General features: G+C 35.9%; 3 protein-coding genes and 1 long non-coding RNA gene across 25 annotated transcripts; all 4 read right to left on the bottom strand.

Moving 5' to 3' along the window:
• Window positions 1-8,411: 8,411 nt before the first annotated feature.
• On the bottom strand, window positions 8,412-13,655 carry nfr (notochord formation related). Of its 2 annotated transcripts, NR_040606.1 has the most exons (4): window positions 13,574-13,655; window positions 9,956-9,980; window positions 9,301-9,404; window positions 8,412-9,156 (listed from the first exon to the last, which is right to left on the bottom strand). It is a non-coding gene; the product is annotated as a notochord formation related (long non-coding RNA). The 2 variants fall into 2 exon arrangements; NR_040607.1 differs by lacking the exon at window positions 9,956-9,980.
• A 9,211-nt stretch (window positions 13,656-22,866) lies between these two features.
• On the bottom strand, window positions 22,867-118,341 carry nsmfb (NMDA receptor synaptonuclear signaling and neuronal migration factor b). 21 transcript variants are annotated; one of them, XM_073950972.1, is made up of 19 exons: window positions 118,299-118,341; window positions 117,571-117,643; window positions 113,081-113,134; window positions 112,739-112,805; window positions 77,966-78,087; window positions 67,531-67,592; window positions 66,598-67,281; window positions 66,434-66,506; window positions 61,755-61,826; window positions 52,304-52,356; window positions 51,741-51,830; window positions 49,073-49,200; window positions 48,843-48,926; window positions 48,498-48,531; window positions 45,274-45,344; window positions 45,065-45,144; window positions 43,665-43,767; window positions 31,234-31,309; window positions 22,867-25,049 (listed from the first exon to the last, which is right to left on the bottom strand). In XM_073950972.1, the coding sequence occupies exons 5-19, from the start codon at window positions 78,034-78,036 to the stop codon at window positions 24,952-24,954; spliced, it is 1,779 nt and encodes a 592-aa protein (XP_073807073.1). In that variant the 5' UTR covers window positions 78,037-78,087; window positions 112,739-112,805; window positions 113,081-113,134; window positions 117,571-117,643; window positions 118,299-118,341; the 3' UTR covers window positions 22,867-24,951.
• On the bottom strand, window positions 80,592-81,977 carry LOC108190082 (leukotriene B4 receptor 1). The gene has a single exon (XM_021476351.3). The coding sequence runs from the start codon at window positions 81,933-81,935 to the stop codon at window positions 81,048-81,050; it is 888 nt and encodes a 295-aa protein (XP_021332026.1). The 5' UTR covers window positions 81,936-81,977; the 3' UTR covers window positions 80,592-81,047.
• On the bottom strand, window positions 85,827-89,023 carry LOC100334739 (leukotriene B4 receptor 1-like). Its single transcript, XM_073952214.1, has one exon. The coding sequence runs from the start codon at window positions 88,952-88,954 to the stop codon at window positions 88,049-88,051; it is 906 nt and encodes a 301-aa protein (XP_073808315.1). The 5' UTR covers window positions 88,955-89,023; the 3' UTR covers window positions 85,827-88,048.
• Window positions 118,342-129,361: the final 11,020 nt, after the last annotated feature.

The following is a 129,361-nucleotide window of genomic DNA, read 5'->3' as shown; positions in this document are numbered from 1 at the left end:
TACATATTTTTCCAACATGTTTCTAAACATAAGTTAAAATAACTCATTTCTAATAACTGATTTATTTTATCTTTGCCATGATGACAGTAAATAATATTTTACTAGATATTTTTCAAGACACTTCTATACAGCTTAAAGTGACATTTAAAGGCTTAAAATGCTAATTAACTAGGCAGGTTAGGATAATTAGGCAATTTGTTGTATAATGATGGTTTGTTTTGTGGACTATCAAAAAATATAGCTTAAAAGGGCTAATAATTTTAATAAAACAAAATAAATGGTTTTATAATGGACCTTAAAATTGTTTTTAAAATATGAAAAACTGCTTTTATTCTAGCTGAAATAAAATAAATAAGACTTTCTCCAGAGGAAAAATATTATCAGACATACTGTGAAAACTTCCTTGCTCTGTTAAATATCATTCAGGAAATATTTTAAAAAGAAAATAAAACTCAAACGGGGGCTAATAATTCTGACTTCAACTGTATGTTTGCAAGATATCAGTACTCTTGCAATTAAAAAAACTTAACTGGGTCAATTAGGTTAATTCAGCAAATTGGGGTAATAAGGCAATTCATTGTATAAAAACAAAATTAAACAAATAAGACTTTCTCCAGAAGAAAAAAATATATTACAGGAAATAATGTGGAAAAAAAATCCTTGTTTTGGTAAACATCATTGGTGGGGCAGGGGTTGGGGGGATAACACCACCACCACCACCGGAGGCCTAATAATCCAGACTTCAACTTTATCTATTTTTTTCCTTCAATTCAACAGTATTTATTTGAAAAGCTGTTTTATCCTGTGTATTTTGCATTTATTTTGTACTTTCGTAAAATGGGCAATTCTGCAAATGTATTTTGATCAAATGCATTCGCTGTTTTTTTTATTTGTTTGTTTTTTTAAGTCCTTAAAACTTTGTACAACACTAAACTAAACTAATGAGTAGCACACACAAAAATCCACCAATTTTCGCTGATTTTTAGCCCAAGTCTATTTATTTACTTGTGTAAATGTGTCAATTTATATTTATTCAGTTTTTAAAGTAATTTCAGTAATATTATTGACTAATATGAAAAGGTTTATTTGCTTTATTTACACTACAGTAGAGTAATATTTTCTGTCTTTTAGAAAATATATTATAAAAGAGATTTGCTTTGTTTACCAAATAAGTGGATCTAGATGGATTTGCATCGTAAACATTAAAGTTAAAAGCTATTATGTTTTATATATATATATATATATATATATATATATATATATATATATATATATATATAAAGTTTAGTTACAATACTTCCAAAATAATTTCCACATAAATCCGCAGATTTTTTACAAAATTCTGCAAAAATAGCAAAAGATGTCCACAGATTCTGCTGACCCTACTAATGAATTATAAGTTATTGTTCTTTAAATTATAAGCCTAGTTATTTTTTAAATGTACAAATTCTCATTAAGTTCTATTCAATTAGGGCCCAATAAATGGCAAAAAAGAAAAGTAAACATTAACAAACAGTGTTGTAATGTAATGTATTTTTTATTTAGTGCCATGTCAGCAACCAAGGCTATCTTCATGGCAGGAATCTTTCAACAATAAATATACAATTTAAAAATTAACAAACAAAATAAAACAAATTAAATAAGATTTTTTGTGTTAATACATGATAAAAATTCTAAAATCTTTTCTGGTTTCACTTTGTCAAAAATGTCCTTAAATGTTTCATAAAAAGTCCTTCTGGAATCAGTAAAAGCAGGACAGTCCAGTAAAATATGTTTTACAGTAAGATGAGTTTTGCAGCACAAACACTGAGTAGGGTTTTCACCTTGGAGCAAAAAACCATGTGTAATTCTCGTATGCCCAATACGACATCTGGTAAAAACTACTTGATCAAATCGATTCTTAAAATGTCTTAAAATTCTGTGTGAAACTTTAGGATGGATTTCATCTAGAACAAACAGTGTTGTAAAACACTAAGCAATAGTTAAACGATGTTATTAAAAAGCGATATGACAGCAACATATCTAAAAACAGAAAAGTAAATAAAAACGACAAAATACAGTGCTCAGTCTAATTGTAGATGCATAGATGATAACGTGTAGAAAAAAAATGTAATTCTGAAACATTCTGCACTGTAAAAAAAAATCTGCAATTCTACGTTTAGTTTCTGAGAAGAAAACCATAAAACAATGGCCGTTAAATTACAGTAATATACCGTAAAATAACAGATATTACAGAAATCTCATCACTGTTTATAAATTTAAATTACTGTAATTTAATATCTGTTACTGATATTACTGTTGCAGGAAATAAACAGTAAAATCACAGATTTTTTTTAACAGTGTGTGTCTTTCACTGAGATTCATCTATATTGGGCAAGACCATATCAGTACTGGCTAAGTTCATCACTAAGTAGGTCAACTCTGATGGCTATAAAAGGAAGTGATGGTGTCATTTGCGATTAACACCATTAATGTTTAATGTTCTGTTTTATGTATAATTATGCATAACATTAATTATGTGTGAATCCTAATGCTTTTTGACATAATATTTTTTAATATTCACCATAGAGTGAATGAAACATTAAGGCTGCAGCAGTTTTACGCACCTTCCACATATAAATATTTATATTGTTTTATGTGACAAATCAATAATAAAACAATACATTTAAATACAATTAAATAACGTGAATCTACATGAAAGAGAATGATGGACTGTAATAGGGTAGTGTCTACCTGTATCTATGCTTTTCTTTGAGCTTTTTTTAATCTACAAACACGTTCCAGTAAGTACAGCCATTCTTTTATTTTGTTGCTACCAGGTGAGTGTAAAGCGAGCAAGGTGGGTGGATGGACAATAAAAATAGAAAGGAGTGATGGTGTAAATGATAAAAGCAATGAAACCGAGCCTCAAGGCAGAAGATTAGGATCAGACAAAAAGGGAGGGATGAAGTGAACGATGGCTGAAGAAGTGAATGTGAGAAGATGAGAAAAATGATAAATTGAAGACACGACTGAGATAACGTAGGCTATACGTTCATCTCACGTGCACACAGACTGAAGAGTAATGAGGTTTACAGAACGAGGGCGACAGATTTAATAGTGGTGGTGTTTGCTGGAGTAAGTGTGTTTGTAGATAAATGACTTTAGAGGAGAACAGATATCACAGCTGGAGCTAGAAGACAGAAACACCCACACATACACAAAAAAAGAGGAAGAGAAGGAAAAAAAATAAGTTGGGGAATATTATAGATGCAATAATATTTCATATACTACGGCCTAAAAGAAAAGGGTACAATCATGATACAAGGTCACATTTTACAACAGATTGTATTTCTCATAACAGCAATTTAGTATTGCAGCTAGTAGGAAAAGTATTAACTGATCACAGTACTCACTTACTGTCTTAATATCTGAATTTCAATTAGCAGCCATTGTATTGTGCCTTTAAGCATGTGTCTTTGTATTTTATTAATTATATTAATAATTGAAGGATTTAAATTCTGTATGCAAGGAATTGATATTCATGTTATTGTCTACAGCCTTTCCACAGCTGCTATGCGAGTGCTCACAACTGTATCATACAGATAACAACACTCACAACGGTGAATTTCTGCTTTGCGAGATCACAGGACATTACCTGCTTGCGAAATTTCTGCTCTTGCATGGTGTACACATGTAAATACTACAAACACATCACAGACACAAGTGTAATCTTTGTGAAACAGTTAATCAATGAATATAATAAATTCAATTCAATTTATCAGGAACCTTAAAGCAATGTAAAGCCACAGTTCTATGTAAAGTTTTGATAATACTAAAAGTTTTGTTGAAAGAGGTTGCTTATGTGAACAGAGATGTAGATTGATGTCAAGCAGAATTATGGAATCACAGCAGATGTAAACCTCAACAATCAAAGAAAGTCAACTTGCCAAGATTCAGGAGGCTTAAAATATGTTTTTAGATGACAATGTACAGGCTTTCTGTGGCAGTTAGTGTTAACGGAACTAAATGTGTTCACCCATTCACAGGTTACAATACAGGCCCGTAGCAAGCACAATAAAAAGGATGGTTCTTTTCTCTCACAAAGCGAATCTTTTTGCTGTTATTCACCTCATTTTCTATTTAATTATGAGGCGTAAACACTACTTTTAAATGAATTAGCGTGTGGGGTGGTCGTCATAACACTTTTTGATGAACCAAAAATATTTCCTAAATATGGAATAAATTAAAATTAATCTTACTTTTATTCATTACATCAAATATCAATAGAAAAAAAAGTATAGCCTAATGCCATTTATTGAGCAAACAAGGAACTGGCCAGCACATTTGAATATAAAAAAAAACAATAATAGCAATAATAATAATAATAATGTAGGGCATCAATTTTTCTAGTTTCTCGTAAAAAAAAAAGTACATTTGAAATTTCATGATTAACAACAGTATAATCCCTAATCAGTATTAAAATTAACTTTGATATGGCCCCTTTTGGTGCTATACACATTTTTATTGGTATTTCTTTCAAGAATAGGGTCCATTTAGAATACAAGTTACTTGTGGTGAAAGATGACTTCACTGATTTCAGATTGTATGTTTTTAAGAGTATGACTCGTGGAAAATAATTGTTTGCGTTGGAAGCCTTCTTTGTTGGGTTATTTACACAATTTATAATAGCATATCAGTCAAAATAAGATAAATAAGCTCATGTTTGGGACAAATTTTGGACCGGTCAGTGTTGGATGGGTCTTTCGAACTACCTGAACTTCCCTGGCAATGGGGTTGCTGTAGATTATCATGGCCTTAAAGACTGTATGTTTGTTTATTTTATTAGTGCTGTCAAAGGATTATTTATGATTAATGGCATCCATAATAAAGATTTGTATTTACAATTCTTATAAATGTGTTGTACTGTATATGTTTATGTATATATGCAGTACAACACATTTATAAGAATTGTAAATACAAATCTTTATCTTCATAGCAAATGAAGAAAGAATAATGTATGCAAAATATCAGCTGTCAGAATTGCCAGTGCCTGTACACAGTTACTTTCAAAAGAAAAATAGGCAAGCAAGCATTCAAAAGGGAATTTCAATACCCTGCATATTGATAGCAGCCCCCTGGTGCGTGTACATGATATATAAAAGGAAATGAGAAAATAACACCATTGACAGGGTCTTTAATTAACCAGTGCCTGAACTCATTCTGAACTCACATGTTGTGTTGAATGAATTGTATGTCCCTGGATCATGCTTCAAGGAAAATGGAAAAAACCCTGAGCTAGATTAAAAGAGAAAGAATGAGAAAGGTCAAGGACTACTTCATCAGACGCATGACTGACTGAATGAATGCATTCTAATATGCAGAGTGAACAGTCATCAGAAAGCAACTCAGATATCGATGAGGGATTACCCGGAGTAACATCACTCACTCACTCTCACTCACTCTCACACTCACACTCACACACACACACACACACACACACACACACACACACACACACACACACACACACACACACACACAAGTAAAATCTCTGAAAAAAAATACCAAATTCCACCAAAACCTCACAGTCCTCTCTGCAATGAAACAACATCTCACCAAGCAAATGGTGAAGGAAGCTCCGCCAGTAAAGAGCACAGCTCCACACATCCTTTTAGAAAGTCTTTACAATACAGTGCGGCGACCTTTCGGCAGAAAACCAAGACATTTTTTCCACTAGGTTTCTATTAAATAACTACTGTCACTGTCATAATTTAATAGTGCCCCTATATAGATTTTATGGCACTCTGCTAAAAATCTAGCTCTGTTCCTTTCTGCTAATTAAAGCACTGTTTTTGACAGTTCAGCTCGGGCGCTGTCATTATAGCCACTTGTGGCAAGAAATTAAATCTGCAGTTACAGATGTGAACATCTGTCTTCTATCTCCTTATGACATTGCCCATGAGGATTTAAATTGGGCTCCTTCAGCTAATTGAAAACCACAGTTCACAAATGTAGACAACAAAAACATAAACAAAATAAGCAATCAAACAAAGTGATAGTTTACCTGAATATTAAAACTGTCATCACCTACTCACCCTCTTGATTCAAACCTGGTGGAGATTCTTTCTTCAACAACAACAAAAAAATATTTCTGAGGAATTAAAAAACCGGGGGCCATCAACTGCCTTAGTATTCCCCCCAACCTATATGGATGTAAATGATGGTTTTCAACAAATAAAACTGAGAATGATTCAATGGCGATTACATTTGTATATTTGGACGAACTATTCTTTTGATATAATTATGACACAATTTTTTCCATAAAAATGATGGCATTTAAACCTAAAATTGTCAAATGTAATACAAGAGCAAATTTTGATTTAAAGAAATGAGATCAAAATCACTGTCAATTGAAATATTGTGTGAAATTAACATAGTTCATTCTTTTTTGAATAAATAAATCATAATTTGAACAACGATAATGCTTTAACTATTTCTGTTCAAATGTAGCAACTACTTTGATAATGTTTTTTATGGGCAAGTAAAAAAGAGACCCAATCAGATTTTAGAACTGGCATAAGTTGAAGCAAACAAACATTATTGTTGGCAATAAAGCCTACATCATAAGAATAAGTTCCACTCTTCAGAACAGTGGAAACCAAGTCAAAACATTAACTTAATCTCCTCTAAATCCTCAAAACAAATGTAGAATAAAGTAAAAAAAAATCCTGTCTAATAGAAAAATATAAATCATTCTGCAAACTACCAATCCACTAACCAGTTTTAGTTATACAAAGAAAAAAATATTAATACAATCTCAAGACAAAATGACTATAACTTCAATTTAAGTACTGAACACAATACCTATAAATTGTCGAACATTAATCAAGATTTGTGTTTTCTAAGCTTATTTTGAACAAGTAGCACTTTTTTATTTTGATTATTTTTTGAGTGCACAAATTAGACATCAACCACTGTAAATACCTCTCTCTATAGCACTTTAAAGCCGGTCACTTCACCCACTATCTATATAAAAAAATAGCACTATGATACAGTACAGAACAGATGTGACAGACTAAATAAGACTACAGAGGTCCAGCAGACAAATAATGAAATATCTTTTAATAAAAAAATGAGAAACTAAATTTGCAGTCAGATTGAAAGAGAGTAAGTGTACCCTTTGAGAAGGGGCACGTTGTCTGGACATATAATGGATTTCCATTCGTATAGACAGGCACAAACTTATACCACTTTTGACAGGTCACGTCTGGGTCAAGAACAGCAGGACACCCTCTCAACCTGACATTCAGAAGAGCGCCTGTCACTAGAAAATCACAAATATGACTAATGCTTTCAGCCACAAATTTATTTTTTAAAGGTTACACTACGAGACTCTTTCAGGTGTAATTTTACATTATGAAGCAGTAAACATTATACACACAGATGTGTTTAATTGTTATATTAAAAGCCCATTTATGATTTTATTGGAATAACACAAAGCATGTACTGTTCACTACTGTTTATATGTTTGGGGTTGGTTAGTAAAAGTATTTTATGGTTTACTGTACAAACTGTAACACTGTGAAAGTAATATATTTTTGTAGCAACTGTTTTAGGTTAATATATTTTAAAGATCAATGAACTCAAAACAATCTTTAGTATGGAAACCATTATTGCAGTATATAGGTGAAAGTTGAGACCTATTATTCGGTACATTTTCATCCATCAAGTTAATAATAATAAAAAAAATTATTTGAAAGAAAGAGTAAATAAATGTATGAAGTATTAACAGTAGAGTTAGAAATAAATTTGGTCAAAGAGTGGGTGAAATAATGTTTTATCTTTATTCAGCATAAGAGATTATATGTAAAAATTAACCAATATGCATGTTATTATCAGGACTAAAATATGAAAGAATAAGTGTTAACACCAAATATTACTTGTCACACTTTATTTTAGGACAATTCCCACTATTAAAAAACCGTTAACTATGTCTTTTTGTTCAATAAAACACTATCTTGCAGATTAATAATATTTAGTGGGGTAGTAGTTGGGTTTGGATATTAAACAGGATTAGGAATGTAGAATAAGATCATAGCTTAGAAGTACTAATAAATAGCCAATGTCGTAAAAATAAGCTGATCATATGCAATTAGATAACAGTGGGAATTGCTAATTAAACTAAAATATTACAATTAAATTCTGACATTCAGAATGATTAAAAAACATTTGGCTCACAAACAAAAAAAGCCTATAGTGGTTTGAAGGATAGATGCAAAGTTTAAAGATTTTAAGTTACAGTTAGTAAATATAAATAGTGATTCAAATGTATACAAGTTTCCTACTTAAAGCCAAATGTTAAATTCCCTGACATTTTCTGAAAAACTGAATTTCCTTAACCTATAATCAACAGAAGATAGGGCAGCTTTTGTGTTCAGAACTGAGCAGACAAAAATCAGCCACAGCCAGTATTTTAATAGGTGACTGCATGTTGACAGAAGACTGCATTTGACTTAAGTGGCATCTAGTTGACAAAAAGGGAAAGAATAAATGTTGCGAGATTTATGCAGAGAACAGCTAACCATAGGCAAAGCACATCAAACAATGAAAAAAAAAAACAGTATAGAAAACAAGACATGTTGTTAATAAATGCACAACGACAAACAAAAATCCCTGATATTTCATAACTTGGACAAAAAAAAAAACATTTCCTGATTTTCAATGACTGGAATAGTCTTTTTCTTTTAAATGCCATGACCCACCATGATCCTTTTTAACTGTTTATTGTGCAAGTGGCTAAAAGTGCATCAAGTTTGTAATTTACACAAGTTAATTTGTTTTCATCCACAATTACCAAAACTTGTAATAATGAACTTCTTTGAAATGTTCTGTTTATAAATATTAGATAAAACTCAGACTTCTGCCAAAAAGTTATCTGCCACTTAAATGGAAAGTTTTAGCAAACTTTCATCTTGGACAGTCAGCATTAGTGACACCCATAACAGCCAGTCTCAGCAATAAAGCGCCCTCAGCAGTTGCTAGCACTCTGTCAGAAACGCTCACACTCGCTCCTGATCTGATGCGGAGAGACACGCTGCTCCTGCTGAGTCGAGCACACACAATAAACCTGAACGCTGCGCTGCACGATGCTGGCCAGGGCATGACGTCCCATCTCTGTTAAGCACATACACGTGTATTAGCACGGGGCCACGTCAACAAACGTCTTACTCAACATGCTGAATGTGGTGGAAAACAAGTGCATGTGCTGCAGGAACACAATAGTAAACAGTGTTATTCAAATGTTCAAATGTCACTTACGTAACGTGTCGTTGTGATGCCACAGGTGTGCTTTAATACAGCAGCTCTCAGCCATTAATATAGTCATGTCAACATGTGTTTTCACCTCAAGTGAGCAGCAGGCCCTGGAAAGATATTTTTGGAGTGAACGTGTCAATTAATATTGTAGATCTAGCATTCGTGTAATGCATAACAGTTTGACCAAAGCATGCATACAAAAGGGGTTTTTGGAGACATTCGAAGTAACACTCAGGGGAATTTGACGTGCTGCTGAGTACATTTTGGTGTAGAGATGGCATGCAGACAGATAAGACAGCCTCTCCAAACTGAAAGACATTACTGCAGTCTGATTAGCTAAATTAGGCCAATCAGTAGCCTGATAGCATCAGCTGGTGTTGAAAATACAGTCAATAACTACATTTATGTGGACACCAATAATCCGATTTAATATGATTAATACAATACTCTGATTAAGAGTCTATCATGTAAACAGTGATTTTTGATGACCTTAATCCGACTAAAATCATAATCAAACTAAACAGAAATCACATTTTAGTCACATTATTGAAGTGCAGTACACCTTAATCAAACTATTACCTTCGTGTAGGATTTTTACCACATTTTGCAACAGGATAGTCTATACACAAGGCTGTTTGACACTCTTATCTGCACCTACCAAGTCAGTAAAGGACCACAGACACCTGCATCGCAAAATTCAGAGGTTTTTGTCTAATACGGTGTGTGGTATCAAATTCCATTAAAACAACAATCTTCCAACAGTTTCTTACATTCAATATCTCGTTTTTCACAGGGAGCATGAATGAAATACAGAAAACGTGGACAGCATGGTATGGTGACACAATGACATTGATCGAATTATGTGCTATAACATGTAAAACGGGAACATGAAAAGAACATCCAAAAAACAACTCATATTCAGATCAAGGCAAACAATTTGATTACTGATGTCCAATTAATCATAATCATTGTTTCCATTTATAAACCTGTTTTAATCTGCATTTTGAAGTGTTGCATAAAGGTATGGAAATATAACTCACATTTAGGAGTTTTTTTTTCCTTATTACGATAACTTTAAACTAAGGCTGAACAATATATTGTTTAAGCATCGATATCGCAATGTGTATTTCGGTTTTAATCACATCGCAGGATTAGATTATTTATTAAAGATTAAAACAACGAACATTGTTAAAAATTAGATATTTTAAAAAAAATTGTACAATGAAAAAATACAATGATAACGATGTTATTTTACATTTGATTGTTCAATTTCTGTATAATTGAATATGGTTAGACTTTCCAGAAAACCATAAAGCACTGTTTATTTATGTATTTTTGCTTGTAATTTATTTTTGCTTGTTTATTAATTTAAAACTTGATCATCAGAATCGATCTAAATTAATGAAGCTTTCCAAATAGTTATTCAAATCATCTTAGAAAATTCATACCACAATATATGTCACAGGAAAAGAAAATATCGCAATGTCATATTTTTCCAATATCATGCAGCTCTACTTTGAACAGATTCACTTCACATTAGGACGTTACTAGGGGTGTAACGATTTATCGTTGTACGATTTATTGCGATGCAAAAATGTCACAATATGCATCGTGGCGTTATGACGATTTGATTACGATATGACGTTCGTTTTCTCTTATTAGTTGAGCTGTTTGCACGTGAGCTACGTTCCACCTGCTGTCGCACGTGAGTTGCAGCAGCAGTAATGTTAGCAGACCAAGATGAGTGGAGTTGAAATAGAGGATGACCCATCCTCTCAAAATCAGACGTCTGGCAACATTTCGGTTGTACAGTGATTGCTTTAGACCCGCTTTTTGACACGCATACTAGGTCAAACATCCTAAGTTTTAAAGTCTTCACAGTGATTTACATACTTTGCACAGTGACAGGGATGCCTCCTAATGGTGTTGAAAGAGTCACATACTGTATTTATAAGGTACAATTCACCCTAAAATATCATTCTGTCTTCATATAATGTTCCCGCCTCAAAAATCACACATGACGTGAGCTATTACTACAGAGGGCGGACTTTGAGAGAGGCGCGCGTATGGCAAGCCGTTTTAGCATTTAAACCTTTGTTCTGACTATCCATAAATATATTTAGAGATATCTCTAATTATATTTTGACTAGTCATAATTATAATTAGACTTGTCAGAATGACAATTAGAGATATCTGCAATTACAATTGTACTTGTACGAAATCAGATTGGAGATATCTGCAAATATATTATGACTAGTCATATTCCTCCATTGACTTCCATTGAAAAATATTTGCAGATATCTCTAAATGAGTTGACTAGTCACAATTGTAATTAGAGATATCTCTAAATGAATTGAATTAAATATGAATTAAATACCTGGAAATGTGGATTTTTTTTGCACACAGAAAAAACACAAGTGACCAAGCAAAGCCTTAAGCTCTTACTGTTAAATTCAATTGAATAGAAAGCTTATTTTTTTGCACTTTTACTTAAATTGTTCCTTAATTTTGTCTCTGTCATTTCAATAATATTTTTAAGAAGTTTTTTAATTGTTTTATTTTCCAGAGACAGGCCTGTTTAATTTATTTTCTTAAAGAAGGTTAAGTTTAACAAGTTGAAATAAAAGAAATACATAAAAAATAGTTTACTTGGTAAAATTTGCATTTCAGTTTAATTTTCAATTTTTATTCCTAATATCGTGATACATATCGAATCGTGAACATTATATCGTGATACACATCGTATCGTGAGCTGAGTGTATCGTTACACCCCTAGACGTTACTGATCAATAAGGAAACCTAAGGGGGCATGGTTCTGAAGCTTGATATTTGATATTTCTAAGGTCTAACTAGGTTAACTACACCACTTGCTGTGTAATCCCCTTTAGTAAAGCAACAACAAAGGCAAAACAATTTGCTTCTGTGCAAACATCTCAAATGGCATTTAAAATAAAATACTAAAGTTAAAGCTGGGATTATTTTGGAATGTCGTGCATTAAATGTCACTGCACCCCAACAAACATCGACACAGATGTCCTAAGAAATAACACTGTGTCTCTGTGACAGATCTGGAGTCTGTAAACCGAAAAGGAGAGTGTGACAGCAGCCTGCACATCATTGTCAGTTTATAAAAAGAAGTCTGTGGGGAACAATATAGAAATGTCACTATTTTTGAAATGATAGTTTTAGCTGTTAGCAAGCAAATTGTTTGCATCAGTATACATTGAATACTTTAGGTTATACACCTACACAGGAAGACTACAATGATGGCAGCATGTAATGTCATAAGAACATACAAGTCAGTATGTTAGTACAAGCTTGAACTGAAGTACAAATTTCTTTTTTCTTGTAATTAGTATACAATTGACAGCCCAGCATAATTTTTGTGCAAATGAATGCAAAGTGCACGCTCCTTTGGTGTTTCCATGGTTTCTAAACCCTCTCTAGGATTAGGAAATTTTAGGGGAGATTTTGAAATTTAAGAAATTGATTTTAAACCTAATTTGAAACAAGCATAAAGATTCATTAATACTATTATTTTGATTTAAAATTCTAAAACAAATAACAGTTGTAGTATAAAAACGCTATTCCTAACATCAATAACATTACTCAGTAAAAATTTTACAATCCTGGTTCGCAAAATTTAAGGTAAAACACAAACCAAGTTAACCTCTATCTTTTTTATATTGCATTTCTATATCATGTAGCACATATTTATTGCTTGCTTTGGCTTTTATGTTTTAATGTTAGTGAAAAGATGTAGGCCCAAACTCTAGATTGATTGTCAGCCTTATAATTTTGATCTGTGAGCAAGATCCTCTTTTGTCATCACTAAGGCAATACATTATTCTACATTATGCAACAAAAAAAAAGCACATTGAAAAGTAATGTTTTTTAACTAGCAACAGCTTTTGCCGATTGTCAGTTAAAGTTAAAGATGAATTGTTTGGGCCCTTCGTGGTTAATTTAGTTTTTTTTTTAACAATCATTTGGTATGTTGTACAAACAAATATGATTAACAAAAACTGTTCGAGGAGACTAGAAGAAATGATCAATATTTATGAATATTTAAAATTTTAACCGCGAGGCCTCTCACGCAATGCAAGTAATCCAAATATCCACAGAAAAACATTCTACAAAGTAACGTATGGCAACAAATTAAGACTTAATTAAGATAATAACGTGAACCACAGTTTAAGTATAAAGTAGATAAACGCGTAAACTAATTTAAACAATAATTATTCGACATGAGATAGAAAAAACTTTAGCAACTCACCATCAAACAGCCGCGCCAACGTGGTGTCCGCCATTCCTAATTAGTCCCACCCCCACTTCCGGTTCTGTGGCCGTAGCTACAGCTGGTTTATAAAACTGCGGGTCTGCCGCTTTGAATGCTTCGACAGACTCGCATCTTGCATGCTGGAGTAAACATATAAAATGCCCACACAAACACCTATCAAAAAGAAACCGATACCTCTATAGTAAAATAATATTAAAATAGGCTACAAGATGTGCAATTTAACTAGAAAGACAGGTGTGTGTGGATGCTTTATTACAACAGCAGGCTTTCAGCACTATTTAAAAGCAAATGAAGCAGAATTTATTTAAAACAAAAATAAGATGAAACCCTTCACCTCAGGCATATGTTATCTTTTTACAGCATATATTTAGAGTCAGACTGACTGGAGCTCACAACCTTGTTGTTGATTGAGTTTCACTATGTAATGCTAAAACATGTTGTTGATAATGTACAAACGCCAATTTGTGTTTTAATATGTGTGTATTACATGAAATATGTTCAATCAAATTTATTTAAACAAACTAAACAAAGCACTAATTTAAACGAATGAAAGGTAATAATCAGCAATGCACATTTAGTATTGTCTGTTATTTAAGTATTGCAGATTGACAACATAATGGCACAGGCTTTTATATGAAAGGCCAGCCATTTGTAATGTTGGTTCCTGGCTTAATCAATCAGCCATTCATTTTCGAATCCACTTATGGGTTCCGTGTGGGCACAGCATAATATCATACAAATATAGCCTACGTTTGAAGAGTTTAAATGCAAACGCCTATAGGTGTCGTCTGAATTTTTTCTTGAAAAAAAAATTGCTGCTACTGTATATTTGTTCTGTTATTTCACTTTAAAGGCAATGAAAAGAACCCAATAATCACAATAAATTCATTAAATATTACTGTACATACACGCCAAAGCTTAAGAAAAAAAAAGTTTTTACAGAAACATTTTCAGAACCAAATCCCTTTTTTAACTGATTGCTTACACATGCTAGTTTCCATAGCAGTTCAAGAGAAACATATTCATTACCACATTAGCTTGCACAGCTCGTTTAGTTTGGTTGACAAGTAACCTGCACAGCAAATATTTATTTAGTTTAATAGTTTTATTCATTTTGTACAAACATTCTCACATGGTGATGTCATGTGAAACAAAATGTTGCATAACAGCAATACACAGATGATCTCAGAGGCGTTTTTTCTATAGCTACATCAGCTTCTACAATCACATTTGGCATCATGGTGTATAATATAAACTTCACTGGGTGCTTCATTGCACCTTTAATCAGTCAGACATTCATTTTTAAATCCATTTATGGGTCCGGTATGGCCACAGCTTAATATCATACAGATATAATTTGAAGAGTTTAAATGCAAAAGCTTTAAGTGTAGTCTGATTTTTTTCTTCTGGATAAAATAGCATTTTTGCTGTTATACTGTATATCTGTGTTTAGTTATTTCACTTTAAAGGCAATGAAAAGAACCCAATAATCATAATAAAGTAATATTGCTGAACCTACACACAAGAGCATGAGAAAAATAAACATTTTACAAGGCAATTTTCAGAATCAAATCTTTTTTTTTAATGGATTTATTGATTTTCACATGCTAGTTTCCATAGCAGTTCAAGATAAACATTTTCATAGTACAGCTATACTTTGGTTGGAAAATAACATGCACAGGAAATATTTGTCAGTTTTATTCATACGTACATTAAGGTTCACGTGGTTATGTAATGTGAAAATATTGCATAACAGCAATACACATAACCTCAGTAGAGTTTTTCTACATCAGCTCCTACAATCACATTTGGCATCATGGGGTTGTTATTATGACTCAGTGAAGCAACGCGGGTGGAACAGTCCCTTCTTCCACATAATCATGATTGATGCACTGGGCCAATGCACCTACTGCCATCAGCACACACTCCTCTAATCACTTCAGACACCAAGATGCTCCAGCCAGTCACGCCTAATAACCCAACTGGAAATAGATGATGCAATGTTGCCTCTCTCAGCTGTGTGTGAAAGTGGAGCAATGAGTGTTATATGCAGCAGGAAAAGTTATGAAGCCTTTTCATTTCTTATTGGAGCTTTTGGTGCAATAGGTTACAGTTCACTGCACTGCAGCTTGTCAATGCCACAACCCTGCAAAACTTAAAGCTGCCCTTGGTGTACACTCCTCATGCATCTGCAGCTTTGGATGATCTTCACGCTTTGAATTTGTAGTTAAATCCAATTAACCTTTAAATGCAGCAAACAGATGATGTAGGCAGGCTAAAGACCAGACTTTCGGTTTAACCCTTACTGTGTAGGCATTCTCTAGTGCTGTGGAAAAATTCAGGCAAGAAAAGGTTCATCTTAAAGCTTCTTGATCTGAGCACAGGACCGTACCTGTCAAAGCCAGTACTTGAAATGGTTGATAGGAGTTGATAACAAGAAAAATATAGCAGCAATAAGAGCAGAGCGATTCATTAATCTAATGCTCGCTGTTCCTGCTGAGCCATTTTCATGAAGTATTATCTTTGCCCTAGACCTCACAGTGCACACCGTGCAGTGTTTAAACGTTGAAATCACCTTTCAGAGACATCATCCTTCACATTCTGTTCAAATAAAGCCAATTAGATTGTGAAATAGCATCACATTGGCTCGAAGATGAGACTTTATTATTGTTGTTATTGCCTGTTTCATTATTAATACCATTTCAACATGAATTCATTCATTATTGTTTTTATTATACAACATTCATTCATTTATTTTCTTTTCAGCTTAGTCACTTTATTATTCTGGGGATGACACAGCGGAATGAACCGCCAACTTCTCCAGCATATGTTTTACACAGCGGATGCCATTCCAGCTGCAACCCAGTACTGGGAAACATCCATACACACTCATTCACACACAATGAGATGGTAAAATGAGACAGTAATATATAACCAACAACAGAATTGTAAATTAAAACTGTAAACTAAAACGTAAATGAAAAAGCTTGTTTATTGACTGTTTTAGTCCTATCACTTTAAAACAACAAATACTGTACATCTCTCTATATTTAGGCTAAAACACGGCTTTGTTTATTTATTTGTTTGTTCGTTTATTTATGCCTATTTGTATTTATGTTTGTGATAATAAAGCTTGTTTACAAGTTTTTAATGATTAAGGAATTATAATGCTTTGTTTCATTGTTTATCTTTATTTACAAGTAGCAGAGTATTTACAGCTACTGTATGGGCTATTTCTGTCCGTTGGCTTCCCTTTGTGTGCCCTAGTGGCAGTCACAAACTGCGGTCATACCTAAAAACACGTTCATACTCCTTAAGATCGGCGGCAGTACAAGGCACAGCGGTAATGCTCATTTTAAAGTGTCTCCCACTGTACACTACTAACAACATGTCTTTGGACTTCTGGAAGAAACTGGAGCACCCAGAGGAAACCCATGCGAACACAGGGAGAACATGCAAACTCCAGACAGAAATGCCAACTGACCCAGCCGTGGCTCGAATCAGCGACCTTCTTGCTGTGATGTGACAGCTCTATCTACTGCACCACCCCTTTATGCAACATGCTTCACTGAAGTTTTTTTGGCTGTTTGTTCAAACTTCCTACTTATAATGAACTAAATCAACACGATTCTTGAGGGTTTTGTTGAATAGCTTCATTGTTTTACGTTCAATCAACTTAAATTTGTAAAAACAACTAAGTAACTGTTTTGTGTTGAGACAACATGAAGAAACTGTGTGGCACTCTGCATTTTTTTACAGTGTTCAACCATCCAAATGGTACAATATTCAATTATCTGTTCATCAATACCTCTTTTATGAAGGTTGTTTCTGGCATTTAGTACATAATACCAAAACTTGGTAACACTATTTTGATGGTTCATTTGAGTATTAGTAGACTGTCTGCTTAATATCTGTTGATACTGCTCCTTCAACAGACATTTATGGACTATAAGAAACTTTGAAAGCACATGTTAACTTATACTAACCCCAACCTAACAGTCTACTTCTAATCTAATGAGAATTAGTTGCAATACAACTTAAATTCAACAAAGAGACCATCAAAATAAAGTGTGACCCAAAACTTTATAGCAGGGTAGTCCAAACTCGGTCCTGGAGGGCCGGTGTCCTGCATAGTTTAGCTCCAACTTGCTTCAATACACCTGCAGTTTCTAGTAAAAAGCTTAAGTAGCTGGTTCAGGTGTGTTTATTTGGGGTTGGAACTAAAATATGTAGGACACCAGCCCTCCAGGACAGAGTTTAGACACCCCCGCTTTTTAGGCTCAATTTTTTCTGCAATGTTTTTTTTCTACTTTGTGGTAATATACATGAATGCAGCTTTATTAATATTTTTCCAATTGCATTTTAGTTTGGCCATCCTAATTTAAAGAGTAACAACAAATTTCATTACAAATTTAGGCTCAGGAAGTAAATCAGAAAATGAGAGTTGATTATTACTGACCTAGATTTTCAGAAAATTCTATAGAGTATCAGTGCTTGATGTATTGCCACACAATATCAGACATTTTAATATTCAGACTCATTTTCTATCATGATCAATAGCTGCATGAAAGCAGTGGGGGATGAAATACGTTTCAGCAGATGTAATGCATTGCAGATTCCTGGTAGGTATTTGGGTTTTACACAGTTTTTTGTGTAATGAAAAGACAGACTAAGTGGAAAAACACATTCCACGATTGTATTGTGTTCCTGGTAAATGTGAGTCAAATGAGAATAAGTCCCAGTGAATGCATTTCGTTTCTGTCTGGCAGGCAGTACGGTGTTTGTGTTGGTTGGAAAACGATCACACCGCTCTCCCGTCCTCCTCCACCGCCTCACACAATCAAACTGCTGGACTGCAAAAACAAATAGATGAATTAATTTAATGTAAAAGTTGTTCAAATCACTTCTCTCCCCCTAATTTCTGTACGGCTTTTTGGTTGTGCTGTTGATAATGTTAGTAATTATATATCTATGCTTATATTTTTCGATTAGATCCCAGAATGCTTTTGGGGTGCTGATGAGCTTGTCTGACTCATTATTTTTAATGAACAAAAAGTCCCTTGAGACCATCAGTTTCTCGACTCCAGCGCTGCAGCACCAATTAAACAGTGCAATCTGTGATTATGTCAAGAGATTTGGGAGAGTGGCCTCTGCTACTCTTCGGGTCACTATTGGTAACAGAAAACCCAAAAAGAAAAGCTCAAAGAGAGAAGGCTGAAAGGAAAGAGACAGGGGGAGGTTGTTCTAGATTAGTTCACGCTGTACAGCGGTTTGTCCTTCGAATAATGAAAGCCCACTGCAACCTTTCCTGGCGGCTTTGTGTCAGGCTTTCTGTTCTGTGCCACAGGGAATCTCAGCGCAGTCAGTTTTCTATTAGCCACGCTCACACCAGACCCTTTTGCTCTTGAGAAAAGGACTACGATCCCCATGGACTGTTCACTCCTGCTCTACTTTCAATCTGAGTGTGTTCGTGTGTGATTGTGTGCACGTGAGTTTAGTTCTACAGTGTGTTCTCAAAGCTATACGTCTTGTTTAGGGTTGCATTGTATAAACAGTGTTTGGAGATGATCGGACAGACTAAGAAAACTACAACAAATCCAAGTAAATGTCAGCCATTTTTTTTTCTCACTGGTTTTCCCACTGAGGACAGGAAACTGAGGCTTCACACAAGCTCACCTGATGCAGGCAGGTGGTGGTGTAATGGCTTGGTGGGGCTTTTCATGGCACACTTTGGGGAACTTATACCAACTAAGCACCGTTTAAATGCCACAGCCAGCCTGAGTTTCATTGCTGACCATGTCCTTCTCTTTATAACTACATTGTTTTGATTAATTCCAGCAATATAATGAAACACATTACAAAACTCAAACCATGCTGGTTTACTAAACTTAAATGTCCTCCACATCTCAGTCCAATAAAACACCTATGGGATGTGCTGGAACGGTAACTGTAAAATTTCAAGTTTAATTTCAAATTTCAAATTTAAAGGAACATTCCACTTTTTTTTCAGAAAACAGGCTCGTTTTAAAACTAACTACAGTTAAACAGTTTATACCATTTTCACTAGGTTGAACATTGTTTTTAATCCATTTAGCCGATCTCCGGTTCTGGCAGGAGCACTTTTAGCTTAGCTTAGCATAAATCATTAAATCTGATTAAATCATTAGCAAGTCGCAATCATTTTCCATATTACAACTCGACTCTTCTGTTGTCACATTGTGTACAAAGATGACGAAAAATTAAAAGTTGCTATTTTCTAGGTCAATATGGCTAGTTAGGACCTATCAGTTGATTTGAATGTTATAAGTGGTTATCAGATTATATGGGCCAGTAGGGATCTTCTGTGCCTACTGTTAGGCTTTTATGCATTCACATGCTTAATCAACTATTAATCACATACGGCTGTGGCACAATTATTTATTCATTCATTTTCTTTTCGGTTTAGTCTCTAATAATCAAGAGTCCCCATTGGGAATAAACCGCCAACTTATCCAGCATATGTTTTACACAGTGAATTTGATGTACATTCTGATGTACTGTAATAATCGAGGAACTTTGCTGCTGTACCATGGCTGCAGCAGGTGCAATGATATTACTCAGCACTATTACATGGGGACAATTTTCTGCTGTGTAATAAAATACTAGCGATTCGCAAGATGTACTTAATAAAGTAGCCACTGAGAGCAATTTACGAAAACTACAACAATTTCTGTTATAAAACTGAAAACTTGAACTGAATTGAGCTGGATGATGTTTTGTTTCTAGTTCTTGGCTGAATTTAATTTGTTTTTCTGGGGCATCACGGTGGCGCAGTTTGCATGTTCTCACCATTTTGACGTGAGTTTCTTTCAGGTGAAAGTCCAAAGACATGCGGCATGGGTAGAATTGGGTAAGCTAAAATTGTCTATACTGTATGTGTGTGAATAAAAGTGTGGGTGTTTTCCAGTAATGGGTTGCAGCTGGAAGGGCATCCGTGTGTAAAACACATGCTAGATAAATTGGTGGTTCATTCCGCTGTGGCAACCCGATTAAAGGGACTAAGCTGAAAAGAAAATGAATGAATGAATTGACAAATTTGTAGTGTTGACATTGTGAATGAACTGAATTGAGCAGAATGATGACTGTTGCCTTCTGCAGAACTGCAGAGTCAAATGTAATTAATTTAACAGATGAACTTCAAAATTGATGAATTAAATCAACACTAAACTGATTTGATCTGTATAGTGACCCTATTGACTTTTTTTTAGCAGTGTTTGAAAGCCTCATGTTTGCCTCATTGATTCTCCTTTCAAAAGCTCCATTAAACAATCTGTATTATATACAGAACCATACAAATCAAGACTAAAATGATTAATGAAAGAAGACTCGAGACAAAATTCCACTTAAAACCGGGCACATTTTACTGTAAAACAGGATAGGAAACATTTCCAGTGCTCATTGCTGTGATCATACAAGGAAAAACAAACAGTTTTACAGCAAACTACCTTCCTGTATACAACATCTCATAGGAAATACTGAGAATACTGAGCTAAAGAGATAGAAACTATGAGCTTAAGCTCGGTCATTTAGTGTAGCAAAAATGACAAGAGCTAAATTTGCTTAAGAAATATCGACCATTTATCTGAACTAAACACTATTATGTCATAGACTGTATTTGGCGATGTAGCCAAACTAAGAAAACCCATACAGGATTACTGCCATCACTCTTTAAGACTTTATAGAGATTGTAATATAGGCTATTTAAAGTATTATCATTGCTACTGACAAAGTGATTTATTTCACCCACTTGGCCTTGCAGAAAATAAGAGTGATAAGTCTTCGAAAACAAACAAACAAACAAACATTTCTTTTAAAACCACCATGAGCCACAGAGTCTAACAGCGCAATCATGACGCTGTCAATCATGCAGCGTTTATTCTAATCATCTATTCCACGTAAACAGCAGGATGCCACCTTAGAGACACAGGATAAGATTAATATCATCTAAAAACTCGGCTTTTAAAAGCTGAAACAGTTCATACATTTTTTTTTAAAACAATAGGTTTCATATTTGCCATTTTCTCTTCATTAAACAGAAACCAGCTGAACATATTGCAGAAATTTCTCAAATTCTCAACATAACAGGCTTCATATAAAGCATAATGCATCTCAGAGATATTCAAGTTGACCAATTATAATTTTAATTAGCAACTGACCATTTAGTTCCACTGCTTCATATCAGTATGAAGATTAATTAGTACAGACTATAGACAGAAACTGAGTGAAGCCTTTAAATATTATCACCCAAAGCTCAGCGATATCCCACATGTCTCTCTTCATCGAGCTGCAAAGCCAGTGGTTGTGGTAAAAAAAATAAATAAAACAAATGCTGTTGGAAACACAAACAGCATTCAAAGATATTCAGACAACAGTGTCTAGAAGCAGTACAGGCTGTCCTAGAAAACAAAACCGCTCGTTATGATGTCTATTGCTACAGAAAACAGTTTGGAGAGATGCACAAGGATGTATTTGCGAGGAATGAGACATGCTTTTCATTGCATTCTTTCAATCGAACTCTCCTTTCATTTCCTAAAACCTACGAGATGATGAATATATGAAACTCCTTAATGCATCACAGTCAACATCTTATTGCAGAAAGTAGGGGGTCTTCACACATCACGTTTCACACCTGACCTTCCCACCAATCCAGATGGCTCCATGATCCTCCTTATGGTGCCATCGGCCCAATCAGTAATAAAACACAAGATATCCAACGTTATTTCACCCACAGATCATATTTATATGTATATTTATATCTATCTATTTTACAATCTATTGTGGCAATTTGCAACGTTATTTCACCCACAGATCATATACAGTTGAAGTCAGAATTATTAGCCCCCCTTTAAATATTACCCAAAAGATATTTAACAGAGCAAGGAAATTTTTGCAGTATGTCTGATAATATTTTTTCTTCTGGAGGAAGTCTTATTTGTTTAATTTAGGCAAGAATAAAAGCAGTTTTTAATTTTTTAAAAAGCCGTTTTATGGTCAAAATTATTAGCCCCCTTAAACTATATATATATATTCCGATAATCTACAGAACAAACCATCATTATACAATAACTTGCCTAATTACCCTAACCTGCCTAGTTAACATAATTAACCTAGTTAAGCCTTTAAATGTCACTTTAAGCTGAAAACGAGTGCCTTAAAATATCTAGTCAAATATTATTTACTGTCATCATGGCAAAGATAAAATAAATCAGTTATTAGAGATGAGTTATTAAAACTATTATGTTTATAAATGTGTTGGAAAAATCTGCTCTCTGTTAAACAGAAATTGGGGAGAAAAATAAACAGGGGGGCTAATAATTCTGACTTCAACTGTATATATTAATATCTACCTATTTTACAGTCTATTATGGCATTTTCCAACGTTTTTTCACCCACAGATCATATATATATATATATATATATATATATATATATATATATATTAATATCTATCTATTTTACAGTCTATTATGACATTATAGCATACAATGACTTTGGTAGAGAGTGCAGAGATAATTATATGGGTTAAACGGAAAGCAAATTACAAAGTCACACCAAGACATGCAATCATAGCATCAGTAAAGAAGCAGTGTTGATTTTAATCCAATCCGACTGCTTTATTTGTTTTTCGGGCGAGTGGTCAGAGATGAAAAGCGATGTGATGGATCAGCACAAGACAAACACAGATGCATCCTTCACATCTCAGTGCTCCTGTCTGCATCTCCAAACCTAAAACGCACTCCCAAATACAGACGTGGATATATATGTGTAATTCTGCAAACTTACACAACAGCTTTATGCTTTAAATATAGCTATATCACAGATTTTTGCAATGCATTCTCATCTTCCCCTTATTACACCAGCAAGACTAAGCACATTGCATTTTTTATTCGTCTGGCAGCTCTCTATGAAATGCTTTGGACTATCTATTGCACCAGCTGCTGCTGTTTTGCACTCGAACATCCACTCGTGATGATTAAAGATTACAACTACCTAGTGTTTTATCTGTTTGCCGCATCCAAAACACCCACGCATAAACTAGAGAACGTTTTCCTCCGCAGAGAACCACTTTAAAGGCTAAACGAACTATATACTGTATACTATGAAAAAGCTAATCTTGATGCTCAAAACATGATCAGAGTTACATTCAGGACCACTTACTACCGAAAAGAGAAGTATTGCAGATACAATTGCACTTTGACTTATCAGAAATGGATAAATGGTTATCCTCCACATACAAATAAATAACCACGAAACTATGTGACGTCAAGTCAACTGTGAGAGAAACACATAATATGAGCGTTAAATACACAAATATGACAGTATTGGAGCGCAAAATCACCAACGATTTCTATTTTTATTCATAATCTGTTTTAAAATCTTATTTTATTATTAAGACGCTAGAAAAGTTTTGAAAATTTTGAAGCTGAAAGACAAAATCTGCCTAAAATGAGCAGTTTCTACACATGCCTAAATGTTACACATACAGTACGTCATTTTATGGACATTTCGACAATGAATCTAAAGATGTCTAAGACGCACATAAAGTCCCTGATACAGATATCAAGTTATTCCAAATCCACTTAGGTAACTCATTTATTGGGACTGAACAACTTCACACAAAGAAATTCTCTTTCGCTCTCTTTCTCTCTAAAGATGGTAAAGCACAGAGGGATGTCAGTTAAACGAAACCTGAGTTATAGTCCCTCTTATGACTCCTAAACAAAACCACACCACACTCTAACTAAAACAGCGCGATAATATGCTGAAAGATCAATTACAGTAGCTATTCGATAGTGATAAAGTGAATACGTACACACACAACATAGATATGTAGTCCCAAAGTTGATCCTGCACTTGTAGAATAATATAAGAACGTCAAGGCCTGTTTAAGTATGGCCTTGTTTTCACTGTCCCTGCTAGTTAACCACAAAAACAGCTACTAGAAAATACTAAACAAAAACTAAAACAAAACAAAAATCCTCCTTCTTCCTGTTGCAGCTTCTCAAAGAAATCAAGCATGATCTTCTAGACATCACGCAAGCTAAAAGATACGACCTGTCGGTATCTAGCGAATGTTTCTCTTTCAGGCTGAAAGCTCAAATGGATGGGGGGTGAACGCACAGCACCTAACAGTAATGGCTGCTTCCCATCAGAGGGTGGAGAAATTCCAGCGTTTTCTCAGTTTTCCTCAACCTTATCTTCCTCCTTCACCTCAGGGCTTTTCGGCCCAGGCTCTTCTCTGGAGGGTACGTCGCCGAATGGCCCGCTAAAGTAAGCTACCTGCCTCTTGGGCTGTTTAAACCAACACCGCAATGTCACAGAAGGTCGTCGTAGTCGTGAAGTTTAGAGTGTTGGCGGGTCTTCCATAAACGATACAGGCGAAAGTCGAAGTACATCTCGATCATCTCCTTACCTATAAGTAGAGAGAGAGGTAGGTAGAGAGAGAGAGAGAGAGAGAGAGAGAGAGAGAGAGAGAGAGAGAGAGAGAGAAAGTCATCTTTATTTTTTACAATTAAATAACATTTTAAGAGTTCACACTTAGCTAATGATTGATAATAAAGCTTGATTGGCATGCTGTCCCAGGAGAGAGCCGTGAGCTTATAAGATCCTCGAGCCCTGGGCTCCCTCCCGTTACAGGGCAAGAGGGGAGTTTGAGCTCAGATAGATCTCGATGAACTTCTCCGGCAGATTATAGAGATAGCTATATTGCTTACTGAGAGCTCATATAGTGGCAATAAGGTATAGTCAAATGACTTATGTCAGGGACAATAGATTACACAACACCTGTCACTCGTATAGTTTTGAATGGGGAAAAGTCAATATCACGAATGAAGCCCCGCCTACTAGTACAGGAGCCAATTATAGATCGATATAGACTGACGATTGTTGGGGGAGAAACTCGGACCAGACGTGTGCTTTTACGACAGTTTGGTGGTCAACAAACACACTGGTGTCTCTGCGAATACTTGCTTCACAAACATAAGACATATATCCACATAAAGCTTGAAATCTGCACTTTTAAATGAACAAAGTGTAGTTGAAAACAAAGGTTTTTTGGTTTTGTAGCACATACGAAACAAACGCAACATACACTCCATCCTGTCAAACGCACATAGCCTGACAGCAATTACCCAGACAGCCACAAACGTATAAACAAAGAGTCACTTTCATTTCTGGAGGAGATTCGCCATTACGACCAAGTTTTGAATTCCTTCAGAAAACCAGCGAGATCAGATGAAGCATTATTCAGAGGATGATAATGTGCAAGACAGCCATAAATGAGGTTGGTGTTGTGATCTCTTGTCTTTCGAGTGAGTATGCCCATTAGTTCAGGCAACCTGAAAATTTGCCGATTTTGTTTGATTCAGAAGCTTAGAAATAAAACTTATGAGACAGTTGTTGTTTAGGTTTATTTGTGATTCTAAATCTGTATCATAATCGTAAGCTTGGCGAACAGTTTTGGAGAATGTGACGTTTGAATCATGTGTTAGCTAATGCGGGGCCAGCCGTGGACAATCATAAGCATGTGCTCCTCTCGAAATAGGTTAATATTTAAACTTCACTTAAATTCATTTAACTTTTAATGCATCCTTTCAAAAGAAACTTATTATCATTCAGTATCAGCATAACTTATTAATTCCCCATATTTCTATCAATTTTGGCAATGAATCTACCGGCTTGTGGTACACAAACTTCAAATCTTCAAACTACAAGCCCCTAAAACCTAGGTACAGCACTTATTGTCCTTTGCCCTGACAACAATTTTTTTTCTTGTCTTTCAGATTGCTAATTTAGCAGTCCCACATCAAAATTTTATTAAAACAATCTTATAACATTAGGTTCTTTAGAACTGTATACTTATGTCCAACAGTTATTGATTGAATGAATAATTAGAAAGTGAGAGAGTGAGCACTAGAGCTGAATGCTTCATTATAATATAAAGCATGATTTTTAAACCACAAAGGCTGTGATTACACAGTGGTCACATGACATGTAATGTGTATTTATATATTACCGTGAGGGAAACCGGAGCACCTCGAGGAAACCCAACATGTGGAGAACATGCAAACTCCATGCAGAAATGCCAACTGGCCCAGCCAGCACTCAAACTAGTGACCTTCTAGCTGTGAGGCGACAATTCTAACTATCGAGCCACTATGCCCCCCTAGCCTGTGTATATAATAAAGCAATATTGTGTATTCTATAATGTGTGCATCCAGGAGTCAATGTGATTCTGCAAGGTAATGAAATTCCCTTTGAATTAGTATTGCACGGATGTCATGCAAATCTGCTGCTTCAAACAAATCATCCACCCGCACCTATAATTTTCTCTATTCCAATTCTTTTTATAGGGTTAATTTGTCCAAAAATAAAAGTTCTTTATTAATTCCTTACCCTCATATTGTTCTAAGACATTCATTCATTTTCAGAACACAAATTAAAGGGGTGGTCCAGAATGTTATTTTTAAGGCTTGGTTGTGTTAATAAGATGCAAAGCAATGTGTGCTCATGTTTAACTTGAAGGAAATCGTGTTATTTTTTCATAAATCTCACTTTGATTATACACAGCTACTCAGCTAACATGAAAACGACTGTCATATTTCCTAGTTCCTCTAAAAGGCCCACCCTCAAGTGACTCTGATTGGTCATCATCATAATATGCTGTGATACGCCGATCGGCTTCACGTCACGCCCTGACAAGCACGCGCGTTTTGTGTAAACAGTCAGTCAGTCAGTCAGTCAACACGTGTCTGTAACGAGTGAAAATGGGATGCGGCTCCTTTAACTGTTTCTGTGCCTTTTAGTGTGTTTATGCGTGTATACGATGAAGTATTTGTAACACGAGAAGCGCATGTGCGCGGGAGAGATTTTTATTGTTCTTTTTCTCTCATGCTCGGATTAAGTTATTTTCTGTGGTGACAGAATAAAACACAAGATGTGAGATGAGACCTTTGTGAGCCTGGATTGATTTGTTTTTGATGTTACACTCCAGTTGGGAAATCATTGCTGTATTTTTTTTAAATCAATGCGTTACAGGACGTCTTTCATGCATATGCAGAATATGCCTGTGTAAGTAACATGAATCGTTCACATATCTTTTGCGACTTTATTGTCCGAGTTGTAAAACGCATAGCATAGCTGCCTATAGAGAGAAATTCTGCCGTCTCACACAGAGAGACGCAGGTGCTGGCCAAGAGTGCGTGTATGTGTATGTGTGTGTGTGCGTTTACAGCCGTTTGATAAATATGGATTTGTAACGTTAGCTAAGTCGTTAGCGGTTACCATAATTTCCCGTTGTTTACATCTTTGCTACAACACACCGTTAAAGTTAGACACTGTACATGTCATGATCAATTTTTAACAAATAAAAACACTTACAGGTCATGACTCAGAGTTCACAGCGTCTCCTTGCTCCATCTTTGAGGAGATTTTAACTGAATCCAGCACTGAACTGGGAGAGATTCTGGAAGCTGTGTTTTGTCAAATCATGCTTGCTATGTATTTTATAGTTCTCTGGAACATAATTAATATTGAACTGTAAGCACTTCTGTGTTTGGGTCGTGTCATTTGGAAGCCCAACAACAGAAACGGAACAGCTCTGTGGAAACAGCAGGATGGCATTTCTCTCTCTGCAGTAACGTTACAGCGCCTCTGGCCACGGCCTTTACCTGCGCAGTGTGGGATGCGCAATAACGAACTTTTGTGATCTCACAGGGGGCGGAAGTATTTTTTGTAGTCCCCAAAATTCGTTAATTGTAGGCGTTGCTAAGCTAACTCTGTACAAATCAAGGTCTCCCTTTGCATTAAACTTTGAATATTTTACATTCAGAGATGCTGTTTATGTTCACACAGCTACATTACACATCAACTGAAGTTTAAAATATAATATCGTAGTGGACCACCCCTTTAAGATATTTTAGGTGAATCTGAGAGCTCCCTCATCCTCCATAGACAGCAAGGCTCTCTACTGTCAAAACAGACAACATACGCCTTCAGTGGTTCAATTGGAATATTCTCAAGCTACTTATGTACACGTAAAACAAAAATATACCAATTTTATAAAATTATATTATTAAATGTATTCCTCTTCCTCTTAGTATATTGCGCAAGTTCACAGAAAATTGTTCAATCCTATAAAGCACAATATTTTTAGGTCTGCTTAAAAATATCTGACCTTTAAATCACCAGTAGCATGTCACACATCTAGTGTACCATCTACTGGGTGAAATGGATCTACATTAAGAGGCCGTTATAAGCGTTTGTGGGTGTTTTAAATACAGTTCTCTATTTAAACCAGCGGTAATTATCCTCAACAGTGTGAATCAAGCTGTGTGGAGTCCATAGGGGACAAAAGGAGATGGAAGAGGAGGGAGGCGTGCAAGTGGCCCTCCTGGGTCCAACGCGGAGACAGAAACAGTGGGAGAAGACAATGAGCTTTTAATTGGAGAATAATTATCATTGAATCAATAGCAGTGACATGGATGAGAGTTAGGGTCAGAGTTTAGGTGGCACTTTAAACTTTTATTTATCCTACCTGATTTGCTGTGCAGAACACTTCAGCTTGACAAAATATAGATGAAAGTATTTGATTTTGCTTTATTGCACGGTGCCTTTGATACAGTGCAAATATGTATTCTTAATATGTTCGTGGTGTTTTATTTGTACGTGGAGGATAACCATTTATCCATTTCTGATAAGTCAAAGTGCAATTGTATCTGCAATACTTCTCTTTTCGGTAGTAAGTGGTCCTGAATGTAACTCTGATCATTCTTAAAATAATCTTAATTACCTACATGCACTTACTATATTGTTAGTGTTAAAATGAAGGTCAGTTACATGCAATTATTCATAATATATAGTCATTATTAATGGAACAAATGAAACAAGCACATTCTAAAATAAAGTATTTCAATGTTATTTTCTTCTTTGGTGGTGGTGAGGGTAGTTTACACTGCGCTAAACCCTGATTTTACCATTACATTGTAAGAAAAACAAAATCATAAATTAGCAGTTTTCCATTTTTTTGTAATTATGGGACATTGATCTTTTTTTGAACAACTTTTAACCTTAAAAGTTTTTTTAAAAAGTGACTTTTATTAACACTTTAGATTAAAGCAGTGATCCCCAAACTAGGGCCCATGGGCCAAAGTTGGCCTTTTGTATCCTTTGATTTGGCCCACCAGAAGAAAAATGATTGGGAAGGGTTGGGGAATGCCTTTAACAAAGATTCTCATTTGTATTTTATTGTAACTTTGTGATTGTTGAGCTACAAAAAAGCAAACTGAAATTAAATGTTTCAATTAAATGTTGTAAATGAAACAGATTTTTAGAAAATGTACATACTGTTACTTAACGATTAGGGGACAAAGCAGAAGACATCAGCATGCAAGTCAAGGCAAAGGCAGATTCAGCATGACTAGCATATTCGGTTTTAAACTCCATTGTTTTATAAATGGAATTTTTTATGATTTTACTTTAATAAGTTCATTAAAATATTGCATTAATAAATACTGTTGCAATTTTTTCTATATATTTTTTAAATATCATGAAATTACCCATAACAATTTTAATGTAATACAGTTATTGCTATTGCTATATTTACTTTCGGCCCACAGCTCTCAATCAAGTTTAGATTTAGGCCCTTCATAGAAAACAGTTTGAGAACCCCTGGTTTAAAGTAATATACTGTATTGTCCCGGTTGGTGTTGTATATTACAGCACAGAAACCTTGTAATTAAGTGCCAGGACTAATTTCTATATACTTTATTTATTATAAATTATATCATTTCAAAATACTAAAATGTCAATTAAAGTAATTTTGTTAAACTGTGGAGTTGAACTTTCAGCATCAAAAGTCAACAGAGCAGAAAATCAAGATCTTATAATGCAATTCATATCCGTATATAAACGTAAAACACTTATGAATCATTGTGTATTTTCACTTATAAAAATACAGTGTGGATTGATAAGTGTTTCACACTGTTAGCAAGGTTTTAAGGGTTATAAAACTGCTTTGTAGCAGTTTAGGTATCATTTTTGCACAGTTTAACCTTGCACTGCAGTGCCAAGCATGTACAATGTGAAATGATGCATGCTTCAATATTTTAACTAGATGCTTAGCAACTAACAGCCCAATCAATAATCAAAAAAAAGAAATGGAAATGCATACAGTATATGCATTGCATGTAAACCATTATCTAAAGGTAAAACAGTCTAATGGTGACAGTCCGTTGGAATGAAGAAGAGACTCTTTCATGCATACCTTCAAAGATTGAAAGTGTTCATTTTTAATAAGGTTAGCAATATATAATATAATGATGTGCAATGAGCCTTTATGTAAACATGTTGCTCGCTGTGTTCATCCAATCAATCAGAGTGACAGCACAAATATGCAAGCAAAGATGGGCTTATAAATGTAGAATGTGAAACGTCAGCGTATAAATAATTGAGACTCTGGGTAAGTTATTGGCAATACAACCCAGGATTCTGTTTATGGTGTCTAGACTGAACCCTGGTTAAAAGACCCTTGTGTATGTCAGAATACATGTATGGTCATGTCTGTTGTGTGTGTCTGTGTGTGCATGCAGAACACTCACCCTGTGCTGACAGCTCCAGAGGAGACTTGAACTCAATGCCATGAGGTTTCATCAGTCTCTTGAGGTTTTGAAAAAGCTGAGGATGAGAGAAAATTTTGCTTTTACTACTTTCACTTTTTTCAGCTTGCCACAAGACATTTTCTTTTTTCAGTATTCCAAATGCGAACTTAACCATTTATCGGCCAAAGAACCATACAAGGCTGTGTTTCTCAACCACGTTCCTGGAGGACCACCAACACTGCATGTTTTGGATGTGTCCTTTGTTTGTCACAATTAATTCAGCTCTTTCAGTCTCTCCAAACGAACTGATGATCTGAATTAGGTGTGTTTGGTTGAGGAGACATGGAAAATGTGCAGAGCTTGTGGGCCTCCATGAACATGGTTGAGAAACACTGATATAGGCTAACTTCATTAATATGAATTAATTCATTTTCTTTTCAACTTATAGTCCCATGTATTAATCAAGTGTCGCCACAGCAGAATGAACCGCCATCTTATCCAGCATATGTTTTACGCAGCGGATGCCCTTCCAGCTACAACCCAATACTGTAAAACCCCTATACACTCTTGCATTCACACACACACACACACACACTAAGCCCAATTTAGCTTATTTAATTCACCTATAGCGCATGGCTTTGGACTGTGGGTGAAATTGATATTAATTACAATATAACATTTTTCATAAACGTCAAAAAAGTTCAAAAGTCCCTCGATTCCATTTAAATTAATTTTAATTAAATAAAACTGATAAAAAAATGATTAAATAAATAAATATTTTGAACAAAAGCAATATTTAGGTGCCTTCAGTGTTCAGTGTTTCTATGGAGTCAATCTAGGACCATATATACTTACAATATTAAATAAAGTTATGTAAACAAAAAAAGTATTGAGCAAAAACTTGTAAAATAATGCAAGTCTCAAAAAATCGTAAAGGGAAAATTGAAATTTGAGAAATAAAAAGGAATTTTGCAAACAAAAAAGAGAACAGCAAATAAAAATCATATATTTATATATATATATATATTTATATATTTATATAAATATATTTATATAATATATATTGCATTTTGATTTGCGAGTTTTACTGTTTGATGATTTCAACAAATTGCAATTGACTTGAGGGGTTTTGTAAAAAGTTTACTTTTAAAAAATTGCAAAAAAATAATAATAATTGCGCTACTTTTATTTGCAATTCTTCATTTTTTGGAGTTCTTTTCATTTTTTTGTATTTCTCAAAACTCTAATTTTCCTTTGCAATTTTTTGAGATTTGTATTATTTTACTTTTCTTGCTCAATACTTAATTTTTTTGTTCGTAATTTTTTTTTTATATGTCGCAAGTATATATGACCCTAGATTGACTCCATATGTTTCAATTAATGTAATGATGCATGACAATAATAGAGTACATACTATTGTAATCCATTAAATTGTTAATATTAGGATAGACCATTGTAAATTATATGAAATAAAGACCATAATAATTTTAAGATGTAGTAACATAGTGTGTTTTTGTCAGATAACCCTATTTTAATGATGATCATTACTAGTAATCAGTTAAAATGTGAAAAACTGTATATACTTACAGTAATTTTACTAACAATGCTGATAATAGTAACAACAGTTTAACACCTCAACTAAGTTAATTTTATTATTATTAATATAGCCTAAGCACATTTTAAAATGGCCTGATATAGAACTGCTAAAGTCTCTATCTAACTTCTCACTCTGGTTAATAATGTAATTGCACAGGGTGTTAATAGGAGCCATAGAGTACTGTGTGTGCATCGTGAACCAGAGGGATCTGAACATGGCAGCTGGTGGAGTGTTAAACTGTGTGTTGTGCCATGCTGTGATCGACCTCTGCCTGAGGGGGTCTAGTAATGTCAATGAGAATCCTTCATATCAGGACAAAGCCTGTCAGAGTGCATTAATTGCCTCCTGCTATTCCCCTCCCGATCCCTGGACTTCAGCTTCTCTGGCCGCTGTCAGTATAATCTCTCATCTGGGCATCTTTTCTAGGAGCTATATTCTGAAGCCCTCTAATCGATCATGAAAGCCTCATGAATCCAAGCTCTGATAATCCCCCCTTTTCATTTGTTGAAAAAGAAATGCCATTTTTATGACATTGCTAAACCAAAGCGCTCGTATTAAGATTCCAGATTTATCAGAGGATACGAATATGATGCAACTGTGAAAATCTGAATCATTAAATACAAAATTAGCCACTGAAATTTAATTAAAAACAAGACTCGTGGTACTGGCTAAAGGCTCACCATTATAATGATGCCGAGCAAATTACTCACTTGCTTTTATTCAGTATAACATTACACGAGCTCAGGCAGTCGTTACAACCTACTTAGCTTTCTGGTGGAGCACGCACACACACACAAGACATATGGCCTGCTGCTGCTGCTTTGGCACGGCTAATAGAAAACAAATCACACAGACAAAGTACTACAAAGTATTATCTGATGCTCACACTACAGAAAGCGTGAGGGTAGGCGTTTAAAGTCAGTGGTCCCAAAAATGAAACATCTCTCCTCCTCATTGTTTTAAAACCTGTATAACCTGCACTGGTTCATGCTTTTCATGATCACAAAACCAGATATGTTTTTTAATTACACATGTAGAGCTTCCAAGGTTGAAAAAGCACATAAAACCTATATACTGTTAAAAATGTATCATTAAATCATTTGGACAATTAGGAAATGAATTTTCTCTCCCAAAACATGATTTTTTCAGATACTTACAACTCCAACATTTCCTTTACAACACATAAGGATTTAGAAAGATTTAAAAACCGTTCTACAATAGAACAGCTGGACATGACACCAATAAATGCATTTCTAATGGTTACTTTATATTCTTATCTACAAGTAACACCTTACAGATTAAGGAGAAATGGGAGACTGAAATTAATAGAACAGTTTCTCTGGAAACCTGGGAGGAAGTTTGCAGTGAAGTAAATTTTTTGACCAATTCTAATATCTGAAGGGAATTCAATTTGAAATTTATAACAAATTTTTTTTAGAACTCCACATATAATTTAAAAATGCAACCCTTCCTGCTCAACAAGCGCTAGAGAAACTGTGGACAGATTATTGGTAACCACACGCATATTCTGTGGACATGTCCTAAATTAAGTAACTATTGGAAAGAGGTATTAAATGCCCTTAAAGAAATATATAAAAAAATAATAATTTTCTGAAGAAAAACTTGCTTGCTAGGTGTATGCCCTGTGAGCTCCGCTGGCAGATCAAAAATTTACTTATTACAAATCCTACTTGCTGCAGCTTTGAAGTGCATCACATGCAAATGGCAAAATTCTGAGCCTCCATCCTATAATGCTTGATAAAAACTGTATCAAGAGGAACAAATAACATATGCATTATGACTTCAAAAAACAATTATCCTAAAGAGATGGTCGCCTGTCATGCTTTTAATTCTTCAATAATGAGCCATACAGAACTTCGTGAAGTATCGGTGAACAAGGCCACTTTTTTCTTCCTTTCTCCACTTTCTCCTTTTTTTTAATAAAAATTATTATTATTGTTTTATTAATTGTCTGATCTATTATCATTCTTTTCTCTCTTTTATACGTCGTAAATATGTTTTTTGTTCTGTACATGTATTTACAAACATTTTGTTAGCTAGTAATTGATGGTCCAAGATGCAAAAAAAAAAAAAAAACTTTTACACTGTATTGTACTCCATGCAATCATGTATTCTCTAATAAAAATAAGTAACAAAAAAAAGTATAATGAAATGCCAATACAAAGTATTTCTAAAAGTATATTAAAACTGTTGACAGGCTTTGTGCATGACATTCAAAAAGAACAATTAATGTGATTAAAAACTTAAATTCACTGAAGTCGTATGTCTACCCAAGCATTCTTTTAAACAACAGAAGTAGCTTTACAATGAATAAATAAGGCATTTATATAAATTCCGGCTGGAAACTGGTAGTATTGAACAGAGGCCTGTTGTAAACACCTTGCAAAATGTTCTCATTGCATAAATTACACAGTGCTGTTGGACTGCTTGTGTATTTCCACACAGCAGACTGTCATAAATTGCACTCTCTGCTTATGACAGCTGGTGCAAATTAAATGGCTTCATACAGCCAATAACAATCAGTAAAAAAAGCCTTGATCAGCCTTGATATCAATGCTAGCGATCACATTGACGTATTCCTACTTTACATTCTCTTGACAGGTTTAGAGAAAAACAAATCTCTTTACAGTAGGTCCTCTCAGATACCCAAAGTTAGGCATTTTCAGAATTTTTTTGATGTATACATGACTTAACAATCAGGACATACTCTCCCCTCTCCCTGTCAATCTGATAAGCAAAAATATCAAATAATGAAGATATCACGCTTAGGCAACTTTGTTAAAATTAAACTGAACAACTAATTGTATTTAAACATGCATATTTCTCTTCTCAACAGTATGTGTGGTACAAGAAACCAGAGAAAGAGGTACAATCACTCGCACATTCATGTTGGAAGATCAAACTGCTTTATTAAGCCAAACTGAAAAAAGCAAACCCAAATAAATATAATAAATGGACCTGCACGCACTGAAGAGTCCATTATGAGGAGCATCAAACTAAAAAACTAACACATCTATTGAAATTAATACAATTGATCTAAACTTGTCTTTGGCTGCTACAATATTACTTTAAAACATTACATATTAAGCCTGCGAAACACCAAACATAGCTATGGTCAAAGTTTTAGCTTTGTTTTTCTGTTTAATGTCTTGAAAACAAGACATTTTAAAGAATGTTATAAACCAGTAGCAGTATTGGTGTCCATCCTACATGATTCCAACATTCTTCAAAATATCTTTCATGTTCAACAGGAGAAAGAAATTCAAACCGGTTCGAAACAAATGGAGGAAGATAAATGATTATAAAAGAGTAAATGATCATTTTAATTTCTGGGTAAACTATCATCTACAATGTAGTGGTAATTACGAAAAATGTACAGTGTGTATATGACAGATTGTCTTAAATCACTAACAATCATGACATTCAATCTCGGACAATAACCAATCAGATGGACGATAGATGGACAGATAGACCACTTATAAAAAGGTTGAACAATTTGTGCACGAATTAGATTGATCTAACTCTAAACTAATCTTCTTAACCCTTGTGTAATGTTCAAATTTACTACCATTTTGTAATTTTGTTATGTTTTTGCCCCATTGACTTCCATTATAATGGCATTCTTGATTGTTGGTTTCCTCTGTTGGCATGAGATAAAAATTGTAATTGTAAACTGTTGCTCATCAGTTGGCACCATCAACCCTTAAGATAAGACAAAAAAAGTTTCTGGCATTTTTTTGGAGTTCTATGGAGTAAAATAAAAAAATTATAGTGTGTTAGCATCAATGTACTAACTATTATTACTGTGTTCTAAACGCTGAGGGCTTATTTTGATTTTCTCTGACATATCAAAGTAAGTGCATAAAGGTATCTCTCACAAACACACACACTATATTCCATATAACTCCATATAAAAGCCAGAAACTAAGCTTTTTTGCACTGCAACTGATGATCGACAGTAAAAATTACATTGTATCTCTTCCCAACAGGAAAAAACACCAACAATAAAAAATGCTTAATTATATAATGTTATAGCTTTGCAAACAAAAAATGTCATTATAATGGAAGTCAATGGGGCAAAAACAGCCACGGACATAATGGAACAGTAATAAAACTGCCCAGAGAGTAATGTTGAGTTTTTAATAAAATTTCAAAACCATTTTTCCGAAAAAAAAAATGCGCCAAAATAAGATTTGTCACCAAAAATCCTTTCATTTGCTGAAACACAGAGAAAGCGGAGGCCAAATTAAGGCTCAAAATCACCCCAAAGTAAATGAAAACATCTCCAAGAGCACACTAGAGTTAATGTTTACTCACTGACTCAAATCCACATGGTCTACTTATAATGACACTTCTATGGTGCTTTCACAAGTTCGCCCATACATCCATATATCGCCTAATTAATAATATATGAACTTGACTTGCTGTCCTTAAAAAAAGGCTTGGTCCCGAGGCTTATCTCAAGATCTGAGAAAAATCCCACCTATCAAAACTACACTGAAAGTGAAACAATGCAATTCAGAAGAAAATGGGGTGATAAGGGATGCCAGTAGAATTGTTAATGTTTATATATGCTCGAAATTATGACTGACAGTACTGAACGAATTGGTTCCATCACAAACCTACAGTGCCCAGCATTAATAAGTACATCCTCTAAAATGTACTATTTAAAAAAATTCTTATTGAATATGGACAATATGTACGTATGCAATTTTGCAAAACTTATTTATTAAAGTAACTAATTATTTTTTTATTACATGCATTTAAATGTAAATACAAGTAAAACAAAGTAAAACAAAACCCCATTACAACCTATAAAAACATTCCTGTCAATTAACATTATATATGTTTTTATATGACAAGGCAGAAGAATATAGACAGGAAGTAAAGTTGGAAAGAGAGAGACAGCGGAAGATGGGCTTTGGAAAGGTCTGTGACCCAGAACTCGACTTCAGGAAGCCCGGAACACAGTGGCATATTATTGGCCACTGGTCACCAGACTATCAGCACTGGCATATATTTATATTTTCGCATATTAATTGGGGTGTTTAAATTTTAGACAAACTTATTATTATTATTATAGTTTATTATTATTTTTATTTTGTTATAATAGTTCATAAAACCAATAAACCAGATTTGCACAAATATCTCATTGTATAGTGTAGAAGTACACATTTAAAAGGGTGAACTCACTTTTACTGGGCACTGTACATTTAGATCTTCATCTTCTGTCCTTTTTAATTAATTGTAATTAAGTTCAAAAGAGCAGTATGGTTTTGAAAAGACATGAAGTAAATGATGATAACCTTGTAATTCATGCACTGACTATTCCTGTAAAAACAAAGACAAGGCATAGAGATGTTGGGTTGCTTGCACCTGGTAAGGACCTATTTATAGCAAGTTCACTGAAGCTTTTTCTTCCCTTTTCAGATGTAGCAGGGCAGTGCAGTGGTCCATAGGGGAAAATTGCTAAATGCAGCGAAAAAAAAGCCCATGTTTCTTTTTTTTTTTTTTTTCTTTACCTCAGTTATTTTCTCTCTGTAGACTTGATTTCACTGGACTGGATGAAATGCTCATGTGGCATAAATGTTGTACTTTAGGAATATGTAAGCTCTTTGGTACATGGCCATGTGCACTTCAATCAAGGACTGTGCATACTTCAATCAGGGGACTGCATCCAAATTTGTTTACAAAGTGTCTATGCCACAGGTGCACCCTGGCATTTTCATCTCGCAGCATAATGTCAGAATGATCTAGAACATCATCTATGCTTTAAACGATCTGTGTGATTTGCCTCTAGGAATGATTTGCATATGTATGTGCTAAACTGGAATTTTTGCCTCACAACATCTTTTCACGAAGCATGAGTGTATCAGAAAACATGCGTTTGAAGACATCACTGGGCTATGTACATTTATTTCTATGCATATGCACAAGCATTCAAAACACAGCATTATGAAATACAGTCAGGATTTAAGTAAGGAAAATTATTTTTTTCTTATTAAAAACCTAAATGTGTTATATATATTGTAGACATTAAAATTATTCTTTTTGTTGCTTGTTCAAACTACTTATTTAAAATGAGCTGAAACAACACAATTCTTGAGGTTTCATTGGGACAACTGATTTTTTTTTTATGTCCCACAATCCACATAAATTTGTTGTTAAAAGTGTTAAATTAATCGATTTGTGTTGGGACAAATTGTGTAGAGCCCTGCATTTTTTTACAGTGTACAGTATATATATATATATATATATATATACATACATACATACATACATACAAACACACACAAACACACACAGTCAGAAATAAAGATACAAAATCAGTCACTTTTCAAATGTACACCTTTGTACAATACTGGAGGACATGAATAACTTTAGGATACACTTTTATACATATTTTAGGAACAAAAAAGTACAATTTGAAAGGGTACCCCCTGTGACAGATTTTGTCACCTGTCACCCCCAGTGACAGATCTTTATTTCTGAGAGTGTACACATAAATATATATTACATGCAGTACATATGGGAAAAGGAATAAAACATAATAGTTGCTACAACAATAGTTTCCTCCACCATGTTATAGTACCTTCCTCCAATTTTTTATGTGAAATTACTGACTAGGAAACTCATATTTGGAATAATTCTACAATATGAAGGCACTGTTATTAGATGCAACATTTTCCAATTAATCAAATGACATGATGTACTGACATTTGCAGCCTTCATTCATTCATTCATTCATTTAGTCATTCATTCATTCATTTCCTTCGGCTTTAGTCCTTTGTTTATCAGGGGCCACCACAATGGAATTTAACACCTTCTGCAACGTGACATAAGAGTGCGGTTTTCCTGCCCACCAAATTGATTGAAAGATGCCATGTTTCCACATAACTTTTATTTTTGCAAAGAAACTGGGATTAAACATATGTTACAACTCTCTGTGATCATCTCCACATCAATAATTAATTTTATGAGTTCAAAACATTTTTTTAAACAGAGCATGATTGTAATAAAGAGAGTAAAATCGCTATGTAATTCTTAACCAATATAATCACCACAGCCGCATGGTGTCAGTAACTGCACGTATGTATGTTCTGCAAACTGCATTTGTGTGTGACTCATCGATTCAGAAAGGCTTGAATAAACTCCACGGCAAATACATCAAATAAACTTATTAGGTATTTTTGACTATTTTAGCTTTATTTGTGTCTGACTCTATCCCTGACTTCTGTTTATCTGATGTAACACATGAGAAGCAGACATGCATGTGGGAGCGGTGGGCGGGGAGAATCAGCTCATTTGGATTTAAAGCCACAGGCAACAGACACCAAAATAGGCTGCTTCTACATTATATAATAAATTATCTGATGGGTATTTTGAGATTAATTTACAAACACATTCTGGAGACAACAAAGGCTTATCTTACATCCTGTAAAAGGGGTAAAATAGGTGCCCTTTAATGCATAATAACCTACTTTGTGCCTATTTTGTTAGTAGATTACATGGACCTGAATATCATGAGCTCTGTTTCTATTAAACCCGACATGGACGCAGGCTGGATTAGGGATATATTTCTGTAGGACAAGTACCATGATAATATACCATGATACAGTATATATACTGGTAATCAGTCAGTACCATCTGATACCATGACAACGCCACAGTACTTTTCCGTAAGTGTGTATCATTATAAATCCATATCCAGCCTGGCACAACCGAATGCATGTCCAGAGCTGTGGTGGCCAGAGGCAACTGTCAGCGTGTGCCGCTGAGGGAACGAGTGTGTGTACATGTTGAAGTGTGTGTCTGCGTGTGTATGTGAGAGAGTGTGTGTGAGGCAGAGAAGTGCGGGGGCTGAGGGGTGGCAGACTGTCTATCTGTCAGTCACAGAGCAGTTGCTTGTCAATCTGGCACCCTCATCTCCTGCCATCATCATCTCTGCCTGACCCTGTACACACTTCCATCCATTTTCTCAGTTTCTCACGCACACACCTGCCAAAGCATGAAAGCACGAGCTGTATAGTAGTGCTAGAATCCATCATAGTGAATGTATAAAAGCTTATTGCTGTATATACAGATTATGGCCCAGAATTACTAACAGCCTGCAGCAACATAAACCCTCTTGTGGTAGAAAATTGTCAGTATTTTTCTAAATTTATTATGTATGTGTTGGAGTTACCCTTTCAGATGAAAAAGGAAGGCATTTAAATTATTCATGCTATGGACTGTGATTTAATAAGGTTTACAACAGATTATTTACTGGTATTGGTGCCATCATATAATGGCCAAAACATGTCTTAAAGTGTAAGGTCACCCAGAAATTAAACTTCTGTAATTAATTACTTGGGGTGTCAAAATTAACTGTTTCTTCGATGCAACATGATGCAGACAAGGACAATTCTGTATTGGTTCAGTGATAGATTATAATCAGTTATTACATACTGACGTCTTTTGTCTCATATACACTATGTTGCGGTAGCTTACTATGGCGAAGTAGGCAACGAGTAATTAAAACGCAGACAACTTTATACAATTCACTGCTTGTGAGTTTGCTGGACAGTCTTTAACTGACACTGAAGTTTTAGCAGAACCTAGGAGCTTCTATTTCACTGCTATGGAGAAAACGAAAGCTGTAAACTGCATTTCTGCTTCTCTCTCTCTCACTGTGAACCTTTTAGTTGCTGGCCTATTCGTTAGGTAACTTTTCCTTTCCACTTTTGGCTGTTATAGCAATAGTTGTGGATCCAGACACAAGCGTTTCAGTGCAAGTCTTCTCCACCACGTCTATCACGGATCAGCTGTTTATCAGTTTACCAGTTTCCGTGTCACTCATCGGTGAGGGCCGATCATTGCATTTTAGGTTAAGTACGTGAACACAATGACCAATCACAGGCGTTTAAAAACTCGCTCAACAATGCTCAAAAAGCAAGCGGGAGTTTTGTTTTGATACATTCAATTGCACCGAGATATGCAATTGAACAGAATCTATGGGATCTATGGAACAGAATCTATGATAATCGTAACCGAACCAAACCATGAGACTAGTGTAGGTTCACACCCCTACTAATTACTGAAACGGGTCACCTGCTGATGAATTAACTCAGATGCGCCTATGCTTTGCTTTAAACAGAGGAATTCACAAGCTGGCATCTGGGGATATATGTCATTGCACAGTTCTCTTGAACGTGCAATATACTGACACTAAGGAGAATAAACTGCTGAATAAAGTCCTAGCTTGATAATACTCTGATTGAACACATGGTCTGTTTTTTTGGCAACTTTCTGAACATTAAACGAGTCAGGAACTGTGCTAGTGCTGAATGATATATCGACATAAAATCGCATTTGCAATTTGGCTTAAGTTCTGTTTGTCTTGCACATCATGTGAGGACAGGTACAGTGATATGATCAGTAGTAAATGTCCTCCGAAAGCCAGAGGGCGCTCTTGCGAGTAACACAGAACAATTAAATATGACCCAAAGTAACCCTGGAAACACCAGTCTATGGTAAATCCTTATAATTTAGGATAAACAAGATACAACTGCTTTCATTTGATTCAACAAGATTAATAAACACATGACCACGACAACATATGCTTTATCTGAGTTCTTATTGTAATTTTCCTGATAATAAAGTACATAATGGGCAGTGGTGGGTCAGTTAGTTCAGTTAGTACTGTTGCCTCACAGCAAAAAGGTCGCTGGTTTGAGTCCTGGCTGGGTCAGTTGGCATTTCTTTGTGGAGTTTGCATGTTCTCCCCGTGCTCAAGTCGGTTTCCTCCGGTTAACCCGGTTTTCCCCACAGTCCAAAGACATGCGGTACAGGTGAATTAAATTAACTAAATTGGCCATAGTGTATGAGTGTGTATGGATGTTTTCCAGTCCTAGGCTTCAGCTGGAAGGGTATCCGCTGTGTAAAACATATGCTGGTGGTTCATTCCACTGTGTATAATCCTGACCCCTTAGGAATAAAGGGACTAAGCTGAAGAAAACTAAATGAATAAAAGTACGTAATTGACTATCGCATGATGATATTGCATCATATTTGAAATATTTTGGAAACTTTGTCAGAAAATTATGGCTTTTTTGAGTTAACACTGCTCCAGCTAAACACATGTTCTGGAGATTCAGAGCTGATCACAGAGTTACCTTTATAGAATAATCACATTCCATTTATCATTCAGCCCTAAACCGTGCTGTCAATGGAGGATAACAGAGCTCTCAAATTTCACCTATATGATCCTAATTTGTGTTCTGAAGATGAATGAAGGTCTCAGGGGTTTGGAACAACATTACGAAGTGTAATTAATACCATCATTTTAACTTTTGGGTGAACTAACCTTTTAAGCCATTTTGTGATAGTTCATTCTGTGATAGTTGTTATAGGTGGAGGAATGAAGCTTGCATGGTTAAAAAATAAATGAAAATAAATTCAACACTCATTTTCATTTATTTATATTGCCAGAAGAGGATGTTCTTCCGACATATCGATTGCTAAAAGCATTATTTTAAAGAATTGCACTGCTCTTGGTTGATTGCATTTGTCATTATGGAAATTAATTCCTGAGTTCTTTAATCAGCATATTGTCAGTAGATCATCTGCAAAACTTTTCCCATGAGCACCTTTTATCAGATAGCAGTCTCAAACAAATTTGCATGGTTTAGTAATTTTGGTCATATGAATGCATTTATATACTGAAAACTCCTCCCGTCATCTCTCTAATAATTTCCTGTCTTGTCTTTATGACAGAAGTCCTATAGCACAAAAGTGGTTGAAACACAAAGAAAGGTGAGTAGATATTATCTACCTTTTCTCCATTAGCATTGCCGAGCACATAGCAGCCCATTATGTGGATGAGATTGGGCTCAGGGTTTAATAAACTCATGAATCTGCCAAGTTTCTTCCAGAACCTGCACACAAAAGCTCAGAATGATTACAAAGTCAGGGTGTGTGGTTCCTAAATATGATCGGAGTATACTTTTATACAGAATTTCATTTAATTGAACTGACATTAAATATTAGTTTTAGGCAGAGGAACTAAAACTTTAAGTAGTTGTGATCTTAAATCATTGATCAGTGACTACTTTTACATGGACATCAGTAATTAAATTATTTTTCTTAATCTGAATAAGACAATAATAAGATTAAGGTGTTTACATGAGTTACTCTATGAATGTTCCTATCATGATGCAGTTGTACATGTTCTAGCACATCCTTTGATTAACATCATTGCATCACCGGCATATCCACATTTCCTTAGGAATATCATGTAATTTCGGGTGCTTAATTTTTAATTTGTAGATTCTAACTGTGGTAATAGTTTAATTGCGGTGTTTACATGTCTGTACTGCGCTTTTATAATGCGACTTACATCAGCATACTGCACATGTCTTAATTTCATTTCTGTTTAGTTTGATTATTACCTTAATCAGATTAAATGAATCAAAAATCGCTTAATCAGAGTATTGTCTTAATTGTATTTCAATTGGATTATTGGTGTCCATGTAAATGTACTGACTTATATTAATCAGTAAATAAAAAGGACAAACTTTTTTGGATTAAAAAATACAATGACTAAAGTAAATACAGAGCATAATACAATACCAAAGAGCATGTTCACATATAATTAACAGCAATGTATGAAGGGTTAAAAAGGTGACAAACATGACTTGTCTAGGAAGTCCAGCGGTATCTCCTCTGGGGAGATATTTTGTAAAAATTAGCTTTAAAAGTGGGTATATACAGTCAATTTTTAATATGAATAAAACAGTTTTTCAGTTAATTAGTAATATTAATAACTAATTAAACATTCTAGCATGGATTTTATGTTTAATCACAAAGGTTTAATTTGCCAACAAGCCAAAAAAAAGCTCATTGTTCTGGTGTTGACAATAGATTTATAAACAAAACAAAAAAAAAAACTATTTTAAATCTAGGAAGAAGCAGCTTGGGCTCAACTGCATATTTTTGGCCAAACCTTGCTTGGAAAAAATCAAGATTTTTGCTTGTGCTTATTGAAATCATGAGATGACCTACTTCTGACTGAAGATGTTTGGCTCAATCTATCATGTTTGCATCCCTGAAATAGATTCTGAAAGTCGTCACTATAATCTTATTTCTTTTTATTAATTATGCAGCACTTTTAAAAGTAGAACAAAATGATAGATTCCACGAGCTAGAATTTGTTTTGTGAAAGAGAACACTCACTGCATCATGCCCTCCTCCTTCTCTACTTTCGCAAACGTAGCCACTTTGTTCTTCAGAAGGTAGAGATGACCCGGGCCTCCCTGGAGAAAACATACAAACCAATTTACACAGCACAAAATAACACCAACGTAAACACTCCACATGCACTTTTACGAAAAAGCAAGATATGCAAATTAATCACACACATATTCTTATTTTTTTTCTCAAACCTGACAGAAGATGAGCATGTTCCAGATTTTGCAGCCTTTTCTGTAGGCGGTGAGTTTCTTTTCAATCTCCTCTGAAGAGGGGAAAGATGAGAGAAGACAGATAGCAGAGAGGTAGAGAGGGGAGGGGGGGGGGGTCGTATGAATTTACAGCCCAGTTTTTCATAGAAAACAAATAGCACAGGATTACCACTCTAAGTCAAATGCCAAATTTTTGCCTAATTTTCACTGACCAAGAAGCTGAATTTCCATGACCTATATAATGAACAGTAAACCAGGCTCATGTTTTGAGCAGTCCCTCCAGAATTTTAAGATTCTGTGATCACAGTCCACACAGGACATTTTTCACTGTTTAATAATTAATAACATTATATTTGCATATAGAAAGTGCTCATCTGCTGTGCAATACCTTGAGTTGTCCTAGACACAGCATAGCACTGTGCTTCGGCATTCAGCCACAGCAAAACAATGCATGAAATGCCACACATTTTTCCACAAATTTTGAGGAAGGCACCAAAATTGAGGTCATTTTAGGTAGCAATGATCAGATTTTTTTTCACAAAATCCAGGAGGAACTGGTTGAGCACCGAGCAGAAAAAAATTCACAGACAGAATTTCAACAGGTACAGCCTGGGGACTGCATTTGATTTCTGCTTGACAAGTAGGAAAGGAATAAAATGGCAGTGAAAATAGCCTAACCATAACAATAGGCAAAGCAAACAATAAACACAGTACAAAATACATTTTGATAAATGGGAAGCAAATTTTAAAATGACAAACAAAAATCCTTGATATTCCATAACTTAGACAAAACATACATACATTTCCCTGACTTTTGGTGTCTGCAATAGACTTTTTATACTGTGACTGAGCGAGCTTAACATGCTGCAATTTAAGAAAACACTTGCATTTCCAAAAAAGCCAGCAAATTAAGAAAAGTCTGTTTGACAGCACACATACTACAAATCCTCACAACGCATATCCATAAAAAAACGCACTGCATTTTCACACAATGCAAAGTAATTGATAAAACATGCTGCATTTTCGCACAGTGCAATCAATTAATGGAAATGCACTGCATTTTCCCACAACGTGCAAAATCAACAGAACACAACATAAATGACCCAAAATTGTGATGGCCGCCACTGTGCCGTGACTATTGCTCAGTGAAGTTGTGGGTGATCTTTGAAAGATGAGATTTTTGTTTGTTTTCTCATTTGTGTTTTTTATATTTTTTTCGTCATGGAATTTTTATTTTTGCAAATAGCGTTTTACAACAACCCACAAAACAATCCCCAAATAAAAACAATCAACATCTGAGAAAAAAATAAAAAATAAATATAATAATAATAATAACAATGATTATGATGATTATTATTATTATTATTATTATTGTTATTATAAATAAAATTTTATAAATAAAATAAAAATTCAAATACAGAAAAAAATAATACCCAACCATATACATGCACACACATATACCTTCACTCAATTCACATCTCAGGTTTTTAAGTGATTGAAGAATGCATTAAATTGTTGCCAGTTTTTTTAAAACTGTTCTCCCCTACCTCTGATTTTGTATTTAATTTTCTCAGGTTTTAAAAAGAAGACCAAATATTTGAGCCACAATGAAATAGAGGGGTTGTGGGGAGGTCCAAGACAACAGTATTATGCACCTAGCGAGAAGAGATGCAAAAGCCACAATGTCAGCGTGTCTCCAGCTTAAAGGTTGACACTGGGAGGGAATACCAAAGATCGTAATTAAAGGGCAAACAGCAAACTTGACCCCTAGAATACCAGAAACAATTTTAAAGAAAGTAATCCAATAATGTTGTAACTTGGGACAAAATACAAACATATGACTAAGGTTACATGGTGAAAGATTACATTTATCACACATATCTGAAACACTGAAATATATTTTAAAAGCCATTGAGAGATGAGCTCTGTGAATCATTTTAAACTGTAAAAAAACTCTAGCGCGAGTGGAAGTGGAGGTGTGCAAATTAGCTATGTTTCCATCCAAAAATGCGAATTAACTTCATGCGAAAAACTGGATTGTGACATTAAAGATGTGTGAATAAAGCAGCGTTTCCATCCAACGAGTCAAAGCGAACAAAATTGTCACTTCCTGATTAACTGGCACCAAATAAAAAATAAAAACTGAATTAGCTGTGATAAGAGAAGCTGCATGAATCTTTTCTTTATTTAATAAAAGACTTGCACCTCAGAAGGCAATCCTTACATGCAGTGAACGCACAATGGTGTTTGAAGGTGTGAGACGCTTGATTCTGGTGGTGAATAATATAATAACACTAATACTGAAATGATTAAGGGTTTTAGAATTACCAAAACTACATTTCAGATGTTTTACAATGTGCTCAGCTGGCTGGTTTGTCCATTCACACACATTTTTATCATCAAATGATCTGTTATAGCAAAATCACATGACCTTTTTATGTGCATACTGGAATTTGTTCTGTAAAAGTGTTTCCGTTGTAGTTTATGCGCATCTTTTCTTATCGAATAAACAGTTTATACTACTAAGTTATGCGTATATGTTTTTTACGCATATGCGCATATGTTTGGCATTTCCATTAACCATTTTTTTAATGCAAATATGCAAAATGCGCATAAAAATAGGTGGATGGAAACACAGCTAGTGTCTAACACTGCACTCCAGTAGTCGTCTTCAAACTCTAAGTCAAGTTCCTTCTCCCAGGCCCTGATAGTTTTAATGTGTGAGAGTTATCCTTTGACAAGATAATTGCGTATATCTTAGAAATGATCCCACTCATATGGCCTTTGTATCTTATTAGCCTAAATAACCATAACTTAAATAGCCGGGTCCGTCACATTTCAGAGTCCCTCAAAAACATTTCCATTGTGTTCCGATCTATTTGAAAGTGCTGTGAGAAAATGCAATGCGTTTTCATAAAAAAATAGTTTGTGTTGTGAGAAAATGCAGCAAGTTTTTTAAAACATTGTTTGCGTTGTGAGAATTTGCAGCGCATGTGCTGTCAAATGAATGATCCTTTCTTAATTTGCTGGTGTTTTTTGTAACTGCGCATGTTTTCTTAAATTGCATGTTAAGCTTTCTAAGCCAGCATACTTTTAACATTTTATGATATTTCAGAAATTCCATGACCGATGGGATCTCTGATAGCAAGACAAAACACCAGGAATACACAAAGAGAAAAGAAAAGTGTTTGGGCAATTACACGTACCTAGTATATCATCAAAGGTGGCATGTTCATGATCCTGTGGGCAAAATAAAATTCATCAACCCATAAAAAAGTGCTGCATAAATCAAAAACAAGAGTTTTCAGTTGGTAAATATTACTTGCCTTTTTTTATGGAACATAAATCTAGCATAATATTAGCGATGCATTACAAGCTGGTTTTTACAAAGCGGCAGGGCAATCTTGAAATTTGCACTACTAAAACTTGCATATGAGAGCTGACTGGCACACATCATTAGCAATGTTTAACACGATGTGCTCTATACTGTATAATCCAAACTTTGATTCCCTTTGATCCTGTTTATGACAGCAGTATTAAACTGTACTCACATAGAGAATGGGGATAATGGAGGGGTCGTCCCGGCGGATGATGTTGGGAACGTACTCGGCCTTTGGTACTTTCGATGAAATTAGCTGTTCAAAAACAAGGATGAATAAAACACGTGCTTAATAATGCGCTCGTTGATGATCAAAAAGCTGCACAACATTTAATGAGGACGTGATAATGAGTTCATAAGTAGGCAGCTGGCTCGTATGAAATGATTGAAAGATGTATGTACCATGAGTTTGGGTGGGATGAAATCGTCACCCTCACAGGCCGCCCTTTCTAACTCTCTCTCTTCCTCCCAGTCGACATCATCACAGTCTTCTTCATCCAGATTGCCAGACGATGCCTGAAGGTCTCCACCTGGGGAAGAAGGCATCCGCAAAACACACAGAAACAGAACAAGAGCAGATAAAAGATTAATGAGGAGACAGGTCCTTCATGTTTGAAACAACATAACATGACCTTTGCGAGGAGAAGATCTTATATATAAAGTGGAGAAAGCACACATACTGTATGGACAGCAGAGCATATCTATGGTAAAGGCACATTTTACACATACGTACACACACAGAGATGCAGATGTGCGTGTCTATGTGTGTGATGAATTGCATAATGTATGAATCTTATGAAGCCTCTTATGAATGTTCACTTTTTTGATTTCACAAATTGCATTCTTATAATACAACAAAATAATATATTCATCATAATAATTTAATCACCAGTAAATGCAACAAATACAGTACACTGCATGTAATAATTGAATAAATATTTTATTTAATATATGATATATATAATAATATAATTAATCATATTAATATTCATTCATTCAATTTCTTGTCGGCTTAGTCCCTTTATTAATCTAGAGTCGCACAGCAGAATGAACTACCAACTTATCCAGCATATGTTTTTAAGCAGCGGATGCCCTTCCAGCTGCAATCCAACACTGGGAAACACAGATACACTTATTCACACTCATACACTATGGACAATTTTAGCTTATTCAATTCACCTATAGCACACGTCTTTGGACTGTGGGGGAAACCGGAGCACCTGGAGAAAACCCACTAGAACATGGGGACAACATACAAACTCCACACAGAAATGCCATCTTGCTGTGAAGTGATCGTGCTACCCACTGCACCACCATGACGCTCCTTTTATTCATATAATAAATAGAATTATAATTTAGCAAGGATCCATTAAATTGATCAAAAATGATAGTAAATACATTTTTGTTACAACATATATATTATTAATTTATACATTATATTATGTGATATATTATTGCTTTTAACTTTTAATTTATCAAAGAATCGTGAAAAATAAAAAAAAATAAAATCACAAAAACATCAAGTAGAATCATGTACACTCACTAATTTTGAGGCCTTTTTAAATTTGAAATCAAATGATTTCTCAATTACCATGATAATAAATGTTACTGGCTGTTTAAAAAGCACAAAAATAAATAACATTTTAGAAAAAACATTGTTTAAAATTTCAGTATTTCACACTTTTAATGTTTTAACATATCTCAAACAGTCAAACACTCTACAATATATTTGTTTACTTGTTCAAACTACTTATTTGAAATGAGCTGAAACAACACAATTCTTGAGATTTCATTGGGACAACCTTATTTTTTTGTTCAATCCACATAAATTTGTTAAATGTGTAAAGTTAACTTAATCAATTTGTGTTGGGACAACATGAAATAATTGTGTGGAACCCTGCATATTTTACAGTGAAGGTAAAAATACATTTTAAAATCATCACTAAATGCAAACTTTTAAATATATGTATATCCTCAAAAATACACTACCTGACAAAAGTCTTGTTGCCTACTTTCAGGAATAACAAATAATAACTTGACTTCTAGTTGATCGTTTGTTATCAAAAGTGATTTATAGAAAAGGCAAAGGCCTCAAGATTACGCTTATTTTACCAAAATAAAAAATGATTATACCTTGATTTTTAATTATTTATTTATTATTAGAGGGCAGTAAAATCTGAGTTTGCTTAGACAAAAGTCTTGTCACTTAACAGAAATAATGTACAGTATAAAATATAAAGTCATGGTGCAGTGGAAAAGGAATTAATATTGAGTATGACTCCCATAAGCTTGGAGGACTGCACCCATTCATCTCTGCAATGACTCAAATATCTGATTGATAAAGTCATCTGGAATGGCCAAGAAAATGTTCTTGCAGCACTCCCAGAGTTCATCAAGATTCTTTGGATTCATCTTCAATTCCTTCTTCTTCATCTTACCCCATACATGCTTAATAATGTTTACATCTGGTGACTGGGCTGGCCAACCCTGGAGCACCTTGACCTTCTTTGCTTTCAAGAATTTTGATATGGAGGCTAAGGTATGAGAATGAGTGCTATCTTCCTGAAGAATTTGCCCTCTCCTGTGGTTTGTAATGGGAAGCACATAAGTCTTGATACCTCAGGCCGTTGAAGTTGCCATCCACTCTGCAGATCGCTCACACGCCCTCAAACTGGATGTAACCCCAAAGCATGATATTTTCTTCACCAAGCTTGACTGATTTCAGTGAGAATCTTGGATCTATGCGGACTCCAATAGGTCTTCTGCAGTATTTGGGATGATTGGGATGCAGTTCAACAGACGATTCATCGGAAAAATCCACCTTCTGTCACTTTTCCAAATGATTAACTAGAAGTCAGGTTATTATTTGTTGCTCTTAAAACTGGGATCTACAACAAGACCTTTGTCAGGTAGTGTAAAGCTGTGATCTAATCTGCATCATAATAATCCCAGGGCATGGTTTTAACAGGCATCGTAAGATTCACCCATTTATGAGTGTTCTGTGTGGGTGACAAATCATGTGCATATGCAGAAATGAGAAAAGAGACAACATGTCTGTGTGTAAACTCACTGTCTCTGGAGTCATGGAGAGAGTCAGGCTTGACGGGTGTGGGGTCACTCCAGGACCGGCTGAAACTCTTCGCTTTGCGATCAACAAATGCTAATAACGAAGCGGAGGAGGAAAGCATCACACACACTGCTCTTCAACACACATACATACTCTGGGCTCTTGCCTGAAGCTGGGAAGTGGCACGTTTGAAGATTTTTCCATTTTAGCTTTAAACATGAGAATCAATTTTAACCCGTATACTGTAACCCATATTGATGAGAAAGAGGTGAGTTATTATGAATCCAAATCACACCGCTAGTTGTCAGACAAGAGCACCAAATGGTTGTTTTCATCCTTTTTACCAGATGCCTGAAGCATTTGTAAACCCTGAAAATAATTCATCTGACTCCATGAATTATTGTCAAGCGATGGCATGTTCAAATATTCATAGTGCATTTATAAAATAGCACAAATAAATAAAGAGATGAAATCAGACAAACGTACTGATGACATACAACCATATATAAGCACACTCATTCACTCTGTAACACAAACACACATAAAGATGTCTACAAACAACTCACTCTGGGCCTTCACCCTCCTGCTGCCCACCATCCTCAGATGTTTCCGGAAGTTTCTAGGATAGAAAGAATTTGCAGAAGCACAGTGGGTTGGATGAGAGGTATAAAACAGGAAAGGTGGAACAAACATCAGAAGAATGGGAGATGGAGGAAGAGGAGACAAAAATGAAAATTTTAAATACATTTTCGAACAATCCTTTTATACATGGTATAGCATTTAGCATGGCTGATAATGGACAGAGACGAGTGTTTGAAGTTATACAACAAGCTCAGTGCACTCCAAACAAATCCTCAGTCCCCACAGTTCTTCTGTAATAAACTGAATAAAATAAACAGTTTGACATGCAGGCTTTGGGCTTCTAAACACATTTACCCATTTGTACAGTTTATGAGATTTCATTTCTGTATTTAGCACTTTAAAAGCACACATCTGAGTTGTTAGCTTCAAGTCACCATGAAATCTAAACAGCCAATGCTTACCTTTTAGGAAAATTAGAGTGTTTATTATAAACCATTTACATCTCTCTCTCTCTTTTGTAATTCTTGTGCTCTCATAATCCGTAATGGAAAAAAACTCTATTACCCAACCCCAGTGTTTCTCTAATACGAATAAAGTAATAAAGAATAAAGTTGGTCAAGTTTGGTAATTTTGTTCTCATCTCTAATAATATTTAATATACAAGGAAAATAATAATAATGCCACCTTTAAATTTAGGCCTTACTTAAAACAACATCAGATTTCAAAGAAAATGTTATGCTAGTAGCAGTAGCTAACGGAAAGGAGTTTACATCAAAATGTTGATTAAAGCATAAGAAAAACTCTGGCGATGTGATATAAGCAGTGGTGGGTATCAAATGTATTCATTCATTCATTTTTCTTCGGCTTAGTGCCTTTATTTATCACATATCGCCACAGCATAATGAACCGCCAACTTATCCAGCATATACTTTACACAGCCGATGCCCTTCCAGCTGCAACCCAGCACTGGGAAACACCCATGCACTCTTTTATACACACACACACACACACACACACACACACACACACACACACACACACACACACACACACACACAGTTGACGCCTACATAACTCAACAATAGCATGTCTTTAGATTGTGGGGGAAATCAGAGCATCAAGATGAAACCCACGTGAACACGAGGAGAACATGCAAACTCCAGACAGACATGCTAACTGACCCAGCAGTGGCCCAAACCAGTGACCATCTTACTGTGAGGCGACAGTGTTAACCATTGAGCCAACGTGTCGCCCATTAAAACATTTGAAAAAGCTGTCCTTTATAGTAAATAAAATACAGATCTCATCTTAACATTACACATGAGTGTCAGTATCAAGCCTACAACCTCCTTTTGAATTTTACTTTGTCTTTTTAAATTTTTTTTTGCATGCATGCATTTTTAAAAGCAACAACATGAAGCAAACCACTGATCTATACTTTCATATTCTCCGTTTCTGAATTTGATGTTACAATAGGCAAAATGCAAACACAATTGCATTATTATTTAATTTATTATACGATCAAGAAACTGTAAAACGGTTCTCCACTTGAATAAGCTTTACTTGTGTATATCTGAAGACTGTATGTCACAATGGGAAAAGAGGGGGTAAAAGGAACTTTCATTTCATGCCAATTTTAGCATAACAAAGAAACAATATATTCCTACACATTTTTGCAAGTTTCATATTGACTAAAAAATAAATACATGTACTTTTAGATAGAAAGAGTAGGATTCGGATCCTCAGAAGACCTCTTCGTGTGTTTGTTTATTTTGTTTTCATTTAGTTAGTTAGATGTTTCTGGGAAGTTAGACATTGTTTGGGTTTTGTTCTTTTCTTTTTTTAAGAGCTGCCCATTATCCTTCTGCCAGATCTCGTTTCCCTGTCTTTGGGTTTATCCCAACCATATTATATATTATGTAAATAGTATATTTTTGCCTTACCTTTTTCCTTATTTTTGATTACCCATTTAAGCAGCATCATAACCACCTGGTTGACCTTTTATCCATAGACTATCATTATTACTTTAATTGCTCATTACTATTTATATACTGAGTTGTGTCAGTATATTATTCAATGCAAGTGTGGAGTGCACCTTAAAGGGTTAATTCATGGTTTTTGTTTACTTTGGAAATTATAAATAAAAATCACAGTTTTGAGTACATTTGCTTCTGGTTGTCTTCGTTCACTGTATATATAAATTCATTTCAATTGTACACTAAATGTCAAACCCCATATTCCCCTGAACCAACATCAGGGGTTTGTAACAATACTTTTAATATGCTTGACAAGGACTCGAACAGAAGAAATTTATCAAAAAAAAAAAAAATCTGTAACATGTAAATAAAAGCAAAAAAACGTTTACAGTAAGCAACATAAAGCAGATCACCAGCATCATGGAGACTGCTATTCTGAGATCACATCAAATACCAAACGCTAGAACACTATTTTATAGACTGTGGGTGAAAATAATACAACAAAACTTCCAACAACAGCAAAAGAAGTATTGAATTTGTGATGGAAAAGCATATAATGTAGGTTTCAGTACGAACACTGTATTAATAAAGATTCTGAAAGCTCACTGCCTTTCTGCCCTGTCAAACAATAGGTCATCCGATTTCAAGTGGCATCCATGTGGCTATGAAATGTATGCCATCAAAGTAATTGAATTGTGATTGGAGAGCAGCCATTTGTTTCAATCACAAACCATTTACACACAAGCTAACCACCAACCTTAACATTCAGATGCCCTGTTCATGCTTTAGCTTAATTATTATGGAGCTGACTGCACGGAATTGTAAAATATAATATGCCAAAATTCCTGCATCAATGCTGCCTTAAATAGCTGAAAACCACATATGAAGTGTAAGACAACTTTCATCATGTTGTCATTACTGCAGTTCTGGTGAATCAAAGCAGGTTGAGTTGACCGACTCGTTCAGCTGACAGCCTCCCTCCTCTTGTTAGCACTCAACACTTGTTCTCCATGCATCATGTCACCATGGTTACACTGTAGTGTAGTATAGTAGGAGAGTGTGGAGAGGTAGGTGGTCTTTCCTCATTTGCCAATAAATAACAGGGCAGCTCACATACTCAATACAGAGCAATTACAATAAATGAGAGCTGTGCCAGGCATGAAATTATGAGCCAATCTGTTTTTTGCAACAAAAACACACACACAAAAAAACTAATGGCCACAGTGTTGTTTTTCTTGACATTAACAAGACTTATTTATTTCATTTTTTGCTAGCATGATGCAATTTCTCAACTCTAGACTATTTGAAAGCAGCACTGTGACCTAAAATACGCTGTGCTAAAAACTAATATCCCTACACTACATGCATAGCAGAGGACTTTTTTTTTTTTTTTTTTTACAATATACTGTAGTCGCTATGAGCCTCTAATCAAATCCACCAACATGAATATTTCACAAAAGAGACCAGGGCTTTTTTTAATCCCGCTGTTATATTTGAGATGGCTACAAAGAGCATGATGACAATGCATCTGTATAGCTGTCAGAACGGCTTTTCTCCTTATGTCCATCTTGCTGACGTCCGTCTAAACTGCTGTCAAAGTCAATGTGCCGGCTGACAGGGAAAGAGTGCAGATCTTCATCAAGTTTCAAAAATAGAAGCCTATATCGAGGGAGCCATGCCTTTTCAGCAAGCCATTTTTTAATCAAACGCTCTAATGATCTTAATCCTCATTTGTGAGTGTGCTGAAAATAGAGGGATCAGTCAAAATCGCCGGAGTGTGACATGTTGATCCTCACAGATATATATACATCCGATTTATGCGAGGAAAATAACATCACACAGTTCTTTAGAAGCATCGCCAATCACATGTGCACAACAGAAACAGATCAAAGTTTCTATGAAACGACTAATCAGTGCGATAAGATTGAGTGTTTCTTCCAGTATCTCCATGAGGAAAAAAGTAAAAATACTAAGGGCTTAAGAATGCGTAGTTTACCCAAAAAGAAAAGAAAAATAAAAGAATATGCTGCAATTATTTGGTAACCCTCAAGCTGTTCCAAACCTTTATATTCTTCACTGTACAATGAAAGTGTTTTGAGAAACATCTTTGCCATTTATTTCAAAAGAGTTAAGGTGAATGATCTCAAGAATATGGCTAAGTCACTATAAAAACTATCAGCCATCAAAAGTGGTTGATATGACTCACTATATTTTAAGTGTTCATTCAAGTTGCTCGCTGAAAATCTTGACATCTGCCCTACATCTCTTTGGTGCTTTCATGGGAAGAAGTCAAAACTGATCTGTACATTTAAAATCAACTCATACAGCTCAAAAACTAAAATAATTTTTTCATTAATCTCATAGATCTAATTAACATATAAAGTTGACTCACTGACTGACAAGTGCTTAAAAAGCACCACTTAAAAAATAGGCATTTTACAACTGTTTAATGATTGAGCTTTATCACTTATGAATCTATTCAGCCGATATTCAGCTCAGGTGGGAACACCTTTAACTTAAAGGCCACCTACTGTACGATGAAAATCCTCTTTTGTAAGCTGTTTAGACAGAACTGTGTGTAGGTACAGTGTGTCCACTGACTTACTGGCGTGATAGAAACACAATAAGTCTCTTTATTTAACTTTCCTGACTTTAAAATAGAATCCAAATCCCTCTCAACCACAACGTGATCTAGGAGTACGGTATCCCCACCCACCGAATTAATTGAGAGCTGGGTATCAACATGTCTCTATGGTAACACGTATAATCATATCCACAAGATAAGACGTGCACAAAGCAACTGGGATTAAAAGATCTGTTCAGCTCTCTGTGATCAGCAGCACCTCAAGAAAGAGTTTTACAAGTTTAAAACGTTTTTAAAACATGTGCATGTTTGTAATAAAGACAGTAAAATCGTTACATAATTCTTTACCACAGCTGCATAGTGTGTAAAATTATAAAAAAAGATGCATCAATCTCGTTTTGTGGACGTTAAATCAGGTTTATTTTGTACATTAACGTAACTGATACAGCAGTGTATATTAACATGTATCCTGTCACATCTGGCATGCAAAAACAGTGCAAATCTAAACGTGTGTGTGTTTGTGTGCACACGTGAACTTTATAACGACACAACGTGTGACTCATCGTTGCAGAAAGGCTTAAATTTACTCCACAGCAAATACATCAAACAACAGTTGAGATTTTTTCTGTAGTAAGGGCGATCTGCTTCATGCTTGTCTGTCACTGTGCTGTTTATCTATGTGAAGGCTACATGCACTAACATACATGTGGGAATGGCAGGTGGGGAGAACCAGCTCATTTGCTTTAAAGGTACAGGCAACAAAAACAGCTATAATAATCAGACAGCTTCTGAGATTTAAAAAGGTCTGATAAATAATCTGATGGGTATTTTGAGTTGAAACTTTACAGACACATTCTAGAGACTGAAAAACTTATATTAAATTTTAAAAAAGAAGTAAAATAGGTGCCCTTTAAAAAGTCCTAAATTCACAGAAATAGGATGTTGTAGGTCTTAAAGAATTTTTAACAAGTCTTAATTTTTCTTTGTCAATGTAAAGTTACTCAATCAGTACAACCAACAATTCATCTAAAAAACCTTTTAGATACAGTATTTAAAAGATGTGACTTAGATATAACTAAATCTTAGTTAGAAAAAAAATAAACTTTTCCACTGGCTTTTAGAAAAAAATCCTTTGCATTTAGCCCTGTATAAGTCTGAAAGTTACTTCATAATGGTCTTTAAAAGGTCTTAAGGTCTTAAATTTGACTTATTTTTATTCATTTATTTTTTTTGTCTTATTATTATTGACTGGTTATTTTTTGGGTGAACTATCCCTTTAAAATCCACACTCCAATCCGGCACAGTGCACTTGAGGAATGATTTTTTTTACTTCATGGCACATTCCCTGTTGAGTTGTGATGCTAGGCTTACCAAGCAGAAAGCCAGCAGCAGTTTATTGATCTAAATCCAGAGATTTCTATAGCCTTTTTTCACCAGAGAGTGAAAGAAATATTGTTATAGTAAAAAAAAAAAAATGCTGGGTTGTTGTAACTAACTGTAATTTGGGTAAAATATTAAAAAGCCCACAGCTGGTTTATAACAATTAAGCATTTTTTTTTAAAGTTAGTAGTATTTGGGAGATATAAATAAGTCACAAGTGTTAGATAAACTCTTTAACTATAAACTCTGAGAATTTAAAAAATATGTATATTAAATACTTTGACATGATTGTAGCATACTTTCAAATTGATACGCTCCTTGTTTAATGTACTGTAGCATGTTTTATGTATTTTTTTAAAGAAATAATTTAACAAAGCATGCACATCAATCTTAATTGATTGCTCAGCCAAACAGAAAGTATGCAAATACATATAAAAAGGTGTCAACACCAAAATATCTCACAGCGTGTAATGTTTTGAGCACAACGGTCTGATGAGAAGTCAATGTGCTCAAAACATTACACGCTGTGAGCTATTTTAGATGATTTATTTAAAAATAATTTCAACAGGTAAACAAAATACTCATCAATTCAATTCTTATTACTGGTGGGCTGATATTTTTGGCTCAAGGATGTCATGGATCATCTTCATGGATTTACTTGTATTGTTTTTTAGAGAGCCACCAATATTTTCAAAGTCCCAAAGCAAATTCCTCACACAACACTTTCTGCAATTTGACATTTTTCAGAAGGATAATTTTTTGTATGTTTATGGTCCCACGATGCAAGTTACTTCAGGATTACCATCCTTGAATGAAAGCAAAATCTGATCAATGCACACACACATAGTATCTGGGAGTGTGTGCTTGTCTTCATGGATCAATAGGCCAATCGAAAAACCAAAGGTGCGGTGCCTGGAGTGTGTCGGTCGATGCAGCTGACAAATGGACGCTTTCAGAGTTTCACTTATCTGTCAATTGTCACACAGCACGCTTATGCCATGTGCACCATGAATAACTCAACAGCAAATCTCATTCCGCATGGCCGAATTGGCTTTCATATTTAAAAACAGTTGTTCACCGGTAAAACCTAATTGGCCTGCTGGCAGATCATCAAATAAGTCTTCTAGCATAATGCTGAATTGCTAGATAGAGCTAATGCGCTATGCTCTGAAGGTAAACTGAAAGGACAGATATGAGTCTCATCTTACCAGCAAAGGTTTAAAAGAGTTCAAGTTCTATGTAGTAATTCAGAGTAGACTTTGAATGTAGTTTTTAGCACTGTACTGAGATCCTGTGTTGTTCTGAATAATACACTGTAACTATACTGTAGATGCCTGTTTCTGTCCTCTTACTGAGGGAGCGTTGCAGATGCACTAACTGGTTGCACACATTATGATTACAAAACAACGGCACATGAAAGGATCATCTACTCCCTCTTTTATCTTTCAAGAGTGCCATCCAATGAACACAAATTGAGCAGATATATGACAATAATAATAACTTGGCCCTTCATTTTAATGCAATCACAGTATGTCCATTCTGCTTGTGTGCTGTAATTAAAATATTTCAAAGCATTACAAACTGCTTTGTGTTATGAACAGAACAATGTTCATTTATCTATAACATCAATTATGGGATCAAATGAATTTTATGTCAAAAATTATGAACATTTCTTTAGAAATTATTAGAACTTGCATGAAGATATTTTGTGAATTTTTTACTGTAAATATATCATAACCAATTTTTGATTAGTAATATGCATTACTCAGACCTTTATTTGGATAAATTTATAGGCAATTTTCTCAGTATTTAGATTTTATTTTATTTTTTTACCTCAGATTTCAGATTTTCAACTAGTTTTATATCAGTCAAGTATTGGCCTATCCTAAAAAAAATATACATCAATTGAAGCTTATTTCAGTCCCTCCAGAATTTAGCGATTTTTGTGATTGCTGAATTTATCGAAAAATCAAGCAAACGCCACAAAAATCACAAAAAGATCTTGCATGTTTTCTGAAATGCCACAGATTCTTTTAAGAAAAGCCATAGCAAAATCAGTGATTTTAGGCCGCTAAAATTCAGTTCCACAAAATCCTGGAGGAACTGTTATTACTTTACTTTCATGTGATGTGTCCATAAATTGACACTTATGCTTTGTTGCACTTTACATTTGATGTTAAGGCAAAAAACGTTGCTATCTTCTTGGCCGACAGGGAACTATTCTAATTCCAGTAAAATAATCAAGGGAATTTGTTGCTGTACCATGGCTGCAGCAGGAGCAATTATATTATTCAGATTCTAACTGGTGGTGCAAGTGTAGGGCTTGGTGCAGGGGCCTACGTTCAGGAGCTGTGTAATATCATTGCACCTGCTGTAGCCATGGTACGGGAGCAAAATTCCTTGATATTGCCAGAAAGCAGTTTTTCATTTTGCATCAGTCTTAGTACATGTTGTAAGTGCAGAAGAGTTAAGCTTTAAATAGAAAAACTAACAAAATTATTTTTTGAGAGATGCTAATGGTGCAATCCGTTTCAGTGCACTATGCTACACTTAAAGAGCACATTTTTACCCCCTTTTAAAGATTTAATATAAGTCTTTTGTGTCTCCAGAATGTGTCTGTAAAGTTTCAGCTCAAAACACCCATCAGATTATTTATTATACCTTTTTAAATCTCGAAAATTTGAGTTGTTTGGACATTGTAGCTGTTTTTGTTGCCTTTGCCTTTAATGCAAATGAGCTAGGTCTCCCTGATCTCCGTTCCCACGTGCATGTCAGTGCGTGTAGCCTTCGCGTAGATAAACAGCACAGTGACAGACAAGAATGAAGCAGATCGTCATTACTACAGTAAGAACTTTTACAACTGTTATTTGATATTTGACTGTTGTTAATTCAAGCTTTCTGCAACGATGAGTCACACGCAATGTCATTATAAAGTATGCATGCAAGCATACACACATTTGGCTTTGAGACATAGTAATACGCGGCTGTCAATTAATTTGCTGGGCGGGCAAACCACACTCCACCCACCCACTCGTTGTGGTGGGCCAAAATGGTAGGGATTTGGATCCTATTTTAACATCAGAATTTTTTTTAAAAGAGACTTGTTGTGTTTCTATTACTCCATTTTGACTGTCGACACACTATACCTACACACAATCATCTTAAGATTTAAGACCCCACGGACACCCTGAAAGAGTGTACCAATCAATGCATGAAATAATGTAATTTATCGCACATGTCTGCGATATGAACACTGCAGATACTATTATAATGATAATAATAATTATGCCTCCTGGCCAACTATAGTCCCAATACGCACTTCCTGTAATGCTGTGACATTGCTATATCGATGCTAAAATGATATATTGTGCAGTCCTACTTCACACTCTTATCCTACATGTGAATGTGTGTGTGTTTGTGTGTGTGTGTGTGTGTGTGTGTTGAGAGAAGGGCTGTGACACAGAACATTATGGGCAGTACTTATTTGGACAGTACCTCTCCATCAATGCGGTGGCCTCTTGTTCTCTTTTCCTCCTCTTTCTCTCCGCAATTCCACGAAATGCCCTGCTGGGACCGGTTACAGTATTATAGATTGTGTGTGTGTGTGTGTGTGTGTGTGTGTGTGTGTGTGTGTGTGTGTGTGTGTGTGTGTGTGCAAGGAGCAGTGCAAGGGAAAAAATCTAAAGTGGTCACAGGAAGGTTCAAACCACAACAGGTGCCGATCACCACCCACAGGTCACAACTACACAAATGATCACAAACTAAACACCACGACCACAACAAAGTCAAGTGTAACAGACACTCAGTCACCAACCAGCACAGAGGGTAGATTCGCAGATAGTGGTGACATCTTTGTGGAAGTGGTTCTCTTACGCATCTATTGTTTTTGACAGAGTGACAGAAGATATAGTCATCATCATTGACAGCTTATGTTAAATCAAACTCCTGTCCTCGGCAGATGAGGTTAATGACAGCCCAGAAGCTACGGCCTGACAGCGTGTGTGTGCATGTAATTGCGTGTGGATGTGTCTATGTGACTGCATCCTGAAATCCTTCAGAGCCTTGACAGATTGGCGACGGTTTTGGAGCACTGCGTGCAAATCTTGAGATGAGTGACTTTTCTGGGGTATACTTGGGCTATATTTGTATATTTTGTGTGCAGTTTTTAACACACCGATGGCAGGAATCATCTTATTCCTCCCTCCAGTCCACCACTTTGTCATAATTTTAAATAAACCATCCATTACAGACAATATTAGACCTTGGATCTACATATATTTGCAACTGTCTACCTATATCTTATTTTTGGACATTGTAGGCAGGCTCTAGACAATGTTAGACAAGGTAAGATTTCTATAGATGTTTTGATTCAAATGCATTTCATTTCATTACTAGATTATTTCATTCCGTTAAAAATGCTAACTCAATTTTATTTTATGTTATGGTCCTTAATGGGTCCTTATAATCACTATATTATTAAGCCCCGGTCAGATTACACAAATTTGTTACAATTTAGGCACGATTTCCTTGATGTAGGGTGTGGTGGGGATTCGTAAACAACAAATGGGCATCGTGACACAAGATTTAAAAGTTTCTTCTCATGTACTGTAGCGTGGCCTAGTTCATGACAACCAATACCATGCTTGCGATGCCTCACAACACCATCACTGAAAGTCTAGCATGTTTAATCTTTTCTCGTTCTTCATGATGAGTTCTATCATATGGGTGACACGGTGCAATAGGAGCACATCATTTCTTGGTTATCTCAGTGGGTGCGCTGGTCAGGTAATCAAAAAATAGGCTGCATAATTACTTATGGGTGGGTCATGGGTGGAAATGATCAATCATTGGTGATGCAAACTTGAACAATTTTTCTAAAGTATTAAGATGTTTTAAGCAATTTTATCTGACAGACTGGCACAAATATGCAAACATCTCCATTCTCGCATGAGTTTCTGAGTTCTTTCATCCTTTCAACAGAGTTTGTTTTTCCGAGGTAATCTGTAAACATGTTCAGAGCTGCAAATACATTGCAAAAGCATTTCCTGCTTATTAAAATGTGTCATTAACAGTGAAAACTATGTAATAAAGGCTTCTCTGAAACTGTGAATATTTTACGTTAATTTTATTTAAGCTGGATTATTATTATAGCAAACAAACACAATCTCATGGCAATTCATGTTTTATATATATATATAGCGTACTTGTTTTCATAACTGACCAACAAAAGACACATTAAACGTAAGTGAAAAATGAAAGCAAACAAAATTAATTTCAAAAAGATTATTTTTCCAAGAGAAATATACAAATTATATTTTTGTTTTTGCACCTCCACTACTCAACAATTTGGGTGGATGATTTGTTTTGCTCAGAGGAAAATAAGGATTTAATGAATGCTTCACTGTGATTGCATCACAAATATCAGTTATATATTTGCATATTTTTTAATATGCCATTTTTTTAAAGATTATGTCTTGAGCATGTAATTTTTCTTTGGCACTGCTTACGTGCTTTCATTTAAGTCTCACTCGTGGCAAGTTCAGGTGAGTGATTGTTTAATAAGAAACCCATGGCAGGAAAATATACGTTTAGATTTCAAAGAAAATATCTTAATATTAAAAAGAAATAATAAGTTTGATCCTATCCATGTCATAATGAATGCCCTTAAATAATGTAGTTATTAGCTGTCTGCAAGCATCAGTGTTTACTGAGATTGAAATAAGATTTAAAAAATTTAAACTGAGAAAAGAAATATCGCTATAGCAAAGCTTGTAACTGCTTTGAGAAATAATACGTGTTGTAGACGTCAGGGGATGACTAATCGTGAAGGAACGCGCAGTCTAGCACATTTGTTTGCCACGACAAGTCAAGATTTATCAAGAAAAAAAAACGCATGTTCTGACTTAGTGATTTTCATACCCGACAATAAAAATCATGTGATCTGAACGGGGCTTGAGTGTTACTGCATTGGTTGCATTAAGACACATTTTGAATAAGTTTACATTGGTCTGAATTCAGATTAGCATACTATTTTAGTAGGATCTGTTGCTAAACCATAAGATATACAGTAGTCAACATCTGAGCTGGAGTTTTGATCCATTTCAGATGTTGATGACTGTAGTTCACTTTTTATGCATACTTGACTGTCTGAGTACTGTGCATTTAGAATAGTACAGTAGGTTGCATTTTTTGAAGGTTGCACATTTAACTTTTTTGCAGTAATTAGTTTATCCAAAATGTAGCAGCCATGCCTTGGGAGGATAAATTCACACTTAAGTCACAGAAAAAAAAAGCATAAATAAGAGAGGCTGGAATGCAATGCACATGCGTAGAATATCTGTGGATGCATATGGGTCATATTAAGCCTATTTTGTGGGTAAATTTAATCTCAGTCAAGTCAAGTTCACCTGTATATTATTACACATACTGCTTTCTCATTAATGTCCTCTTTTTCTTTGTAGCATAAAAAAGATTCCAGATTATAGTTTTCCATTTCAGATATGATGTTGGGGAATGGACAGCAAGGAAGCTTACTCGGTTTTGGTACAGAGCATGATAAATAATTAGTGATTAAAACCCCAAAAGTTTCAAACGTCAAATCATTATATCACAACAGAAAAGTAACACAGCAGCTGAAAGCTAATTAGCAATGCTGACCAGTATTATTAGTATACTCTATTTGTATATAGTGAGCAGTATGTGTGGTATCAGACAGAGTTCCTCTATAACTTCAAACACTCTGTCCAATGCTGGTGGAGTGAGAGTTAACACAGGACAGGAGAGACAGCGGCACAGAGGAGAAAAGGGTGGGAATGGAGTAGAGTGTTGACTTTTTGAAAACAGTGGCGTAATGAGAAAGATATACTCACGATATTCTTTAGACCCAAGGAAAGATGCAAAATAAAAAGAGATCAAAGAAAAGAAGCTTTAAAATAGTACAATCTAAACAAATAAAAAGCAAGTAAAATTTACTGAAAATACTGTGTTTCAAATATAAACACTGGGCCAGGTTTTGGAAAGGATTGCAAAGTGCTTTATCACCACCTATTACAGTCAATTATTACAAACATGGCAAGTCTATAGCGAACTGCAACTGACAACATCGACATTTCATACAAAACTGAAAAGGTTGTAAAGTCAGGTGTCAAAAATATCATTACGGAAAGTGAATCGATGATAAAAAGAGGGATACAGTGTACACAAGAAGGGACTCCAGATGATGGGAGGGAAGGTTAAGAGGAAAACAACATACATGTTAGCTAGGGGGGAAAGGAGTGTTGGACTGCACCCTAGTGGGGGGGCTCTGTGATTAAGACTTCTGCTCGACAGGAGATAATTAAGCAGTCAGGCTGAGCGAAAGCGCCTGTCCGCAGAGAATAATGAAGCACGGATTCTCTCAACTGAAAAGTTGAAGAAAAAGAAAGAAAGAAATAGATGATAGGAAAAAGAGAAAAATGGAAAGACTAAAATGAAAAAGAAGAAGTAGAGGGAGAGGAAAAAGATGAATAAAAAAATAGGAAAAGGAATACAATGTATTCCCAAAGACCCAAAGTAACAGTTCAGAACAAGAAATGGAAAGAATGGCAAACAAAAAAATGAGGTTAAAAGGGGAAAGGAAAATAAATGATAAAAGAGAGTAAAAGACAGAGGAAATAAAATGAAGGAAGGAACTGGGCAGAAAAACAATAAAATAATGAAAAACGAAAAATAAATAAATTATTAAAAAAAGAAAGGCAACGGTAAAGATGGAGAGACACAGAAAATGAAAAGAGGTAGTAATGAAATAAAAAATTGGAAGAAACAAAAAGGAGACAGAGGAAAAAAATAAGAAAATAAGAGAAAGCACAAAAGAATCAGACAAAGAAGAATGACGTAAAAAAGAATGAGGAAAGCAGAGAGAGAAAAGAAACCATGAGGATCAGCAAAAGAACAAAAACTAAAAAGTGGAAAAAGATAAAGGAATAAAGGAATAGGTAACAGGGGAACAACAGAATGAAAGGAAATGAAAAAAAGAAGTAAAGTGAAAGAAAGATGAAAGATTACCTCCTGTCCTCCCACATGCATGAGTCAGGATAGCTTAAATTACATGTCTGCTTCATAGACCTACCCTACTCCAGAGGAAGCTGAAGGATGGAGAAAGCGGTTTGATTAAATGATTTCCCATGTGTACTCACGCTTGCATGGTGGTGGTCGCAGTCTGGAAGCTGAACATGTTCTCTTTAGGAAACCAGCTGTTCGTGTGATCCTCTGCAAACAAAACAAGACAGCCTAAGCAAAGGTCGAAGGTATTGTGTAAATCTCAAAGTGAATTCACCACAAAACCTGCTGATGTTCTTACCTCGATCTTCAGAGGACACGCGGTCCTCGCTGTACATCCTCTCTAGCTTCTTGTGCTGTTTGCCACCACCGTGAGGAGATGTATCAAGGTCTAGTGAGCGCTGACTCTGGCAATGAGGTCGAATGCAGGCCACACAATCGGGTGTGCAATCCTCCCTTGACCTGCTCCGCCTCGACCCCCAGTCCCGAATGTTATGGGTGCTCCCTGAGCTCTGCAAAGGTTGTGCCATGGGTGCATGACCGTAATGATGCTGGTGGGTGGGGCCGTTGTTCCCACGATGTTGGCTTCCTCGATGATGGCTTCCACGTAAACCTGTTGGAGGGTTGATCTGTGATGGCTCTGATGTCCTCTTCAGAACCTCTAACTCCAAACTCTCCTCGCTTCCCTGGCCCCCAAGCATATCTCGCTCCCTGGTAATGGTGTAGACACGTGCTGGCTTCACAGAACTCTCGGTACGCCTCTGATTCTGCTGATCCTCAGAAGAAAGGCTGCGTTCTACGGAGAGCCGCCGCTTGGAACTTGTAGGAAGGGGTGCAGACTGACTGCCTTGCTGAAGCTCTTCTTGACTGGGCTTGACTATTAGAGTGTGTTGGGAGTATGGCTGGAGGCTGTTATTGTTGTTCAGTCTGCTAATGTCTGGGGAATCTGTCTCCTGACCAATGAAGGTGTCAGATAGCAAGTGATCTGAAATGAGAGACAGAAGAAAAAGGGAGAAAGTTTGATTTGTCCTGTCAAAGCAACAGGTGCCTGTAAAATGCAATGATCAATCAAATGTTGACTGGGTGAATGGTCTGAGGTGGAACTGACACTGAGCCTAAAGGATAATGCTTCACCTACTACAAAGACTGAGACACTCAAGTACGTCACAACAAACTGCAAAAACAAAAATGTGAGGACAAATTGTGGAAGAACATGAGGTGAAATGAACCCAACCTGATCTGTTGCGGTTCTCAGGGTGTGTGTGAGAAAGGTACTCTCCAAATGCTCGAGCTGCTCTGCAGAGAGACAAACAGAAGACCAAATCAAAGCATGGAGACAAAAGTCTCGGTCTTGATGTACTTTACCTCTTAAAGTCAAGTGCTATTTTGGGCTTTCTGCCTGGATTTGGCCTACCCAAATTCAAAAGCTTTCCAAATCCACATGCAGAGGTGTAAATGGAAAAGTTTGGTATCATTTTAAAGAAAACCTTTTGAATTTTCATAAAACACTGTTAAAGGTGGTTAAAATAATCAATAATAAAGTTCTATTCCAACTCATGTGAGAACAGAACCACTTATGGGGGTATTGGGCCAGTATGGACCTTTAAAATTTAAAGAATGCGGAAGTAAATGATGTCACGGACTCGGTACCGAGATCTTAGTAGTCATTCTAAATTAATTTGTTGAATCTGATGTCACACCACATCACCATTTTCAGGTCCAAACACTCCTGAAAGCAAGCAGCAAACAGTGATAATATACTGTTACAGCCTTTATTGGCACACCAAATCTCAGTTGGCAACATGTACAGTGCTCAGCATAATTGAGTACACCCCATTTTGAAAATGAATATTTTTCTCCATTTCTCAGTGAATATAGCAATGTACTTTGGTCCATTTAAGCAAAACAGATTTATTAAGCAGATATATTTACTGAAATAATATTTTAGTCACCAAAAATATTTAGAAATTAAAAGATAATACAATTAAATTCAAGCAAAATAAAAATAAAAATACAACCTAAAAAAAATCAACTAATTTTTTACATTTTATTTGCTTCTCTGATTTTTCCAATTTTTTAAATTTTATTTTATATTTTTATTTAACATTTGGGTGTACTAGTTTTTGGACCATTATCCTAAGTCATTTTTTTAGATTTGAATTCAGTACTGACTAATCTAATGTATATGCACAACTATAATATTGTATAGCTTCCTATTAAAAATATGAACTTAATTTGTGAGGGGTGTACTTATAAATGCTGAGCACTGTACATGTATCTTTTAAACTGATGAAAACACTGGTGTCCAGGACACTTGAGCTCAGAAAATGAGCTGTTTCGATAGTCTACAGAACAAACCATCGTTATACAATAACTTGCCTAATTACCCTAACCTGCCTAGTTAACCTAATTAACCTAGGTTAGCTTTTAAATGTTTAAAGCTTTAAAACTTTAAGCTGTATAGCAGTGTATATTATTGTTATTATTATTATTATTATTATTATTATTATATAATATTATTTATCATGTCATCATGGCAAAGATAAATTAAATCAATTATAAGAAATGAATAAGTAAAACTATTTAGAAATTTATTTAAAAATGTGTTGAAAAAATCTCTCTGTTAAACAGAAATTGGGGAATAAAATAAACAGGGGGCTAATAATTCTGACTTCAACTGTATCTCACTGGAACACTAGCGTTAGAGCTGCAGTCAGTACTGACAAGTCTCAATACTTGATTTCCGACTTTGCAAAGCAAAAAGCTACAGGTATAACTATATAATTTATTTCCTATATCTAAAAAATGTGAACATAAAAACACTAGATACTATCTCATAATACAACTACAGTCACCAAATCTGCAGATGCTATCGGAAAAATGCAGAAAACTCCAAGTCCAATTACTTCCCTGGTCAACGAGGTGTAAAGCAGTGAATAAAATCTATGCACACAGCTGACTTCCAGCATGAAGACAACCAGCAACTGTGGTGTGAGAACATTATAAAGGGAACAATAGGAAGTCAGGTAGAGGAGTTGGTTAAAAGGAAGGAAAAGGAAACTGCTTTATGAGTCAAACCATGTGTCGTCAGCAATAAAAGACAGAGCTCTGTGTCCTACATTGATATACCTTCCTCTCACTTAACCAGTAGGATGACCTTTATGCAATGTTTTCAATGTGTATGTGTGTGTGTGTGTGGTTATGCCACTGAAAATGCTTTGCAAAATGGTGAAGTCAATAGAAAACAACAGAAAATGCATTTATATGCACTACCGATGGCCCTTGCAATCAGCATATTGTGGATGATTTATGAAAAATCATTAATGCATTCAAAGAGCTGCCAGATTCCATTATGAAACGCGTCACTCCATCTCTTAACCACGTGAAAGATTTACACAGTATTCCCCCTTCCTGTGTGGCTCAGCAAGAACACTACTAATGCTGCCTAATTACTCGCCAGTGCTGGGAGAGTACACTGACTAGCATGTACAAATGAAAAATTGTACCTAAGCTGTATAACTCACCTTGTCAATTTAATTTCGTTAAAGCAGTGAATTACACCTACCCACACCACTGTTTCTCCTGCCTAAGCTCACTAAAATGGAGATTCTAACATGCATGAATAAACCCGCCTCCACCCATGCACCTTAAAAAACGTGCAAGCCCCACAAATGTACACTGGTGAACTCAACGAACTGACAAGCACCTCCTTGAGCACACAAACCCCTAATCAGCACGCTATGAGCAAATTGTGCAGTCTTGGCACCTCTCTAGGGATGCTGGAAAATGGGATGGCTCTGTTGTTGGGAGTACCCATGCATTCGTGCAACGACACTTTGAATAATTAAATACTAGCCAGCATGTGCATCTCTCTCTCCTCACTCAACAAACTTTTCTAGCAGATGGGAAGATGAGTGCAAAGAAGAATTCTCCAATCACTTTTTCATCATCTCAGTGTCACTTCCAAGTGTTTGGTGTTTGGAGAAACTACAAAGCTTTTTAGAGTGAGAGTGGCTTATCAAAAAATACTACAGGGCAGGGGTGGATTAAAACTAAAAGAGAACGCTTGGTCCATGCCGACCAATCGAAACCCACAGCATTTGTGTTATGATGTACTGTACTCTTTGGTGCTCATAAAACTAACATATTCTGCTTTCAGTAGATGAGGAGACGTGTGTGCAGACAGATATCAGAGAAAATGGGATGGTGCATGACACAGAAAATGTTTCAAGCCAAGACTAAAAATCATATCCAGTGTAATTGGAGGCTACAATCATGCAAACCTGCAATTAATGTGTGACAGATAAGTAGAGTCATGTCTGAGAGCAGTACATCAGGATCTGAAGTTCAAATGAACCATTCTAGTCGAACATTTTGTCGGTGTAAATCTTTGTGTAGTTAAACTCTTAGGACATTTGGATCTTATCTGTTAAGCGTACAAATAGATAATAAATCATCATTATAGTTGAAATTGCATATACAAAATATTAATGTGAAATTGAATTGAAATTAGTTGCCAAAAAGAGTACCCATTATAAGCCAATGGGGTCACTTGGGACCTAATGGAGACCCAACTTCTAATGTCTCACTGGGGTCCAAAATCCCAGTAGTCCCAAAAGTCAAAACAGTCCTGACTGTTCAGGACAGACTATAGTCATCCAAGGCCCTATTGCAGTGCTCGAAATTGCAACCGTTTTGGTCGCATATGGGCCCGAAATTATATGCGACCTCAAAACATATTTGGGGAGTATTTGTGCCAGTGCATAAAATTGTTGCAGTGCGACCAGTTTTCACTGCATGCACGTATTTACTTTACATCTAAAAACCAGCTGAAAGCAGGTCTAAAGTCCAGCGCAGAGTATGTTAGTTATGTGCCTTAAACACGTACACATTGCTTAATACACACAGGATGTGCAGCAATATACAACTATCTTTGTGAATGAAAACAGAATTAAAGGATTGAAATATTACAAAGATTATTTTCTACATTAATATATAAACCACTGCCTCCGTGCCTTCTTTATCTCGGGAGGCTTTTTCAGTTTATTCATGACAATTTGCATTGGTAAAATGTTATTATTATGATTAGTAGTAGTATTTATTATATGCATATTTATATTTGTTTTAAAAAAACAAGCTGAGAATAGTCCACCCGTCAGGTTTTGGACCATTTGAGGCATAGCACGTGTGTTTGGATATAACTCAGTTTTTTGACCACAATTCCTTACTATTGTTTATTTATTTGTTTGCCACATCTTATTAGTGATCGTATGATGAATGTTAATCTATTTACACTTTTCGAAGAGTAGATAACGACTTCCAGTGGGTTAAAGTCCGCTAGGAAAATGACTAAAGCCATTCACCCTAAGGTCTGAGGGACTGAGTTTCCAGGTAACAGGGTTTGCCACACATTTAAGCACGAGGTGTTCTATTTAATCTTTAATTTAATAATCAAAATGTTGTCAGTCCTGCAACAGCAGCGCATACACCCTCGCAAAAGGGCCTGCATTCACTAAGAATAAATGAATATTGTAGATCATGAAAAGACCGTTATTGCTATTAAGATGACGTAGCAAATAATAAGTTATATGCCATTATCATCTGCACAAGATCAGACACCACCTGTGAAAAAACTATCCTTAACATAATGAATCTCATTCACATCAAGCAGTGCATGCAGATTTTTTTTAAATGCAATAAATCTATTAATATAAAACTTGTAGTAACGGTGCACATAATTTGTAGTGTGTGCGACTACATTTTTGCTAATGCGCCTAAATTTAGGAGCACCAGCACAACAAAGCAAAAAGGTTAACGTCAAGCCCTGCATTGGGCAATAGTTAATATCGATATGTAAATGTACATATACAATAATAAGTTGTGGAAAAGAAAATACTTTTTATGATTTAGCATAAATCTAATTTTCAACATCACATCTAGGTGTTAAAAATGTATTGATGATCCTGAAGACAGAAATGGAAAGGGTAGCATTTCTCATGTCTTCATTTATCTTAATAGTCACTGATACACATTCACGCACCGCTTATTTATTTATCGGATTTTTCCATTGGCAATGACTCAATTCAAAGTGTCAGACAACTGTGCTCCTCGCAGCTGAAGATCCCTGACAGTGAATATGCCCCCAGGACTGGCCCCATTGGCTGTTCTCTAATCTAACCTTTGTTAAAAATGCAAGGCGTGAGGCAGGGAACGTGATACCTCACCCCATACCTTCACTAATGAATCACTGAACCTTAAAACTGCCTGCGCTTGTCCACTCTAGGTGATTGATTTGTACTTTTTTGAAATCCACTTGTTCTGCATTAATGTCTTATGGCCAAGAGCAAGGCACGAGCAATTACCTTTTCTTAATGTGAGGATAGTTCACCGTTCTTTTTTAAATCTTGAAATCACAGCCTCGGATTAAAAATAGCAAAGCTGCTCAGTTCAAGAAAATTAAAATCTGAATAATAAATAATGAGCATCACTGTAGGCAATGAGACCCAAATCACTCGCAAACATATTTCCCCTTTATCTCTCACATGCACATTAGCCTTCGTCTCAAGTCAGTATGTGTGAGGGTATAGTGGTGTGCACATCTGGGAGCATCTCTCATGTTTTCTGCCATGTGATAAAAGGGGGAGGGGGGTAGAAAGCAGGAGAACTGAGAGGGAAGCATTTTAACCGCATTAACTAAAGCAGATGCTTTAACCAAGACTGCTGGACAGAAGCCCTCTGGTGCTCCAGGAGAAGAGGCGGATAACTAGTGACTCAGATGAACAACATGAAGATACCAGCAGATGTAAAAAACAATAACTGGCCAATGTGGACACAAAAATACACTGGCATATAGACTGAAAAGATATAAGTGCAAGAAGGCAGAATGGGTAAAGGAGAGACAGCACACCCTGGGGCTGTTCAGGCGCTGCTGTTTTCATGCGTATGTTCATGCTCAATCAGAGCCAGAAATGAGTGCTTTTGCCCTGGGTGACTCTGACTTCAGCAGACCGTTTGGTTTACTACACTAATTTAGTAAAAAGCAAGTACAATTTGTTCTTGAGTGCCTCGGCGAGCATTAAACAGAACATCCATGTGTGACATGACCCCTTTCTCTTGTATATTTTCTCGTCCTCCTCCTCCTCGCTCGCACTGAACTCAGACTTTGTGTTCTCTTTGCTGCTGATTTGATTTCTTAGTGTACCATTCAAACCGCACACTGTCCTCATTGCCAGTGAAGAGTTTTTGTCATTGACAGCTAGATTTATATAAGCTTGCAGTGTGAACTAAACACTGAGTCATATTCTTCTCTGAAAGTGCTCAACATCTGCCATTGGCATTCAGCTTTTAAAATCTCCTCATTAGAAATTCATTAACACCTAATGAGTAGGTCTCTAAATTAGTCGCACTAGCAAACGTTCCAGTTCCGAATGGCATTCGACCACAATGTCCCAGCTGATCCATTACAATTTTTCCAGACCTTTCAAAACTGAAAAGATCTCCCTGCAGTACAAAAAGGCCATTTATTGGAACTAAGCTGCAAAAAGAGGTCATTCGGAAAGCTTTGGTGAGCAACTCGACCTGCTCAGGCAGCAAAATAGAAAAGGGAGGATTTATAATTTCATTATTAAAGAGAAAAGGATAGCGTGTAATTCCAGATGGCATGACTAACAAGCAAGATGTGAGGGGCGTTTGCCAAACTTTTACGAATTTTGGTCTTAACATAGCCTCAACATCTGTGCACAGCCTTCATCAAAAAGCTCAGTGTTAGTAAAGATGAATAAACTAAGTTTATTGTAATAGTAGCTATCATTCTATAGGTCTGACCTTTACATGGTTATGTTGTAGTATTTCAATTTTAGAGGCTTTCTAGAGGCCAATACTAAAAAAAGAGATGGGCCGACTATTCCCAACAGAAAGTTTATCAGACAATTAAGAATTTTAACTTATTTCATAAACGCACTGAAACATACAATATATTGTCAAACGTTTTGAAACACCTCTCCAAAACATTCAATTCAGCTGTTCTAATCCACTTTCATAAAATCAAGCACCTGGGCACCTAAGCACCTGCTTCGGCAAACATTTGTGAAAGAACGGTTTGCTTTCAGGGAATTCAAGTCAAGCATGGTACTATGATGGATTGTTCAATTGTGAAATTTCCTCACGACTAAATATTCCACAGTCAACTGTTAGTAGTATTAAAACAAAGGGGAAACAACTGAGAACAGCAACTCAGCCACAAAGAGTTAGGCCATGTAAAAATCAAAACAGGGTCAGCGCATGCTGAGGTGCACAGACATCATCAACTTTCTGCAGAGTCAACAGCTAGAGACCTTCAAACTTCATGTGACTTTCTGATTAGCTCAAAAACAGTGTGAATTGGTTTCTGTGGCAGAGAAGGTGCATCATCAAGTACAATGCAAAGCGTTTAATGCAGTGGTGTAAAGCACAATGTCCACTGATCTCTAGAGTAGTAGAGAGGTTTTCTCTGGAGAGAGCAATCATGCTTCTCAGTCTGGAAACCTGATGGAGGAGTCCGGGTTTGGCAGTTGCCAGGAGAATAGAACTTGACCAACTGCATTGTGCTAAATGTAAAGTTTTATAGCATATGGTTGTTTTTCAAGGGTGGATTGGCCCTTTAGTTCCAGTAAATGGAACACTTAATGCTTCAGCATAATAATTTATTTTGGACAATGTTATGCTCCAAACTTTATGAGAACAGTTTGGGGATGGCCTGTTCCTGTTCAAACTTTGCTGTGAACCAGTGCACAAAACAAGGTCTGTGAAGACAGGGTTGACTAAATCTGGTGTGGAAAAACATAACTGACCTGTGCAGAGTTCTGACCTCAACCCAATAAAACACCTTTGGGATGAATTAGAGCAGAAACATAGAGCCAGGTCTTCTTGTCTAACATCAGTGCCTGACTTCCTATGGTCCTAAACCTTGAGGAAAGTCCTCGCAGAAGAGTTAACGCTGTTGTAGCTGCAAATGATGGGGCAACTTTGTATTCAAGTCAAATATTAGGGTGTCAAAGAATGTTAATGCACATGTAAATGCAGATATCCCAAACTTTTTTTTAAGTAAAATGCATTTACAAAGAAGGCTGTTGAGAGAGCAGTTAAATAAAATGTGATGATGCTATAAAAGCTTGACCACAATAACATGACAAAATAAGATATTTGATAAATACTGTAGGATATTTTTTATTTACTAGTTTCCATACCCAATAACTCAAAAAAAATCTTCTGAAAATGACTCCTCTGCAGTAAAAACAGCATGTGTCCCTACCTGACCCTAAGCCTCTTCTCAGACATATAAACATATGAGTTTCATATAATCTGGGCCTCCCTCCATTACAACTGTGGGTGGTCTCGAACACTAATTAGACATTTATATATCAGCATGTGAGAGAATCAGGACGCTTATAGAACTTGCTATATAGCTCAAATAGGCACTGAGCTATCATTTCAGCATGGTTCACATTAGAAAGGGCTGAACAATGTAGAACATTCTAAGTAATTTATATAGTGTGCTGTAATCATTTTATTCTAGAATGTCTGTGTCATGCCAGACGTAAGGTTTTCACAACATCTGTCTGTCTGTCTGTTTATCTATCTATCTATCTATCTATCTATCTATCTATCTATCTATCTATCTATCTATCTATCTATCTATCTATCTATCTATCTATCTATCTATCTATCTATCTATCTATCTATCTATCGGTTTATCTATCTATCTATCTATCTATCTATCTATCTATCTATCTATCTATCTATCTATCTATCTATCTATCTATCTATCTATCTATCTATCTATCTATAATCCTAGTGCTTTGCTGATCTAAACATGTTACTGTATGTGCACATCTACTGGTATATTTATCAGTGGAAAAACCTGTGAAAGACTTATGAATTGTGTTAAGAAATCAAAACCTAATCAAACACTTGAAGTAAGGTTTGCTGCAAAAAAAAAATATATATATCAGCACTATGACTGCAAAAAAAGAGAACTTAGCATGTTTCTGCACTCTGCACCATTTTATTGTCACATCTTCTTTGGTCTAGATCGCATTCATATTTCAAAAAATCTGAACCACAGTTTGTTTAGAAGTGAAACAATACATAATTTTTCAGCAGTCTTAATTCACTAGATACAAGCAAACTGAGACCTATTGATGATCCATTTGTTGATGCATTCAAAAAAGTTTGAATGGCACCGTTTACACATGACCAACTGAACTGCACTAACAGAATAATCACACCATAGTTTGCTTAAACCAAACCTGTCAAGTGCATTCTTAATCTAATATTATGCATAACAGATAAGGTATTACACTCTATCCTGACCCAGTATTATCTGTTCTTCTCCCATAATGTAACTTTGTAAATTTGCAGTAATAATAAAGTGAAGGAATAATTAAGTATAGCCATCCGCAACTCCCCTGATACAAACAGTCTGAATCCAAACTGTCTGAAAATACACGACAATGTCCAGCAAAATAATAATAATTATAATAATAATTAACAAACTAAGTTGCAAAACAACAGAGACTGGGAGGACATTCACTGGAAATGATCATGCTTTCCTCCTGGCCAGAAACTCTCTGTTCAAGGCATAAATTGCAAACAGCAGTGACCCAGCTGAACAGATGATTTATTGTAGGTGGATGGATGAATACAGTGTGATCACACTGTCATGTGCTGATAAAGTGGCATGGTCCACTCAGAAGTTTGGCGATGCAGAAAAAGTGTCAAAAATATGTGTCATCAAAAAGTGATGTCATGGTGAATACAACAGGTTGTTAAAGTTAGTAAGATGAACGTGTGACTACCTGATAGACTGAGGAATCTTCTTAAAGATATAATTAAGTTATTGCTAAGCCAAGGGTCCAGTTACTTTACAAAACTCGATTAACCAAAATATTAGCTAAATAAAAACATACAACAGTCAAACAGTCTCTAAATCTAATGACGACTGTGAAAAGTAGCAGCTGTGACTGACGGTGACGTAGTGGCTGTCGTGTCTGTCATTGAACAGCAGCCTTATAAATATTTGAAACGACCGTTGAGGCAACAGCACAAAACAAACATTCAATGCCTATAAAAATAATTTATTACGGAAATCTATTACTATAGTTTTAATAACTATTATTTACCCCCAAGAGAGCGTAAATTACAATAGACAACATATATGAATACAAACATCAGCATTACAAAATCAACAACCCCCATAATCGTGTTAATTATTACAATTTACAACAATACTAGTAACATAAACACTGTCACCCTTGTCGCGGACCAACGATGATAAGCCTACCTGAATACACTTCGGTTTGTTTGTGAGAGGGGCTTGCGCAAATACACTGTCACGACAAAGGCCAAACAAATTACTTCCCTTTAAAAGTTCTTCAAAGTATTTTTTGCCATACTCTAATGTTTAGCTACAAACTTACAAGCAAGCACAGTGTTGTCAAAACGATTACAGCCCCAGACGCTGTCATTGAGGCATTTCTGACAGATTAGTATCTGTTTTACAGTCGTCAACAAAAATGAGACGTGTAGTGATATGAGGTATGCTGGGATGTGTTCATTTTGAGCATCAAGATCCACCACGGTCCCTCCATGAGACGCGGTGTTCGCGCGCTTGTGTTGCTGCAGAGACTCACCTAACTTTTGCGGCAACAGAAGAAATCGCATCATTCCTTAAATTCTTCTTTTTGGACACGGCAGTTCCCATGCTGCAGTGACAAGACCGATGTGAGAAAACAGCTCATTCCACTCGCCACATCTGCAATGAAGGAAAGAAAAGCACAACGCAAACAAATCATCCGCAGAGTGGAGATACGATCGGCTTCACTCTACTCCCCGAATCAAACTGCTGCTCAGGGTCTGTGTCAGATGCTCCGTTTGTTCCTCATGTTTAGGAACGCCACATCCGACTGTATTCACTACGAGAAGTAAGTTTTTGATCTCTGGTGAAGAGAGTTTGAGTTAACAGAGCATTGTGGACGGTGAGCTGCCAGCACGCCAGAATGCGCTCGTGCACTTGCTCTGTTGTGCGCTCGCTTGCTCTCCCTCCGTCTCTCTCTCTTACACACACGCACGCACATTTTGTGATTTATGAGGACTCACCATATGCGTAATGCATTTTATACTGTAAAAACGGCTTATTGTGGCCTTTCTCGACTCATGCTCCCTAAACCCAACACTCACATAAAACCTGTGACAAAAACACGTTAATTATTTTAAACAGTTTTAAATTACGAGGACACAAATATCATCATAATCCACCTCAACATTGTAATATAGGTACGCATTACGTTATACAAAAGTGTGTCCTTAAAAACAACATAAATAAGCACACAGAGACAAGCAGCTAAGTTTCTGCTGACGTTTTAGGCCCTCCTGATCTTAAAATATTTCCTATCCACTAATAATAACCAGAAACCTTTTGCATTACTACATTTCCAGATAAACATGTTAACTTTGATTTCCCTCGTGAGGACCATTGGCCTGTCCCCACAAAGTCATAATGTCAGGTTTACTGTAGAAGACATTTGGTCCATTAGTCAAAACATGACCCCCCACCCAATCCCTCATTTTGAATGCTCCAGAAAGTGGTAATAGTACTATATAGAAACTGGCTCAGCTTGTTCTTTAACGTCAGCTTTTAAGTAGACAGAAAGAACAAACCACTGAGTACACTATATTTAATTAAAAGGTTTAGTTCTTTAAAAACTACAAGGAACTTACGCACATTTAGCAAAATAGTTTCAGAAACAGGAGAATCCTGAACTCAAGGGGTGTCAAACTAAATGCGGTATATCCACAGCTGTTTTTCAGCCAAAGGCAAACTTCCGGTGAAAGCTTTCTGTGACTATTTTAAATTTTGTGAGGTTCCTTTTACAGTATCGACATCGTAATGTAATTAAAATACAATCAGTTAAATAAACTTAAGCATTCATTTAGTTTTTCAAGAATAAAACGAGATAGACCGTGTAACTGCTAGCACCGTCAGTACAAGCAGGCTACCGCAGAAACTCAATTTAAAATACAGGGTAAAATAAACTTTCATATTATAAAGAGATGGCAGGGGAAAATGGAACGTAATGCAGTGCTACTTATCTGGTCTAAGACCTACTTTATATCAAATATCTATTAGGCAGTAAAGATCACTTTTTTTTTTTTTAAGAAAACAGATCTTAAACTTGGCTATTTTGTAATGGAAAGACAGTTCACTGGAAGCCATCGGACTGGCTGGCTGAAAATTAAAAGTCTGTGTGCTTATAACCTACTCCTAGAGGGCAGCAGTCCTGCAGAGTTTAGTTCCAGCCCTGCTTCAACACACCTATCTGTAGGTATTAAACACGCCTAAAGCACTCAATTAGTTTGATCAGGGTTGTTTGATTAGGGTTGGAACTTAACTGTGAAGAGCTGGGGCCCTTCAGAACCTGAGTTTTACACCTGTGGTAAGCATGTTTTTAATTTATTACACATTGTGTTGCTGAATAATATTGACTGTAAACTTCACACACAATTGTAAGACCAACAAAAAACTACTAATATAATCTACAATTTGAGAAAACATTTTACTGGGATAATCTTTGCAAGCCTGGTTTATTTTACTCTGAATAACTGATTTTATATTAAGGCTGATCATTACAGTGATTAGTAAAGTTCTTAGTTTACTGTACTTTACAAGTAAGTAAGAAATTCCAAGTGTTCAGTCAAAGTAGGGTGAATCCGCCACACCCCCGTGCAGTTATCAGCTTCCAGAAAGGATCAGATGTGCTCCAACATTAGGTACATTCAAATCAAGAGTGAAAACACATCTGTTTAGCTGTGCCTTTACTGAAAGAGCACTGCATATGCTAAATCCGACAGAGCACACTATTATGTCTTTCTTTTTCTTTTTTATTACCTGTTTTAACATATTTTAATCTGTTTTTATCTTTTAATCATTTTTAATTTCTTGCTTCTTTTATTCTTGTTTATGTAAAGCACTTTGAATTATCATTGTGTATGAAATGTGCTATTTAAATAAGCTTGCCTTGCTTTTCTTTTTATACCTCTTAGTGTAACTGTCATAATATATAGTTAATTAAATGACTAATGTAAAATGAACGAGTTCATGAACAAACACAATTTAAATAACACAAACAGCAGGCTGCTTTACTGAACAGACAGATTTTAATCAAAATCAATGCCAGATTTTGGCTCCCACAGATTAAGACAAGCGCACTAGAAACAAGAAAAGCTAATGCCAAAAAAAACAGGAGTCAACAAACAGCCAGATATTAAATTTATTCCTTTTTAGTAGTATTATTACAACAGTAACTATTTGGTGGTGTCCATCTTGTTTGTTGAGGAGTTAAACTGTAATTATACTGTGTTCATTGTTCAATTTACTTAATCTTTCTTTAAAACAAAGCGAGTGAGAAATATCTCCTGCCTCATCATTACCATTTTTGTTAATATTTCTAAAGAAAGACTACTAAAATGTACATTCTACAACGTTTACCTACGAAGACAAAGCTGAGACAAATATCACAATATATTATTGGTTTGCTTCCACAATGTTATTTGTAATGTTTTTGAAATAAGGACCTATACCCAGGTGACTAGTTGAAGAATAATACAAAGGATATGATGAAATGTCTTTAGATAAATAAAATAGATATAATTCTGTTAAATGCACATTTAGTGAAGTCCAACTAGATATATTATTGTGTTGTGTTGTGTAATGTTTTATTGTCTTTCATCGTGAATGTGCTGTGGCTGGACTGAATCCAGTCTGCCTCTGCATTGCAGAGTTCGGGCCGAGAAGGCATAAAGAAAAGGGTTCACGCAGCTGTTGATGAAGAAAAGAGCCCCGGTTATATTGTTACTGACTTCTGATTCCCATGACACTTTGATTGCAATAAAATTGTTGATCATACAGGGAGTGCCAAATAGGAAGAAGGTCACTATGATTCTGATGGCCAGTTTTGTCAGTCTGTGTCTTCTGAAAGAAGCTGATTGATTTATCCGTCGGTGAAGTTGAAAGTAGAAGCTTAACAGGCTGCAGAGAGGCGCAACAAACATAACCAGATTCTCAAAAAGCAAGACAATTACTTTTTCGTGATGAGTTGTGTAATCCTGATAACAGTGTAGCAGCCCATCCTTCTTCACCTTGACATTTCTGAAGTAAAGAGCATAAGAAGCCAAAGTTCCACCTAAAGTCCAAATGCCAAAAATCAGCCCTTTTTGGCCCTTCTGTCCAAGCTTCGCCCATCGCTGTGGATAAAGCACCTGCAGGTACCTTTGCACACTCAACAAAGTAACAGAAAGCACACTACTGTAGAGGCTCCAGTAGACGACATAGGAAAACAACTTACACAGTGCTTGGCCAAAAACCCAGCCGTTCAGAAGGGCATAGATCCACAGCGGCAGAAAAATCAGACTAAGTAAATCAGAGACAGCCAGACTCAGCATCAGTTTTGGAGTGAAGCTTCCTTCTTTTATATGACGAGCAAGCAGGACCAGCACCGCTAGATTACCGGGTACACCAAGCACACAGCACAGACCCAGAACAGTACTGGACACCACTGAGGAATGAGCAAACGAAGAACTGTTGAAAATGCTCTGGTTCTGCATGGTTACCTTACAATTGCTGATTTGAATTGAAGTTTTAGGTTCTTGTAACTGAGGAAGCAGTAATAGGAAGTAAACATTGACCACAGTTGTTCACACTTACCTGCTGTGCATGAATGTTCTGTTCATTTTGGCATCAGATGCACATCTTTTGGCATATGGTGCACAGTTTTTTAACACCTTTTTAATGCATTGAAGTGAACGCATGCTTATAAGCTGAGTTGCCACATATCCTTATACATCAGAACTGTTTGCATGTTTAGGTTGATACTCATTTAACCACTTCCCCTGGTAAACAGCTAAATGTGTATTCACCCACACACCCTGTAGAACAATAGTATTTTATTTATGTATGTATGTATGTATGTATGTATGTATGTATGTATGTATGCATGCATGCATGTATTAGGGTTGTCGCGATACCATTAGTTAATGTTACAATACTATACCAGCTAAAGTATCATGATAATAAATAGTATTGCAATACTGTAATTCATAACTCAAATTATAAAGAAAATTGTCAGAAATACCATATTTTTATGTTATAATAGCCTTACTTTAATTAAATTCATAATTCCCTTAATGCCAAAAAGTATTGTTTGCACCTCACTTCACATAAAATGTATTCATTCTTTTTGTTTATTTTATAGATAACTGACCAACAAAAATACATTAAAATAAAGATACAAATTATACCGAATGAAACTAGTTACAAAAGAGCATTTTTCCAACAAAATTAGGCTATCTGAAGTGGTCAAAAATGTTTTAATAGCTACACATCATCCACTTATTTTTATGCGAATTTTGTATATGCGCATAAAAATGGTTGATGGAAACGACGAGATGCGCATACATTTTGAAAATGCGCATAAAAAACATGCGTATAACTGAGTGGGATAAACTTTTTATTCAATAAGAAAAGATGGGCATGAACTATGATGGAAACACAAATTCCAGTATGCATTAAAAAAGGTCATGTGATTTTGTTATATGAGATCATGTGATGATAAAAATGTGTGCGGATGGACAAACGGGCAGGCTGAGCACACTGTAAAACATATGTTGCTTTGGTCATTCTAAAATGCTCTAACCATTTCAGTATTAGTGTTATTATATTATTAATGACCTCCAGAATCAAGAGTGTCTGAGTGTCCACCGCACTCTTACTGCATGTCAGGATTGCCTTCTGAGGCGCAAGTCATTTATTAAATGAAGAAAAGATTCACGCAGCTCACCCCAGCTAATTCCGTTTTCACTGTTGATATTTGGAGCCAAATAATCAGGAAGTGATTTTGTTTTCTTTGACTCATTGGATGGAAACGCTGCTTTATTCTCACATCTTGCGAATAAAGTCCCTGCTCCATCTTGCCTCAACTCACCTGCCTGGATGTTTCAAGTATACATAGTAAGACCTTGATTAGCTTGTTCAGGTGTGTTTAATTAGGGTTGGAGCTAAAATCTGCAGGTCACCGGCCCTCCAGGAACAAGTTTGGTGACCACTGTTTTAGGCAATAACCCAGTTTTGCGCATAAAGTTAATTTACTTTTTTGTAAGGAAACATAGCTAATGTAGCTATTTTGGGTTTTTCATCTACTTTTTTATTTTAGTCTTATCAGGTAACAATCCAAAGTAATTCAAAATGTCACTTTGTGAGTAGTTTTTTTTAAAGAGATTGTCATGGTTGTTGTAGCTACTAAATCATATTAACAGGAACAGAAATGAACCAATTCAGATGTGCGAACAGAAGCATTAGAAAACGTGCAATAGGCTACAATAAAAGGTGCAAATTCTACACAGTTTTGCAACCTTAAACAGCTCTACAGACTATTAAAATAAAACAGTTTATTGTTGCACAAACTTTTCAACACGCAACAACATCTGTTGTAGATAAACCATTAATGACGATACTACCATTTGCAAACTACAGTACAGTAGCACCGTCAGTATTTCGGAGCCATCGTATCCCGGTACTACCATTGTACCGGTAAACCGTGCAACCCTAGTATCCATCCATCCATCCATCCATCCATCCATCCATCCATCCATCCATCCATCCATCCATCCATCCATCCATCCATCTACTGTACATACAAGCTGGTATGTTTTGTGTGTATGATTAATATGATCATAACAGAATTATAACTATGCAGTAGTTCCTACTGAGAAGTAACTATGCATTTCCCCTCATTTAAATGATGCATTACTATTTACTGTATGTTCATATCTTGTATAACCGGCTTTTCAGAAGTAGCTCAGTCCATCAGATTGACAACATTCATGAATAAATCTAAATAAACCAACAAAGGCAGTCTCAGTCTTATTCTTAGACAGCACACAAAAACCCAACACTAGACAAAATGGTAAAAAGTTAAATGTAAACCCTGAATAGGTTCTGTTCTGAGGTCAAGGCAGTGTTAAAAAATATTTACGCAGATCGTTTCTCCTGTTGCGTTTGCTCCATTGTACATGTAGAGTCTATCCATCATGCTAATAGATCCTCCCAGAGGGAAGATGCTGTGATCTGATAGCTCCCTCTAGCACACAGAGAGCCAGAGCCAGCAGCCATTCAAACCAGGAATGTTCATCACCTTCCCTGTACCAGTACTGACTTATTTATTACCTCAAATGATTTTGTACATAAATGTGCCAGAGAGGAAATTTTGAAGGTGGCGGCTAACCACTTCACTTTCACCGGTGCAGAAAATTACATGATTGCTCTAGATTTAAAGGTACATGTACATTGCAATAAATAATGTATTACAGTGCCTCAATATTGCTTGTTTACCCTTTGCTACTCGGAATGATGATATAATAATAATAATAGTAATAGTAATGATATAAAGCTACTGTAATTATGGAAATGTTTTTAATCCTAAGAGTCTCCACTGTAACTCTAATTGCAATAATCTATTTAACAAAAAGATCAAAATTAGAGAACCACACTGAAAAATGATTAATTGGATTTACAATTTTTTTACTTAAGGTAAGTAGTTGCAAACAATTTATATGGGCTGAATTTAAACAAACAAATAAAGTGAAACTTCACTTAAATTAGGCATCACAGTTGCGGAGTCTCGTGATGCTTTCGACCTAGGTGGCACATTTTCACTGAGCTCCCGCAAGCATCGTGCTATTTTTATTATTTTCACTTTGAATTACGTGGCTTTTTTATTTTATTCTTCAGTACTTAACCCCTAAAAATGTCAGGAACAGGTCCCGCTTTATCCCAACAAGAAACCAACACTAGATGAGGCAATAATCGACAGCTAATCAAAGTAACAAAGATGGAGGCTTCGCAGGTGACAGTCCGGCCTAGCACAAGTTGTTACTGGACAAGAAAGTCTCAAGTTTCGAGTCGTTGTTAGATTCAATTACAATTCGTTTAGAGGACAATACGAAACAGATCACGGAAGCGGAGAGGCATCACAGTTGCGCAGTGGGTATCACAATGGCCTTACAGCAAGAATGTCATTGGTTCGAGGCTCGGCTGAGTCAGTTGGCATTTCTATGCGGAGTTTGCATGTTCTCCTTATGTTGGCGTAGATTTCTTCCGGGTTCTCCCGTTCCCCACAGGTCCAAAGACATGCACTTTAGGTGAGTGTGTGGGTGTTTCCCAGTCATGGTTTGAAGCTGGAAGGGCATCCGCTGTGTAAAACATAAGCTGGATAAGTTGGGGGTTCATTGTGCTGTGGCGACCCTGGATTAATAAAGGGACTAACCCGGAACAAAAATGTATGAATGAATGAATCACTAATTTAATTTGTATGAATTCATCTCATTTAAATAGTTTGCAACAACATACCTTAACGATGTTCAGTAAATCCAATTAACCACTTTATTTATTGCATTTGTAAACCCTTGATTTATTTTTATTGATTTATTTTTTTAAATAATGCAATCTTTGTTTTAAAATTAAAAGGGATTTAAGTTTATAACTGTGTTCTACAAAATAACCAAAAACGGTTTATCAAAAAGCCCTTTATTTTTGGAAATGTTATGTGTAATTAGCTATGTTTCCATCCAAAAATGCTAATTAACTTTATATGCAAAACTTGATTATCGCATAAAAGATGTGTGAATAAAGCAGTGTTTCCATCCAACGAAAAAAAAAATTGTCACTTCCTGATTAACTGGCACCAAATATCAACAGTAAAAACTGAATTTGCTGTGGTAGGAGAAGCTGTGTGAATCTTTTCGAATATTTTTTTATATTTTTTGTTTAAAGACGCGAGACACAGAAGTTGGGGATATTTCGTATGTTGTAAGTTGCTAGGCGACAATTAACTGTTTTCTCAGAGGATGACAAAGCTGACACATTGCTGTCACTTTGATACAAGTTTTATTTATGGAAAAAAATACAATTCACTGTTGTGTTTGAGTGTTCTGTGTTTGTCTGAGGTAATTAGTCTACTGAAATTTGCTTATGCCATACAAACTAAAGCTAATCTGACAGTTTTTGTGAAGTAACCCGTGGTGCGAATCATTTAACTGTGTGTGTCTGGAAGGTGCAAGTGCGTCATGCCACTTTTGAGCACAAGCCGCGCACCTCCATAGGAAATAACGAACTTTCGCAAACTCTAGAAAAGACGCGATATGCAGATGGCCCCTAAAAGGCTGTCGTCATTTGTAATCTCCAGCAGTTGATCTTTTTGCACAGACATGATGGATTATACTAATTTGTTGACAAATGGGTTGTGGATCCATTCATTGGCAGTTGGCGGGTCGTTCTCTGGGCCTTTTCCCCTTCACAAAGAAACTTCCCAAAGATGTCCGTTTCTTACTCATTTTGCTGCTTAAGGGTTAAATTTAGGCACTTAAGTGACCGAGATGTAACTGAGACAGTATGGTCAGAGTCAGATAATTTAAAAAAATGAAAATAATTATTGTTTTTTTGTGCAGCCTGGTACCAATTGATCCACAGACCAGTATCGGTCCGCAGCCTGGTGGTTGAGGACCACTGGGTTATAGGATTCAAAAATCTGTAGGAATTTTACAGGCCCTTGCCCTAAATTACTTCAGCACATCTGCAGTGCAGCCACAGAACATTACTAGTCTCTCACACTGCTCTAGTGTGATCTCGCTCCACTCTTCATACAGTCTCTGCACAGTTTGGAAACTTTACATGCAGAGGCCCGACTAATGATGACAGAGCTGATAGAGTGGGACCAAAGTAATGACCGACCAAGGCAGAATAGCAAAATCTAAAAACAATAGTTTAACCAGGGAAGAAAGAGCTCAGTATAGTCAAATGGGCAGAGCAATGAGGTGTCAGAGGAGTGAAGTCAAAAACTATAGATATAAAAAGACTCGCACTACTACGAATAGGGAAAAGTGCAATGCTCTGTGATGCCGCAACAACAAAAAAGTCCCATCTTACGAATAAAATAGCCAATAGCCTGGTGGTTTTTGATGTCTAAACAGATTAGTTTGTAGGAAAACATGCAGGAAGGATTTATGTTGCATGTAGGATGCATCAGCTTCTGAGACAGAATTGGGGCTAGTGATGACTTCCCCAGGAGGGAAAATGGTGAAATTAGATCCAGAATTCCCCAACACACATTTCCCAAATGCAGTGAAGCTCCCTCGAGTGCCTTATCCGGACAGCTTAACCTTTGTTGTGGTGTTAAGTACAGTAAAACAAAGTAAAAGGTAAATAGGCAACTGTCTGGCTAGAATGTGAGGTAAGCAAGGTCCAAAAATGTCCTTGTATGGTCCAGAAGTAAGAATTGGAAAGCTGGCTCTATCTTGAGAGGGGGGAAACTAAACTCAAAGAAACTAAATTGTTAAAATATCTCACTTTGAGGGTCAATTAGGGATGTCTACTATGAAGAGGTAACACAAATAGATTGAGATTCTACAAGAAGTTTTAATGGGTTCAAACATCATCCAACATAAACAACAGAACAAACTGAGGAGCTTAAATACACGAAGAATGGTAATCATTTTTAAAAATATATCATTGAGTTTACTAGTCAAGATAACAAACAGGATATGATGAAATGTTTCATATGCTTTAGATAAGATAAGAAACTGACATAACCACACATCTAAAAAAAAAAAAACTGTAATTTTATAGACAGTACAGTCATAAATGCACATTTAGTCATTAACTGTTACTAATTATGATTATGTTGCGTCATGCTACTTTCATTCTGATTGGGCTGGTCTGAGTCCAGTCTGAAAAGCAGAGTTCGGGCCGAGAAGGCATAAAGAAAAGGGTTCACGCAGCTGTTGATGAAGAAAAGAGCCCCGGTTACATTATAGCTGATATCTGATTCCCATGACACTGCCATATCCACAAAGTTGTTGATCATGCAGGGAGTTCCGAAAATAAAGAAGGTCACTACAATTCTGATGGCCAGTTTTGTCAGTCTGTGTCTTCTGAAAGAAGCTGATTGATTTATCCGTCGGTGAAGTTGAAAGTAGAAGCTTAACAGGCTGCAGAGAGGCAAAACAAACATCACCAGATTCTCAAAAAGCAAGAAAATTACTTTTTCGTGATGAGTTGTGTAATCCTGATAACAGTGTAGCAGCCCATCCTTCTTCAACTTGACATTTCTGAAGTAAAGAGCATAAGAAGCCAAAGTTCCACCTAAAGTCCAAATGCCAAAAATCAGCCCTTTTTGGCCCTTCTGTCCAAGCTTCGCCCATCGCTGTGGATAAAGCACCTGCAGGTACCTTTGCACACTCAACAAAGTAACAGAAAGCACACTACTGTAGAGGCTCCAGTAGACGACATAGGAAAACAACTTACACAGAGCTTGGCCAAAAACCCAGCCGTTCAGAAGGGCATAGATCCACACCGGCAGAAAAATCAGACTAAGTAAATCCGAGACAGCCAGACTCAGCATCAGTTTTGGAGTGAAGCTTCCTTCTTTTATATGACGAGCAAGCAGGACCAGCACAGCTAGATTACCGGGTACACCAAGCACACAGCACAGACCCAGAACAGTGCTGGACACGAGCACATCTGCTGAGATACAGGTAAAAAAGGAATCACAGGAAATGTTCTGGTTGTCCATTATCTGCCAGCTGCTGATGTTGAAATAAAGTCTGAGATTTGCCCAAAAGTATTTCAGGATGTAGTCACAGGAAGTGAACCTTGATCAGAGACTTGTAAAGAGACAGTCATAACATAAGCATCTCTGTAATATGCATCAGCTCTCTCAGAATGCTAATTGTGGTTGATGCTGCATGCTTGTCTTCAAGTGCACTAGAAATATCTCTAAGAACATCGTTTCAACCACAAAAACTAAACTTTCACATCAGGTCGATATGAACCATTACTTAGAACCGTTTGAGTTATGTGTCACTGCTTGTGTATTTTCAGTTGAAGACAAAATTTGCATTACTTAATTTACTCTCTGGAAAATGTTTTATGCACCATATGGCCTTTCAGCTGCAGCCCAGCACTAAGATTACACTCATGAACCCCCAGTGCTGTGAAAATCATACACCCTCATTCAGATTTTGTCCATCTGGAAAAACTTTATATTTCCTTTGGTTTGGCTGGAATAAAAGCATTAAAAAATTTAAATACTTTTAAGGTCAATAACATTCATACCTGTCAACATTGAGTAAAAATACAGGACATCAATTAGCTTCGAATGATAGAATACATAGCAAACATTAGAAAATATTAACAATAAAAAACAAGGTTTAGCCTGTTAAAATCAATGGCCTATAGAGAAATTAAATCAAGTTATAAAATCTTGTTCACTTTTTATTCGCTGTATTTATATGCAGGGTATATGCAGGAATCCTAAAGGACATTTCAATACCTTTTTAAAACATTTTAAAGATCTTCTCAGAATATTTTAAGACCTCATCGCCACTTCAAGTTCTAATCAGTATCAAACCTTTAATGTAATTAAAAGTTGTTAAAAAACAGTTGTAGTTAAATAAATCAATGGAGATCAACCATGCAACAGAACTCATATAAGCTCAGAAGAAAAAAAGCTTGAAAGAATAAATGACCCGGTTGTTTTCAGCGACAAGCTTCATTCACTGTTTAAACAAGTCTTTCTCCAAGCAGGAGTACGCAAACTCACATTATCCCATTTTGCAGTCTGTTTTGCTCTATGGTGTCGATACATGTGGAAAGCGTCACCTTCCTGCATTTGTTGCAAATTACTACGCATCACTTGGAGTGAGGAGCTTGGCCAGATGCACCGCAGCCTTAACCAATCGTATGGATCGAGCACGTCGTTGTAAATGTTAGGAGGAAAATAAATATATTTATGCTTTTTTAGAGTCAAACACTGGACAACGCTTAAACAGAATTTAAGCCCTTGTAAATAAGACCTTGCATTAAGACGTTGTAATATCTTTTAAGGGACTTAATTTTCTCATAATTGCTTTATCCACTTTTACTACTTTTTAAGACCTCACGGACACCCCCATTTTGTTTTGTTTGATAACAGAGGTGTCAAGAATAAATGCACAGATCTACAGGCTAATGAAAGTATTCGATTACTTTAGTAACTGTTTATGTTCACTTATTTGTTTAAAATAAAACACGCAGGACTGACATGTTTACATATTATTAAGTGTATTTGTCTGTGTAAACACACACCCAATGTCTAAAGTTGCCAATTTCGCTCCTTTTTAAAATCATGTGTAGAGTGTGTACGTCAGTCGGCACTAATACAAGCATTCACTGATTCAGAGGGTGCATGGGAAGGGTGACGATCAACACACACCTTTAATGGAAAGAAAGTAAGGGCAGATATTTTTATATTAATTTCGACGTGCTTTCAAGCATAAATAAAGTGAAATAGCTTTTGCAATTATATAACATTTGGGATCAGCTGTGTGTTGATGGTACTTTCACTTTTCATAGAAAGATAAAAAAAACACGGGAGAAAACGAGGAAAATGTGGGAAAAACAGATTGATAGCGAGATAGAATGGTAGAATACGAGAGAATCTCAGCAAAAATGGGAGGGTTGACAGGTATGATATTATTAGCCCCCTTATTTATTTTTTTTAATTGGCTACAGAACAAACTACTGTTGTGCAATGACTTGTCTAATTAACCTAACTTAGTTAACCTAATTAACCTAGTTAAGCCCATATATTGCACTTGAGGCTGAATACTACTATATTCATTCATTCATTTTCTTGTCGGCTTAGTCCCTTTATTAATCCGGGGTCGCCACAGCGGAATGAATCGCCAACTTATCCAGCAACCCATCTCTGGGAAACATCCACACACACATTCACACACACACTACGGACAATTTAGCCTGCCCAATTCACCTGTACTGCATGTCTTTGGACTGTGGGGGAAACCGGAGCACCCGGAGGAAAGGCAGGAAGAAGGCAGGGAGAACATGCAAACTCCACACAGAAACGCCAACTGAGCCGAGGTTCGAACCTGCGACCTTCTTGCTGTGAGGCGACAGCACTACTACTGCGCCACTGCCTCGCCTGAATACTAATATATTGCTTAATAAATAGTAAGATATTGTGTACTGCCATCATGCAAAGACAAAATAAACCAATTATCAGAAATCAGCAATCTAAAATGTTACAAAATGTGTTGAAAAACTTTTCTACGTTAAACAGCATGTGGAAAACATTTGAAAAATATTTTAAAATTCATAGGAGGGCTAATTATTTTGGGACCAATTATATACCCAGCACAATAAGGCACATAAAGTATTTGGCACAATTCGTTGCTATTTCCAGACCAGCTCAAGACCAGCCACATTGTTTAAATAGGGGTTTATTCAGTTTATTCATAACAATTTGCATTTGTATAATGTTATTATTTTTATGAGCAGGATTATTTATTATATGTATATTTATATTTGTTTTAATAAAAACCAATTTAGATTTTAAGACATATGCGTCACTATATGGGGCGTAAGAATAGGATGCGTGTTTGGATTTTTGACCAAACTTTATTATTATTGTTCATTTATTCCTTTGCTGGAAATTAGAATTGAATTTAGAAATAGTTTTGAAACAAATCTTAACAAACTAAATTAAATATGTAGGCTAATGGATGTTTCCAGTGGAGCGCGTACAACACCGTTTCCTTATCCACAAAAGTATAAAGGAGTAAAGAAAAGAGTAAAAGTGAAGTGAAAGAGTAAGTAAAGAGGCCGAATGGAGGAGGCTCATTCTTTATCCTCGCGCTGGAGATGGTCTGTTTTCTTGCTAGTGAAGTGTTCAGTTTTTCCACTTACAAAGTCCGCCATGTAAATACCAAATGTACCATGGCACGACGCAAATGACTCTTAAAAGGAATGGGATATAAGACTGATTGGTTTAATACATGTTATGCTCAAAACACACCCATAACTCATAAAGAGAATAAGCATAACCCTTTTAGACCATGCACCAATTTTTCCGTCCTTAAAATAGCAACGTGGATTCACACCCTTAATGCTTTTGCACCATGAGATTTAAACTTTGTGACTAAATCTTAGAGCCCTATGTCTTCAGCTGTTTATTTTCAGTAACAAAATCTTCTAAACCAGATCAGACTGACAACATTTATGAAACAGTCAGAATAAAGCCTTTTATAAAAGCAAAGGCAGTGTCAAGAACTGCATTTAAATGGCTTGTGTTTTACAAAGCAATGACCTTCAACCGAAGGCCTGCCTTGTACTTAGACAGCACACAGTAGGAAATTAAATTGTAAGCTTCTGTTTGAGTTCTGCTCTCCTCAGCACTTACACAGTGACACAAACAGTAATGATGGAGTCGGTTTTACCCCATCAGTCCAAATGAGAGTTCACGTGAATTCAAAAGCAGATTTGCTTTCGCAGCACATGCTGTAAAAATAGTATCTTTACAATATTTGTCACCAGAACAAAACAAACTTTTCCAGGCATCAGCTATAACTACAGTGTTTAAAGGTCAAAGCAGATGTTGACCGTGGACCGCTAATGAAAACCATACATTAGCATTATGAGAATTTGTTGCAAACCCATGTAGTTTTCTGGAGAAAGAATACAGTCCAAGTGTACAATCACTGCAGTTCGAAAGGAAAGACCACAGCTAAGGAGCCATTCACAAAGAATGCGTCTGTGTGTCTGAAAACAAGAGACGCAACACTCAGTAGTGGTTCTGCCATGTTTTCTTTGTCAGGCCAATTTGTTACCGTAAATAGAAGGTTGCAACAGTTGTCCCACTTCGGTGTTTTTCTGATTGGTCCACTGCTCTGGAACTGACAGTATGACAAATAAACACGTCTAAAAAAACACAGTGATACAAAAGACTAAGGGCTCTAGATCTAAGACTAAGACTAAGATCCATGTGCAAAGTCCAAAGCGCAGGGCGCAAACGCATTAAGGGCGTGTCAGAATCCACTTTTGCTATTTTAAGGACGGAAAACCCCACTTTGCGCCGCAGCGAATGGTCTAACAGGGTTGAGCATACAGTATTCTCTTAATGAGTTATGGGTGTGTTTTGAGAATAAACCAGAGTCTCATCTCCCATTCCCTTTAAGAACCAGCTGTGCCGCGCCATAGCGCATTTGCTATTTACATGGCGAACGTTGTAAGTAAAAAAACTGAACACTTCACTAGAGAGAAAACAGTTAAACAGAGCATCTACAACGCAAGAATGAGAGATGAGCCTCCTCATTGTTTACTTTTGCTTTCACTCTCGTGGATAGGGAAACATGTTGTACTCACAGACATCCATTAGCCTATACATAATTATTTTAGTTTGTTAAGCGCAAAGATTTGTGTCAAAACTATTTCTAAATTCAATTCTATAATTCTAACGAATAAAGGAACATTAATAACGAAGTGTGGTCAAAAAACTGAGTTATATCCTAATACACAAGGCGCACCCTACATAGTGAACAGGTGAACAAATCTAAGCCTGTTTTTAATAAAATAAATATGCATATAATAAATAATACTACTAATAATAAAACCAACATTATACAAAAGGAAATTGTTATGAATAAACTGAAAAAGCTCCCCGAGATTAAGAAGGCATGAAAGTATGGTTTTTATATTTATGTAGGCTGGAAAGTAATTTTTTTTGTAATATTTTAACCCTTTAATTCTTTTTCATGTGTAAAGATATTTGTGTATTGCTGTACATCCTGTGTGTATTATGTAATGTGTAAGCGAGTTGCACAACTTGCATCTGTCACAGTATTTCTGGCAGTTCATTTATATCTATGGGAGAAAATAACCCATTTCATTCCTGATTTTAACCTTTGCAATCCCAAACAGTTACAAAATAATGCAGACACTTCATGTAAATTTTAACTACAGTACGTTGAACAAAATATGCATGCAAAGGAACCAATTAAAGTCATGAATGTAGAAGTTGTGTAGAGTATCCATTTTTCGGGTGAGATGTTAAATCAAGGTCCTGACTCTCTGCGGTCATTAAAAATACCAGGGCACTTCTTGTAAAGAGTAGGGGTGTAACCCCAGTGTCCTGACCAAATTCCCACCATCGGCCCTTACAATCATGGCCTCCTAATCATCTCCATCCCCTGAATTAGCTCTATCACCATCTCTCCACTCCACCAATAGCTGGTGTCGTGAGCCCACGGCGTTAATCATGAAATGGAATCAAATGTTCTGTAATTAAAATTGAAAAAAGATTAAAATGTTAGGAAACACTGGTTTATACTGGGACCTCTGAATGCTAAACACAAAACTAAGCTAAAATTCATATTGTTTACCTGTCTTTTTGAAAATGAAAGCTCTTTTTTGAATGCGATCTTTATTTTGGTAACTTTTATACTTCATAAAGATATGCTGCAGATGTGTTTAAATCAAGATTGGTGGTAATGTAAAAACTCCCCTTTGCTGTATCCTGAGTGCATACTAATCTACCAAGCAGCCTCCAGCAAGGCAAGCGGGCATGTTATGATTACTCCTGCGGTTTGTTGGGACAAAGTAATGAGATTCTGTTTTGGAATTGAGACAATTTCAAATTGGGGCCTTTGTTTCAGCAGACATTACATATACAATGCAGCAGGTTACAACAGAATACACACTCTCTCTCTCAGTTTCTCTCTCACACACACACAGAATGAGAGAGAATGCAGTAAACAAGAAAAATAAAGTGGTGCCTGAGAGAGATTAGGTGTAAGTGAGATTTTTCCGCAGTAATGCAAAATTAATTTTCAGGGTGTCAGAGATGTATCTGGTTCTTCTGCAGAACTGATATTCCTGTAGAATTCAAAGATAACTCTGTTATAATGAGAGACCTGTTCTTAAATCAGATTACTTCTGATTTAAGGTCTAATTTCATCAACTGAATGGCATGTGACTTTTACCGTGACCTTCAAGGGCACAGTATATACTTTAGATGCAATATATCTTGGCACGTCAACTTAAATACTTTCTCAATGAGCAAACACAATTGATTGATATGCATGTCAATAACCATTTGAAGCGTGATCTGTTTGTTTATATGACTGTAATGATTACTCACACGTGATTGGCTGGTGAGAAGTGCAAGGCGGGGCAAGTGGAACACATAAAGATGCGTGATGAAAAGAGGACAGGCGAGAAATAAACAGATGGATGTGGAATGAGGTGAAAGGCTGATGAGACAGGTGGATGATGGATGAAGAGTTGATATGAAAGAGTGGCCAACAAATAACGAGTATCCTGTTAACTGGATTGGTGGAATGGTTAATTCAATCAGGCTTTGGTCCTGTTGTGGAGACTCATAGCATTCATGTGCAGTATGTCTCAACATTTTGGACTCACTTGACATAATCATGATCTGTAGGAAAATTGCTGTTTTCTTTACATATCTTTTCTTTAGTATTCATTTATTTAAATTGATGAATTTAAAGTGAATGAAGGAAAATAACACAGGAAGCTCTTTAAATAGAATTTAAAAACTATCTCTGAATGTCACTCAGATTATTGAGAAAGACGATTGGGAAGAAGCAATAGCTAAAGTTTATTTTTAGATCAATACTAAAGCATTAAAGCATTACGCTTATGTTGTGCTCCGTTTATTTTATTGATGACTGTTCAGTACAGCAGCACACGGGCCCATGTGTGTTGTTGTGTTGAAAAATGTGCCATTTAATAAAATAAAATAAAACAGCTGTCATGCCATCCTGCTAATGTTAACAGAAGCTAGCAATGCTTGTCCTTACTGTGAGTGCTTCTGATTGGTTCACTGCTTTGAAGCGGACAACATCTCGACATATATTTATCTCGACATGGTATCTTAAAAATGCAGTACTCATGTGCAAGGCACTGCAATAGACATGAGACATGAACGCAATGGTAATGCAGGTCCTTAAAAAAAATGGTACCGCATTAGAATGGAAAAATGCGCTATATGCATATTCCACATTTAGAGGCCATTCATAGGCCAGTTGTTACTGAAAGAATGTTCATCAAAAACAATTATTTTATTGAAGGAAAATTCCTAGTTGGCCTGAGTCTCGGATTGATAAAACAAGATTAAACTAAAGCCATGTTGTCTGTTCGCAATAGACTGATAACAAAAGAATAGGCACAGATTAACCAATCAGCGCAGATTAACGTCACACTAAGGAGAGGTTTAAAAATGTATCATCAAAATCATCATGTCAGCCTTTTCCCAAAGCAGAAATATGTACTTTTCATAATCTAAAACATGGGCACTTTAAAATCCAATCAGTTCTTGTCCACTCATTTCTAAATTCAGACAAAACAGCCCAAATCATCAGTCTTGGCATACGACCAAACTTTGCAAATCAAATCCTCTGGAACATTTTTCAATCAACAGTAAACAAGAAGCTCATGTTATCTCCCCCATGATCGTTATAAAAATATCTTCACTCCAGGATTCACACTATTTCAGTGGTGACGCCAAACACTTGATTCCATCACTTTCCTATGAGTCATCAAGCACAAATCCCACGGTAGCTCAGTGACCTAAATATCTCCAACAGACTGGCAGAATAACAGGTGAGGGAGGACAAAAAAGCCATATGAATTAGATTAAAGCTAGCTGGCGGGGTCTCAGACCTTCCGGCCATCTTGGCTCTTTTCGTTGGCGTGTATATCCGGCAAGATGAAACTGAGACATCTTGTGCACTCAAGTTTCAGTTTATTAGTATTGCCGAAAAAGGGAATGCAAAACCTAAACTATAGGGATTTTGATGTCGCAGCAATACAAACTCAAGCATAAAATATGACACAAGATGGATAAAAATGTAAGAGTGCAACAAAAGAAACAACTTTTTGAGGAATTGTCAGCACTTAATTATATGCCTTGCTTCATATTTACTTTGACAGTGTAGACAGAGCACGAACATCAGAGACAAAACTTTCCTATTCATCTCAAATTATTGCTTTTTCAGAGAATTGCAAAACTAATATGTCAGTAAGTTGAAGTTTGTAACATATAAGCCATAGGCATAAACTCTGCAGTGACTAGTCAGTGTCAATTATACTTAATACAAATGTAGAAAATAGCATGAATTACATTAGTTACCAGTGTTGAAAAAATAAAAATGAGAGCCCTGTCCAGCAGTCTCGTTTTAAGCAGAATATTTTTATTTAGACATGTTGGTTGTCCTGCAGTCAAACAGCATCTTCAAGAAGCCCACGAGTCTGCCAGAGCCTACAGGAGTCTCTTATAAGCCTGCAGTCTGCAAGTTTAACAAGTCTGAAACGTGTCTAAATCAAGTCTAATTTGAGACAGAGTCATCCAGTCTCTTATGTGGTTAGGAGGGGGCAGAGTTTGTAGGTGGAGACATAGTTTAAAGATCTTGTTTGAGGGTCTTGAATTGAACTTAAAAGTATCACCCAAAGATAAAGGCAGTCGTTGGTACCCTGCCTTTAGCATTTGCATCATTTTGGCATTTCAGAAACTGCTGATCTACTGGGATTTTCAAGCACATCCATCTCTAGGGTTTACAGAGAATGGCCTGAAAAAGAGAAAATATCCAGTGAGCGGCAGTTCTGTGGCCACAAATGTCTTGCTGATGCCAGAGGTCAGAGGAGAATGGCCAAACTAGTTCCAAATGATAGAAAGTCAACAGCAACTCAAATAACCACTTGTTACAACCGAGGTATGCAGAAGAGCATCTCTGAACACACAACACGACCAATCTTGAGGCAGATAGGCTACAGCAGCAGAAGTCTATACCAGATGTCACTCCTGTCAGCTAAGAGCAGAAAACTGAGGCTACAATTTGCACAGACTCACAAAAATTGGACCATAGAAGATTGGAAATATGTTGCCTGGTCTGATGAGTCTCGATTTCTGCTGCAACATTCGGATGGGAAGGGGCAGAATTTGGTGTCAACTACTGTATGTGAAAGCATGGATCCATGCTGCCTTGCATCAACAGTTCACGTTGGTGGTGGTGGTGTAATGGTGTGGGAGATATTTTTTTTGGCACACTTTGGGCCCATTAGCATCAATTGAGCATCATGTCAACGCCACTGTCTACCTAAGTATTGCTGCTGAACATCTTCTGATGGCTACTTCCAGCAGAATAATGTGCCATGTCATAAAGAGCAAATCATCTTAGATTGCTTTCTTGAACATAACAATGAGTTCCCTGTACTGAAATGGCATCCACAGTCACCAGATCTAAAGGTGTACCTAATAATGTGGCCGGTGAGTGAGTGAGTGAGTGAGTGTGTGAGTGTGTGTGTGTGTGTGTGTGTGTGTGTGTGTGTGTGTGTATACAGTTTACAGAGCAGTATGTGATTGGCTAAACAATTGCAGACATTCAAATGTAAAACGAAAAACATTTCAGTCTTGCTATGTTGTTTTGAGCAATTTGAAACATGCATTTACTGATATACAGTATATACTCTATACTATAATATCAGTATATTACTATAATATAATATAATATAATATAATATAATATAATATAATATAATATATATATATTATAATATATACAGTATATACTCTATACTATAATATCAGTATATTACTATAATATAATATAATATAATATAATATATATATATATATATATATATTATAATATTATTATTACTATTGGTTTATTTGGTGACCCATTAAATATAATTATACATTTTACACAGCTCATCCTTCTAAATATAACCCAGGACTGCACAACAACAACCCCTATTGAAATTATAGCTAATGCTATGCAATGAACTCGCACTACTTTTTATTTCAACCAAAACGGGGCTAAAATAAAGACAAACCACTGGATTAAATGTTTTCAATAAATTTTTTTAACCCGACACTTTGGTTTTCCACATTTTACCCATATTTCAGTTGAAAACATCCCAGCATGCCATCGGTTTGGTTAAATAAACTGGATTTTACTCACTGTATAAAATGAAAGCCATGTTTGCATGTGTTTTGCATCTTTTCCAATTGAATAAAGATATTAAAATAAATCGTATGTCTAACATTCAAATCTCCTGGGCCATTACTTCAGTAAATAAATGAAAAAGAGATTATGAACCATGTTTTGATTTCCACTTCCTCTGAAAGGACAAGCAGACCATCTGCATGTGGTGAAAACTGAGAATGAAGACCACATCGATTCTCCAACCTCGTGAACTTCACATCCTCCACATATTCCTTGGAGTTCACACACAGACCTGTGGTTATAGGATCACGCTTCTCATGCTGATGAGAAACAACCAGGACACTGAGAGGTGTTTTCTCACCTCCCACTTCTCTCAGGGTCGTCGCCCTTGCAGTAGTGGGCTGTGTCTTAACTTGCGAAGCACTTCTAGTCCCGTCTCAGTACGGAAAAGCACCACATGGTTTCTTTGCATTCCCAACTTGAAAGGTGCACATTAATAATACATCCTTAGCCTCCATGATGTTTATTCATCGGAAGACCTTGAATAGAGTCTTTACAGCGTGTCCGTCATCATCATGTTTGAAATAGTCAAACCAAGCCGAGTTCTTTGAAATGAATCAGTAGCGAATACAATTTTGTGTTCTAATACTTTAGACACGATCGCCTTCAGGCCCAACCTCCAGCTTTGACTCATCCTCCGAGAGGAAGCTGCTGTTTTATCACTGATAACAGCACTATTAGCTCAGGTCTAGGCACCACAGGATAACTTTAAAGCTGCTATCGTGTGGATTTTCACATTTTCAGAGCTGTTTTTAGGTAATTGGTGACGCACATAGGAGATTCATCCCCGTCTGCCCACCTTCGCAGCAAAAACATCAGTGCATATAAATAGCAAGCTTGTCTAGGTGCTATTATTACCTGCGACCTCTTCTCAGAGCTGGAAATGTGGATTGATCCAGCTGTCTTCCCCCTGAGAAGCGATGGGAGGCCTGCACCGGGTCAGGCTTCTCTTTTTAATTGCTTTTGGCTCAGCTTAGATGAGATGCTGATTTAAATGATCAGTTTAGGATTAATGTAGATTTTATGTTGTAACAGAAATGACAGATTTCGGCATCATTTTACAAGTGTTTGCATATATTTTGGGTAAGATCGAATAACAAGGCTTTTGATGATTTTAGAATGTCATTTATTTATTTCTGGGATGGCAAATAGGGTTGAGCAATGTCGACCAATTTGGCATCGTACAATGTCTAATGTGTAACATCGCAATGGACGATGTCATTGTCGTTGTAGGCGGCGGTGAATTAATTATTCATGAATAATTAATTAATTCATAACTAATTCATTATTTGTAGCCTACCGTTTCAACTACCTGACCCGCATCGTCTTTGTTTTACCCATAACCAAATCATAAATACACACAACACACAAATTACCATCTGTCAATCACTTCTTCCAAGGGACTCTGTCATGAATAGGCAGAGTGATCAGTGTTGTTATAATGGCGTTGACCAACATAGCTGGTAAAAAAGGTGTATAACCAACAGGAACCAACCAACAGTCTCTGAGGTTTTCGCTAAAATTACTAAGTACAAGAATGAAAGTGAAAGATTGAAGCAGTGTACTGATGCTATGACACGCTAACTGATAGATTCAATAGATCAAAGAGTCGTTAGAAACAAGATTAATTAAATAGCACGTTTAACAACTATAGTGAGATGCAATCCAGTGGTACATCTTTGACAGACTATCTGACGTGCACTGCTCTCTGGGGTTTTGTGCTCAAAGCACCCGCTGACTGCTGGAGCTCAGACGCGTGTGTAAGCTGCAGCACATGACTCTGTGTGTGTGTGTGGTCACATAATGTGCGCTTTCAGCAGTATAGTCTGGAAGGAGGGTTTTTCAGAAATGCTAGATGAAACGGCTGTGTGTACGTGGATTGTTTTCATTCTAAAATGTCATTTTATAAGTAAGACGTATTAGTGTGTATTTTTAGCGAGCAGGTTGGTGCTGTAACGGGGTCGGGGCAGAGGATTGCGACGCCGGCTCAGCATCGTGAAGTCTATCGGCCATTGACGATGGATAATGGCATCGCCTATCAACCCAAACCTAATGGCAAAATGACATTTTCATCAGCAATTACATGATTTGGACTTTTTAGTAATAATACTGCTGCTCATTTCAAGGCTCTCCAATGGAAATCTAACAATGCAGGCTCATACAAGTACTACAAATCATCTTTACAGTTGTATATATACTGTAAAACAGTGTCGCATGCAGATCCTGGCAGAGCAGCTCTGCCATGTAATGCATGCACTGGGTAAGTTGACTATAACACAGTAGCACCAAATTATGTCATCCGCATATGCATGGGCCTATACAAGTTGACAATAACACTTTGATGCATGTACTGCCATTCCTGACTAAAACAGTGGTGCATGCAGATCCTGGCAGAGCAGCTCTGCCATGCAATCAATGCACTGTGTAAATTGACTGTATAACACTTGTCATCTGCACATACACAAGATTATTACAAGTTAACGATAACAGTTTCATACATGTAGTGCCATTCCTGGCTAAAACAATGGTGCATACAGATCCTGACAGAGCAGCTCTGCGAAGTAATGCATACACCAGCTAAGTTGAATGTGACAGTGGAACCAAATCATGTCATCAGCATTTACATGGGCTTATTACAAGTTAATTATAACAGTTGTGTGTGTGCAGTGCGATTCCTGCCTAAAAATGTGGTGCATGCAGATTCTGGGAGCACTGATTTGCCATTTAATGCATGCAGAGGGTAAATTGACTGTATAATACAGTAGAACTAAATCATGCCATCTGCATATGCATTAGCCTAATAAAGGTTGACTCGAACAGTTTCATGCATGTACTACCATTGCCATTTCTGCTTAAAAGACTGGTGCATGCAGATCCTAGCAGAGCAGCTCTGCTATGTAATGCATGCACCGGGTAAGTTGACTATAACACATTGGTACCAAACATTATGTCATCTGCATATGCATGGGCCTATAAAAGTTGACAACACTTTGATGCATGTACTGCCATTCCTGCAAAAATGAGATGCTGGCAGAGCAGCTCCACCATGTAATGCATGCACCAGGTAAATCGACTGTATAACACAGTGGGACCACATTTGTCATCTGCATATACACAGGATTATTACAGGTTAATAATTGTTATTACATGTTATTATTACTATAACAATTTGATGCATACGGTGCCATTCCTGTCTAAAAAATGGTGCATAAAGATTCTAGGAGAGCAGCTTTGCCATTTAATGCATGCATTGGGTAAATTGACTATATAACACAGTGAGACCAAATCATGTCATCTGCATACACGGGCCTATCAAAAGTTGACAAGAACAGTTTCATGCATTTACTGCCTAAAACAATGGGGAATGCAAATCCTGGCAGAGCCAATCTGCCATTTAATGCATATATCAATTCCATAAAAGACCATCCCTGCATGTCACTCATGAAGATATTGAGAAAATAAGGCACAGATTGTGCAGAGCACTGAGGGGGCCATATGTAATAATATTTATTAATTAATTGTCTTTTTTCCCTAATGTGTGAAGAGCTGTGAAAATGAAAACACCCCGTAGGCTGCTTTTGAAAGCCTCAAGAATTTTATTTGAAAGACTTTGTTGCTTTTTTAGGAAATATCAAAAGAACATGATGTTTGTGCACACTCTCTTATCTATTTGATGAGACGTTAAACAGATACTTTACACAATAAATACAACATTCAGCATAATGTCGGAAAGCTGTTCTGTATTGTAATGCACCTTGCCCAGACAAATGAATTTCATTAAAACTAAAGCCTCAAATTTGCAGAGCTATAAGACAATATTCTTATTGACTATTGGGGTTAAAACATTTATGACCACAAATCTTTGAGGGGTATAGAAAGATTTTCACTCTTTATGGCCTCTTACTGTAGGTCTAATTAGTGTCATAAAATCATGTTAACCATACAGTTAGAGACATAGAATATTAATGAATTTACTGTAAATGGGAGTGTATGGGTGTTTCCCGGTGATGGGTTGGAAGGGCATCCGCCACGTAAAACATATGCTGGATAAGTTGGCGGTTCATTCCACTGTGGCGACCCCAGATTAATAAAGGGACTAAGAATGTAATGTAATTAATGTAAAGAATATCTGACTTTGAGACACAGTATCACACAGCAGCTATATTTGGTTTTGGTATGAAATGTGGTTTTGGTGTGAAAAATTAATGTGGAGTTGTGTACTTGAACCAACCAAGGTTATTGTGGGTTAAGCCTTGAAGGATGCAGAGAGTGAATGTGCCATGGATCAATAATGTAAATAATGAGTAATAACTGATACTGTAGGTCATTATGACTGTACTTGTCTAAATATTAAGAACATTGTAATTTAACATAAGCTTTTAAAATGATCACTCTCATTCTTCAATGAATGCTGTTCAGTAAATTTAGTAATATTCTATGTCTCAAACTGTATGATTAACTTGATTTTATGACAATAATTAAACCTACAGTAAGGAGTGAAAACCTTTCTATACCCTTCAAAGATTTGAGGTCTGTAAGATTTTTTAACCCCTCTGACCTCTTTTATTAAGCCCATGCATATGTAGATGACATGATTTGGTCTTACTGTGTTATACAGTCAATGCATGCATTTAATGGCAAAGCTGCTTTGCCAGAATTTGCATGCATCACTTTTTTTAGGCAGGAATGGCACTCCATAAATTCATTCATTCATTCACTCACTCATTCATTCATTCATTCTACTGTAGAAATGGTAAGAACATATTCTTTTATGATCAATCTTTCATTCTTCAATGAATGCTCTATACGGACAATTTAGCTTATCCAATTCACCCATAGCACATGTCTATAGCACACCCGGAGGAATCCCATGTGACCACAGGGAGAAGATGCAAACTCCACACAGAAATGCCAACTCACCCAGCCGAGGCTCGAACCAGCGACCTTCTTGCTATGAGCCGACAACGTTACCCACTGCAACACCCTATTCTTTACATACTCGGTTAATTTCTTTTACGAGAGTAACTATTTCTAAATGCAATTATTTGGTTTCATCATCATACAGCCAATCAAATTTAAGGTTCTTTCAACGAAATCTCATATTTCAGTCCTCTATGTGTAATGCTGCAAATATAGAAATTATACAAACTAATATTGCAAACGATTTATAAAATAAATATATAAATGTTTAGTTTTTTTAGAATATGTATTCAATTATTTAAGCACGCAAGACATTTTTAACACTGCTATTTCAAATAAATGCTGTTCTTTTCTGTGATCGACATTTGTGAAAGGATTTTGCATTTCTGGAAGTTATTCACAGTGTCATGGTATTTACAGTATTTTATATCACATAAATTCACCCAAGGGGCAGCACGGTGGTGCAGTGGGTAGCACAATTGCCTCAAAGCAAGAAGGTCGCTGGTTCGAGCCCCGGCTGGGTCAGTTGGCATTTCTGTGTAGAGTTTGCATGTTCTCTCTGTGTTGGCATGGGTTTCAGTGCTCCGGTTTCCCCCACAAGTCCAAAAACATAGTATAGGTGAATAGGATAGGCTACACTATTATGTAAGAAAAGTATGATATAAAAACTAGTGCAAATGAGACGAACTGGCCTTGAAGGTCTAAGCGCAATAGTGATGAAGATCTTTTGAAAACATTTACTTTATGCTTCACTCACTGTTAACACCTACGAATCAATCAAAGCTCAGTAAAAATAACTTGATTGAATAATCCGCCCAGGGCTGACCTTCAATGCCTCTTTGTGAATGTAATTTAGCAACATCACATGCCTTCACTCTGATCAACTATAACCAGACACTTCTAGCATTCAGGTCAGGATTGTTTGGCTTGGTTTCAGAACTCAGTTGGAGGTAAATCTCCAGAGAAAGTGGAGGATGGGGATAAATCCATGAAGAAAACTCAATTTAGCTGCTCATTTTCGCTTTTATCCGCCCTCTGTGCCACCTGTACGTCAGAAGGGGGCCCAGTGGTGGGTAAACGCGTCAGGCCCAGCTGTCATTTACCCAAGCCTGTCTGCTGTGATCCCGCCATGGGCCACTTTAATTACTCTTCACCTCCTCCTCTGTCCCCGTGCTACCTTTTCCTCCAACTGGTCCACTGAGATGGGTCACACAGCAGGTGCTAGTAATTACTCATCCACAATCCTTCAGTATGTCCAACTTCATGAAAAAACGGTAATAAACTTGGCCCCTTTTCAATCTATTGCATGGCCGGTCAGGACCCAAATGATTTGGTTGTTCAACATAGCCAAAGTTTCATTAATTCTTTCTTTTCTTTTGCTCAGAAAAGTTGAAAAGCAGCATGCAGCTTTTAAACTGTCTGAGTGTATTTATTTGCCATAATAGAACTGTTTTAATGTGAACCATGTTTATAGATAATCAGCTACTTCTCCACATGTGAAATGCAAGCTAGTCTTTTATTCCCTATTCTGACAGATTTTGTGTAAAATGGTGAAATGCTTTATACATTCATTCATTTTCTTTTCAGCTTAGTCCCTTTATTAATCAGGGGTTGCCACAGCAAAATGAACCCCCAACTTATCCAGCATGTTTTATGCAGCGGATGCTCTTCCAGCTGCAACCCAACACTGGAAAAGAAATGGTTTCTTGAATAAGAAAAAAAAAACACTTTAGGATATGACTACATTTTATCTAAAGTAAATTGAATGCAAAATGTAAAAGAAAAAGATAATTAGATTTTTTTAAAAATTGAGCTCATATATTTTTATATGCATCATGATTTAATAATTTACAACAAACACTGCAATATTCAATAAAAAAGTGTCCATTCTGATTGTAGATTCTCTGATTCTAGCCTATTCAGGTTTCATTCTTTCTAAATTACTGTATGTCAGTCATGATATTTAAAGAACCATAAAAGTACTTCCATATATTTACAGAGATGGTCATGTAGTCATAATTGTCATTACAATAAGAGAACAGCCATCAAACAATAAGAGAATAGCCAACAGTTATAGCATTGCTAAATGCGCATCTTTTGAACATTTGAAGGTGTTTGGGTCTATATTTATATGAGATATGCAAAATTTCTGCCAGAGGTAACACTAAGACATGTAAAAAAAACTTCTGAGTTTCTAAAATAGTCTGCGATTAATTCAGTGTATAAACAAACATCAGTATTAGCAAAGATGCATATCTGCATGAGATCAATGAGATCAACTGTTTCTGCTTGTTTTCTCCAGTGAACTACTCAGAACTACAGCTTGGAACAGAGGTTTAGAGGAGAAATGGTCATGTCCAACTGGGCCTGTTTTTTTTTTTTTTTTTTTTTTTTAGGATGATGAATCCTCTTCTTGAGCCTTACTTTGCAGTACAGTGATAATGATTGGAAGTTGTGCCAGAGATGCCTTGATGTATATTTTTCACTACATTAAAATTATTATTTATAATAAAATATTTGTTTACAAAAGATGGAAGAAATGCACTGTTTAATGAACTATTTACAGGATATACAAAAGTTTTTTCAGAAAAGAAACTGCTTATTTTCTACTTTTAATATAAAAAACATTGAAAACAACTGATTTTATTTCCAAAACTACAAGTTATTTATAACCACTTTTTAATAAGAAAAAAAGTCACTGTTTGTTTTAGGTAATGTGTTTAAATTTCAGTTGTTTAACGTTGAGGTTTAATCAATAACCGTAGATAGTAGATAAACTGTGCCTCTTTCAATTATTTTAAAATCAAATAATTCAGAAATATCTAACTTGAAATATGTCTGCATATTTACTGTACAAAACCTGTCTTTCTACTATGAGGGGAAAAAATAAATACATAAAGAAAATTATTATTTATTAACCGTAATCGAGATAAAATGTTGAAATAACCGAGATTCTGATTCCTTCATTCATTTTCTTGTCGGCTTAGTCCCTTTATTAATCCGGGGTCGCCACAGTGGAATGAACCGCCAACTTATCCAGCAAGTTTTTACGCAGCGGATGCCCTTCAAGCCGCAACCCATCTCTAGGAAACATCCACAGACACATTCACACACTTACTCATACACTACGGATAATTTAGCCTACCCAATTCACCTGTACCGCATGTCTTTGGACTGTGGGGGAAACCGGAGCACCAGGAGGAAACCCACACGAAGGCAGGGAGAACATGCAAACTCCACACAGAAACGCCAACTGAGCCGAGGTTCGAACCAGCGACCGAGATTCTGATTTTAGGGCAGACTGCCCAGCCCTAGCGCATTGGTTGATTTGCTCTTCAGTGTTTGGACGTTCAGCAGTGAAATTTAAACTTCAACTCTGAAAACTGGACTGACACAGTTTCAATTTACTAGAACCTCTATGTTAAGCTGCTTGAACACAATTTACATGGTCAAAGTGCTATAGGAAAAAGATTGATTTAATTGAATTTGCACCATCAGACCACCATTGAGGCGGCCATATGTTTTACTAAATATGTGTATCTTGGCTGCCTTGCCAAATGGCGTAACTCTAGTGGCTTAGTAGATAGTACACAATTCTTGTGCCATGTAGTTGATAATGTGGTTGGAATCAAATTGGACAGGACCCATCAGAATGCACCCATAGAATTTCATGACAGTCATACCCCAGTTTATAACATTTCTTGCACAGGATGTATATTGCTAAAATACTTTTATGCTCCAGCTTACAATCCCCATATGTGATCTATACTGTACATTTCTGAATTTACCCTTTAAAAATCAGTGACATTTCAGCTCATTCTTTTTCCAAATCACTTCCATTCCATCGGTCCTGCATTGGGCAATGTGTGCCGTCTTCACGTGACTACCTCTACCTCAGGAGACCAATTGACCCTTATGCAACTGTATGGCATTGAGCGGAGGTTGGAGATGATCCAACTTTATCTGGGCAGTGACCCAATTACCTGTCCATGTTTTTATTACTTTAAAAAGTACAGGATGCAGAAAGAATAGCTCATATGACTGATCAGATATTGAAGCGGTACCATGAAATGCCCTTGGCTGCATGCATCTAGAGCCCAGTTTATCTTTCTGTGTCCCATTTATCCCATTTCTATAAGTGCAGTTTGCACAGTACTAGTCTGATAGCCAATATGTCACACCTCTTTTATCCACATTCTGCAGAGCTTAAGCATTTCCTCCTCATTTGTTTGAATATGTCATTGATCAGGCCATGTCATGATTGTGGAATGTATTGATCTGTATCACTGCTGACCTGCTTTTCTCTAAGTGCTTACTTAATCAAGGGTGAACTGCGTCACCCCAAGGAATTCAGTCACGCCGCACTCAATTCACAGCCAGAGACAGTGACTAGACCCTCTTTTGCTGAAACCCTGCCAAACTGACGCCCCTGCATAATTATATTTACCCTAACTAAATTTAGAAAACTTAAAATCTGAGAAAAACCAACCAACCGTTTTCGTTTTTTGTTTCCCTCACGGGTGGTTTACTTCTAATACTTCTACATCAGAGTATTTTTATTAGATTGATGGATATTAGGTAGATCAACGCCAAAATCAATTTTGAAAGAGAAACCATTCCCCCCAGACAACAGAGATGAAAGTTGCTTTTGGATACAAAGCGAAAAAAAGATGGAGCAATACAAAAAAGGTATATAATGTATGGGTCTCACTGTGGATAACAATTGTGACAATTTATAAAATCACAAGAAATAAATGCATTTTTATAAAGCACAAAAGTGAAATTGCTAAAGCAAAATCTAAATTAATTTTGTCCCTAGGATTTAATAATCTGCACTCCTAAACAATCACATTTGATGGTGTAAATTGTACAGAAAACGACACTGCCCTAAAACTGCACAGAACATTCCACCAATCAGGGAATTCTATTAAAAACATGGACTAAAAAGTATCAATTCAACCCAGGCTCATTCTGAAAACATAACGCTATATATTTTTCTGGAGCTTGTCAAAATTATCTCAGGAGGAGTATGCTTTTTTGGAGATCTCAAATCTCTCTCGCAAGTGCCATTCACACCTGGTCTTCTTGCAATAATCTACCAGAGGCCGCTGTTGACTGACCCACCCCACTCCTTACCTGAACCCAACCAATAATGTTTTCAAAAGCACTGATTGACTACGTTTTCAGATTTTACCGCATTCTTACCCTGTTATTTACTTGTTTAATTTATGTTTCAGCTTCTGTTTTTGTCTTGGGACTCAAACCCCGTCATCGTGGTCAGCTCCTCTCTGCATCTCAGGTTCGCTGACGTACATGGCGAGCTAACTAGACAAACTAGTAACAGTGGGAAGGCCATCCAGATGGATATCAACTGGTAAGCACAAAAAAAAACAGCGTCATAACACGCCGTAGCATTTATTTCAAAATGTACTTTTAAATGTACCACTTCTGGCTACACAATTCACGATCTCTAGAAACATATATAGGGGTATGTTTTCAAAATGAGCCTATGTTGTATCAATTGCAGGGTGCAAATATTGCAAATCCTAAAAGATGCCTCTGAACTTTCAGTAGGGGAAAATCTGCAATATTTAAAATCTAATTTGACGTGTTTGCTGATTAACGACCATTGGGATCAAATTTCAGTTTTTATGCACAATCCTGGAGATTCTACCAAATGACCATCAAATCAATAACAAATAGAAGAACAAAATTGACTAGGTAAACTACCACACAAACTAGGGCTGTCACCATATCTATTTTTTGCTGGCCGATTGAACCCAAATTAATTGCAATAAACAATGTTAACACTTTATAACTTATATCACTTATTAAAAATAAAGTTTTTTTTACATCATAATAGTGTAATAATTCAGGTACACTGTTTCAAAAAACATTTTATTTTTAAGAATATTTAAACGTCTGAAATTGAAACATGAAAAAAATCTTAAAACAAATAATTAACAATAAATAGTAAATGTAAACTAAGTAGTCTAAGTCAAAAGTAGACAAAGCATCTCAGGTGCCATTTTTTTAATAATCAGGCAGATTCCAAGACAGGCCTGTTTGTTAAATGTTTGCAGCATTTCTTTTTTTAAAGCTGGTTTGTCAAGCATGTTTAACATCTGCATCTTTTTAGCTAAATAATGGTACCTCTCTTTGAGTGTGTGCCATTTCACACTGTCACATTTATATTTGCACTGGCAGGTAAATGCATGCATTATAGTTAACTGTCTGGAAGATCCCTCTCCAGTTGTTCCCATGTTAAAAAAAATGGGCAGGGTGGTTATGTTTTAGGTGTGATTTAAGGTTAGTTGTGTTGACTTTTTTTCATTGACACTGTTCTAAAACAAATTTGACATATCAGCTCATTCACATTAACGGGCTTTCCTTTTTCATTCGGCTTAAAGCTAAAATGTTCCCACATCGGAGCTGTGACTGTGACTGTGACTTTGAAACCAAGTCCATCGCGACTTGTTTTTCCTCACTGACTGTAGTTTCTAAACACGAATCAGTAGGTTCGCGTCTTGCCTTCATCACCTCCACTATCCGCTCTATCTCGCACTTTGTCTGGGTGTGAAGATGCTGCATAAGGCCTGCCTTCCACAGAAGGCAGAATGCAGTGCGTTCAACAAAAAAACTCAGCTTGTTATATTATGTGGCCTATAATCATCATCATCACCTTCTTAAATTTCTTTATGCAATATATAACAACTCCAAAATGAACTGCTCTCATTTTTATATCGCACAATAAGTCAATGTATCAACTATCGCAACAGACCTAACACAAACTTTCACTTGTTCCACTCCAGTAAGAAGGGTTCATTACCCTATTCCCTTCAAAGGGTTTCTCCTCCAGAGTGAATGACAAACAATTGTCATTCCTTTAAAAATGTGCCAATGACGTATACACATCTTGTATTATTCTTCAATTTATTACCAATCATGAGAATTTGCAGACTTTGACATAATTGTAATTAATAATCGGAAAAATTATATACATGCAATAGAAATGTCTACTGAATATGGCACATATATATACACTGATTGCATATTATGAACTCAGTCTTGAGTTCAAATTGGAAAATGCCATGCCAGTGAAAGAAACAGGCTCTCACCAGGCTCAAGTTCAAGATCAACTTAATACTGTTGATCGGTATGAGACACTGCTAAGGAGAACGGCTGGTTCTGTGGTATTTTTATTTATGGGATTTCATGTTCTCTCCAGCTCTTCAGAAATAGTACTTGGTTTGAGAATGTGAGCCACAAATCTTTTCCACTAACAAACAGGGGATGTGTGCAACAGATTTATTTGCCTTTCGAAGCTCTACACTTTTGTTGCCAGACAGCTCGCAGTAAAGATTCTTCAGCCGCTCGTCTCACTGGCTGCAGTTCACCTGTTCTTCTGCCAACTCTTCATTCTAAAGCCTTTCAATCCACATACAGATCTCTGAGACCTTATCCAGCTTTCATCATACCGAGCTGTTTAAAAGCCCTCATAAAAGCGTCACTGCCCTGAACCACACCAAACTCTCTTTAGAGGTATTATTTAAACTGTTCCATTATACCAAGTAGCCCCATATTTTCTCCCTTACGTACCCAAGCATATCTGCTGAACTGTTATTCTCTCTGTTAAAAGGCTTTTGAGGGCTGGCCAGGGTCACGTATCTGATTAGATTATGACTTTAAGTGGAGCTCTGGGCTGTGACTTTGAATATGTTGCCAGCAGGTAGTTAATCTTGAAGATAGCTGGAGGTGAAAAGGACAAAGGAAGGAGAGGCGCCTCAATACTAATCAGCTCAAAAGTCAATCAGAACTGAAAGACTCACACATGGAGCAAAATTCAAAGTGTCGAGAGGCAGATTTTATAGGATGTGACCTCAGACCAATAAAGAAGCAGTCAATCATGCCAACAAAAAACTCAGGAACATAAAAGAGCTACTATTCCTGCTTTAACAGGAAATGAACTACAACTTGTACTTACTCTACTTGGTGATTATTTTTATTTATTACAAATGTGACGACCCCAGGATTCCAGTTAGGAAGTGACAGGTCCTGATTGGGTGCCTGCTTGCTCACCAATTGGTTTAAAGAATAAAAATAAGAGTGTTGTGCTAGCTTCTAAAAGTGTGGCTACTTGACACGAGGACGTCCAAGGCCATCTCTTTCATTCTGTAACCTTATGTTTTTGTTTTGCAATATTTATGTCATGTAGTTAAAGTAAGTTGTGATTATATTCTTAGTTCTTTATCTTCTTATTTGTTTTTTCCCTGATGTGTTGTTCTGTTAGTTATATGTATAATATAGAAGTTGCATACAGATCCTTTTGTTGTCTGAGCTCTTTTATGTTGCAACTCAAACGAGGGGTTCATAACACAAGGTTGTCTGGAATACTTAATTCTGATTGGGCAATCACACAATTCCAGTATATGTTATCACCAAATAACAACCAACTACGTAATGACATACTCATCTATCTAACAGCTCAGATCAGTGTTTTGTGTCTAACTGGTTAGGTTTGTGGCAAATATCCATAAAATAATTGGTTAATATCACAAAAGGTTTATTCTCACCCCTTTATGATGCTACAAAACCACTCTGTTTCACGTTAGGGTCCTGATCACTCTTCCAGGGTTTATTCTGTGAATGATGACAACAAGGGTTTATTATGTGATATTCTGTAGATGTACATTTTAATTTATATACCTATACTATTATATTATACCTATGCCATTATATCTATTTAATCACCAAAGCAATGTGTTAGCTGATAGTTGGATGGAATAGCTGAATCATGCGAGTCATGAGAAAAGTCTAATAAAAACTGTTGAGTTCACTGGCACAGAGAGAGACCTCCTCTTTTATTGAAGTGCAGATGGTCTCATTCTTAGGAAAGTATTTAGAATTTTCTCTACCTTTGTGATCTTGACATCCATTTTCTCCAAGTAATTCTCCAGCTGCTGCTCTGTCTGAAACAGATACAAACATCAAAGCACCAAAATTACCACTGCACTGATTACAGAACTCTCATGAAAGCAACAAAAACATTTAGCTTTACTTTTCTTAGGATGTTGCTTTCACACCTGGCTTGTTGTTTTAGAACCTTGCACATATATCTCAGTTCATTTAAGCATTTCTGAACACGAAAGTCAACCTCGGATCTGCACAAAAATAATAGCTGCGTCCCAGATGGCACACTATACACTATGCGCTATGTACTTATGCACTTGCACTTACTCAACAGCAAAGTATATGTATGTAGTGTCATCTCAAATGGAACAAAATTCTTTACTAGGCGGAAATTCTAACCTTTCCCTGATGACATTTGATGGTTGCCAAATTAGTGAATAAATTACTAAACTACCAAATAATACCTGCTACGTGTACAACCGGATTCGGAAGGCGGCAGAATCACCCTCAAGCTAGAAGAATTTTGCTTTCTTACTAAAAAATAAATAGAGTAATCCAACAAGAGTGCCAGAAAGCATGGGTTAACCTGGAGCAAAGACAATTTGAAATACCGGACTGAAATTTGGCTGAAAGAATATACAAAATAGATTAATATACATGAACACAGATGAACGTTGATAAAGATTTATCACAATTATAACAAAAAAAAAAAAAAAAAAAAAATATATATATATATATATATATATATATATATATATATATATATATATATATATATATATATATATATATATATAATATATATAATATATAATAATAATAATAATATATATATATATTTATATATATATATATATATATATATACCTATATATATACATATATACCTATATATATACATATATATATATATATATATATATATATATATATATACATATATATATATATATATATATATATATATATATATATATATATATATATATATATATATATATATATATATAATGCCTTGTTTGTAAACCATTGTGTAAAAATAATAATAAAAAAAGACGATGTGCTTTAGAATATATAACAAAGCTATAGTAAAACAATCAAAGGCACATGTTTTCTGCTTGTTGTGGTCTTGTCCAAGGTCCTGAAACTCTAAGTGGACTATGAATGGTGCTAAATTATTCAACAAAACAAAGCCCCCAATTATTCAGTTTTGACTTTCTTTATTTGTTCACGATGCTCTCCATAATCAGGCAGAGCTTTTTGCTTCATGCCTTTACTTTTCTTTAGTTCAGCAACACTGCACTCGTTTATATTCACGTGCTGCCTCTGATTCTCCAGCATATTTAATTTATATGAAACGTCTAATGTTCAATAATGCTTCGCTGCATTGTACAAAAACAGTCTAAAGTGCATTTCACTTTACACGATCCCTGCATATAAAGAAAGAGAGGCTGATGGAGCTACAGCATATTTTCTTAATGGTATTACGCAATATCTCTTGTATAAGCACTTAGATTGTTGTACTGTAATTCTATGCACAAATTCTACGGTATGGAGGAACAAGAACATTAATGATAAAAAAAAAAAAAGCGCTTGTATAATTCACAAAGTTGACTTTAAAGGTTATAGAGGGTCAAGAGACCATAATGGTTTATGTAAGAGAGCCTTTTTCAATTCATAGTTGGGTAGCCTTATGGTCCGTTTCCACTGAGTGGTATGGTACGGTACGCTTTTATGGCCGTTTCCACTGTCAAAATGTACCAAAAATCGAACCATGCCTTATCACTTTTTGGGTACCTTGTTGCTAGCACAACAAAAGGGTAGCAAAAGGCAAAGCAAGATGCACAGCTGAACGCTATTGGATTCCAGATATTCGTCACTAGCTCGTGCACAAGCCAGAAGAATGAAAAAAAAACATAATTTTAAATACAAAGCCAAGACATTACATCATAATACTATATACATATAATAGCAAACAATGGTCAACCAGAGTTTAAACAAACCTTGTCGTCGTCTTGATGAACAGCCACAAAGAAAAGAATCTATCCTATGCCCAATAGTAGTTTAGCCCGTCTAGAAACGCGAGCGATTTCACTTTTTCGCTTGCGGTCGCCACGCATCTATATTTGAAATAACAAACTTCTTGAGCTGATGATTATAATGTACGTGTGATTATTGAAGTGCTTCTGACATCCAATCCTTTCAGAAACAAACAAACACAAGAGTGACGCGTCAAAAAAACAAAGGAAAAGCCCGACAAAACAAAGGAGCAAATGATTCTTTCAGCAACCTAAAACATGAACTGACTATTATGAACTCGGAATGACGAAATTACTCTCTAACAAGAGGTTACATGTGCTGTTGAAGATTAAAGACACAGATGAGAAGTTGCACTGACTGTGGGCTATATGTTGTGTGTGGTTTTTGAGCCCAAAAAAAGGACTAAATGTATGCTGTGTGTAGTTTTTCTGTAATTGGTAACATATCAGAACCTGTAAGGGGCTGTATGTGTTAATATTTATTGTATTTATTTATTTATTTTATATAATTGCAGAAGTTACAGTAGGCTATTTTTATATTTCGCACTTGGGCGAAAATATCACTTGGATTGATCCACAGTTATAATCAAATCATGTTCATAGAAAGGTTAGTAATGAAAATTTATACACAAGTATTTATGTGTATATAAAGCATCTGTTTTGTGAAAAGTGCTTCTCATATGATATGTGATCAACCAGTAAAGCTTTACTTTGAAATTTCCTAAAACTTGTCATATATCATGCCCGCCATTAGTACCCTTTTGGCAGTGGAAACACAAGCCTGATAAAAGGTTACAGGTCACCTAACTGGTAGGTCACCTTCTACCGAACTGTACCGTACGACTGAATGAAAACAAGCCATTAGACAGCAGTGAATCGAAGAGACCTTTTTTTTTTCATTACAATTTGCTTAAATAACAAAAGAAAAGTTCCATGATACATGTTTTCATGACTTTTTAAAAAGAAAGACAAAGTGTGAGACTGATAACATCAGCCAGGAGAGAACAATGTCAAATTTACATGTATCGCCAATAGAGTGCTACATTAGAAAGACTTTGCACAGCATTAACTTAAAAAGATACTATAAATGCAATAAGTATAGCTTTATAAAATCAAAATTGAGAATGTACGATGCTGATGGCCGTTAAATGCATCATCACAGTTTTGTGAAAAAGGTCTGTACTATCAGTCAGGCAATAAATTGACTCGGGTTTTGTTTCAATTTAAAGATCTTTACTGAATTTTCAAGCATCATTCACAATAAACTCCGGTCAAAAAACTGTGTTGCTCTGCCTTTCTTTTAACTTTCCTATTTCATAATAAAACTTAACAGTCCAATAAGGACGGAGCAAACCATTACAAACAAAGGAGTAGGTGTGGATTCAACAAATGTACACAACTAAACATTTCAACATGTGTAAACTTTACATGAATTTAAGCACTATTAATAATTATATTAAATCAAATTATGGGTTTTATTACTATTTACAGGGTCCATTTGACCTTTTAGAATAGGTATAGGGGGTAAATATGTAATATGTATATTACACGCAATAATTTACAAAAAATATTTTGTTTAAACTAAATTGAACCACTAATTAATATTAACCGCTTTATTTATTAACTGCATTATCTGATCTATTGTGAATAAAAACACCTCATTGTTGATGTTACCACATATTAAGCTTAGCAAATAAATTATTTTCTTATGTGCATTTCAGCTTTTTCCTAGATGTCTAAAATAGCTCAAGGTTTTCCTTCAGCACAGGTACTTTAGCTTTCAGAATTTGTCCTTGCTGTTTAAAAAAAAAACCTTGCAGACAGTTTCTTTAATTGAAAAATTCAGTTTCTGCTGATATAACTATATAGTCGGCTGCATTTTTTTTTTTTTTTTGCATCTGCAAGGATACAAGCATCATCAGCATACATTTGACAGACATCAAGAAAGTTATTAACATATATGCTGAACAGCAGTATAGAGACCTACTGTAGCTTGACACTTTATAGGAGAGGAACATCATAATCTTGATATCATTTAAACCCTGCTCCTCACACTGCACATTACTGCTTGAATGAATTATAATAGTGACACCTGATAAAAAATTAGTGCGACAATTTAGGCACATTTTTTTCTTCATGAATAAAGTAGAAGCAATTTGAATAGTAGTTACTTTTTCATATATTTATAAAATGCGCAGGTTGACTTTTAAAATGGTGTCTGTGAATGTGTGCATGGTGCCGAAATAAATCAGTGCTGGTTGTTGTTTACTTTAATATTATGACTCAATTCAAAGGGAGGAAAACTCTTCGTGTGTGCAGTAAACCAATATAACCTAACTCAATATACAGCAGACAGCAACCTCAGAGTCATTCTTCTAGTAAAAAGTAAATGAAGAGAAGAAATAAATGCAGTGTGTGAATGTGGGTGTAAGCTAAATAGGGTGCTCATTCTTCACCTTCCATGACAGCCTGCTTTACTGGCTCTGTTTTGGTCGGGTCACTAAAGGAAGCATCGGGACAGGTCACCACCTGTGTGAAAGAAAAAAAAAAGAATTCGGTCATTGTTGTGGGCTCTGAGGATAGTTTGGAAGTTGTTCCTAAAATTGATTATAAGGAAGACTTGAGTACATATGATTTGAGTACAAAACTGGGGAATCCTTAACCAGTCCAGAGGATAACGTTAGTTTTCTTTGGTTAAAACAAATTAAGTAACTTATCAGGGTAGTTTAAATGGTAAGTGTTGGAATAATAATCGATGTAATCGTGAAATGATGACACTCATCTGTTTAGGGGTTGTTCTGGCTATAAATAAAAATAAACTGTCTTAATAAAATGCTCTAGAATCAAAAACTAATAATGAACGTTAGTGGATCAAAAACGTAAGGCAAGTGATCACAGATTCACATAACAAATGCCAATTATGAAATCTTATTTCTTTAAAAACAATGGTCTTCACTGCCTAGTTGAGATACGACATAATGTGGGTCTCAGGCTGGACAAGAACCATTGCATTTGACTTAATTCCTTGTTGCGCGCAATTTAATATAAGGCGAGAAAAGGGCATACTGCAGCTGCGTTTGCGTTTACACGGTATAAATCTCTTTTTACACTTGTACAACAAAACGAACGTCTATATACATTACCGATGGCGTAAAAGCAACCGTGTGAAATTTAAAATCCTCACGTTAACCTTTCACCGGATGTTTATCAGTGGTTGAAAGACACTTGACGAACGAACGCCGAGACTCGCGAGATGAATGATTCTTTTGAGTCGGTTCCTTTCACTTGAATGAGTCACTTTGAATTTTTGCCGCGGCGTATTACTGGTGTTACATCACTAGCAGAGAACATTCTACTAATTTATGAAAAATCTGAAACATACATAAACGAAAGGCAAATTAATTGTTTTAAAATGTATATTATTTTATTGTTATTAAACATTATTTTTGAACATTAATTATTTTATAATTATTTCGTATTTATAATACAGGGCAGTTGTTCAAGCTATTTTAAACAGTAAATTAACAAAAACCCAGAAAGAACACCAAACAAATTGGCCAAACTATATTAAGCCATATGATAAACCAGTTGTATTTAAATTTTTGCCAACATTTTTATTTAAATTAGCAGGCCTACAGAAAGACTGAGTAAAGAATAGATTTAGCATGCGTGCTAGAATGATGAGTATACGGGGCCTCACTGGAGAACATATGGCATCAGTGTGGATGCAAGGCTAACACTGCTGTTGTCTTCTTTGTCTGTCAGTCAGCTATGATGCCTCGTGTATATCCCTACAGTAAGCCTAAACTTAACATAAACTGTAAACTTATCAATTCTGATTGAAATATTGTCACACTGTAGATGTTGATCCAGGAACATGTCTTGGTGAACTCACACTAACTGTTACAACTACTCCCGGTCTCCCAACAGAATCACACAAGAGGAAGAAAACATTTGGCTACAAAGAAATCAGATCATAAAGCTTGGATAAAGATAAGGCTTGCATAAACAGTAGGCCATAATAAAAAAGAAACATGAGTGACACAAACAGGCTAATGTCCAAACTCTTAACACATCTCGCTTACAGTACTTGGTTAAGATGTTGTGGATTATTTTATTTATTTACATTATAACAAATACTTACAGTATGTCTGATCTGATCTGTCTTATATAGCATGCAGACACTGTTACGGAGCATGATAGATGTACAGACTCAGGTAATTTCTCAAATTTTTAAGGTGGCACAGATTACTTGGGCCGGATGTAAAATGTGTTATTTGGCCCACATGTAAAAATAATAATAATATATGGGCCACATAAGTTTGGCCAATCTTGACCCACATTTACAATACAATTTTATTATTTTCAAATAAAGAAAAAAAAATACTACTAATCATGTCGCTTCAAGAAAAAGCACGCCCATAGCATGCCTAAAGTGCAATGATTCATAGGTTTTTCAATTTCACTGCAGCCCAGACACCAACATATCTGGCCCAGTTTAGGCTCAGATTCGGGTTATTAACTTGGCTGAGACTTGGCTTAGATATGGTCCATATTTGGCCCTTGTCTGGAAGTCAGACTTGGTCCAGTCATGTACCGTAATTCACTGCGGCATGTGGGCCAAGCAAAAGCTAATTATGTGGGCCAGAGATATTTTGCTATGTGGGTAGCACCACATTTCAAATTCAATTTCTAATTTCCCAATTTCAAAGCACCAGGGATTCCATAAGAGCCTTTTGATCCCACTTATCGACTCTTATGTGCTTTCATGTCTGCGAGAGAGCTGACCTGGTGACTTACCAGAAGCTTCTGTGCTAATCTAATCACTAGCAAGCGAACAAAGAAAGGAGTGAATTTCATTTAAACAAAGTTCATTTGAACCTGCATGCTGACGTACATTTGGGGTGATCATTCCTCATAGTCAAACTATTAGGAGATATCAATAATATTTAAGTGTGGTAACCTGTGTTAGTCAACAGCTCAAACCAGTAAATCATTAGTATGAGCTCTGCACATTAGTGTGCAATTTGCACATGCAAATCAAGTACCATAGCTCAATGCAGATCAATACTGTGCTGTGCTTTTTACAGTTAATGGGTAGATCACCCAGAAGAGAAGATTTATTCACCATTTACTCATCCTCAATGCTTCCAAACCTCTGAGTTTTTAAAGAAGACATTCTAAAGAAAGCTGAAAACCAGCAATCATTTACATCTATAGTATATAGGAATTATTGTGGAAGTCATTGGTTACTGGTTTCCAGCTTTCTTCAAAGTAAATAATTTTGTGTCCAACAGAAAAAAGAAACAGGTTTGTGACAAGCAAAGTGTGAGCAAATGATCATAACTTTCAGTTTTAGCTTAAATATAGCATTAATAAGCCTATAAATAAACATGCGCTGTTTTAAAAACGTTGTAAACTTGTAAAACTCATTCTTGATTACATTTGATGAACTGAACAGACCATTTAATCCCAGTTGTTTTGCACACGTCCTGTCTTGTTGATATCATTTTACGCATTAGTATATGGAGACATGTTAATACGCAGCTGTCAATCAATTTGGTGGGTGGGGAAATCACACTCCTACTGTACATCATGTTGCGGTGGGCCTCAAAAATCCTATTTTAATTTTAACTTAATTATGGATCCTATATTTGTAGTATACATATCAGTCTACAGAATTTTTAACATTGTACATACACATTTGTTTTACATTTATATCTATTATATCTATTTACAGCTATATTTTGTTGCTGACAAAAGTGTATTAAAACATTAACTGTTTTTAATGGCTTAAATGAATAAAAGTCGATTCAGAACTGCAAGATATTATAAGCAGAATCAGAACTGCCTAAAACAACTCAGATCTGTAAGAAACTAGAAGTAAGAACATTTTATAGACAAAAAAACATTAAGGAAACATGCCTTTAAATACAGCATCTGAAAAATGTACAATGACTGCAAAATTATTGCAAACAATTTATATGTATTAAATTTAAACAAACAAATTAAATGTAGTAATGTTCCACTTAATTTGTTTGTTTAAATTCAGCCCAAATAAATCGTTTACAACCACATAACCTTAACATTTTTTTTGTAAATCTAAGGAATCATCTTGGAATTTTTTTCTGTGTATTTAGGTACAGTAACCAAAACTAAATATTTAACTGCATTCTGTTGAGCTAATACAAAATAATGCACACTGAGGTATAATGGTCAGTCTGTAAACTCAAAGACATGGTCAGATTTTCTACAGTTATTTAGTACTTTTTTTGTGAGACGTGGTGCTGCATCACTCACACTGGGCTCTTGATCTTGTAGGACAGATCATCAAGTTAGTCTCTACACCAAAGTACATCAAATGCAGTCTTTCCATGCAGGCAGCCAGCTTCCTAGTCAGCACAGAAAGTCCATTCATACTGCTGAAAGCCAAGAAAACCAAAAGCAATGATGAGAAGATGAAAGGACGCTCTCAGCAATCTAATCAAATTTGCCAATCTCCAGAGGGCCAATTGTGATCTTTTATACTCACAGTAGTGGATGTCTTTTAAGATGCACAAATCAAACAGACCCCAGTCTTCAGACAAACAGGATTGTAAGTCAAAAGAGCACACCTGTCCACCTGTCTCATTGTTAATGGAGCAAAAGATCCTAATCATTTTATGGTTGCAGGAAAATGTGTTTGAGTGGTGATCATGTGTAGAGACAAAATTCATTAGCATAATGGCAGGATTTATAGCACTTGGTAAGTATGTATTGAAGCCAGGCCATTGATCATTAATCATTGTACATGTGTTTCTCTTTCTCTATCTGCATGAGCCTTGATCCATATAATTAGCATGGATATGTAAAGTTTAAATGTCACAGGTTAATGTAAGTTGCACAGCTCTCAGTCTGAATGTAAGATTTGACCTCGCATAGCCCTGCATTATTAATTCCATATTCAGTCATCAGTATTTCTCCAACCTTCACTCTCTCAGGCAGTGTTTCCATAGCAGCGACCACCCAGACAAAGAGTCTCCATAGTAGGTGAGATCTATGTCATTTGCTGGCGTCGCAGAGTCAACGCAATCAGCCGCTGGAAGCCGGATTTGAAGGAGGAATTGTGTTCCAGACTTAATTGCTGAATTTAGTCTGCATAACTGCATAATTAACAAAATGTCCCAAAAGTTTGGGGTCTGTAAAAGTTTGTATGCATGAAAATGTATACATATATATATATATATATATATATATATATATATATATATATATATAGTTACAGTATTCACCATTCTTGATCATTTTCATGCATACGAACTTTTACAGACCCCAAACTTTTGGGACATTTAGTTTATTATGCAGTTTTCTTTATATATTTGAAGAATTATTAGCCGCCTTTGATTTTTTTCTTTTTAAAATATATCCCAAATGATGTTTAACAGAGCAAGGAAATTTTCACAGTGTGTCTGATAATATTTATTCTTCTGGAGGAAGAATTAATTGTTTTAATACAGCTAGAATAAAAGCAGTTTTTAATTTTTTTAAAGCCATTTTGACGTCAAATTTATTAGCCCCTTTAAGCTATATTTTCGATAGTCTGCAGGACAAGCCATTTGTTATACAATAACCCAATAAACTAATTACCACAACCTGCCTAGTTAACCTAATGAACTTAGTTAAGCCTTTAAATGTCACTTTAAGCTGAATACTAGCGTCCTAAAAATATTAAGTAAAATATTATTTACTGTCTTCATGGCAAAGATAAAATAAATCAGTTATTAGAGTTGAGTTAATTTAAAACTATTATGTTTAGAAATGTGTTGAAAACATCTTCTCTCCGTTAACCAGAAATTGGGAGCAAAAAAACGGGGGCTAATAATTCTGACTTCAACTGTATATTAGGAAGCATAACAAGCCATGAACAATTTGTAATGTTTTTTTTTTTTTCATCATACTCTGACAAAAAAAATTATTTTTGCATAATTGTTGCAAACAATTTGTGTTGACTTTAAACAAACAAATTAAATTCAGTAATGTTCTACTTAATTTGTTTGTTTAAATTCAGCCCAAATAAATTGTTTACAAACTTTTAACTTAAACAAATGAGTAAATCCAATGAATCATCTTTGAATTTTTTTTTCAGTAGTTGAATTTATTTCATAGGTTGAAATATGTATATTTTGTACTATTTTTACAGAATCAAAACAGTGAGATTTTATTATACTTAATATATACTATAGTACAATTCACAAATAACAATTAACATTTTTGGAATCGGAAGACTGAAAGGGTTTAGCATTAGACAGTCTTTGGGCAAACTACCTAATTTAAAGTTTGGAAAAGTGTAAATAGTTTTGACTTTGGTAACCTTTCAAAGAAAAAGTCCACATTTATGATTTCTTACTTCTTATTTCTTTCTTTACTTACTGTAAACTATTGGTGGAAACAACATTTAAATCTGTTTTTAACAATGATTTTTTTTTTTTCTAAAAGAAAATGGCAATGAGCCAGACTGGAGTAATAAAATGTACCTTCACCTTCAGTTGAATAAATTACATTATAAACACACTCACCGGCCACATTGTCATGTTCAAGAAACCTGAGAGGATTCATGCTTCACTGTATGATATGGGACAATATTCAGCTGGAAGTAGACATCAGAAAATGGACATGGTCAGCAACAATACTTAGGTAGGCTGTGGCGTTGACACAATGCTCAATTGGTACTAATGGGCTGAAAGTGTGCCAAGAAAATATCCCTCACACCATTACACCACCAGCAGCAGCCTGAACTGTTTTTCCAATCTTTTATTGTTCAATTTTTGTGAGATGGTGTGAACTGTAGCCTCAGTTCCCTGTTCTGAGATGAGAACTGTGGTCTTCTGCTGCTGTAGCTCATCCGCCTCAAGGTTGGACATTGTGAGTTCAGAGATGCTCTATTTGCATACCTTGGTTGTAATGAGTGGTTATTTGAGTTACTATTGTCTTTTCATTAGCTGGAACCAGTCTGGCCATTCTTCTCTGACCTCGGCATCAACAAGGTATTTGCGCTCACAGAACTGCCGCTCACTGGATATTTTCTCTTTTTTGGACCATTCTCTGTAAACCCTATGGTTGTGTGAAATTCCTAGTAGATCAGCAGTTTCTGAAATACTCAGACCAGAATGTGTGGCAGCAAAAACAATAGCACATTCAAAGTCACTTGAATTAACCCCATTCTGATGCTCAGCTTGAACTGCCGCAGACTGTCTTGACCACGTCTATATGCCTAAATGCATTGAGTTGCTGCTATGTGATTGGCTGATTAGAAATTTGCCTTAAAGTGCAGTTGCATAGGTGTACCTTATAAAGTGGCCGGTGAGTGTATATTGGTAACACTTTAAAATAATGGTCTATAGGTTAACTAAAGTTTGAATTTGAATAAATGTTTATCTGTGATTAAAAATGGCATACAAGATCATACTTATTTCACGTGAGTAAAGGCATTAAGGTTGACGCAGTGGCGCAGTAGGTAGTGCTGTCGCCTCACAGCTGGCTCGAGCCTCGGCTGGGTCAGTTAGCATTTCTGTGTGGAGTTTGCATGTCCCTGTGTTCGCATGGGTTTCCTCCAGGTGCTCCGGATTCCCCCACAGTCCAAAGACATGCAGTTCGAGTGAATTGGGTAGGCTAAATTGTCCGTAGTGTATGCGTGTGAATGAGTGTGTGTGGATGTTTCCCAGGGATGGGTTGCGGCTGGAAGGGCATCCGCTGCGTAAAAACGTGCTGGTTAAGTTGGCGGTTCATTCCGCTGTGGCGACCCCGGATTAATAAAGGGACTTAGTCGACAAGAAAATGAATGAAATGAACAAATGCAATAACTAGTGGATCATGTTAAACTATAGTTTGAAAGTCAAGTTTACATACAATAAAGTTATTATGCCTCAGAAAAGGCTCAGATGATAGTGTCAAGGTTTTGGAAGTATCTAGTTGGCTAATTGACAACATTTGAGTTAATTGGAGGCACAACTGTAGAATAGTACTTCTCAAATCTCAAACAGCTTACAAGCCTAGGAACACCTGTCCAACAGTGAAGTACGGCAGCATCATGTTGCGGAGGGACTGGTCCACTTCACAGCATAGATGGCATCATGAAGAAAGAACATTATGCAGAAATACTAAAGCAACATCTCAAGACATCAGCCAGGACATTCAAACTTGGCCACAATCCGGTCTTCCAAACAGACCATGACTTAAGCATACTGACAAATAAGTTAAAATGTGCTTTAAGGACAACAGAGTGAATGTATTAGAGTGGCCATCACAAAGCCCTGAACTCAATCCTATAGAAATTTGTTGGCAGAGTTAAAAAAAGCTTGTGTAAGCAAGACAGCCAACAAAACTGATTCAGTTACACCAGTTCTGCCAGGAGGAATGGGCCAAAATTCCTTCAAACTATTGTGAGAAGCTCTTGGAAGGATACCCAAAACATTGGGTAAAAATTACTCATTATTCTGGCATTTAGCAAATGTAAATCATTTAGGTAATCCTAACGGACCTAAAATAGTAAACGTTTAGTATAATTTACCATCAGACATTTAAAACAAAAAATGGCTATGTTCCTTTTTTTTTAGTGTGTATGTAAACTTCTGGTTTCAACTGTATATTTTGTAATGTCATGTGGCACATTCAAACCTTGGCAAGCCGGCTTCAATAAAAGATTTTCAATATAAGAACAATGAGAAAGTTTTGAGTTTTGAAGGTGTTTTTACACTACGATGTAGTAAAAACATTAATTTGTTAAATGATCGTGGGGATTTTGATTTCTCCGTTCATGATACCTTTAAAAGATTTACTGTACACACAATTACAAGACCTGAGTCAATCTCTGATTCTAAAGTTGGGCAAATAATTAAAGGATCGTTTAACATTCACCCTTTACTCATTTCAAACGTTTACAATATTCATTCTTCTGTTGAACACAAAAGAAGATATTTTGAAAAATGCTAAAAACCTCTAACCATTGACTTACACTGTATATATATTTTTTTCCTTAATGGAAGTTGCAGGTATCCCGCAGTTTTCAAAATATCTTCTTTAGTGTTCAACAGAAAGAAGAAATTCATAAAGAACTGGAGAAGTTATTTGTCATTTTTTGGTGAACTTTCATTTTAACTCCATCAGAGAGAAAATTATAATTACTGAATGTTCCACTACATAGTATCTCTATATATGATATATGATATATACCTCACAACACAGCAGCAGACAGGGAAAGCAGGACCGTATCTGTCCCACACCTCACAGCAATTATGTCAACCATTAGGTTCCAAAGCAGGCGTGAGAACTGAGAGTGCCGGAACAGGAGGGGGACTCTGAGTGAAGTACAGATTACAAGACTGATGTCCACGCAAGCTGTTTGAAGATTTCAAAACTAGATCATCTTTTCTTAGATGCACATCCAAAGAGCCGAAGAACTGACTTAGATTTGAACTTTAGTATTGATATTAGCAACAACACTGATTTTAGCATGTTAGCACACTGCACACGTACAGTAAAATGGAAATGTTCTCGACATTATGTTCCCATACTAGTTTTGCTGCAGTACATTTGTCAAAATGAGCAGTATAACAACAGAGCATTCGGTGTGAAGTACTGCATCCCATAATGCAATGTTCTTGACCTTCCATGTCTAGTGTGAGCGATGAGTCATAATTGAAAACAGCCAAGAGGTTTCACGTCTCTTTCTTGACTCATCATTTGATTGTACTGCCAAACGTTAAGACATTTTTGGTCTTCTGAGATTTCATCATGTATACCAACTGATACCGCAAACAGAACAGGGCAAGAGAGCCTGCTTCATTTTCTCCAAAAAACTGCCTGGGATTTTTGTCATTAAACATTAATGTTTTGAGGCAGTCAATCAAATGCAGTCCTCATAGTTTGAAAGCAAGCTGCGTAGCTGATTTTTTCATCAAATCAAATAAAAAATGCTGAGCATAGTTCAGCTAATTTAATTCAGTCACATCAGCAAGACTGTTCACCTCTTCAACAATGAGCTCCGCTTCCTCAAACTTACCAGGATGATGTAGTTCTCCTGTCTGCTTCTGTTTTGGGTTCAGAGAGCAAGGGAACAGCCTGAGGAAATATTTGATTAATGCACTGAAAATAAATGATATCCTCTGTCTAAAGTTTCCACACCTGATGCTCTCTGATGTTGTCACTGGACAGAGCAAAATGTGATCCTAAAGACTCAAAAAAAGACTTTTTTTTTTTAAAGTGCACTGAAACATACTCGGCAACCATGTTATTAGGTACACATGTCCAACGGCTCATAACGCAAATTTCTTATCAGCCAATCACATTGCAGCAAGTCAGGCATGCAGACATGGTCAAGAAGATCTGCTGGTAATTTTCACTACCCGCCTATGTCATTTTTTACCCGCACAATCAAATTCAAAATCACCCAATCTGGCAACACTGGTCCTTTTTGTTGCATTTTGGCTAGAATAAAAGCAGCTTTGAATAAGGGTTTTTAAAAAAACATTTTAAGGTCAAAATTATTAGCCCCTTTAAGCTATATATTTTTCGATTGTCTACAGAACAAACCATCATTATACAATGACTTGCCTAATTACCCTAACCTGCCTAATTAACCCAGTTAAGCCTTTCAATGTCACTTTAAGCTGAATACTAGTATATTGAAAAACATCTAGTAAAATACTATTTACTGTCATCATGGCAAAGATAAAAAATAAATCAGTTATTAGAAATGAGTTATATAAAACAATTATGTTTAGAAATGTGCTGAAAAATGTGTTGCTCACAGTTCAGGCAGGCTAATAATTCTGACTTCAACTGTATGGAATCCAGAATTCCCTGGATGACACATTTTTTATGCTACATCTTATGTTGATGAGTAATGTTTATTGCACCATAGTGTCGTGTGCTACCATTGGTGTTTAATAGTCTTTGTAAATTAGTATGTTTCTCTGCCTGTGGATGTTTGTTATTAGCATTGGCTCATCATAAGAGGGTCTAATCACCACCTGCTTATCACCACTTGCTAGTATGTTAAAACATTGGTGTCTTATAAATTAATGAGATTACTGTAAAAGTGGGAGATTTATTAAGCCTCTACCATATTTTTAACAGTGCATTTCTATCAATCACAGCTGCCATTTGTTTTATTGTAAATTTTCAGATTTGTTTTTACAGGGTTGGGTAAAATTAGGAGCGCTCAAAAATTCAATTTGCTGCTTGTTCAAACTACTTAATAAAAATGAGCTAAATCAACACAATTGTTGAGGTTTTTAAGGTGACAACTTTTTATGTTCTTAACTATTCTTAAATTGTAAATCTTAAAAATGAAAAAATGAGTAAATTAACTTAATTGATTTGTGTTGGGACAACATGAAGGCATTTTTTTTACAATGAAGGTAAAGTTCCTATGAAATTAAAATAAAGTGTTTTAGATGTTAGTATGTTAGTCTGTGGTGCTTCAAAACAGTGACAAAACTCTTAAAGATCTAACATGTTGTAAGTGATGAAAATAATGGTCATTTTACTATTACTCATTCAGTCAAATATTGTGTCATGTAATGTGCATTTGTATAGCGCCTTTACTTGTGTATGCAAAGGGAAATAGTAGAAATACTTGTCTATAACTGGGCAAATAAAAAGTTTAAGTGTGATTATCAACAGCATGCTGTGCATTAAAGGATTTAAAATCCAGCAATAAATGTGCTTATTTTCAGAACTCAAAATGATATATTTTAAATCAAATATGAAAGATTTCTTTTGCTTCATTGAAGGTCTGTTCACCCAAAACTGAGACAAAATGTAGGTTAATTGGATACACTAAAATTGGTCCTAGTGTGTGAATGTGAGTGTGTGGGTGCTTCCCATTACTACACTGTAAACCCAAAAAGTTAAGGTAAGGTAACTCAAATCGTTTGAGGAAACCGATTGCTACAAACCATTTGAGTTAAAGAACTAATTTATATGAGTACTGTGAACTTACTCCCTTTAGGTTGAAGTACTGAGGTATTTAATCAACTCATTTAGGCCCAGGTAAAATCTGCGGACATTTTTTGCTATTTCTGCAGGGAATTTTGGTAAAAATCTGTGGATTTCTGCTGAATTATTTTGGGAGAATTATAACTAAAATCTTAATTTGTAATATAAAAAATAATCTCTTTTTAACTTTTATTTAATGTTTACAATGCAAATCCAATTAGATCCACTTTGGTAAACAAAGCAAGTCTTTCATATAATATATCTACTAAA

Source organism: Danio rerio, chromosome 5 (assembly GCF_049306965.1).
Source record: "Danio rerio strain Tuebingen ecotype United States chromosome 5, GRCz12tu, whole genome shotgun sequence".
Lineage (NCBI taxonomy): Eukaryota > Metazoa > Chordata > Actinopteri > Cypriniformes > Danionidae > Danio > Danio rerio.
The sequence above is the reverse complement of the archived record's forward strand: the minus strand, read 5'-3'. Positions and strand labels throughout refer to the sequence as shown.

Excerpts from the sequence above, each read along its gene's own strand:
- LOC108190082 (XM_021476351.3), bottom strand. The coding sequence starts at position 81,935 with ATGCAGAACCAGAGCATTTTCAACAGTTCTTCGTTTGCTCATTCCTCA.
- LOC100334739 (XM_073952214.1), bottom strand. The coding sequence starts at position 88,954 with ATGGACAACCAGAACATTTCCTGTGATTCCTTTTTTACCTGTATCTCA.
- nsmfb (XM_073950972.1), bottom strand. The coding sequence starts at position 78,036 with ATGGGAACTGCCGTGTCCAAAAAGAAGAATTTAAGGAATGATGCGATT. Across the intron at positions 48,927-49,072 it reads TCATCCCACCCAAACTCATG|CTAATTTCATCGAAAGTACC; the intron begins GTACATACATCT and ends GTTTTTGAACAG. Across the intron at positions 31,310-43,664 it reads GCAATGCTAATGGAGAAAAG|CTTTTTCAAAACCTCAAGAG; the intron begins GTAGATAATATC and ends TCTCATCCTCAG.